Source organism: Haemorhous mexicanus, chromosome 5, assembly GCF_027477595.1.
Source record: "Haemorhous mexicanus isolate bHaeMex1 chromosome 5, bHaeMex1.pri, whole genome shotgun sequence".
Lineage (NCBI taxonomy): Eukaryota > Metazoa > Chordata > Aves > Passeriformes > Fringillidae > Haemorhous > Haemorhous mexicanus.
Window position 1 is genome coordinate 56,701,542 of NC_082345.1, and position 120,251 is coordinate 56,821,792.

The 120,251-nt window shown below is 39.7% G+C and overlaps 4 protein-coding genes across 8 annotated transcripts; 2 read left to right on the forward strand and 2 right to left on the reverse strand.

Moving 5' to 3' along the window:
* The first annotated feature begins 273 nt into the window (after positions 1 to 273).
* On the forward strand, positions 274 to 1,045 carry LOC132328126 (tetraspanin-7-like). The gene has a single exon (XM_059847894.1). The coding sequence runs from the start codon at positions 274 to 276 to the stop codon at positions 988 to 990; it is 717 nt and encodes a 238-aa protein (XP_059703877.1). The 3' UTR covers positions 991 to 1,045.
* A 23,723-nt stretch (positions 1,046 to 24,768) lies between these two features.
* PANX2 (pannexin 2) lies at positions 24,769 to 47,693 on the reverse strand. Of its 5 annotated transcripts, none has more exons than XM_059847250.1 (5): positions 47,554 to 47,689; positions 37,280 to 37,402; positions 36,794 to 36,846; positions 28,463 to 29,914; positions 24,769 to 26,588 (listed from the first exon to the last, which is right to left on the reverse strand). In XM_059847250.1, exons 4-5 carry the CDS (start codon positions 29,736 to 29,738, stop codon positions 26,227 to 26,229), a joined length of 1,638 nt encoding a protein of 545 aa, XP_059703233.1. In that variant the 5' UTR covers positions 29,739 to 29,914; positions 36,794 to 36,846; positions 37,280 to 37,402; positions 47,554 to 47,689; the 3' UTR covers positions 24,769 to 26,226. The 5 variants fall into 5 exon arrangements, with proteins under 5 accessions (XP_059703233.1, XP_059703231.1, XP_059703229.1 ...); XM_059847248.1 differs by lacking the exon at positions 47,554 to 47,689 and adding an exon at positions 46,930 to 47,070; XM_059847246.1 differs by lacking the exons at positions 36,794 to 36,846; positions 37,280 to 37,402 and adding an exon at positions 46,930 to 47,220 and having other exon boundaries at positions 47,554 to 47,693.
* An 18,418-nt stretch (positions 47,694 to 66,111) lies between these two features.
* MOV10L1 (Mov10 like RNA helicase 1) lies at positions 66,112 to 93,936 on the reverse strand. Its single transcript, XM_059847933.1, has 23 exons — positions 93,769 to 93,936; positions 90,581 to 90,737; positions 90,062 to 90,174; positions 89,087 to 89,277; positions 86,930 to 87,070; positions 82,837 to 83,031; positions 81,364 to 81,478; positions 79,850 to 80,027; positions 79,155 to 79,225; positions 78,686 to 78,777; positions 77,901 to 77,959; positions 77,249 to 77,359; positions 76,102 to 76,173; positions 74,819 to 74,997; positions 74,162 to 74,308; positions 73,302 to 73,423; positions 72,404 to 72,503; positions 71,846 to 72,010; positions 70,233 to 70,406; positions 69,551 to 69,700; positions 67,812 to 67,919; positions 66,968 to 67,105; positions 66,112 to 66,207 (listed from the first exon to the last, which is right to left on the reverse strand). The coding sequence occupies exons 1-23, from the start codon at positions 93,892 to 93,894 to the stop codon at positions 66,112 to 66,114; spliced, it is 3,000 nt and encodes a 999-aa protein (XP_059703916.1). The 5' UTR covers positions 93,895 to 93,936.
* Positions 93,937 to 99,048: 5,112 nt separating this feature from the next.
* Positions 99,049 to 113,099, forward strand: MLC1 (modulator of VRAC current 1). The gene is made up of 12 exons (XM_059847895.1): positions 99,049 to 99,174; positions 99,851 to 100,034; positions 102,135 to 102,224; positions 104,216 to 104,269; positions 104,418 to 104,519; positions 106,162 to 106,263; positions 107,159 to 107,230; positions 107,697 to 107,813; positions 108,548 to 108,604; positions 109,719 to 109,841; positions 111,207 to 111,374; positions 112,539 to 113,099. Exons 2-12 carry the CDS (start codon positions 99,855 to 99,857, stop codon positions 112,611 to 112,613), a joined length of 1,140 nt encoding a protein of 379 aa, XP_059703878.1. The 5' UTR covers positions 99,049 to 99,174; positions 99,851 to 99,854; the 3' UTR covers positions 112,614 to 113,099.
* The last annotated feature ends 7,152 nt before the right edge of the window (positions 113,100 to 120,251 follow it).

Here is a 120,251-nt window from a genome sequence, read left to right on the forward strand (position 1 = left end):
CTCGCCCTGGGCGGCTCGACCCCCCCGCCAGGCACCGCAGCGCGGCCAAGCGCCGCCGGCCCGCCCCGGGCCGCGCCCTCAAAAAGGGCACGGGCCGGAGGAGCGGCGACACTGGCGCCGGCAGCACCGGGCTGCTCGGGGAGCCGGCGGGGCCGCACCTCGAACGGCGCCGAGGCGCCCGTGCTCCGCACCGCCCGGCGGCACCGACGGCCGCAGAAGGCCCTCACTGTGACCGCCACCGCCCTCCCCACGACATCAGGGCCCGGGGGCACCATGACTCTGCTCAAGCTGTCCCTCATGGCCTTCAGCTTCGTCTTCTGGGCAGCGGGGCTGACCATGCTCATCATCGGCCTCTGGGCCAAGGTGTCTCTGGGCAGTTACTTGGCGCTCTCGGCCAGCGGCTACCCCAGCGCCCCCGCCATCCTCTTGGCCACCGGCGTCGCTGTCATCATCTGGGGCTTCCTGGGATGCTTCGGCGCCGCCACGGAGCACCGGGGACTCCTGCGCGCCTACAGCGCCTTCCTGGCCGCCGTGCTGGCGGCCGGGCTGGCGGCCGGGCTCTCGGCGCTCCTGTACCGCCAGACCCTGGCGCAGGGCTTCCAGGAGGGGCTGCGCCGGGCTCTGCTGGCTTACGGGGAGGACGACGGCGTGGCGGACGCCGTGGACGCGCTGCAGCGCGCCTTGTCGTGCTGCGGTGTGGAGAGCTACCGCGACTGGCTGGGCTCGCCCTGGGCGCTGGAGCAGAACGGCTCGGTGCCCCTCAGCTGCTGCCGGGCCCGCCGCGGCTGCCAGCGCAGCCCGCCCGACGCGCGCAGGCTGCACCGCGACGGCTGCTTCGGAGCGGTGTCCGCCTTCGTCGGCAGCAACATGCTCTGTGTTGCCACCGCTGCCCTGGGGCTGGCACTGCTGCAGCTGGTCGGCATTGTGCTGGCCTGCCTGCTGGCTGCCCGCGTCCCTGCCCACCTGCTGGGCATCACCTACCCTCGCTGAGATCCCCCCACTCCTGCCCCTAGTCCCCTCTAGCTCTCTTCTTTCCCTCATAACTGAATACATCTCACTGGGAATATCCTTCCTTCAGATTCACCATTTCCACTTGAGCATCCTCCTCCAGGCTCCATTCCTCTGGAGCCTGTGTTAGGTGTGCTATGAGCATCTCAAGTCCTTCAGAGGGGAAGGTGCTGGGAAGGTGCCTGTTGGCCTGGCCATGTGTCCTGCAGGGCAGCAGGTCCCCACTGGAGCCTCTGGACCACTTCTGCAGGGAGTGGTGGCAGCATGGACAGGCATCACTCTCTGAGGCAGAAGGGACATCTGAGGCAAGGCTGACCGGTTTTCTGGGTGAAGTAAAAACCAAGGGACCTAAACGTGGACCAGGAAAGAGTAGATGGTCTAGGAGAACAAGAGAGGTGTCTCTTAACATTACGTGAGTTTTCTTCTGAGACTGGAAAATGATGTTACTGGAAAGCTGCTGGAGTATACGAGGGGCAGGCCTGGTCCAGGGGCACCCAGACAGCCATGCCGGCAGCTGACATTGGGAGCTGCTTGAGGGACTGGCCAGCATCGTGCATCCCGTTGCCGCAGATATCCTTCCTTCGGTGTGAGTGCATTCAAGCTGACCAGCTGCTACGGATGCTTTTCCCGCTGTTGGTGTTTCCAATGCCGATTTCTATCTAAAGGTGGAGCTGCAGCTCCAAGTGTTACTCCCTCCTTCATGATATGTCTGTCCTCGTAGCCAGTGTGTGGCTGGTTATAGATATCTTTGCAGGGCTGAAAAGACCTAAAACCTTGGTCCCTGTTGTCCAGGAAGATTGCAAAAGCTGTACGATCAGATCTGATGAGGGGTGGCAAGAGAAGGGAAGGGTTCATTGCCCTTCAGAGGTTTGCTTTGGACTTTTACTGTTAACATCAGGATGAATGGAACAGGCTGACTGTTTTATAGAAGGGTTTCTAGAAAACAGCCCTCAGACTCTGACATTTTTCCTCTCTCAAAGGATCTGTCTCTGAAGTGTGCTCACATCTACATTTTTAAAGCCGGACCTGTATACAATCTGACAGTAAATGGAGAATCCCCAAGACTTGCTGTGTAGCCCTGGGTGTATTCAGGTCAGACAGCAATATAAATCTATAGGAATTTGGTTTTTTTTTGCAGCAGGTCTGGGTTTGCATTTGGAGTTTGAGGAAAAGCAAGCCATGCACTTCAGAGAGTCCTGAACTTTCATAGCTTAACTCTGGCTACTTTCCACTTCCTTAAAACCTGTGAACTCTACTTTTACATATTTCTCTACCTCGCAGCACAAAGACATGCCCACCTTAACCTTAAACAGGGGAGGAATAGTTTCAGAAAGGAATCAAACAACCACAATGAACTCCAGAACATGGCATCTCTTAGGAATGTGACTTGCAAAGCTGTGGAAAATGATCAAATGAGTAAAGAAGATGACTGGTAACTTCATGGGAGGAGTGGAGCAACTTTGGGGGAAAAGCTTTTTTTCATGTATTAGGCGGCTATTTAACTATGGTAATCATGTTCCAGGTTAACAGTGTAGTGTGAACAGTCTTTGCAGTCATTTGGGTATTCATCTGCATAGGTGGACCCAGGAAATGTGCTAAGAATCTCTATAGGCAAAACAGTGCTTTATTTTTGAGGGCTGATGTTTATTATTTTACAAAATATATTTTTTATTTTTGATTGTAAATGTCCCTGTATATATTTTTAATTATGCAATAGTGGACCTCCTGTTATTTTCTGGAAGTCAAGATGATGTTGTACAATTTTAACAATGGGCAAAAAGTATAGTTTATATTGTAAATGGTACTTGAGAAATAAAGTTTAGCAGCTGCTAAGATCAAAACAGGTCACTGTGTCAATTCAGAGCATTTGCATTGCTGAATGTCTATGCAAGGTGCAATTAAATGAAAGTGAAATGAAGTGTACATTGAAATGTAGAGACAGAAGCATGTTGTGGGTTTTAAAGATTATTATTTGAAAGATCCATTATAGGTGCAATAAGAAAGGCATTTGTAGAGAGTGTGGGAAAGGGACATGGAATTGCACTGGGTTTATAAAAAGATCTTCTTTATTTGAGTTAATAGGCTCTGAACATTTACAAGAATATGACATTGCTCTATTTTTACTTCACTGATGACTAAAATGATTTCTGATTTTGACCTTTGTTGCTTTATGTGACACATAGCAGTCAGTCAGAATGAAGTACTGTGTTAAAACACATTCAAACACAGTGTAAATGTGCACTTCAGTGAATTTGCTCTGGTTTTAAGTTGCTAAGAATATCAAAATAAGAATAAGAGCAAGTTTGAACCATACCAGTGTATGTTTGTATGGTGATTGGGTCTGAATCTGAGGACATAAGCTGATATAATGAATAATTAAAAATGTAAACCATCACTCTGCACTCTTGCCCTCACTAAAATAGGATAAACCTTGGCAATGATCACGTAAATGCTAAATATATTTCTATCACCAAAGATTTAATGAACTGGCTGTGAGCGTTCATTGAATGTTTATTGCCAGTTCCTGGAGTTAACAACATTAACTTTTGTAATTGCGAGAAAGAAATGTCATTCTTCTCTAATTAATTTCCAGATTAAGAGATTCCCATTAGCTGTTTCAATTGTCTGGAATTCTTTGTGCTCAGTGATCAAATATTACTTTAAGTTTTAAAATTTATCTGGATTCAAGGTTCTTTTTGTTCTGGATGGTCAAAATGGCTGTAACTGGAAAATGTTACTCTGGACAATACTATCTATCCCTTGCTGGAATATGTGTTTGTTTTCTGTCATCTGCTTCAACTTTAAAGTCACTCAATAAAATGGTATATTTTAATAAAAGATCATACCATTTTTACAAAAGGCTAATATAAATTTTAACATTACTGGCTATTCAAATCAAGGAGCAAGCTGTGTTGCAGTTGTAGAAACAACAGCTCTGTTGTTTAGACAAAGTGAGATTTAGGATTAACAGGGTGCTAAGATTAGACCCTTGTTATGAAACAAGGACTATTTTATAATGCTGATCTAGAATGCCAAGAATATAAATCTTTCAAACTTCAAAAGTGCTTTGATATTTAGTCCAATATGAATTACTTGCTGTCGCTAAACTTTGTGTTACAGAAAACTAGAACTAAAAATGACCTTTATAATAGATGAATTTTAAAATAAGAACAGGTGAATTTTTAAATAAGAGATGGCTAACCTGGGGTTAGAAAACTTAACAATTGGCCTTCCAACGTGTGCAGTGTTTACTTTTAAATGCCACTGTTTACTTTGTGCAACTTGAAAAGTTAATGGCAGTCACGTTGTCTCCTTGAAGTTTAAGCTTTTCAGGATGATACTATAGAAAGACATTCAAAGCAAACTAGAGAGCAAAACAAGCTAGTGGTGGGATCTCCTGTGATTCTTCTGGTTCCTTCTGTTTCAGTCTTTGTAGGGTAAGCCTTTTGAAAGCAGTTAGTGAATATTTCATTGGTCGTGTATCCATTGTGCTTCAAAATGGTAAAAATACGTATTTCTACTCAACTCTATGTGATTGAAACCCACAGATTTTACTTTGTCCAATATGCCATTTTAGTTTGCTGAGAAATTGCTTAAAATATCACAATTTGATCCTGCTTTGTTGTGCCCTCTACTGTCACCATCTGGGCCAGTAAAATGCAAATATCAAAGGATTTAGTGTCCCATGTTATCAAAGAGAACACCATCACACATACACATTCTTCAGAAGCATATTGGTCAAATACATGGATTTGCTTGTGGATGAGACAGAAAAAAAGAAGCAAACTAAGGAACCTATTGTGTCCTTCACATTACCTTTGATTTGCAATTAACACACACTACTCTGTTGTAAGAAGGAAATCTTTTGGTAATGATTTTAAATCTAAAAAATAGAATTTATTAGAGCATCTTATCTGGGCTACAGAATTAAAATTATCAAATTAAACATTATTTCAAATGCTCTAATTCTATAAAGATCTCTCTAATCTACCTGAAGTGGTTTCTGTGCAGCTTTGCTTCTCCTGTGCACTCATTCTCCTTAAGTCTAGAGTCACTCTAAGATTGGCTAGATTTTGAGTTAAATAGTGTTTGAAGCTTCAGTCTTAGTCTATTCCCATTTTGTAGATGCTATCCCTGATTTGTCATATTAGGGTACTCAGACTGATACATTATGAATATAACATTTGTATTTGTTGGTTTTGAACAGTATCTCGAGTCTTAGGCAAGGCCACAACAAAATAAAGGGAAGTACAATGTTCATATTACCAAAACAGACAACTCTTTGGGACTGATGATTCTTAAAAGACTATCATATTCCATCCTAACACTACAATAAATAGATCAAAGACTGCTTAGTAATTCATGTTTCTAGTTTTCCCAAAATAATGGTTCTACAGCTTTTCTCAGTCTTGGTTGAGATGCATCATCCTGAGGTATCAGCACTTTAGAGCAGTGGTGTGGTCTCAAAACCTAGGAAAAGGAATATTTCATGCTTATGGTTAATAATTTCAGATAGCTTCACTTCTTTCAGGTCACAGAGATGGGGCACTGAGAGTATCTCTGGTCACTTCTAGGACTGACTGGAGGGTTGGGATTGAGAATATCTTGGTTAAAATGTCAGCATCTGTAACAGTAGTTCTATTGCTTTACTGCTGTTCGGAAGGCATCTTCCCAGGCTGTTTCTCTGCTTTTGGTTCCTTGACTTGGCAGACAGCTCTGTGTAGTGTGCCAAAAGCCACCTCTAGGACAAGATACTCTTCTCAGTAGCTGTGCTGGAGTATTATGTCTTGTTCTTTGCCATAATGTACTGGTGTCCCAGTAATCCCAGGTATTGCCATTTTTGCCTAGAAACTCTCAGAAGAGGTAGAGGTGGAGGCTTGTCAGATGCAGTAGCACCTTGAGTTTCAGTGCTGAGTTCAAGCAAAATAATCATGTAGGTAAAGCACAAATCCAACAGCTAAATGTACTTATCAAATAATTTGGAAAAGGTTGTTCCCTGAAACTGGTAAAGAAAACATCAGGATAACTAAGGTATGAGCAGATTTGGAAACTCATTAATACTGCAAAATTTCCCACCAGTGTGGCATGTTCACGCTTTCTTATCCATTTTGCCCTTGCACCTACCTCTCTAATTCCACTTCTTATTCCCAGCGTATAATGACCTGTAATGATCTGTAATCTCAGTTATTAGTTTTCTGCTACCTTATGGGCTCCCTTGAACAAATTCCTTTATTTTCTAGCTTTCCACCCCAAGGTCAGGCAGTCCTTCAAAGTCTGAGCTCCTTGTTGGAGAGGTTTTTGAAAAGAAGCCTTTTGATTTGCCTGTTTTAGTAACACCACTTTTTTAGCACTAGTAGTTTATAATTATATGAAAAATTTGGCAGAAAGTCATAATTAAACAATAATTTCAGAGAACTATTTTTCTATTAGGTATTTGTTTCTTAGCAAAGCAACACTCCCTCTCCGCTCTCCTTGCAACACTCCCTCACTCACTCTCTGCTCCCCTTGCACATATCATCTTTCTTGGCTTGATGGTGTTGTTGCTGTTGTTTTGTTAAAATGATAATATTCTGGAAAACTTAGGCAGAAGACAAACTAGTTATTTTACATGGAAATAAGTGGGTTTTAATCACTCTAGTAATTACATAAATAATTTAATTAATTATGTTTAGATGGTTTAGACCATTGAGGAAACTCATCAGAAAATAAATGTAGTATGAGATACTTAGTGGAGAAAAAATGAAGGTCCCAGAAAAAGAAAACAAGTCTCATGGCTTAAAAGCAGAATACAGATAATTTTAGGTCTCCTGGTAGAGGGCATTAAGACATACACACGGTTCATACAGCTGACAAGTAGAAATTAAGAGATTATGTGAGTGCTGTTTCAAAGCCAGCTCTCTAGCATATGTTGTATATGTCATGCTTCTAGTGTGTCAGGGATGTAATCTTTTATTTCCATTCTATCTGATGTTCCTTGTGTGCTTATGACATTCACATTTATTTCTTACTCAGTTTTTGCCTTAAGACACTCATCATGCTCTTTTCCTTTAGCAGGGGGCTTAGCAGTGATGTTGAAGAACCATTCTGTCCCTGCTGGTGGATCCAGTAAGATTTCTCCCGTGCTTCCTACATATTTCACCCCTAAAAAAGGACATCACTATTTTTCTCTGAGCCTGCACTGTTCAGTGTCTTGTTTGCTTCTAATTTATAATACAAAACATAGATTAATCAGCTTGTCCACAGAGACTATTATAAAAAATAAAAAAGCTTCCCTTTAAGCCATTTGTTTTTCAGGCTTTACTCAATTGTACCATCTAAGCTTCATTAAAGCAATTCCCCTGCTGCTGCTTCCTCTCCAGCTTTTAATTATGACATTGTAGTACAATGGTCAGATCCTTAGTTGGTACATTTTTGGGAACTTCATTTTTTTTGTTCTTCCCTCTCGGCTTTTATCATATGATTTCTATCTTATATTTACATGTTTTCAAGGTATACTATTCTGCTTCAAATGAGATCAAAAAAGTATTTTACACCCTTTTCTTCTACACAAGGGTGAGAGGAAGTGGCCTCAGGTTGCAGCAGGGGAGTGTTAGATTGGATATTAGGAAAGATTTATACACCAAAAGGGTGGTCAAGCATTGGAACAGGCTTACCAGGGAAGTGGTTGAGTCACCATCCTTGGAGGTGTTTAACAGACATGTTGATGTGGCACTTAGGGACATGGTTTAATGGTGGCCTTGGCAGTGCTGGGTTAATGGTTGGACTTGATCTTAAAAAGGACTGTCCCATCTGCTGGCTAGCAATGGGAGCAGGCAGACCTCACAGTCAATCTCATCACAGCTCCCAGGTCCCTGCTGATTTATTCAGGGGCTGTGGAAGTAGTGTGGTCAGCCTGTGGTGCTGTGTTTCTATAGCCCATGCAGTTTCCATCAGGATGGATCAGTGCAGTGTTATCTGTGCTGTGCTGGGACTGTGCTGCAGGGGCTGTTTGCTCACATGGGTGAGCACATGCTCAGGAGTAAGGAGCTAATGTGAAATGGGAATGTTACCTGAGGGTATCAATTCATCAAAGTGCAGATTCTAGAGATAAGAAGGAAGCATTAAATTGTTCTCCTTGGGATTACTTTTGAAGGCTCTGGAAGTTTATTCCGTTCTCAGGTTTGCAGAAAAAGACCTGGCAGCTGTGGAGGCTGGGTCAAAAAAGAGTCATCAGAGTGCTCTTGTGACGAAGGTAGCCAACCACATTCTGGGCTGTGTTAACAGAACTGTAGACAGCAGGATCAAAGAAAATATTAATCCTCTTTCTCTGGCACTCCTGAGGTTGTGTTGAGACCAGTGTGTCCAGTTTTGGACAAGATACAGTTGATAAACTGTGACTTCTCTGGCCCAGGGCCACTAAGCCTGTTGGGAAGCTAGGCAACATGATATATGAGGAGAGGCTGTGGGAGCTGGGTTTGTTCAGCCTGGAGACAAAAAGGCTTGGGGGGGTCATCAAATAGCTCTCTTCATGTTTCTCGTGGCATGATTTAGTATGCCCAAGATGCAGTTCTCTGGGTATCAGAGTTGCCTACATTTGCAGATGCTGCATTCTTGTGTTCAATCACACAGTGGTCACTTGTAGGAACTGACATGCATGTAAGCCACACTTTAGATTTGAGTCAAAACTGAGGAGAACAATCATTATGTGAGCAAACAGTGTGTAGGATATTGCCACTGGGTAGCCAGTGCATTGTAATATGTCTTTCTTTACTTGCAAGGAAGGCAAATGTTTAATTTCAGTCCCACTATGCCAGAGACAAGAAGCAGTGATTTTTTTTTCACTATCTTGTCCAGCAGTTTCAGGACCAGTCAGTTAATATTTGTGTCCAGATATTTTGTGCATCATTCATCTTCTATTCCTATTCTCAGGCTGGACTGACTGATTTGATGCTGTGCTGAGTGCAGGCACTTGGGTTGAAGTGGTACGAGTTCCTATTGTGCAGTTGTCCTTCCCTCACCCATTCTTGAGGATGTTTTCAGCTAGAAGGGCTGAAGAACCATGGCATAGCCAGGAGCAGAAACCCAGACAGAGGACAGACTTCTCAGCTGGTGAGTCCCATATAAATCTGCCCAGCTGGGGCCGAGCACATGCTGGCATAGCTAACCCTGCTCCTGGTTGCAGTGATGGCTCCCACAGAGCTGACTGAAGCATCTCTGCATGTCACTTCTGGGGCTGACTCGCTGCTGTTACCAGCTGGGGAGAGTCTGTACCCATTGTAAGCACCAGTCAAACTGCTGGTTCATTGAAGGATTGGATGAAAACTCTTGAAAAATATAACCAGATGTTAAACAATAGCCACTGAGTACTAACAGATGTGACAGGCCAGTCAAGTGTTCTTGAGGCCTTGCCTTGGCATGCAGCAGCTTTTGTAACAGAATATGGCTAAACACAATCCTGCATTTTTATTTTCTGTATAATGGGAATGTGTTATACACTCTGAAGAGGCCAGGATAAAAGCTGATTGCAAATGAGTTATAAATTTTAACCTGCTAAGAAAATCTTGATCTTGGAAATGTGCTACAATGCATTTCGGAACATTTCAGCTACATTTTGCTCACTACAAGCTTCTGTAGAATGAGTGGATGTTACATTAATGGTCCTGTACTTACTGAACAGTATGCCTTGAGCTTATAGCTGGTACTTTTATTCATGTGGACCCATTTTAGAAAGCAGAAGACCAAAGGTATCCTCTCAGGAGGTACCCTTAGGCACTCTGTACCCTCAGTACACTGCCTGCTGGGACAATGCTTTTTGGGAAATAGGAGTTTTACAGGCACAGCAGGAAGTTTTCCTTTCAGTGAAATTCTTTGTGCCAGTGCAGGTTGCAAGCAAATTCAGGGAGTTACAGTGTTGAACATGTAGACTTCAACTGTTCTGGACTTTAGAGAAGGTGCTGAGAATGCAAGAGGGAATGTTTGGAAGGTTTGGCTGTTCTGGGCCACAGATCTCCTTGGGAGAGAGGAAGAGATTACTGGAATTCAGAGTTGTTCTGATACTTGTTTCTGTTGATAATATGGCACCTGACACAGGGCCTGAGAATTGGGGATGCTCCAAAATTGGGGATGCTCCAGATCAAAGTCCAAGCCACCATATTCCTAATTCCTTTACTGTCTGACAATGCCCTGCATTCACTGGGTGTGAGTAAATCTGAATTGTGGAATCCAGGCAGCACTTTTTTTTTGGTATAAAATAAGAGGCAGGAGAATATAAATGCTTAAGCTAACCATTTAAAATTTGGATCAAATAGAATAATTCAATAGGTAAATGAAACATCTCTCTGAAAACACTTATAGAGCACCCAAGAAAACATCAATATCAATGTCATGTACCCTAAGTTTATCTTACCAATGCCAGAAACCTTTTCATAATGCCCTTATGTAAGGATATCCTGGTTTGTTGCTTTTAAACAAGCACCTGCAATTAAAACATGCAATTTCTATCTTCAAAATCCCTTGATTTTACTTTTTTAATAAGTAGAGCACATAAAGTGCCTTATGTAAAGAACAGACAAGAAGCCAGTTGTTCACCTTGCTGCCAGGCATCTAATTTCCAGGCAGATTATCTTAAGTGTTTTATAAAGTTGGATGTAAGAAAATGTTTGCACTTCAACAGGGCAGGTATTAACACCATTTCTGGCAAAAAGAACTGTACATGAAACTGAACAGTTTCATGTTAAATTTTTCTTTCTCTTGCAAATCTCTTCTTTGTACCCTGGGCTGATACCAAGACTAAGCAAATACTGCCCCAAATACCAAGCAGGTGTGGTAGGTTGGAGAAATCACTGCTTGCAATGCTGCTTGTCATTCAGATTAAAATGGTGCATGGACACATTTTCCTAGAGGGCCCTTTGCACATGATAAAAAGTCAGTGCTTGACATAATTGTATTAGACATTGGAAAGCTGACATGGTTTTTTTCTTGATGAAAATATCAGTCGTCTGCAGTTTTTGTGTTCAAAAAGTAATTCTTGTCTCCCTTTTTAGAGACCATCAGGCTGAGAAATTTTTAGTCTCTTAGTGGCTGCACAACTGTTCCTGTTCATCACATGAGCAAGTTTGGACTGGTAAATTCTGATTCTGTTATATTGATTGTTGTTACATTGATTATTGATATCAATATAACTGATGTTGCTATATTGTTGAATATTGATTTTCTAGGAGTGTATTAATGTTATTACAAAGACAGTAATGTGTATACAGGTGGAGAAACTCTGGGAAGCTTTTAACAGTACACTGGACATATCCAAAAGCTAGCAGGGGACAGATCAGGCAGCTGGATACCATGTCACATTATTTGGGACTTCTGGGAAGCCCCTCCAAAGTCATGTATAACAGAGGCAGACTGCAACTCACTCATGTGGACCCTCACTGCATCACCAAATCTAGATGGTTTCAGATTTGGGTGGCAGCAGACGTGTATGTCACCAAAACCTCACAGTAAACAGTCTCAGACTACATACTGAGGGGGAGGATTAAAGGACAACCTCTGTGACCACAGCTGTGGAAAGAGGCAATTCCTGGCAGGCTGTCTCCCCCTCACAGTGTCTCAGAGGACTCAAATTCTTGCCAAAACCTGGTAACAGACAGATCCTTGCAGATACCACAGTGCTGTTTTTTGATGTGCCCTCTAAGCTGCCCTAATCACTATGTGGTAGTTTTAGTTCCTCAAAGATTTTAAGATATAGCACATCTCTAGGATTATTTTTGTTTCCTGGTTTTGTATCTTGTTGTCTGATGTAAAAAATAACCCCAACACAACAGGCTGAAACCACCACCACTTTTCTGTTTCACTGGACTCATCTACACTTGTAACTTTTTGTATTTTTAGTTCAGGTGTTTATTCCGCCTACCAACAATTTCTTCAGTCTAGCTAGGATTTTCTGCACAGATCTACCTTTGGGGAACTCGGGCTGTCCCGAGCGACTAGCGAAACACATCCTTTAATTTACATCCTTTAATTTCATGGGTCACTGACGCTCGTATGCAGCATGGCGTGATCTAGTACCCATCTATTCTGACCTGGCCTGTCAGAAAATCTACAAATAAAATGTGTTTCATCCTTGCTGCAGACAGAGAGACAGGGCCCTGAGGGAGAGACTGCCTCCAGCAGCAGTGTGGCTGCATTCTGCACATGGGCTGAGCTGCCAGATGAGCTCCATTATCCTACCTGGAGCCATGGAATGCCAGCTGTGAAACTGCCCTCCCAGAACAATGGTATAAATTCTGCTTATGCATAACCAGTATTTTCCTAAGAGGACTTTAACTTTAGTTTCCACAAAGCCTACCTAGAAAGAGCTGTTTAATTTCCCTGGGGACTTTTGAGATCCCTGGATGTTTATGAATATACTTGTTCAGATAATTTAGAGCATGAGGATGTGACAGATTGTGTACAGAGATGTGGAAACTCCTGAGTAAGTGCTTGCTCGGGCTGATGTGGACCAGCAGGGACCCATGGGGCTTCACAGAGATGGGCTTGGGCTTCCAAACAGCCCAACCCAAAACTGCAGTATTGTGCCTCAGTGGGTAGTTTTCCTGCTCAGCAGTTTGGAGGTAGCTCACCCAGAGCTAGCCCCACTCTCTGTGAGTTGACTGCCCAAATCCTTTACATAATCTCTGTCTCTTCAACAGATTGGCTCTTATCTCTCTGTTCTGCTTCATCTGCTCCCATGCTGTGATGAAAATTCTCTGCTGCCTTCTGTCCCTGAAGCAATCTCATGAGACTTAAAAAGAAGTGTTCTATTAGCCTTCAGTCCTGGGTAATTTTCACCAGGTGTAATTACAGCCTGACTTCTCTCCATTCCCCCTGAAATTTTGCTTTGAAATTGTCTGACATTGCTTCCTATTAGAAAAGCCATTTTACCTCACTTGGGGTGACTGCACTTCAGAAATGAATAAAGTGATTTCTAAATGCAGCCTGAAAATGCTTTCAGCTAAGGGTTACTCTGAGTTCTTTCTTTATTTTTTTCCAGAAAGAATTCAGTAAATTTGTCAGCCAACAAAAGAGATGGAAATTTAGGCTTTATATGTACACATCAGAAAGGAGTCTGGCTCATGAAGGGAAAGGTGAAATTATTCCTTCTTCTTTGAGAGCTGACCTTTCCTCTGGCAAGGTACATTGAATTACAATAACAGCACTGATTTCATTGCAGTACCACCGGGAGCACTCTAATTCCATAAAATAAATTAGCATAAACACAAAGCACACATGACAGGTATATGAGAAAATGTTCCAAGTTCCTTCTGTGCAACATTAATATGTTATTCATCAAAGCTGTGAGTGAAGTGAGGGATTAATGTTTTTAGCTACATATGACTTATGATAGTGAAAGAACAAACATTTCTGCTTACTGTTAGGAGGGTGTTCTTTCCAGACAACTTAGTAAAAAAGAATTTCTACTCCCTGTCTATCATTGAGATTAATTCAGATCATATTACATAAGCTTCTGGGAAACACATTTTCTCTATTTCTGTCACCTGCACTGGCAACAGTTTTAGATTTCATGTTGCAATATAAAAATTTTAGTTTTTTCCAGAAACTGATTACGAAACTCTTGATAGAAAAGACTGTATAATACATGCAAAGATGTGTAGTTACCTTGATTGATAACAAATGGTAAGAAAAAAGTATGAAAAAAATCAGATAAATGCCTGTGTCTGCAAGTTACATGCAAGACCAATGCTATGATTATTTCTCAATAAGAAATTACATAAAAAGTGATTTTAGCTTTAAACTGTTAAAAACGTATTTGCTGATTCTTAAGTCTAACTTTGGGGAAGGCTTGAACTTTCATTGTTGCCACTGGGTGAATGCATAACTAATGCAAAATGCAGGATTAATTTCTTTTATATGTCATTTAGGCAGCCTGTTATTAAACCTAGTTACCAGGATAAGGGCTGAGATTGTTACAAATACTTATCATACTAAAGCATACCCAATGATAGAATGACACATAATGGCAACAAATGAAAGCATTTCATCTCTTTGAATGATGTTAAAAATGGATATGTGTGAATATTAACCAGAAAACCTGGACATTCAGTGAGTCTATACAGAACTGGTTTGATGACATACAAAATGTCACCTTTTGGATTAATTTATCAGAAGGAATAGAAACTGGTTCCTTTTTGAACCTTTCATTTCCACATGAAATGATTGTGATCAATGCCTGTGTTGAAGTTAATGGAAACATTTCCATGTGTGTACCAAAGGCAGCTCCTGCCAACAAACACTATTGAGGTCTGTCTCGTGGTGAGAGGGGGAGAGGAGCAGGAGCAACTGTCATGAGCTGTGTAGAGGTACTGGCTGTGTGCTGTGTGTGGAAATGCTGTTTCCTGCACTTACCACCTGCACGGAGCGTTGGGCAGTCAGCGCTGCCAGGCAGAGCTGTCGGCTCCCAGCAGGCAGCAAATGAATACTGAGCAGCACCTTGCAGCTCAACACAGGTCAGGCACAAGCAGGTCCTCTGCCTGGTCTCTCGTGTAATCTCACTGTGTCAGACTTACTGGCTAGAAGAAACCTTTCTTACTGCAAGATTCTTAATGAACAGGACAGTTCTAACAGTAAAGGAGTGCTGGTGCTGAGAGGAAGGACTGCATCCCACTTCAGAACACTGAACCCTAGGAAAAGGGGAGAAAATCTGTCTACTTCAAAGTCCTTACCCACTGATCCAAAATTGCTAAGGACATTTTAATTGTATATTTTTCTAGGAAATGTAAGAACTGAACTGAATTCCTCACTTCATACCACCATGGAAAGGCAGTGGAATCGCTGCAACTGGTGAATAAATCGGTGTACCTACCTGTACTCATATTGTCCACCTTGAAAGTGTCAGAGGTGGAGTACTGTGGGTTTTTTAATGTGGCCTCAGATAGTGCTGGAATGGTTCCTGCAGGTGTGACAGGTGTGGCATCCTGAAGCAGCCTGGCTGGAGCCTGATGTCTTGTAAATTGGCAGGCTTGTATGAGCCATTAGATGAAGAAGAAACCTCAAGAATCAGGATACAGAGTGTAGGTGTGCTCAGCCTGCATTGCTATCCCTGAATTTAAAAATGTGAAACCCCTCAGAGAAGGAGAGGTTATGTTTGCCCAAATGAATTTCTTTGTGTATGGTAACTCAGCTGGCAACAGACACATTCATAATAAAATCAGACAAGTTACAATCTTAATATCCCAACAAAAGACACTGGGGCTTCTGTCCCCAAATCCTGCTCCCCAAAGCAGCATCTGTTATCCACAGTGTTCACTGTGCTGAAAGCAGCATGGTAAAGAGGTGATGCAGGAAGGTCAGTGAAAACTCATTTCACAGAGCAGTGTTGCACCGTGGCATTTGACCCTGACATTTAGTTTAGGTATAGCACATAGAACCTCTTTATTTTACCTGCACAATCTTGGGTAAAAATACAACTTTTTGCAGGCTGCTTGCCTGTACAAAATTGCAAAGCTGTTTTTATTTCATTATCTCTGAGTTTTCATTTACTAATTTCATATATGTATCTGCTGTCATCTCTATTTCCATCTTGTACATCCCTTTTCCTGTACATGTGTCAGGTATTTTCATCCCAACATTTTTGCAGGAGACAGAAAAAGCAATACTTCAGAAAATATTTTTCAACTCTATTTATATTTTTTTTTTCCTCACATGTACTAAAGTAACGAGCTCTTAGAACTCTCTGGCTAGCCTTAATAACTAAATAATGAAAATAATTCAGATTATAAGAAAAAAGTCCTGTGCCTGAATAAAGCAGTCCATATTAAATTCCTTCTGAATTTCTATGGCCTGTGATAGGTGGTTTGGTTATGCCTCTGGAGTAGAGGCTTCAGCTGACCAAGTTTGCTGTGATGGAGGACACTCAGCAGGAAGGTGGCCCTTCAGTCACAGCTTTTCTGAGGACAAGGGCCAATTTGCTGCCTCTGCCTTGCTGAAGACAAATGGGCCCATCCTGACAGCCCAGCAGGACTTCTGCCAGCAGGAGCAGCTCCTCATCCAGCCCAAGTGATAGCAAAATAAATGGCCCAGGCTAATGTAGAGGAGAGTTGACTCCATTTCATTTGTAAAGCTTTTGCCTTTGAACTCTAACTAAAAGAAAAGTACTTAATATATCGACACAAGGGCAGAAACATATTAACATTTCAGAAGGTGATTAAGGGAGCTATCAAGAAGAAGATATTTTGACAGAAACATTTGGAGGTAATGTGTCATTGGAATAACAGTTCTACTAAATACTGGGCTTTATTGTCCAGGAGTAAGACATAATTGGACCAGCACATGCAAATTACCTAGTGCACACACATAGTTGGTTAGCTGATTGCTAACAGAAACAATGTTATCTTATTCATACATTTGCTGCTTTTATTAACATGCAGCAGGAAGAAAATGGAAATGATACCATAAAATCCTCAGTTTTCATTCAGGTGTACCAAATTCTATGCCATAAAGTCTGTGTGTATCAGACATCCATGCTAAACAGGCCTTGTCTGTGCTGCTTGGGAGCCAAATGCTTTGGGGCTTTATTTCTGCTATAAATCTGCAGGAAACATCATTAAAGCTAGCTGTTTGTGTAGTCATTTATTACTCTAACCTGATAGATTGCTCAGCACAATCGTAGCTTATTTGGACACATTTGGTATCACTTATCACATGGTCTCTGGCTTCCTAAGCAGAAACAACAAATGAACATTTAAAATTTCAACATTACAATGAAGACATTGGTATTCCTGTCTCTAAGGAGTTTCCCAATGGAGTCAATTCCAGAGAATACAAGAAGCTGGTGGGGGAAGCTAGAAAGTGGGTTTGGGAGGCATTAGGTACTCTGGGGCAGGCAGCCTTGTATTTGTGTCCATCTTGTGATAAAGCAAAGCTTGCTCTTCAGTGGAAGTGAGAGATGTATTTAAAATTTAGCATGGAGCAAGAGTAAGCACACCACATAATTTTCACACAGAGGTAGTAAATAGGCTGTAAATTTTAGTCTAATTTTACCTCACAGAAGCTGAATGTTAGTACATTCAGTGGGCAAAGCTGAAGCTGCTTCACATTCAGTGAACAAAGCTGGTAAACTCCACTCAGTTTGGCTCTCCAGAGCTGGTGAACAGTATCGGCACCTGCTGGCTCTCCCTGTTTTCCTCATTGCTGGGGGGGTTCTGCAGCTTCTTCTATGGCAGCTGTGGTGATGAGCTGCAGCTGGGCAGATGCTTTGGTGAGGCAGAGCAAGGTGCTTCCCACCAGTTCAGGATCTGTAGCTCTGGGAATGAGGTGGTGTTATGAGGATGGCTGAGGGAGAGAAGACAGTGTAACAACATCATCCCTGGCAGTTCAGCTTCAAGGAGTAGTGTGATTCTGGACAAAATTGCCTGTCACACCTGCCAGCTGCACATTGGTTCATTTTGCAGAGTGAGTCTGTGGTGATTGCAGCTTCTCCAGCATAGAACTGCCCTGGAGATTCTACCAGAGGTACAAACCAGCCCCTGGTAGAGAAATAAGGCTTCAAACACATGACAAGTCTCACATACATGCCTAGCAGGAATTTTTGGTCCAGGACAACACATTAAATGTCATCTGAATTTAAACTTCCAGACCACAGATGCTGGAGCAGTGAGAAAATCAGCTTTTATTTACTGATCTGCTCCTATGGTGCTGTGTTACTGGTTAATGAAGAAGCAGGCAGTGAAACCTAGGCACAGTATCTGTAAGAATTGCCTTGAGAAGAGCAGTTTTTATGTGCAAAGAGATATAGGGTAGAGAAACAAAGTGAAATGTCAGAGAAGGGCTCAGCAGGCAGGGATGTCACAGGCTTTGGGTGAAGGGGAGGGCACAGAGACAAGTCAGTGGCTGGTCCAGCTGAGGATAAGCATTGTCTACATGGCCTTTGGCTGTGTTTGGCTTACCAGAGGATGCCTGTAGCCTTTGGTAGCCCTGGGCTCTGACCCACCCGTGTTCTGCTCCTCGCCAGCTCTCCTGAGAAATCAGTAAGTCAGGTGACAGCTCCTGTGTCCCCGCGCTTTGGACAGCCAAGGCTGCAGGTCCGTGGGCTCTCATTCCTCGCTGGTAATGTCCTGCAGAAACGAGGAAGTGGGCAGCCTCTCCTGAATGGAGAGTGTGCTCTGATGGCCAAAACAATGAGTGCTTGCCCAGGAGCCCTCCAAGGAGGGCTGCAAGCTGTAAGCCTAGGCAGGCAGGCAGGCAAAGGCAGCTGGGCAGGAGCCATGCAAAGGCTCTGGGCTCGCTGGCTGCTCAGTTGGAGCAGTGCTGTGACAGCAGCTCCCAGCACTGCTGCTGTCCAAACACTAGGAAGGAACATGTGCTAAATTAGCAATTTATCTCATCAGAAGACTTCTGCTTTGATTTTGCACATGAAATCTGTCACCAAGTATCTTGCAATTTACTATTAGCCCAAACATGAAGCATTTATAAAACCCTTAGAGATTTACAGATTTTAATTTACTACATAACTCACAAAACTTAATTATACTACTAAAACTTGAAGAAATTAGATAAAATTTTATGGATTTGTTTCAGTGCTTAGTAAAAAAATTAAAAATCCATTCCCATTTGTAGTGAAAATAACATCCCTATTTTAACATGTATTTGTCAAGGAAGCAGTACAACAGAAGACCATAAAGTTTTGATTATAACTGTTTAAAATCCAGGGCCAGGACCTCCAAAGGAGACACTTGGTCTGCTAGGAAAAAGAGGAGCATGCCTACAGGGAAATTTCAATTGTCGGCCCACATTTCCTCTGCTGTTACCCAGAAATTGAGTATGCATCTCAATCTTGATGGTAAAAGGAAAATATGAAAAGAAATAGCTCTAGCTTTAGGTCCGAGTGTCTCTTTCCAGGATTCTTAGATCTGCTCTGGGTCCCCATCTTGCTGTTACTTTAATATGAAACTCTGTTTAAACAAAGACTTATGGCAGGAGACCAGGCCTCCCCAGCAGCTGAGTAGCAACTGAGGATTTAGAACAAATTAGGCAAGGCCAGCAACTCTTATAAGTAAAGACAGACTTGCAGAGAAACACTTTGACTGCTGCTGGGGGATATCCTGACAAACCCCTGGTAAAAAGAGTTAAACAGACTTTTGAAAAGATCTTAAACACAGAGGGAGAGTTACCTCTCTGTATGTATACCGTGTTGCTGGCTGATGTTCTGTTTTGTTGACAGGGAATTCCTTGATTTCACATGGTCACATGGACAGGTTTTGAGGGGGAATGCACAGGGACAGAGGCATTAGGTATGTTCAGTGCCATTCCTTTTACAGCCACTGCCTGTCTAGCTGAAGGGTTATAGTCATTGTCCCAGCTCTCTCAGCTGTTCCTAATAGGAGAGATAGTCCAGTACCTCCAACAGCTTTGTGATCCTTCATGCCTTCTTCCCAAGCTAAAATATTCTCTGTCATTGATTTGGAGTAATTCTCATGGTACTTAAGCTTCTCACAGAAGCTTCTTTGACTCTTCTGCCACTTCTGTTGTCATGTGAAGCATCCTATGAAGAAACCTGGGATACCAGGTTTCTCAGACTCTCATCTTTGTTATTCTGGACCACTTATTCTTTACAGCTAGTCTGAATCTAGATATATCCTCTTCTGGTTTAAACTCTCTTTTAAACCCTCTTCTAGTTTAAAACCATTACACCTTGTAATATTGCCACAGACCCTATTAAAAAGTCTGTCTCCATTTTTCTTATAATCCCCTTGAAGTATTGAAAGGCCACAATAGGATCTCCCTGGAGCCTTCCCTCCTCCTGACTATTAATTTATTCTAGACATCTAGTTACTCCTTTATATTGTTCAAGGCTTTCCAATAACAGGATAAATCTGTCAATGTGAACTCTGCAGGACTGTACATAGAGGACAAATAGTACAGAGTTTTCTTAGCCCCCATTGTGGCACATCCTTTTTCCAAGTTTGCATGGATGAACACATCCATCATTTTGCAAAAGAATTTCCTGAACTGCTCTCAGAAACTCTTTTCCTCAGCAACAAAATGTACCCATCTGTCTCCTCCGCTGTGCGCCTCAGGGTCTGGGCACAAGCTTGTTATTCCAGAGCAGGAACTGGTAAACTGCCATGGGGTTATTGCCATGCTATAAAAGCTCTAAGAGCGAAAAACTACTGGTATAATCTTCTAAATGTGTAATTTTTCTTTACAGGTACGCATCTGCAGAGGAGCAGGTTATGGGGTGGTTTTCTGTCTCATTTCAAGCAAGATGTCAGATTTTGCTTGTGAATCATGCATTCCTCTTTCAGGGATTTATTGTAGTCTTTGCTGTCCCTGGATGTGTTTGTGGAAAGCTAGACTGGTGACTGCTATGAGCCCTGTGATTATAAAGCAAAATGAGTTAAGCAAGAGTCAGTAAACTTCTTTGCTCTCGAGAGCAGCAGGAGGCCCAACAACTTCTTTCAGTTGAAGCTGGCACTGACACCAGGCAAATCCATTCTGTGAACAAACAGCAAATCAGTGAAGCATCAGAAGACAGAAGCATCCAAAACCACTGAGGACAACAGGACTGGGAGGCCAGCATTTCCTTGAATCTGTCCTGCAGAACCCTGAGATCCTCGATGGCATGGAAGTAATTCATAATTATTTTTACTTGTACATGTTGTAAACCAGTTAAAAATTGCTAACATCTGGGGGAATAGCAAAAGCTGAAGATTTGTTTCTTGTAAATAAAGTACACAGAATGTTTTGCCATTAGTTACTGTCTGTTTACAGACAGAGTGATATATTCATCATTAAAAGCCAGAAAATATTGGAAGATGTCTCAAAAATTGTTGTTAAAAACTCCCGATGTGCTCTTTGGCATGTATTTTAGCAGAATGATTTTAATGAGAAAAGATGTTGAGTCTTTAAAATGAAACCTTCCTTGATCAATATATCACAATGATTCTGTCAGAATTTAAAAAAAAATATTTTTTTTCTAGTCGGAGGAGAGTTCAGAGATCTTTCCTGCAGAACCCAAAACCATCCTGACCTGGTTTGGCTGGCAGGCAGTGCCTATGGCATATTGTCAGCTTTAGATTAGATAGTTTAGACACAGCTGGAGTAGCTTTGGGACAAATTGTTTTACTTTCTTGTGCCTCAGTGTCTGTAACTGTAATCCAGGGATAATAAGGATGAGCTCTTCTGGAGCTTCTTGAACCCTCTGACTGAAAGGCTAAAGATGGGTTTTCACTACTCCTATTAATTATCTTCTGTGATTGTGATATAAAGCTAAGAATTTTCCCCTATGCAGTGCTAGGTCAAGTGTGCTTGAGGCTGTCTTCAGTTCCCGTTCAGTCAGAGGCTTTAGGAGCCTGGGCTCATGCTCTCAGGCTTAGCTTTTCGTTAGTGCTCCTTTTGATGTTAGCCTGAGAGGGCAGTGACAAGCTTGCTTCAAGCTGGGGATACCATTCCCTCAGTGCAGCATCTCTTACAGCCTGCCAGCTCTAACCTTGCTGTACTTTTAAATGGAGATAACCTGGTGGCTGGGACAAAGTGACAGGAGCTTCATCTCTGCTTTGCTTTCCTCTGGTCCAACGCTGGCTTTGGGAGCCAGCTCTGGAGATACAAAGGATGTGCAAAGTGACTGTCAGCTGTAAAAACTGTGCCCCCAGCAGCACAGAGATAAATTCTACCCTGGGTTTTAGTGCCAAGGAGTCATTGGAAGTACAATGCAGAGAACAGCTCCCACGATCAGAGCCTGACTCACTGACAGTATCAGCCCAGCAGGACCAGAGCACCCTCACCAGCAGGCTGAGCACTGGAAAATGCCAGTGGAGTCAGCAAGATGTAACCAGATGGGTTGGCCTAATATGTGATGATGGGAAATGAAGGGAAAATAAATTACTAAATATAGCATATTTACAAAGTGAAGTACAGAAGATGAACATTCCTATGCAAGATGCATATTTGCATGTATATATAGAATTTGTAGGTGTTCAGTTGATATATATAAATGTATATTTGTGCATGTGTACATTTACTCAGTATGGCTAAATATTAGTAACATCAATACTAAAATCATTATTGCGTTAGAAAAGTCCCCACAGAAGCACTTCTCTAGCTGCTGTGAGACAGAAATGGTTGATCTCCTGCTGGGTTTATACAGCCTAAATATAGCTCAAAAGATGTTTCTGACACACTTGTCTCTCTTTTTGGTTGTCAAATGTACTTTGAGTAAGAGTACCCTGGAGAAAGGGGTTTCTGTGCTCTCAACATGCAGTCCTATTTCCTCTGAAGTAAATGGGAAAGCAGCCTTGAAGAATGTGAGTCATCAGATCTGTCAAGCTGAAACCACTAGGCAGAGGCAAGGCAGATGGAGATGTAAATGCAATCCAAGCTGAACAGACATTTTAAAAATGCAGCATTATCTCATCTTTCTCCTCTTTGGTCATTCAGTTTAAATAAGTCCCCTTTGCTGGGCAGGACACTAAAATTTTCCTTTCAGTTCAGCAAAGCAGTGTGTGCTTTGTGCCTGCATCAATTATCTACCCCTACATCAGCCAAGACACACTTGCTGCCTGCTAGTTTGGTCAGTGAAACACCTCGTGTGGGCCAGCACGCTGCCCCCAGCAAGCAGGTGCTGTTAACACTGAGCTGCGTGCCTGACAGCAGCCTCCAGCTTGTGAAAGGCATTGCTGCAAACCTGCTGGAACACAACATGTAGAGATGAGTAAAGTGGGTGTTTTCTGAGTTTAGCTTATCCCAGGGATGAGGGAAGGTATATGGTTTCCTTTCTTTCTTTAGATAGGTCCAGTCAAGTCTGATATTGATTTCTACAAGGGCAGCAACAGCTGCTAAATCAATAGGAACCAGCAGTATCACAGAGAATGCCACTTTGTCCACACAGACTTGAGTCCTGCTCTTGAATGAAAAGGCAACATGTGAACCTTTGTGGGCACCTCTTCCTAGAAAACACCACCCTCATCAAATGAGTAAGGGTACGTGCCTGAGAATCCAGCTCTGCATCTTCTGCATAATGAAATTTTCTCCAATTATTGAATTTTGCTGCTTTCAAAACACTTCAAAAAGCACAGAGCCTTAGTTTTGAGAAAATCTGCTTTGCCTGACTCTGGTACTTCCATATGCTGGTATATATCACTCCAGACCAGTACTGACCTACGTAACTGTACCAAGTGGAGAGTGAATGGGCAGCCTCAAGGATTCCCCCACACAGCTGTGAAATTGTCAGCTGAGCTGCTGCAGCCAGCAAGAAATTCAGCACGCTGCCGACTGAAAACTGAAAGTACAGTGGCATTAGGAAGTTACATCACTTTAAAACTGGCCTCAGGGTCCTATTCTTTCACCTTGCTTTTAGTAACAAGTCCTATGACAATTTTCTGTTTTTTTCTCTTTTTTCTTTCTAATTATTAATTGGTGTCTAACAAGTTCTGAACTATAATGGTTTTAATTAATCTAAAAAAACTGCAGTGGGGCATTTGACTCATCTCCAGAATCTACGTGCCATTGCTTTCAGGTGACTCTGAGTGAGTGGCAGTAACCCATCAAGCCAGGCACTGACCTTGCCTGCAATCCTGTCACAGGTGATGCTCCACTCCTGTACCTTGAGTGGGATGAGACCTAGGCTGTGCAGGTGCAGATTTATTTGAAGTCACAGCAGTGCCTTTTCCCAGGGCTGGAAGGACACAAGCCAGCAGGAGCCATTGCAGTCCCACCTCCCAGCAGCCCAGGACCAGGCTCCATGTCCCCCCCTCAGCCCCGTGCTGCACTGCTCCAGGGTGTTACAGCCAGCTCCTCCAGCTGTCCCCAGCCTCTGCCCTGCTGGCAGTACCTGTCCTGTGCCTCGTGCCATTGTGGTATTGGGCTGTTGAGGCCAAAGAGGCCGTGCAGCTGGGCACAACTGAGGCAATGTAAGGGGGAATGGTGGCTTTCCACTGTGTAAATTACAGGTCCTGCACACTGCTCATCATAAAATCCCCATTTGTATGTAACGATGTGGGATGGACTTTGCTTGCATGGGCTGGTTGAGCTCTGCTATTGTTTTCCTCATAACATGGGACTGATGTTTTAAACAAAGCATTTTTATACCAGATAAGGTAAAAGGCTGTTAAGAAGCCTGTCATGCAGAGATGCTTTTCATCACACCAATTTCCTCTCCCCCAGTAAGGCTGACAGCATAAAACTCCCTCCCAGGGCAGGTGCTGGGCACTCACACAGAGGCCTGAAGCTATTCCTCCCTAAGGAGGCACAGCTGGCACAGACAGAAACAGGGCCAAAGAAGCAATCATGTCATTGGAAGGGGCCACGAACCAACTAAAGACCCCCAAAGATCCCCTCCCTGGGGGAAGTCCTGGGACATTCCCACATAAGCCTGAATGCATATAAGCTGTCAAACTGTGTTGTGTGGGTGCTGGCCCCAACAGATCAAGACTGCCATGATGGCTCCAACCATGGCCATCAAAATTGCAACAATCAAGTCTTTTTGCTGGATCCACGGGCGGTGACATCTTTCCTCCCCACATATTTCCTCTTCTTCTTTCCTTCTCTTTCTTTCTTCTCCACATATATTTTCTTTGTCATATTTTTATAATTGTATGGAGAAGAAACAAAATGGCTCCTTTCCAGGGTAGCCAATTTGTTTTAAAATAAACTTGCCTCAAAAATGTACCCTGGTAATTCAGTGTCATTTTACTCTAATCCACCCCAAGGGATCTATTGACAAGAACTTCAGTTACCCTGCTTTAGAGGTTGGTTGTAACACTAAGCTAGGAAGTAGTACACATTAAAATATTCAGAATAATAGGCATTTATTTTCAGTACTATTTTCATTAAATATTGGTATAATATATCCATGTCTGAGGTAATAAATTAAAAATAAACTCAAGATTTCAGTCCCATATTTGTGCTGCATATTTTTTTTCTACCATTATACATAATTTTGAAGCAAACACACACAGTCTGTAATTCTGAATGCAGCTAGGATTATTGTTTTACACAGTCACTTTTTGTTTCACTATAATTTTGCTGAGAATGGTTATTGCATGATACACTTTTAATAGACGTTTTAGTTATACTAGAGTTTTCTATTAGATCACATATATTGTAATTATAGGAAGATGGGCATGAAGATGTGCTTCGAGCCAAGGATGGCAAATACTGAATCAGTGATAGCACATACTGCAGCATTATTGTCGGCCTTCACTAGAGCCCAGATCCAGCAAAGCCATTTCAGTGTGTGCTTAGTTTTAGACATCAGTCATTTCAGTGTCATCCATGGCCTTAATTTTTGCTGAATCAAGGACTAGCCAAATCTGTAGAACTGAATTAATAGACTTCTTTAACTGTGTGTTATTTGAAAACAGGTTTGCTGGTTTCATATTTTGTAAGATATTTTGTAATGACCTCTGTAAGATTGTTCGTATCAGTGAAGCACCCATGAAAGTTTCTAACCTGGTTCATAAATACACTATGAAAAAATAAGCAGCTACAATGACTCTCTTCTACACATTTTGTTAAAAGTAACACCTGGTTTGAAAAGTTATTAAAGTAATTTTTTCATGGTAAAATATATTTAAAAAAATAAACTCTTAATTTAATCATCTTCCATCAAACATATAAGCATGTTAAAGGGCGGGGCATAATTCAGGTATTTTCATTTATAAATGCAAGAGATTGAGTGTGTCAATCTTTTGCACTTAAATGCTGGTGGTAGTAAGGCCCTTTCAGCTAAGTCTTCATCAAGCCCACCATCAGTGAGCTAAATAAACAAACAAACACAAATTTTGCTTGCATATAACTTTTTCATAATCCTCAATTAAAAAAAAAAAAATCCTCCCTGCTTAGAAAAGAACTCTTATTTAACTGCTGCCATTAAAAAGTATACCTCACTTCCATGTTAAGATTAGTCAGTGATTCTGAATGCAAAGGATTTAAACACTCACTAAAATTGCTGTGGCATGCCATTAGACTCTTAATGTTCATAAATTGTGCTAATTCCCATTTCAATCAGGAAGCTATAGTTTAGAGTTAGAGCTAATGGTTGTCTTAGTGTTAAAGGTCTATTTCCACCAGATTTTCTTTATTCTATTTTGCAAATGACTGACAGTGCTTATGATGTGAACCTGAAAAACCGTTTGGTGTTATTACCAGAAGCTATAGTCCGTGAGAAAACTCTCCATGCTCATGCAGTGAGTTGCATTGCTGGGGGAGGGGCCGTGGCCAGCGCCGCCGTGCTCCTGGGCCGGGCCCTCAGTACTCCACCGAGCTCACCATGGCCATGGGCTCGTCAAACGTCGCCAGCCTGATCTGCTTGGGCGTGGGGAGGGAGAGCATCTCCCCGGGCTCCGCCGGCGAGTGAATCCCATTGTCCATCATGCTGGACACCTCCTCCTCATGGTCCTCGTACAGCGTGTTGATGTGCAGCAAAGGGTGGGCTGGGTTGCAGCTCAGAGCAGGCGTGGGCTCTGGCTTGACCTGGTTCAGAGCCATACTGGTGGCAGCAGCAGTGGTGGCTATGTGGTTGTGGTTGCACGTGACAAAAGCTGCAGCAGCAGGCACAGTTCTGCATGTCTCGGATGAGTACAGGATCTCTTTTGCAGGATGAGGGGTGTCTACAAGAGAACAAAACAGGCAGATAAAGGACAGGTAGTCTCCCACCATTCCAGTCCATCTGCGAGGACTGTCCTGAACCAATAAAAGCCATTGGCGGTCTCGCCACTGATTTCAGAGGGACCAGAAGAGGATCCCAAAAGGAATTTTCTTGGGACCCTTTCAGAAATCCAAATAGGAATGTTTGAAAACAGGGTTGTAAGCTCAGGGAAACAGGACAAACAAGAAATGGGGTTTCTAAATCTCACTCTTTTTTATGCATGCTCATGCTTCCTTATGTGAATGGTATTTTTGTAAAATGAAGGAAAAAAAACCCAAACAACTGAAAAGTATATTTATTCCCCTCCTAGTCTGGCCAGTGTTTTTTAAACAGTATGATTTAATGTTTTGACAAATGCAATGAGTATTGAAATCTACAGGATGGAATACAAAAGGCATCGATATTTTCAATGGGAAAAACCAGTGGTTACACATTGTAAGCCACTTGTCTTTAGAAAGAACTCAGCAATTTGTCATAAACTGAAGTCTCTCAAGAATTTATAAGTCTGTCTTACCTGATGGACTGCAATGTAGGTCTAACTCAGAAACAAAGTCGAAAATTTTTAATGTGAATAGGGAGTCACAGAGCCCCAAAACTCCAGTAATTATTTTTTGCCCTTAAAATATTCAAGCACTAATTTAGATTAAGGTAATTGAACCAGAAAACCCCAGCAGTTTTGAGGAGTTGAAATCAGAGCAGGTGACTGGATAAAGAATGCTGTAGAAGAGCTCACATGCACATTGGGGAGTTGGAGGACTCTAAGGAGCATAGGGATTTGGAAGTGACAGAAACTTTTATACCTCAAATCACTTCTTTGCTGGGCAGTGGGGTGACGGTAGAGGTCAGTCTGTCGAAGCCCAGAGGGAGGTCTTAGCTTGTAATGAGATGAGAGCCATTGCTTTAAGTACGTACAGATTTTTCTGTAACTTCAACTGCATAGTGCTTCTTTCTTATGTCAGTAGCTTACAAAAATAAACAAGAAGATATCTGTCTATCAGTTTATTTACTGATCTATCACTTTTCTTAATGTTCAAATGGCTTTCCTCATCATCCCAGCTCATGGCAATTACTGATATATGTGAAACACTCCCTTGAGTTAAGAGAGGGACAGGCTTTACAGGACCCACAGGGAACCGAGGCACAGAAAGATCATCTCCTGTGAGGCCACATGGGAAGAGAATGGCAGAAATCCTGAATCCCTGACCAGCACCCACACTTCAGAGCATCCATCCTCTGGTCCACATAAGACCCAGGGCAATTTAAAGTGTGCGTGAAGAACAATGTCAACAAGCCGAGTTTCGATTTTCTAGGCGACAAACATATGACAGCCCCTGAGAGTTGTAGTCTAAGAGATCTTTTTTCCACAGGCAGCTTTAACTGCCATTAGTAGTCCCCCACACCCCTAAGGGGCTATTACTGCTTAGGGTACTGGTCATCTACCATGGCAGTTTCCATATGACTTGAAAATAAGGCAGGTTTGAAACGTGCCAGGTGCTGGTGGAGCAGGAAGGGTATCATGGAAGCCAAACGCTCCTCATTTCCTTGGCAAGGCATGACCACATTTGTAGTTGTGAAAACCTGCTTACAATTGAAACATTACCCACACCAACAGCCTGCAGCCTGTTTTGTACAGCTCTACCTGTAATTATCCTTACCCTCCATACAGTTGTTTAAGAGAGAGAACCTCTATTTCTGAGACCTGCAAACCTTGAGATTACTAACTATCCCCAAATCTAGCAAGGTAGGTCAAACAGTTTCAATAAACTCTGAGTTCCTTAAGATTGCTATGTAAATTATGGCCTATGAAGGTGGTATGGGCATTATGGCATACTGTACCTTTGAGAGAGGAGGTAACATGCACTACAACATTCTCTTCCTGGTTTAAAAATCCACCCTCTTGGCTTTTTGACGTAGGCATCGAGGGCATGGCTTGAACCTCTGGCTTGGGTTTTTTGCTACTGAGTATATATGGATGAACATCCAAGGAAAAGTGCCGTGTGTGCTTTTTTTCACTGCTTGTGCTTGGGATGGCGTTTGGCTCGCTCTTGTGAGCGGACGATTGCTGTGAGGTCTTTGCAGCAGACTCCAACAAAGGAGCTATAAGGCTGTCTGTTGCTGTTTTCCTCCGCACAGGCTTCGGCTTATCAGGCTTATGGTTCTCAACCTTCATAATGGCTAACTGCTCCTTGAACGGCTGGGGAAGGGGATTGGTAGTCGGGATCCATTTCATCTTCTTCCTTGGCCTCTTAATGATGAGCTGTTCATTGGCATCAATGTCTGCTGGATCAACGCTTGGGTCTATGGTCTGGATCCCTGAATCCCGCATGGTTGGAGTGGCGTCGTGGTTAGACTGCGCCAGCGCCGCGAGCAGCTGGCGTACCACGTTGTCGTACATCAGATCGCTCTCGTTCGTAATAAAATCCAGACGGTTCAGTGATTTTATGTGGTCCCTGTTTTCATTACAAAACATGGCCAAAATATTAATATCACAAAACTGGGACTTCTGCCACTGTTTCTTGGTCTTTATTCCGACTTTGTTCAGTTTATCAAATATGAAGTTAGACTTGCGAAATATGAAGAGGTGAATCAAGTTGATGAGGATTATCAAGTTCATGAAGCAGAGGAGAACGATATCTACACCAGCAATAATCCGCTGCAGCTGGACAGATGGCAGTTTACAGTTCACTCTGATGTGCAATTTGGAGCTGCTCGTTTTGTCTGGAGGCTCACCTAGTGCACACGTAAATTCATTTTGCTTCTGTGTAGCATAGTAGGTGGATAAGTATGTGATTGGTATGATGCTTAAAAAAATGATGAACAGATGTCTTGCAAGATAAAGCTTAGCTAAAAAGTTACTTCGTCCTCTTCTTTCCAGATATTTCTCAAACAAGTTCTGCTCAGGGCTTTTTTCCTTTTCTGCATTCTCAATGATTTCTCTTTTCTCTCTCTCGGTTATTCCTGGGCCTTTGGACTGAATCTGTTTCTCTATTTTTGGTGCCCGCCCTTCAGCTGCACGGTGGTAGCAGTTATCGATCTCCTGAAGCAAAAAATTAAGCTCCGAAGTCAGTCGAGTGGAGGCCAGAAATTCCCAGCCCAGAGCTGGAATGTACATTATCCCAGCAAAAGCAAGCAGTGCATAAGGTAGGAACTTATGCTCAAACAAGGAGGGCCAGTGGCTGGCATCAACTCCTGGCAAGGCATCTTTTAATTCTGTCCAACAATATCCTCTGGCATACAAGGCTTGATCGCGGGTGAAGTTGTGTGGTGTGTAACAGTATATTGGCTCCTCTGTATAACAGAGAGAAAAGTCACTGCTGTGCATTTAACCTACAAAAGGGGCTCTGGAAAATAAACATTTCAAATTATATCAATTTTATTTTACTGTATCTTCTCATGACCATTAAGCCCTCCACATCTATTAGCCAGCTCAGGCTGCACACATCCTCACAAACCCTACGGCAAAACTATTTACCTGAAAGTTTGTGAACGAGCCTGAGCTAGAAATGTCAGCAAGAAATACATTTTTGGTTTAATGACCGCTCTGAAAACAATATCCTAAGCAACTCTGATGTGAACTCTGTAAAGCTAAAAGACCTGATATTCACTACAATGTCAGTAGCTGAGGATGTTCCAAGCAAATGCTGAAAATCATATGAAATTTAAGGTTCATCCCAGCTAGGCATTCTTCTAGATAGAAAAAAGTTAGACATAGCTTAAGGGAATGTTTTTAATAATTAATAACAAAGTCAACTCATTTGATATAGAAAAAATGAAACTCGAGACATACAAGGATTTAGTCAACTGTACCCTTCTCAGCTAATATTCTTGAATAAAAGTGTGACTGACCAGGACAGAATCTGGTTTGTTAACTATTTATCAGTATGAAAATTTAATTCTGCATTTGAAACTGTAAGTTTGGGATTTTTACACAATGTGTAATTAAATGCAACTCGCCCTCAGACAGTATTATGGAAGAAACAAATACTGTGGATCAAGAAAGAAATAAGACAAAGTAATAGGAGAGAAAGTATAGCAAGGATTATTAAATTCACAGTGATGCAATTTTTGTCACAGGAAATGTTTCAGTCATATTCTGCTGGAGGTGGAATGGTTTGTCAAAGGAAATTACACCACATTCTTGTCTATTTTAACACTCCTTCTAAACATTTGTATTTTACCATCGTCATCAGAATGCTGACATAAAGGTCCTGACCCAGTAGATAAATTATGTTCTTACATGATAATTTTTTTTCTAGCAATACATGAAAGAAAGAGAGAAAAACTTGTGAAAGCTAAAGCAGCATTAATATCCCAAAGAACAAGGACCATTATGAAGACATCCTTTTAAAGAGGAAGACCATGTTTTCATGTTTTGACAGGTAGAACAACAAGAATATATTTTACAGTGTTCTGGCACAGCTTTGAAAAACTTCCCAGAATGAGACACATAGGAGGAGGGATGCTCTCTTGACTTGAGAATCGCTCAAGAACATCAAGTCTGCTCTGGCTCTGAATGTAGTCTGCAATTCAGCTCAAGAACAGCTCCCTGGAAGAGCATGGTGGCACTGTTCTCTTTATAATAAAAATGAAAAAAAAATCATATTGATAACAACAAATAGAATATTAAAAATCAATAGGCAGCTCCCACTAATCTTTCTGGCTTAACAAATGACTCCTACTTGACCAGTTACTTTTCACATGTGAGCAAAGCAAAAGTTAGTTCTTTGGTGTGAAGGTACAAACCTCTTCTGTGACCTAGAGAGAATTAATACTACCAACTAAAACAGAGTTGACAGAGTAAGTGCTGCTACTCAAGACAGCATGTAAAGTGAGCATGTCCTGCAAATACTTTGATATAGTTTTTGAAGACTATTTTAAAATTATCTAACTTCAGCCTCAGAGGATAGCTTAAAAGCACTTCCATTTAGACGATTTTTGTGTACTTACAGATATATGTAACAAGAAAAATGCTCATTGACTCCCTTGATTTCATAACTACACCGCCTCCCAACCCTACCCATAAATGGATGCATACAAAAAATTTAATCTCCTACTATCAATGACTTATTGTAGAATTCACCAGAAGACCAAACAGATTCCTGTGTGAAAATGTTCCCATGGAGTAAAAAAAGGCAAAGCAGAATGCTATGTTTCTCAAAAACAGAAATTTTTTTAATTGGGTATCCCTAAGCCCAGTAGAACTTTCCAATATGAAATCAAGTTTTCTGTGGCATACATGAGTTCATTTCTCCTAGGTCTCAACATCACAAATACTTGGGAAAACAGTAGCAAGTATTCCTACAAATCAGCCATAAGGATTATTTTTTTAATCCTGCATCAGTTACTACTATAAAATAAATTGATTAGTTCTTTCAGTTCTCTTCACTGAGACCCAAAAGCTAGGGTGACTTTTGCCAAAATTGTGTGTATATATATATATATATATATATATATATATATATATATATATATATATACCCAACAACAATGCAATATCTTTTTCCTTTATAAATGAAAAAAAAGAAACAAATGAAAATATCTTAACATTTTACATTTACATTGGACAGATCACTGAGAGACTAACTGCACTCCATCCATTGCCACTGCTTTGGTGAAAAAAATCTAAAGAGCTTCAGAACTTGAGTTTGGACAGACCAGCTGCATTACAGGCTACAAAATGAGTCTGTCCCAAGCAGTAGGAAAAGTAACCTCACTTGAGAGGAATTTGTTCTCTTTTTTCTGATAAACTTGTTTTTATCTGACCCAATTGTCTGTGAGGTTGCAAAAGATCTCTGATTTATTTGGTCAGCTGAGCATGGTGTCCCACTCTTACTCAATGTTTTGTACCTTGTTGCTACTAGTCTAGTATTTTCTTTGCATATTTGCAAAATTGGCATGATTTTCACTGTATAAATCCCATGACCCTTTAGACAAAAACAAATCCTCTGTGGAGCCAGTGGGACTTCTGATAACTGATTGAAGTGAGAGCAGTGGGGTTCCAAGACTATTTTATTCAAAAAGTATTTTCTAATATAGAATCAAAGAATCACAGATTGGTTTTGGCTGTAAGGGATCTTAAAGATCATCTAGTCCCAGCTCCCCTGCCATGGGCAGGGACACCTTCCACTAGACCAGGCTGCTCAAAACCCCATCCAGCCTTGCCTTGAACACTTCCAGGGATGGAGCTGCCACAACCTCTCTTATCTTTGAGCTATATTTACTGTCAGAGAATGCCATAAATTTTAGTACAGTTATTCCACAGGGATATTTAGCTTAACCCTCTCATCACAGGACTTGACTCACAAAGCATTGCATCAAACCTGGAAGCTCAATCCCCTAGAAAATTGTCCAGACAACTGAGAAGAGAGGAATTCCATTCTGAAGTGATTCAAAGCAAAAGAGTCGTTTAGCTGTTGCCTAGACGAAGAACCTGTCTCTCTGCACTGACAAGAGGCTGCCAAGCAGGATCCACACCAAGTTTTGAGTTAGTTTTTGTGAATGTTACTTCTTAGACAGTAGCACCATTTAACCTGGCATTTAACAAACACCCTGAAGGTGTTTGATCCAGGTATAGTAAGGTATGGGACTGTTTCTTCTCTAGTGCAGCCTGTGTCCATCATAAGTTAATGAAAAATAAAAGCACCATGTCAATAACTAATCCTGTTGAAAGTTGGCAATGATGTACAGCTGGATATTAAAATGCAGATCTGATGAGGACAGCAAAGGAACAAGTTGTTCTCACACATATAACTCACTTAGCTGTGAGACCTCTGCTTAATGCACTTTGAAGAAGACCCAGCAGATTTTTTTTGGTTTTACAATGTTCTCCTGATAGGTAAGTATGCATTAAAAGATTGCAATGGTGCTGAAATCATAGTCCTGATGTTGGATCACGCCATATACAAAACGCATTTGCTTTTAACTTTATATTCATAAATATAGAAAGTTTCTACTGATACTCTTATTTCATGCTGAAAATAAGATGCAGTTTATGAAGGCCCTTTTTCATATAGCCATTCCAGCCACCATGAAACACAGCTTTTTCCTGAGATGCCACAGTTTAATTGCATATGGCAATGAAGTAAAAGTGTTGTAAAGAAATTTTTTTAAAAGCTTAGGGAGCATTATTATGGGGCTGAGTGGATTGGTCATCCTCTCAATGTTGTCTAGTCTAATGCCCATAAAAATAATGTCTCTCTGCTCCTTGAAAGATATATTCCTAATAATTACTACATTGAAAAATAAAAAAAGGCTTTGATGGTAATATGTGATGGTTTTTCATACTAACTTAAGCCTAAACATGCATGCTAAGAAGCTTCATTTTCCTTTCTTCAATATGTCAGATGTTTTCAACAATTGTACATAAATACATTTTATCCTGCTCACTATTCACCTAAGTAGCTTCTAGAAATCTGCAGAACTGTCCTCTAGGATAAGGTATGAGAGAGATCTGACTGCATTTTTCAGACATGCAATCAAGATGAAATAAACAACACAGAATTACTTAGTTGTGTAATACAACTGATTGTGTTATGCCACTTGAGAAATTAAAATCCCTTGGCAGATAAGTTTTTTCACGTGCTTTATTCTGCAACATCTCACCCCATCCCATCATTTTAAGCATTTCTGAAAGGGAGAGAAGTGACTTGAGCAAGGTATTGTGGTACGGAAGTCGCACCTCAGGGGAATGAAAGTGCATGGCTGCAGAAGACATTCAAGGCAGGGAGAGGGATAATGGAAGGGGTTGTGCTCAAAATAAACTCTTTAGAAAGAATCCAGACAGTATGGAAAAGAGTGAAGTCAGAGTACTGAAGCTAGGAGCTGTCAAGTCTGCTGCTTTTAGAAAAGACTTGGAGAAATGCTTGTGGGCTTCCTGCAGGCACACACTCCAACTCCTACTGCTCCCAATCCAAGGTCAGCCACCTCCTTTCAGTGGTTCCCCAACCTCCAGATACTTTATATACTTTAATATACATTCAACTGTCCTATTTGAGAGGCCCTGAATTAAACACCATTTTTTCAGGCTGCACGTGCTGGGCATGAAAATATGTTAGAAAAATAAATCTGCTAAATTTTAAACTGGAGTTATAATACTCCAGGTTCTGGATTCCTCAGGAAAGGAGCTAGAATGCTGAGGTTTGGGGTTGGAACCCTTGTAAAACTTCCCACTACAGAAATGAATCTCAGATGTGGAAATGGAAAAACCAGCGGAAAAATCTGATGACTGCTGTTCCTAGACCATTTTCTGAAATTATACCACAACGCAAAATCACAGAAATGCTGAGTCCCACATCCCACTCAAAGTAGTCAGGACTGATTTCAGACCAGCTTGATTAGGGCTTTGTCAGTCTGAAAACCTTCAAAAGCTACTCAACCTGCCTCTGCATCCTGCTCAGGCAGAGACAATGCTTGATTGTCCTCAAAGTGGATTTTCATCTTCTTTAGGTCATGTCCAGCAAGAAAGGCTGATCCATGCAGCAGTATTTCTTTCATTTTTGACAAACAGCCATTTCAAAAAACGAATGCAATGGCCAGTTGCATTAAGAACACATCCAGTAAAATACAGCTAGAAAGCTGTCACAGACATGCATGTGGCTGGAGCTCAGGCCTCAGGATTGCATCTCAACAGAGGGAAGAGGTGCCAGGAGCACAGCTCACCAAGGAGGCCGTGGCAGGGCTGTGTGTGTGTGTGCATACACGTGTGCATTTATTTGCCCATCTATAACAAGAAACACTTTGCAAGGAATGTGGCCTAAAATGACACTGTCAAGAAGATATGGTGAAACTGTAGATGTGCATCACCCTCCACTGTTTATTCAAAGTTAAGATTTTACAAGTCTTTCTGGGAAAGTGAGTGAATTGCATCTAACACACTCACCACTCAAAAATAAAGGTAACAGTGACAATCTCTTAGCATTCAATGCTGTGAAATTCAGATCTGCTCCTGAAAATACTTAAGCAACTGCAGGCATTGGGCATTTCCCTTAAGTCAGTGTGACTACTAGCCGTGCATGAAATCTGGCATATGCATCTGTCTTTGAAGAAATGATGCTGTAGCTACAAAGCTTCTAAAATATTATTATGAGCAAAAGTTATTTAAATAAATGTGGACAGCACATTTAGAGTGCTTTGGTAGACATTACAAAAAAAGGAAAATATTAATAATAAACAGTATATGCTCCTACACAACAGGGCAAATGATTTTTTTATACCTAATGCATTCCCAGTGGAAAAAAGTATATTTGCCAAAATATAAACCATGATAACAAATTGTAAATACTTCCTGTGACCTCCAGCTTTTAGAATTTACTCTAGAAAAAGAAATCACACTTCATTAATCTTCCCACTGAAATGCATTATTTAGCATTCCAATGCAATTATTGAGTAAAGCAAAAGAAACAGTAAAATTTTCCAACAGCAGACAGAAAAAAATGAAACAGTTTTGAGAAAATATAATACAAAAATGAAAAAGAAAAAAATTTTTTTTCAAGGCAAGAATTCAATTCAAGGCAAAAAATGCCTCTTGTGTGAAGATTTCTTCAAGGATCTAGTTAACATTCAGCATGACTGGCACTACCCCACACAGGTGTAGGCAGCAGAATTGGTGATTAGGTGCTGCTGAGCAGGCTGCATCTCCCAGGACAAGTGCCTAAACACTCGAGCTGGAGACCCAAGCTAAGTGTCAGGTAAGTATTGATAACTATAGTTACTGAGTTAAATATACTGCAGACTCATGCTAGCCTAGTGCTTCCTAGCAACTGGCACTCTGCCCTCTTAAAGAGAGCTCTACATCATCCTCATTCCTGTGCCCCACCTGCCTCTGAAGATAAGCTGGCAATCCAGTCAAGGTCTCTGAAGCACTCCTTGTGCAGTCCTCTCCACTCGTCTCCAAGCAGAAATTCAACATTTAGGTAGAATCTCTGAATCTCCCTGCCCATCACTTCCCAGTACCCACATTTCTAACAGACAAAATAAATTAGAAACTCCCTGAATTCAGCAATAAATGCCAGTATTTAACAAGAGTATTCCTTATCATACTGCTTTGTGGCACATACATGTAAGCAATCTGACATACATGCCTCATTCAGCTTGGGTACTAAAAGGATTGCACAAGAAAGCAGGTAGCAAACTGTTTATTTTTAGAAACAGAAATAATTTATTTAGTACTTTTTCAGCAATTTTTAAATGGAAAAGAAGAAATGCCCGGGATCCTCTTCTCTCTGCAAAAAATGAATAAAGAACGTTTATGTTACTGAGGTAGAAAATGTAGTCTAAGACAGTAAATTATTATCTAAACATTATACATGTCTTCCATTCCAGTCACACAGTCCTCAAGGAATATGTAATTCTGCTTCTGTTTTTTGAATGATTTTAACAAATGCTAGCTAATACCCAAATTAACTGTCAGCAAAGAGAAAAACTCACTTAATTTAAGTAGTTTATTTCAACTACTTTATTTAAAGGATATTTAAATGTTAGAAATTAGTACAGGGTAAGGATGGATCCTTGAATTTAATTTTGTATGTCATACAGTCCTATTTAATTCACTGAGTTTATTCATATGAATGAGAAAACATCCATCAAACTAAGACTTAGCAAGCTAATTATTAAGAATTACTATTTTTTACTGAAATAAAGAGGCAATACCTTTACCTTTGTTAGGAAATATTCTTTCCAGTCTGAATACAGGTTCCATGCCCATGAAGTCTTCCTAAGGTACAAATTTCTCCATGATCAGCAAAGCCTTTTTTTGCCCAATCTCTGAAACCACTTGTCCTGTTTAAGAAAAAAATCTTGAAAAGAAAGTCCCTAAAAAAATGAGACAGGAAACCACTGCTGCTATTAGGTTTTATTGGCCTATACTCTGTAGGAATTAGTCATAAAGAGTGAGATGTAGATAAGCAATTTCAAAGATTGATTGGCAATGGCTCACCCATAACGGTAACTGAAGTGCAAGGACAGCAGCAGGTCTCCCTGTATTTCCAGTTTGGGTCTTTTTGCCTGGCAGGACTGCTGTTTGAACTGCATATATTTTGGATCTGTAGAGTCAATGAACTAACAATGCACTTTCCTAGTGTACATATAAATTTACAGAACCATATTCCCTGTATGTAATAGACTCTGGCTCTTCTAAAAGTAGCTGGTGCGCTCACCCTTCCCGGAAATCTGAGGCTTCAGGCTTTGTACACCTGCCCAGGTTAGCCAGGAAAAACAGACACCTACTGCTGCTCCTCTGGTGTGTGGGAAATAGCAACAGTTATGAGGAAGGTGCAGAAACACTTAGATGAAATGCCTTAGGCTGCTCCTGCAGAGGAATGTGTCCTCAATAATGAGCTGCCCTCTACCATGTAGTGGCCATGCAGCACAGTGGTAAAGTCACTGAACAGAGAGCTTATTTATAGTGACTGACTACTGGTGCCAAGATTTGAGGGAAGATTAGATCTGAATTTAAAGGAATGTATTAATCTAAATATAATTAACAAAACTTAGCCATGCAGTTAGTCCTACAAAAGAGATGTGAATAACATTTACTTCTAAATTTAGTGCTTGCATGAGGAGGTGAGTGGAATTTCAGTGATGTACAGATCTTCTGCATAGGAGAAGTACTAAAGTGCGAAAATAATATTTTTATGTTCTGCAGAGGTCAAAAATTGCCCGCTAAAGACGGAACCCCAAAGCAACCACATGCACTCAGACAGTATGATAAAGTGGACTGCAGTAACACCTGAAGGAAACTGCAAGAATAAATGCTGAAATGAAATGAAACATGAAAATCCAGTGAAACTGATGATACATGAACAATGGTGGCTTCTTAAATCAAGGGTCGAGTACAAAATGCAACCACAGGAAGCAACAGGAAACAGCATGTTCTTTCTACTGAATTATTATTATTTAATGACTAGAAATTAAAAAGATGGCTTGTATTAAGTACCTCTTGGCATAAACACAGCACCCGGAAAAGTTCATATTGAAAAAGAAGAAAAGGACCAACAGTTAGCTCATTAGGTAATAACATTATTTTAATAACACAGTATTTAGAGGGCAGAGATGGCTGGTCTACTGCTTTTGGAAAACTGGTTCCTCCATGTGTAGAGCAATTGGGTTTTGTGAAGCATCAGAACTGTTTTGATTCATCACAGAAGAGACAGAACAATCTGCCACCCGAGGCTCCCAAGGGCTCTGCCACTTCCAGTGTGGAGGTCTCCTACCTCCTGAGGAAAACATCAGTCTCGCAGAAGATAAGGTACCTCAGCCTCAAAATGTGAAATAATTACTTCATCATAAAACTAAAATTAAACTAAAACTCCAGAAATAGTCACTGGGCTCTGAGCTGCAAAAACCACACCACACATCTCAGCACCTGGCTTCAGCACTACTCCATGAGCCTGCACGATAGCCTTGGTGCCACTAAAGAAAAGCAAACAAATCCCCAAAGCTCGCTAACTATGCCTGCTATCACAGTGAACAGCTGCACTTCCCCATTCAAATGCAAGAGTATAATACATGCCCGGGACAAAATCCCCAATGATGAAATATGCGTCCTGGTTTCAGTGTTTTTCTTAGAATAAATCCCGTATCATGTGAAAAAGAAGGAATCTACAAGAATGATGCTGGTCTACTGTGAAATTATTCAGCTTTTGTAATTAAACATATACACGTACTGAGGGTGTCCACTGCAGCTATTTTTAATACTGCAGCATTAAAAATACTGCAGGAGGACCCAAGGAACTCAGTGATGATGCAGATTCTTCCTGAAGACTTCTATAGATGTAAGAAACCACACAAGCTGAAATTTCCTCTACATCATGGATGCATGATTTCTATCTAGTTTAGAGACAACAAAGAGCCTCAAGTACTTCAGGGTAGCTTTGAAAAGCAATCTTGACCTTACTCTTTATTTATTCACAAGGTTTCCTTTTGTCAAAGGTGAATAAATTAAATAGCTCTTGAAAAGAAATATTTTTGGCCATCTGTTCAAATCTGTTGGTTAACTGAAAGCATGTAGTAAGCTAAAATTCATCCATATTTTGGACCTCTTCCCACATATGACACTTGAAAAAATGAAGGGGTTAATAATGCAAACAAGTCATTAAAGACATGGTTAAAAAATGATGATGCATGTGTGCTGATGAAGTCTGAGAAATGGAATTTATGACATAAGAAATGTCTGCAGTCCCTAGGAACTGCAGTGGAGTGCATGGCTCATGCATTTCCTCAAGAATACCATTCTATTTGCTTTCCACCTGTGTAACAGCAAATCTTTAAATGATCAAAACTCACGAGTCCCAGCTAGTGTATCCTGTGCACACCTCGAGTTTGTGTGTGTGCAAAGGGCCCTTATCCTTTGGGAAAAATTCCACCAGCAATGCGAACAGCCAGCAGCCAAACTGCAGCCAGCCTGTGGGTGCTTGCATCATTTCAGCCCCTTTCAAAAATACGGGCTAAGAAAGCACTTAAGTGGCACTGTTACACTCCCTTAATTCTCTTTTCTCTGCTAATATCACCTCAGAACAATTTCTGCAGTGGTGTCATCAGTTTGTCATACACTAAACAATCTGGCTCTGTACTCTTAGCACTAACAAAGTCACTTGGGAAAATGCCATCTTCACTTTCTTCAAGTGCAGTTGGAGAGAAAAAAATGGAAAATAAGATCAAAAGCCATCTATTAGGTAAGTCACCTAAATAAGCATATGTAATTATCCTGACACAATTTGAAACAAATACAAATTAGAAAAGTGACCAGAAATACAAAATAAAACTCCATCTCATAATATAAAAATTTGACATATACTATTTCAAACATACTGCAGGGTGAAAAGTGAAAAAGACATTGAACTCAGGCATATACTGTATTACACAATAACGTAAGCATTGCTTATGCAAATGATTACAAATCAGAAAATATAACATAAAACCTTGAACTGATACTTCAGTCATTAAACACTGTTTCCTTCCATTGCTTTCTTATGAAAATTTTCTAGCAGGAGGATGGAGATGGTAGAGGGCTGAACTATACAACTGCTAAGAGACACAGAAATACAGCGTTTTTGAGCAACCTCTTTTGTATTTTGTAGGCACTGTTTTAAGAACCTAGCATGAAAACCAACGCCAAAGCTTGGCTTTTGACTAAAGTATAAAAATCAACTGGATGAATGCTTTGCTTTATTTTAATAAAGGACTGGCATTTAACAGCTCGGGTGGGAAAAGCAAACATGAGTGCAATACGGAAAGAATAATTCCCTGTGAACAGAAAGTGTGAGGCACTGTACAAGAGGGATATGACTTAGCAATACCGTTACAACATCAGTTTGGAAACCAAAATATTTCAATGTTGTGAAGATACCACAACAAATCCAGCAATGTAATCTCCTTTGGAACGCAGCACTCTCTGGTCCCTTACAGAGAGAACTTCCCACAGAACTTCCCACAAATCCTTATTGATGGGGTTGCTTCTCAGCCCAGAACAACACGGGAATATTTAAACCACTCACTAAAAACATTAAGTGATACAAAAAAACTAAGCAGCACATCATGAAAGCCAAGTGTCTCTCAATCTACTGGATTACAGAACAGTGTCCTGGAAGTTCAGCAAATGCCAAGAGACACTCAGCACCAAAGTGTCTCAGCCACCTGCTGCTGCAGCACCATTGCCAGTCATGGAGGAGAGGACACAGCACGTGCTGACCCAGCAGCATCCTACCTGTGGCTGCAACTTGTGTGTACTGATGCCATGGCAAAACCAGGGAGAGTGAAGGATAAAAAACATATGGAACATTAAACAGACCCACCTCAAACTGGCACTCTAATGCTCCACATTCTGCACATTTTGGGAAGGAAATGAAAATGGAAAGGCTGATGGACTGATCTTGTTGATCTATATCCATATCATTCCAGACTGACCATGCCTTGACTGAAACTTTGTAACTTAAAACCAGTTCTGAAAACCAACACAGACTACAGCTGAACTAAGACTATGTACCTTAAATCCTTACCCTCTAAAATTTAATTAAATTTGGTGTATTACCATTTCTTTCACTAAATATTAACCTAAGGCTGACTTAGGTTAACAAAGAAACACTTCTAATAAAAAGAATCCCCAAACCTTTATCATAGGAAAGGGAACAATCCAGGAAGCTTCAATGCAGCAAAAATAAAAAGACAAAAGTGACAACCTATACTAATAGACATAAAATTTGCTTTACCACCAGGCAGTACCTGGTATAGCCACCTATTCATGCACTGGGAGAGCACAACACTATCAAATCTGAACTCTCTGTTCATACTGGTTGTATTTTACTTCTAGTTTGCACAGGAATAATGAACTGCTAGGAAATAAAAAGCTTGGTATGGAAATCAAACTCCAGAGAGTCAAATACAAGCATGGCTCTCTGCAAAGCACTGCATACACATCTGCATGGCTGCTCCAGAAGATGCCTAAGACTATATAGGGCGTGATAAGGGTTATGTCACATTTGGTCTCATATTTAAATAAAAAATTTAGTTGTTATCTTTAAAGCAGTAATTTTCAAACAAAAGCATAACAAACCAAAACTCCCGAGGGACCACCCACTGCATGCATTGTTACCTCAACAAGGACACTGCTATTGGAGAGATCCTTTAGCCTATGCTGCCTTCTGAGGGCCCTCTGACTCCAGGAAACCAGAAAACTCATAGTTAAATATAGATTCCATCCACTAGGTGAGAGAAAAATGCCTCAAAAACTTTCTTTATTATCCTCAAGGTCATCATACATTGGTCTTTAAATAGAGGATATGCTAGTTTTATATGAAGTCCATTCATGGTTGAGTTTTAGAAAGGGAAATAATATTCATTCTTCTTTTGTGAGTGCTCATGTAGGTTTTCTTTGTGTTGGGGAGCTGAATATTGGTCCTAGATTACTTTATGATGATCTTACGCTCAGTAAAAATATGGCTCATAGATTGATTTTAATTAACTTTCTAGGGGTGTCCTTTCTGGAATCACACTGGTTTGCTTGAAAAACAAAGGAGAATTAGGAGACTCAGAAATGACACTGCAGGAGGTTAGCTACATGACTTTCTTTCCTCCTTTGAAAAAACTTCAGGAAGTGGGGGCCAGTGCAAGAATCATATCTTACTTCAGCCATCAGAGTGAACTCTTGCCCCACTGAAATCAGTGGTCAGGCTCTTACTGCCTCCTTTGCAGCCTGAATTTAACCTTCAGGAGCACATCCTAGCAGTGTGTCTGCCCTTTGCCTTCCTCCTGCAGAGAGCTCAATTTCACCCCAAACGCACGGCCATCTAGTAGTGAAGTATGGAAACAAAACCTTATCTCCCAATACATTTTAGCTACGTTACAGTTTCATTTATATAGCAAGAGCACACCAAGGATGAAAATTCCTCTTTCTACCCTGAGCCACCAAGCATCCAGGTCTGCACAACACGGAGCGTGGCCAGGTTGAGAGCCCTCCACTCTGTTCTCATGAGACTCCAGATGCAGGACTGCATCCAGCTCTGGAAACCCCTGCACAGGAAACATCTGCCCGAGTGAGACCAGAGGGACCATGAAAACAATCAGAGGGATGGAGAACTTCTAGGACAGGCTGAGAGAATTGGGGCTGACCAGCCTGGAAAAGAGAAGATTCCAGGAAGACCTTACTGAGGCCTTCTAGTACTTAAAGGAGGCTTTTAAGAATGATGGGGACAGACTTTTAGCAGAGCCTGTATCTCAGGACAATGGTTTTAAACTGGAAAAAGGTAGCTTTGGATTGAACACAAGGAAGAAGTTCTTTACTATGAGGATGGTGAGGCACTGGAACAGATTGTCCAGAGAAGTTGTGGATGTCCCATCTCTTCAAGAAACTGTTCAAGGCCAGGCTGGACAGGGCTTTGAGCAGCCTGCTCTAATGGAAGGCATCCATGTCCATGGCAGGGAGTTGGACTATATGATCTTTAAAGTACCTTATGACCCAAACCGTTCTATGACTTTATGATACATGTAATAGAAGAAAAGCAAAATATCTAATTTAAAGTCTTTTCTAACACATTAAGTTCTGATGAATTGTGATTTTTTTTCACAATATTGGCATAGTATCTGCTAAACAATTAGGTCTTGCCTCTTATGCTACCAAAACAGTAATTAGTCATTAAATTTCTCAAAAGAAATGTAAAGATCAGAACACTCCAACTCAAGGGCAAACGAATCACTTACATGAAGAGCACATGTGTTTACCTAAACAATGACTTTGCCCATGGCACTAAAACAACATAATTAACTAGGTAGCATCTGCAGCCACAGGCAAAACAGAGTATACAATATATTATACTACAGGCACAATGATTTTTAAGGTTGTCAATTACAATCTTTTAAATAAACACCATGTTCTTTCTTTGTCCCCTGATGTCCAGCTGAACTTTGCTTTTGTTCATGCTTCCTTGCAGCCTCTGGCCCCAGCAGACTTACTGCTGCCTGGGGACTCCCAGGCTTCCCATGACGACGGGGTGCCTTCTGCACAGCCCCAGGGCAGGACACCCACCCTGCCTGACCAATTCTCACCAGACTTGTTGGACAGACTGTACAATTGGTCTTGACTTTCAGCCACACTTTGCACACACATAAACTAGATAAGAGGCTCTGATCTCCTGTACCCATGATCATGAGGATTCTTCCAAACCTCAGCAAAAGTTTTGAGAAACCACTGCTTTTAAACAACTACATTTTTGTGTCTCAAGTGAACACACCACTGTTCCAAAAGCTTTACCAATATCGATTAAGTAAGATGGTACCCCAGAAAAGGGACTTTTTTTCAGTTTAGTGGCATGATGGTATCTTCACATAGTTTGCACTGGGTATCATTACAGAATGAGAAATAATGGCAAGTATCAGATGAGTACACAAGGGCCCAAAGCAAAGTTTGGGAAGCTATTATGATATTCACAACCAAAAGGCAGCAGGTACCTTACTCAATTTCATCAGCAAAGTTTGTACTTGCATAGCTACTATTTAAATTGCACAGAAGGAGCAGTATCCAAAGCAAACAAAGTTAGATTTTTTCAAGATTGGTGATAGTGTATGGGTGAAACAACACAAACTGAGGAATAAGTAGTAAGCATGAATCCAGCTGAACTATTGTTATTACCAGGGTCAGGATCTCTGGACATGCATGACTTAGCAAAAAAGTCTGAGTAAATACTGTTTCATTAAAATAGCAACATCTGATTAAGATCACATTAAAATTAATGTAAGTTTTGCTCTTGAACTCTGTGGAAGCAGAACTGAATTCATTAACCTGGAACTCTTCGACTTAAGCTTAAAAGTATCTATTTAGTTTTATTAGATCCTCAGACCTTTTCTATTATATTCTCTTGCATATTTTTTTCCTTTTCCCATATTATTTTTCTAACTGCAGACCAATCTGAACAAACACAACATGATATAAGAGAAAAACGTTATCCCACGCTTTCCCAGAGATGTAAGGGTGTTTTCAGTGTTACCTTCTAAGTTTTGTCCTGGCAGGACACAATAGGCTACTGCTCTCTATCTTACTGGGTCAAATCAGCATACACAGCCCATAAGTAGACATATGTGACATTGCTTTTAGTCCTTCTGAAAAACAATCTGGAACACAACCGTGAGCCAAGATAATAGTCTTCCTCAGCACAAAAGAAACTCAGCAGCAGAAGTATAGGCAGATGGAGCAAATTCAACAGGCCCTCTTTGGTATCTGTGTGGACTACAGTTTAGCCTTGCAGAGGGACATCCACTGTATAAATCTGAGTCTCACACTTGATACTTCTCCATGATCTGCAGCCTCAGACAACTTCTTCACATGGAGCAAGCTACTGCTGTCTGACCAAGCAGTGAGGCATCCAGGGGCTTCTGCTAGGAATCTTGCCCTATGTCAAGGAACACACATGAAGGGGGCATGACCTTGCCTGCATCCAAGGCTGTCTTTAGGCCTACTGAGGCTCACATCTGTGCATCTCAAACAATATGAAAGCATATATGTAAGCATGCACTCTTGTGAGCTGCTGTAGGACTGTCTTTTTATTAGCTTAGTTCTCTGCAGAGGAAGTGATCACAAAACTTTTGCATCCCACACATGACCTTGAAACCTGTCTTTCAGTTGCTATGAAGAGCCAGTTTTCATGTACCCTGTACACATGGTTTCTCCGAGATACCTCCAGAAGAGCATCCAAAAGATGAGCTTCTTACTAACTGTGGCTGAAGATCTTGAGCTATAAAACTATTTTTAAAAAAACTGAGGTAGATTGGAAAAGTTTTAACTATAATTAAGAAAAATCTCCAGACCCCACTTGTAAGCAGTTATACTTCTAGGTGATTTAATTCACCTCATAATGAAAACAAGTATTAAGGACTGGAAGTCAATCCCAAAGCAGCACGCAAAGCAAGAGCCTGATTCTGGTATGTTTAACTAGTTAAGTACAGCCAATTCTCACCAACCTCACAAGCTACAGACTGCCAGGTCAGTCCTGCATACTAAAGCACTAATAATTTCCCATGGATTTTCAGTATGGAACTTCAAGGGACATTAAAAGCAGTCATGCACTGGCAGCTACACTCATCAAGCCTACAATCCACACAGCAAAACAATGTTTACACATGTGCTAGTGGCCCAAAAGGTGTCATAACAGTTTACTGGATCAGTAATTTTCAAGGCTCACCAACACTTGACCTTCTGAGACTGGTGGTGATGAGCATTCAAACCAGGCTTTTTAAACTGTTACTAGCTTATGCAAGATGACCCTCAGCAGAAACAGATACCAGTGGTTTCCACTGTCACAATCCAGCAAAGCACACTGCACGGGGCTCCATATATAGTATCAGTCTCCATGAAAGCATCAGCCTCTCCCTGGTAGGCCAGTTAGCACTCATGCTGTAGAAGTAACATCAGGACAATGCCTGACATCAGCCAGGGTCCAGCTCAGGACGTGTCCAGGATCTACCTCAAGCATTATTAACCTGCTCTGTCACCCACGCCAGCTCTCACCTGCTGCTGGGCAGCACCAGCACCTCCCCACCACTCGCCTGCCGGCCAAGGCAAGAGGCAGCAGCTGTCCCCGTCAGGGACCGCCCTGGACGGCGACACCACGACCGTGCCCAGCAAGGCAACACCACTGTCCTGTCCGCCACGACGAGGGCCAGTGGCCGCCTCCCGAGCACAAGTGGCTCTCAGGCAGCGGCCACTGCCGCCCTGCCGCTGTCCCCACCCGCCAAGGCTAGGGCTGGCTGACACCTCCCAGCACCAGCGGTCTCGTTTAGCATGCACCGGGACACGACCCTGCCCGTCGTGCCGCCCTTACCGGCAAAGTTCTTGGTGAAGACGAGGGTGACGAGGAGGATGGGGATGAGGACGGTCCCGATGGTGACCACGCGGTCGAAGGGCAGCTCCAGCTTCAGCTGGAGCAGCAGAGCCGCCAGCGCGCCCGCCTTGTCATCCTGCTGCCCCGGCAGGATGAGCTCCTTCAGCTTCTCGCCCGCCAGCAGCGCCGTGGCCATGTCGGGGTGGTTATCGATGATGTGTTGCATAAGCAGCGGCGGCGGGCGGCCTCACGCCGCCGGGCTTCCCCGGGGACGGGCGGCGCCCGCCCGGCCTGCGGGGACAACACCGACAGCGGTGACGGCGGGGCCGCGGCCGGGCCGCGCTGCCGCAGCGGCACCGTGCGCTCCCCCGGCCCCGCCGCGACCCCGGCGGCAGCGGCAGCAGCAGCGGCTGTGCGGCGCACGGCAGCCTCCCGCTCCCCGCAGCCGTGCGGAGCCATATCACGAGAGGCGGGCGGCGACACGAGATGCCCGGTGACAGCTGTGCCATTGAGCGCTGCCTCTGCTTCGCAACCCGTGCTGTACAACAGCGGCGCAGCAGCCATGCAACCAGGCAGACCGGAGCCGCCTCCCGAAGTGCTGCAGACAAGGAAGGGGGCATTTACCTGGCAACTTCGGTTCCCTCGGCTCCCGGGGGATGGTGAACAAAACCGATGGCCGGTACAGAAGAGCGGAAGCCGAAAATAAACTTACACTGGACCTTCCTGCCGAAAAATGGTCCCTGCACCACGACAAGTAATGAAATCGCTCCGGGCTCGGAGCGGGAGGTGGCTGATGTGCTGATGCACGTTACAGCAGCGGGCGGCTGGCGCTCGCATGGAAATGCCCGCCTGCACCGAGCAGCGATAGCGTGTGGAGCAGTTCAAGAAGGGGCTCACAGCCGTGGGGAGGAGGAGGCAAGAGCAGCCCGGAATGAACTGCGGGAACGCAGGGGTCCTTTAAGGCATCTCAGCGAACAGCTGGAGCCTGCGGAGCCGGGCGCGGCCGCAGCAGGGCGGCCGGGAGCGGCGCGGCCGCAGCAGCCGGTGCGGCACAGCCCATGCGGGGCTCCGAGCGCAACACGTCGCGGCGGCGGCCCCGGCGCCCGCGTCCCCGCAGGAGCCACCGCGCGGCGGCGGCCCCGCGCATGCGCCGGGCGGCCCGGGGAGCACGGCGGGCAGGGGCGGCCCCGGGAAGGTCTCGGGCACTGCCCGGAGGGACACGGGCGGCACCGGGACGGGTGGTCTCGGCACGACGGGACGAGGGCTCCCTCCCTTCGCCTGCCCGGAGCCCGCACAGGACAACTCAGGCACGGGCACGCGAGAGAGCTCCCGCGGCTGAGGGACAGAGAGGGTAGTGATGAGGGAAAGGGAAACCCTCACCCAAGCGGGCCCTGAAGGTCTTGGATGTACGGACACGTCAGGATTTAAGTGCCGCCAATAGAAAGCTCTTCCAGATGCTGTCTTTTTAAAGCACACCTGGGGTCGGCCACACCTGGTAAAACAGCCTAGGAGCAGAGGACTTGCCGAAAGTGCAGAAGCCAGCTTTCACCCACAGCCTCTCTTGTTGTCCAGACCTGTGTTTTCACAGAGATGGCCACACCTTGCTGTCCTTCTGTGGAACAGGTTGGGAACGGAGCACGCATTAACACTCTGGGAAAGAGCTACAGCACACAGCATCAAAGGAGGCCATATGTGCTGCATCATAGCCTGCAGCAATGGTGTAAAAGACAAAAGCTCCAGGTCACAGATCCTGCTTCTTGTTTATGGATTTTATATTTAGCAGTACTTAGATCAAAACCAGAGATAAACTTAAACAAATATTGCTGATATTTCTCTCAAAGATTTGCAGTTGTCATCTGCAACTCATATGAGTAAGGCAGGGATTTTTATTTTTGCCTTGAAATTTTCATTTCCCTGGTCACTGTGAACAGTATGATGGTTGTGTTTATTACTCAAGTTTAAATATTAGGTGCAAGCTTTAAATGATACTTCTTGGCAGGGGTCCTTCCATCCAGGCAGGGAGAAAATGAGCAAGGCAAGCGGGATGTCCTGATGACTGAGCAAGGATCCCAGGCAGCAGACACAAAGCTGTTGGTGCCACTTGCTCCTGAAGAGTGCTGAAGATCAGAAGGCATTAGAGCCTAAACCTTAACCTATAACCATCACTCGTTTCATTTTCCCTGCTTCTAATCCTCCATGGGCTCTGCCTCTGTTGGTTTTCTGTAAGGACTGACACACAGTGTCTGCCTCATAGGCAGAAGGCAGGGAGGAGAGGCACCCTTTTCTCACCCCCTTGTCCAGGTACAGTGGGTACTTGTGATGTAGTGCAGCAGAGAGTTCTTGGTCACCAGCTGTACCTCAGGCAGGGCAAGTTAGGAGGCAGAGCAGTGAGGATCCTGGTGTGGTGAACTTGGGAACAGAGTACAGCCTGTGTTGTTCCCACAGCTGAGGAAAAGTGGGGACAGTTTCTGGCTCAGGCTTCAAGCCTCAATAATCCTAGCTACCTGTGATGAGGGACAGAGGCATCAATTTCTCTTGCTCTAGCTGCATTTGGACTAGATTTGTATTTTATCAGCCTCTAATAAAGAGCTTTCCATTCCAGCAACAAAGAACCAAAATACCTGATGTTGTTACTGCTGCTGCCAGAGGGATGATACTGAGCATGGCACTGACAGCCTGAGGCAGCACAGCTGATGTGCAAAACTTTTGCTCAGATTTTCAACACTGTAATTGTTTCCCCATGATTTGTCTGCTGTTGACAGTTTTGTCCTTCTCCTTGAGACTGCAGCTGAAAGACCACTTTTCTAATTCTCACTATGTCATCTTCTTTTTGAATCCTCTTTCACCCATCCACTTACTTAATTCAAAACAATCAGCTTGCTTTTTGTTTTCAGAAACTGCCTGTGGTATTTCCCCTTTCTTCCCCTACCTAAGCCCTAAGCACTCATCTGCTATCTAGATGCTGACTCTAGATGCTTGTTCATGTTTTTCCATGAAGAAATAATGCCTTCTCTAGTAACCATTTCTGAGGAACCTTGGTCTAAACATCTACAAACTTTATGAATTTAGAAGCAACCACCTAGTCCCCTACATCTCCAAATGTGGCTACAACTGGCAATTAAGGTAGTGTTAAAATGAGGTAGCCTGTTTTGATGCCTTTCCCTAACTGTCCCAGCTTCCAACAATGTTGAAGGAATTTCCTGAGCTTATGATGGTTTGATAAACCCCAGAAGATCTCAGGGTATTTTTCCTGGTCTCCTGATGTGACTGTGTACATTTCTGGCATTCACAGCCTCTTTGTTAAGGAATTCCAAAGGCCTACAACCTGTTGTATCCAACCTACCTTGTTCTGTTTGCTTCAAATGTAATCAAATCATCAAATTAGACAGGGCCCTATGGGAGTGTATCTGGATCAATCCCTACCCATCTTTTCCATGACGTATATACTTCTGTAGACATCTACTGTATCTTCCACTTATATTATATCTAGTTCTACATTTAATATCCAAGGCATAGAAGACTAACCATAAATCAGACACTCTGCTTTTAAAAAAAATATGACATCCATGAGTGATTAAAATTTCTCTTATGAAGCTTGCTTCATTATAATGCCATTATTTGATTTAATCATATTGATTTAGTAATCCTGCTTTGCAAGATTATGTCTGTACAGCAAGCCAAAGAGACAGGGAAGATGGAATGGTATGTCAGACCAGAATATGGGTAAACAAAAATGCAGAGTGTGGGACATGGAAAGTTACTGTCACAATTTACAGATAAACAGCACAGCCAAGTTTCTCAGTAATAACATCCTTGCATGTATGCTGCTGGGTGATCTAGACAATAATCAGGCTGTGATAATATTCCTGTGCTAATAAATATTTCACAAGTTGCTGGTAGGGTCAGAAATTGATTGACAGATCAAAGTGGAAAGTCATGTGAAGGAATTCTAATTAGTTCTAACAAAAGATCAAAAAAGAAGTATTATTTTTTTAGTTTGAATAAATCACTTGTTAAAACAAAGAAAATACTGATTATTGAAGGTAAAGTGTGGGTCTTTTTTAAGTCTTGTTTTCTGCAGTTCTGAGGGTTCAGAAATTCAAAAGCAAACGTGAAAAACTGACATTGATTTCAAATTCTGACAGGGACACTTCTATCACCTAGAATTTACCTTCTAAGCAGAGGGATACTACCTCTAGATGTGGTGTGAAATTTATCTATCCAAATATGAAGGCGCCTGAGCAAGATATTGCAGAGCACTATTCCTGAACCATGTAGGAGGAGAAATAGCTAAATGTAACAGTGCAGTTCATGTGACCAAACGTACATGTTCTCTTCCAAATGAGATGAATCATTTACACATTGTAGGTGTCCAGAGTTTACACAGGAATCCCACTCACTGTCTCTTCTATTACAGCTTATCTTAGCTTAGCCACTTCCCCAAGGGTGCCTGTGTGCTGTCCTTGTCCTTATCAGTTCCCAGTAAGGTGAGAATTGCTGCCTTTTAATCTCGAGGTTTTAAAATTGGTCATGCTACCATGAATCTTTCATGCAGTTTCTCACACCAAATTTATGGAAAGGATGCAGTTTCCCTCTTAACACTGTCAAGGAGCAGAAGGACTAGGAAGCACTTATGGAGTTTTTCTTACCTTCAGCCAGGGCTGTGACTCAAATCCACAGGGTCTTCACCCCATCAGCCCACCTTGGGAATCACATCACTCAGCCTGGAGGTGGTGTGGCCCTGCACAGACCAGCTACTCCCGTGCTAGCAGGGATGCTGTCACCAGTGCAGGTTTGCAATCAGTGCTGCCATGGCTGTGCAGGTGCTGTCTGTGTGAGCAGCAGACACAGCTTTGGTGAGTGCAGCCATGCCTCTGCAGAATGCTCCCAGTGAGACAAGACTGTGTAGGGTTGGAAATGGCAACTGGCAGATGGCAGGGAGCTGTGACTGGGTCTTAGCTCTGAGGTGATGGTTTTGGTGGTTAAGTGAAGTGAGATGCCAGATGATGGTGGAAAGGAGCAACTGGCAATGCAGCCTCGCATTTTGGCAGTATGGTTGCTGACATCAATGAAGTATTTTTTGCTGCAGTGCACATCTCCTTGCTAGTGGGTCTCTTCTGGGGTTGTTTAGAGTAGAATAGACCATTTCAGATTCAGTGAACATCTAGTCCAACTGCCTGACCATTTTAGGGCTGACCAAAAGTTAAAGCAATTGTTAATTACACCCCTAAAACACTGACAGGCTGGGGGTATCCATCACCTCTCTAGGAAGCCTGTGCCAGTGTTTTTCCACCCTCTCAGTAAAGAAATACTTCCTAATGTCCAATCAAAACCTCCCCCAGGGCAGCTCTGAACCGTTCTTATGGGACCTTATCACTAGATACCATGGAGACGGGATCTGAGTCTCCTCCTCCACCTACCCTCCTCAGTAGCAATGAGGTCACCTTTCAGCCTTTTCTCCAAATTAGACAGGCCTGAAATACTCAACTGCTCCTCAAAGGACATTCCTTACATCCTTACTGTGAGCCAGAAACTCAAACATTGGGCTTCAAAACCAACTAATGCCACCATGGGAACCTGGAGGGTAACCGAAGCTACTCAAGGGCAAAGAGATTGTATAAGCACAAAATAGGTTATTCTGTTGCTCTGGTATGCAAGCTGTATCTGCATAAATCAAGTAACTGCTTGGCTTAAATAGCTAGTAGGGAAGTCAAGACTGAACTAAGATAACATATTTCTGTTCAAAAAGCATATGATATAGAGGAAATGTAACCAGCTTGAACAAGGATCTGAAGGGAGTTTTGGGACTATCTAGATAGCAGTATGAGCAATACCATATTATATCAAAGGTGCCTGGATAACAGTGTTAAAACCACCAAATTCGGGTGTGGATATAGCAGAATTGGGACCAGTAAGGAAAAAATAATCAGAAGCATGTTATTAAATAGGTCCTATTTGTCTGGGAGGACCCTAGGCAGTGAAAAAAAGATGCAGGGTTGGTGACAAGGTAGGTTCAGGAAAATAACCACTAGGAATTAATTAAATAGGAAAAAAAGCCCAGGAAATAATAAAAACAAACCCCCCCCCCCAGGTATTAGGAATATTCCTGTGGAGAACAAAGAGGGATGAGATATTCTGGTTCTAGAAGTGTGAACACCTCCAGTGGCAAAGCTATTCTGTGACTCCAGGTCTCCCAGGATGGCAGACAACTCCCCTAAGACAACAACCAGGAGGTTGTTGAGGCACTGTCATCAGGTCTGTGTCCAAAAGACTTGGTGTGCAAGGGTGGGATGAGAAGGGACAGGCTTGTGCCCTAATAGTAAATGGAAAAGGGAAGGGACTTGTGGCATGATGGAGCTTGCACAGCAGTTGGGAATTAGCAGTACTAGTAACAGGCAAACTGTTGTCTTGTAGTGATACAGTTTTGAGTGAGTCCTGCTCATATCACACATTTATTCATTAGCCAATTAAGGTGGTATCAGTCTCTTACAGGTGTGTACATTAATCAATAGACATTTTTAGTATTAGTTATGTTATCATGTCTCCAGTCTAAAGGAACAAAGTCAGACACATAAGATACCATGATCATTATTTTAAAAGCTATTTTATATGCAAAAATCGAAAACCATTTCATTTTTCCAAGAGTTTCTGATTATCCACAACAATGAAGAAAATTAAATGGGCAGTACTTTTTGTTCAGTGATGTGGGGCTTTTTCAGCATTGGCTCAATGCTTTTTTCCTAGTGTCATTATAACATTGATCATTGTGGAACCAAGACAGTTTGCAGTGGTGCAAGCCCAAAGTTTGAGTGGCCTTAATACTGCAGCTGAAGACACAGGGCTGAAACACTTCAGTAGCAGAGACTGCAGCTGCATACAGATTGCTTGTGGCCAGAAATGTGCACAGTTAGCATGGTAGTGCATGGGACTTGGAGATGGAATCACCAATGGGAGACTGAAGAGACATTCAAAAAAGAGCCCACTGAAAATACGGAAACTAATAAATACCAAAAGAAAAAAAACCCAAGAAAACAGCATCTTAAAAATTTATTTGAATTTAATGTTGGCAATTTTTATTACTTCAGATGAGACTAAAGACATAATATATATATTGTGTATTTGTGCTGGTTTTGGCTGGGATAGAGTGAACTATCTTCACAGTAGCTAGTATGGTGCTCTGATTAGGATCTCTGCTGAAAACAATGTTGTTAACACTGGGATATTTTAGCAGTGCTTACACAGTCGAGGCCTTTTCCCCTTCTAACACTGCCCCACCAGAAAGGAGGCTGGGAGGGGACACAGCTGGGGCAGCTGACCCCAACTGACCCAAAGGATATACTAGATCATATAGCATCATGCTCAGTATATAGAGCCGGGGGAAGGAGAAGGAAGGTGAGGTCATTTGGAGTGATGGAGTGTGTTTGTCTTCCCAAGGCACTGTTATATGTGATGGGGCCCTGCCCTCCTGGGGATGCCTGAACACCTGCCTGCCCATGGGAAGTGGTGAATTAACTTCTTGCTGTGCTTTGCTGGTGTGCATGGCTTTTGCTTTACCATTTAAACTGTCTTTATTTATGAGTTTTCTCACTGTGACTCTTCCAGCTGTTCCCCTCATCCCACCAGGGGAGTGAGTGAGTGGCTGTGGGGGGATTAGCTGCCACCTGGGGTTTAACCATGACAATGCTGACTTAAGGGTGGTCTTTATACTTGTATCTTTCTGCTGACAGAGAAGAGCTTGTTTCTTGTTTTAGTCTCTTGCTTCAAAATTTTAAATTCTGACAAAAGAAAGCAAAGCACACACTGAACACTTTGCTCTCAGTACAGACTGCAATCAGCAACATTCTTTCAAACTCTGAAGCTTGCAATGGAAAGGCTTCATTCTGCCAGACGGTGGTATTGAGTATCACATGGAAGACAGTCATAATTCCAGTTCACTGTAGCAAGGAGTGTTTAAAGTAGAAGTAAACTTGTAATGCAAATGAAGAAGGAAGCACAGATGAAATGATGATGGTTCTTTTTGTTAAGCCTTAAGGGATAAGAGCCCTCGTATCTGCTCTAAGTCCTGCTTGTTTGAGCATCACAAGCTAAAATACAGAAATGTAATTTGGAGCCAAGGAACAAAACTCTCCAGAACTCATAAACTGCTGAGAGTCCTCATCTTGCTGTACTACACATAGGCCCCCTATAGCTTGTCCCCTCTCCCTGGTCCCATTAATCTTGCACTGTGCTGAACTCTGGCTCTGCTTCAACAAGGCAGACGGAGAACATTGCTGTAGCCTATTTCATAGCATGATAAGGCATTTTATTGAGAACTACATATACAAATTCTTCAGGCTGAAGAGGGCTCAGATTTTTCACTTCCAAGGATAAGTGAAAAATCCCCAGGATATCACACTGTCTCCTCTGCTAATGGATTTCAGAATTTTCAATGAAAAATAAAGGAAAATGCTAATGTAATTTTATAGTTGCTCAGAGCGTTCTGTTATGATCAATTATTACCCTGCTATTTCTGTTCTTTAACATTCAAATAAATGGTATTTTAAGAGGAAGGAAGGTTTCAACCCTACATCTTGACATACAGAAGTATTATTGGAAGGATTCCTTCTCTTGCTTGTTTATTAAGGAATTCTAGCATGGTGGGTTCTGGAGGGAGCTCTCAGATCTGCACAATGAGCTGTGCTGCCAGAAGGCTGAGCATCCTGCTGCTACCCGGGTGTGGGCTTAGGAGGAGAGCTGTGGAACATTCTGCCGCAGAGGCAAAAGAGAGAGGCTGTGTTCCAGGAGGAAGAGAAAAACAGGACAAACAGAAGAGAACTTAACACAGGTTTGTGGAGTGAGGAGAGTTTTCTTGTGGGTCTGTGATCCTGTTATGAGGATCTTATAAACAAGGTTATGAGTACACAGGTCCCTTCTCCCTGCAGTGGGGGTCTGACCTCTCTACCTCACTCTGGTGACATGCAGATGCTTTTTCACTGCAAACATTCTTGTGCAGATGCTTAACAGGGAGTTTATCTGGCCTTTACGTTTTTGCTACTGCAGTATGAAGGCAATTCCAGGGAGGACAGCTCAAGCAAATGAAGGGGAGAAACAAGTCTCATCCAGGTAGCCTCTAGCCATCCCAGCACCACATATTCAAGTAAAGATGTAAAATGGAAAGGAAATGAGAAGGGATGAGAAAGTAAGTGAAGCTCCTCCATTTTTCATCACTTTTTGTTCATAGAGACTGCAGTCTTTTTGAAAGGGACTGTTAAATGTTACTAGCAAACAGCTGATCTAACTACACAACTATTTTAACCCCCTTTGCAAACACTGACAAAATGCATACACGTCACTGCTTGTTTTTAACATTTAGCATTGTCCATTTAATTGTAAGAAATTAAGAAGGAGCGGCTGTGCCAACACATTATTATTAATGTACTTGTGAATAATCTACACAGCTCAATTATAGGGATCCCCATGTCCCAAAGAAAGCAATTGTAAAGATTTACATTTTAATTGATATCTTACTCTGTAAAGAAAAATAAAAGCCCTCAGCTACCTAAGTCCTTAAAATTAATTAAGCATGAAATACTCCATAAGATTAACAGTGCCCTCATCCCAGGAGTGCCCAAATAAAAAAATGCCAAAAGGCAGAACATTAAAAAACTAAGTTACCAGTAAAAAATGTCTAGTTTTGCAGTTACAGAGTGTGACAAAACCAACATCATGGCTGTATGTACAGTCTTAACATCCAGGTGATTTTCAAGTCAGTACCATTTTGCTTTTGTGCACCCCATGCACAAGCCAGCCCCAGCCTGCATCTTCTAAATGTACTGGATTGCCAAGTACAATAGCTGAGAGCCCGCTTCAGTAGTTGAATGGACTCTGTCAGTCATGTGCCACAGTCCTGAAAGGCTGGAGTACCCCCCCTGCAGCCACACCATCCTCCAGACACTGTGGAGCCTTTACTGGTCATCCCATGTCAGCAAGGCAGTACTGTCCCACCTACCAGGCCGTGTCTTGTTCCACTGTTCCTGAAGTGTTGATGGATGAGAATGCAGCATTTGCCTTGTTTGCCAGATTTATTGTATGCTGTGTTCAGTCTCCATACTCAGTGAATTCACATAATGATGAACTGTCCCTCTGATCCACCATCCCAAACCACAGCTGCCAGTAAAGACAACCACTGTGCAGGGCCTGCAAAACCATATGCCTTGGCAGCCCAAGAAACTTTTGCCGTAGAGCCTGCTACAAAAATCCAAGTCTCACAATGCACCACAGTGACATGTCCTCCTGGGAGCAGTTCTGCATTCCCATGGAGGATGGATCTGCTCTTTGCAACTGCCACAAGACTGTCAGGCATAGCACAACCACTGAGAGCTGCTGCCTGGAGCCTATCAGGCATGACAGCATGCATGACAGCCAAGGTAATTTACTTGTTTCAAGCTTGGCATCCACATGTGCAGATGTGTGGATACTTGCCAACACCTACCTACCTTGTAAGGTCAATTGTTTTTTGTATATTGAGTTGTGGAGGTCAGGCAGTCTTTGTCACATCTTCTTGCAGATGCTGCCTGCATATAAATTCAGGCATTGGCCTACCCAGGAGACATGTTCCAGTGTAAACTGAACATGTATCAGAAGGACTTAGTGTCCAGGAACTTCAATTGGTGACATTCCTCATCTTACATCCCAGAAAAGGTAATGCAGAATGTCGTAGTTTGAGATATATGCTGCTGTCTAATGTTTGCAAATGGCCATGTACAAATGGAGATTTCCCGGCATTTCCAGATGTAGGCCTGTTTTCTCACAGATGCCAAAATACATGTCCAACAAGATTTTAAGGACAAAAACTCCCAATAAAACCAGCGCTTTGCTAAGTTTATAATACAGCAGTTTTGAATAATAATACACCAACAACGAGAAAGAGTTAAAATATCTGGTTTTACTATTCAAGAACTCATAATCATCTTTTCCCCTTTGACTATTGCTTACACAAGAATATTTTGGCTTAGTTTCAGCTCAGAGATTTAGAAGTGACTGAAGTAAAGAACTGAGAAAGGAAAAATTCTTGCAGCATTTCTCAAAAAAATTAGAACCCAAATATATGTGAGAAAGAGTAAATTCTTAAAAGCAATGAGCCATATCAGAACTATGAAAAATCCAACTATATGTGGCCCTGAGTAACCAGACCCTGTTGGACAGGCTCAGAACAGGGGGGATGAATTAGGTGATCTCCAGAGGTCTCTTCCACACTAAACCTCTTCTGAGGCTTTATGCTACACAGGTAGCATTTCATGTCTGTCTTACATCTGAAAAGATGCCCAAACCCAGAAAGAAAATATACTTTGGGGATTTGTGGATAAGTGCTGTACAGCAACTGCAAATCATGTCCCTCCATTCCTGGCTGCAAACATTGAGCTTTGTAAGGGATGTTCCCCCTAAGAGCTATTAGGGTGAGATATCATGCAATGCATGTAAGGAAGAGCCGGATTCTCATCTATCAACATAACAGGTTTTTCCTCTAATCCTATGAGTGAAGCCTTGGGCAAAACTTCTTAAATTCATGTAGTGTTTTGTTATTTTTGGCAAACCTGCTGATGGTTAGCTCCTTGCTTCTATAACTCAATGTACTTTCTTAATTTTATTGCCCTACACAGCCAGCCACACTTAAAGAAGTGAAAATACTGTCATTAGTAAAGCTGAAGCACTGCACATGTGTGTGTAAATGGTCTGCACTTGTGCATGGCTTAGCAAGTGGGCTCTTGCTGGATGCTCTGTAATCTAGGTGTAGTAATGTGGAGATCTCCAGGAGTATCCTGTGTGAACTACTTACCTCTGACTAGTAAATGTCAGTGCTTGCATCATCTCTCACTATTCTGAATTTATATTATTAAATACTAACTTGGACATAAGCCCCTATTGCTAGAGCATGCCTAAGGCTATAAGCCTAAATAATGGATCAAATCCATTTTGTCTGTCCGGACAGAGACAAGAGGTAAAGTTCCTTATACAAACTTGGAACAGATGGAACTCTGAGAGCTGGACAGAGAAGACAGTGGGCAGGGATGGTAAAGTTGGCAGTTATGATGCAGAAAAAGTTACACTAAATTAGGATTTTTTTTTTTTTTTGCAAAGTAGCAAGAAGATCAAATCAATGTATTGCATTAAGGGGAGATACTTTTATATCCCATCATTATCTACTAGAGGCTATTAAAAAATAGCCACGTGAAACCCCCCCCCCCACCCCGCCCCCCCTCAAAATTAAAGGAAACAGCTAGTCTGCAAATTGTTTATTAAGGAGTTGATTAAAAAGTAATCTGAACTATTTTCAACTTAACTGCTTGAATCCTGAAGTTCTATTAAAAATGGAACACATCCTTCCCCCCCATTTTACATGGGGAACTATGGGCCATGTAGTCTGCCCTGAAGAGAAACTGTAGAGATCACACTGTGTGTCACAGCCAATGCCAACCAGCAAGGTAATGGCAGACACCCCCTGGTGTGAAGGCTGTGGAATGGATGTGCCTTCCTCCTAACCCTGCTAGTGTCAGATCATGTCATGTTTTCTGCTGGCAAGAACTGAAAGCTTTCCAGCTCCTCACATGCTGGAAAGCTTCTTGTAACTGATGCATTTTGGTAGAAACCAGAGAGAAGAGCAGGACTTATACCCGGAACCCAGAAAGCCACATCCAAAGCCAACTGTATCAAAGACACTTCGACAAAATGACAAATTTGGTTGATATACTCAGAAATAATTATTTGATGTACTAGATTCTTTTGAAGGCTTTTCTAAGATATTTTATACATATTAAGTATGTATTTGTTAGTTTTTTGATACAGAAAATTACAGCATATGAATAACTTTCATGCTTACCCACAAGCTGCTAGATATATGACAATAACAGCAAAGATACTGGATGAAGAAAGGTTAGATACACATATTATTATTAAATAAAGCTTCTGCTGGAGCAGAATTAAATTTGGATATAATGACATTTTCACATAAGAAGAAAAAGTAAAGTAAAAAAAAAACAGTCAAGTCGAGCAACACAAGGAATATCTGCAGAAAATATAATGCTGCCCCTGGGCATTCCGCTGTTTGTGGGCTGTAGCTCTTCATCATGACTCTAATGCCACAAAAGGAAAATTAGTCTTTATGATATTAGATCCCAGTATTTTCTGATGTGAATGTAAGACAAATATACATTTTTGATTAGTAAAATAAATAAAACTAGAAAATAGTGTTAAAGGAATGTCAACTAATAAAACTTGCAAAAGCCTATTTTCTGAAGAAAGAAACAAAATGCTATGTAAAACTTGTTCTGTTTCACACAATGGAAAGCAGGAGTGACTCTACCAAAATCTGAAATACATGGCATGGAACTGCTGGCAGCAGGAACTGGATCAGGCTAGATGGTTTCTTTAAATACAACGCTTTTGTGGCTCTGCAGAGGCTGTGCTGTAATTCCTTGCTCTGCCAGGGACAGGAAGGTATGTGCCTCCCCAGGCACTGCTGATGCAGAAGATGTCAGTGAGGAGGAATAATTGCTGAGGTACCTGTCTCATTCTATCTGTGCTAATGGAACCACTGAGGTGTTAATGGATCAAGACACTGCATACATGTACCACAAAATAGGCAGCAGCTGCTCAAAAATTCACACTGAAACTGTAATATCGTGGTAAAAGGGGAGAAAAGAGATTCAATGTGTACCTGAATGAAAGTCATCAATTAAAGGTTTTCAGCCCCATGCATGCAAATACACACTGATGTAGAGACAGTGCACTTCGTGAACATTTAAAAAAAAAACCATATTATCTCCTGGGCTTTTAATGGGATTTTTAGCTTTGCAGTCAGTGGAGAGTGGAGAATGTCCATACACAGAGCCTGTATCTGCACTGCATTAAGCAGATGCATTTCAAAGTATCAAAAATACTCAGTAAGAAAGAAGTTAATTTTCCAGGGGCAAACAGCACACAGATATTTTTTAGAAGCTAATGTTTGGGATAACCTTTAAAGAGAAACTGGGATGGTTTCATTCCTCATGTTCTTAAACATTTTTGCATTTCCCAGTCTTTAACATGAGGTAAGTAAATCCACAGCTCCACAGGCCTGGCTGCATGGAAATGGTGGGTTTATTCACACTTTTAACATGCATTAGTTGTCTGTGTTTACATACAGGCACTCAGGGTACTGCATTAACCTCCTCCTCACATGTCGTGGGACTTTCTGCATACATACCTACCTACTGCACAAAAAGGAGACAGGGAAAAATAAAAAAAGAGTTGAAACTCTTCAACAGATCTACAGCTTCAAAAACTCTGTAAAGTCCACAAGATGGACAGAAATTCAAATTACATTCCTCTTTGGGCATGGAGTACTCAGCCCTCTCTAAGAAAATGAATTTCAATGACATTACTGAGAAGAGTGATTTAGTTCTTTGTATCTAGGCCCTATCTTCAGACTGCATGAGTTAAGTTCCTGAAGAGTGGATTTATCATTCAGCAGAAGGCTTGCTGATACAAATTTTATCTGGAGTTTTGTTTCAATACAGATTTTGGCAAACTTAGGCTTATGAATTTCAAGGTCTGATGTGCTATGGGTTTCCAGCCACAAACGCCGTGCAAAAACTCCAAGCATAAAAAAAAAAAGGGCAAATTCATTCTACAGTAAGAGCACAAAGAATTACTAAAACAGATTATTTTTGGAACACAGGCTGCTCCTGGATTGCAAACGTAATTTTATTTTATGAGGAGTTTGATGCACTGGGGACAAACAGAAGTAAAGAGAGAGAATGCAATTTTAAAGCACTTCACTGTATTCAAGAGATTTTTAAAAAATGTACCTACAGTGTTGTGAGGTAAGAATTTATTTTTCCACGTGGTTCACTGGAAAATTTACTCTTAAAACCCTCTGAAACATCATTTATAGAAGGAACATGTTTGGAACATTAACACGCAGTTCAAACCACTGTCACCAGACCTGTGCTACTGTTTCTTCAGGTTGGTACATGCAAGGCTGATTCCTACCAAGTGTTACTCCTTAGCAGCCTATGACTAAAGGCAGCACTCTGCTCTTGCCTGGATGTACAAGGAGTGACACAAACACTAGGACATGAGAAACAGAAGGAAAACTATGCTGAACTGTTCACATTTCTCATGGTGAGGAAACAACAGCAGGGTATCTCTACAAGCAGGCAGCAGGACAATATAGATTGGCTTTCAAATCCGGACCAATTCTTGTTAAATTCAATTCCAGGCAGATGTGCAGTTTAATCTGGATAAAGATTATATAGCAATATAAAACATAGCATTAAGGTGCTTGTAATGAATTCAGTAAATAATAATTATGCCTTTTTTTTTTGTTACGTTTCATTCCACATGTATCTGCTGTGAGTCACTTTTTTTTTTTTAAAATCTGTTTTTGAAGTTTTCTCTTGCTAGACTTTTCTATGGTGGTAGCAATGTCTCTATACACAAATGAGGCTCATGTACAGGGCACTACCATAGAGGCCACACATGCTTGCAGCACACAATCATTTTTAACACTTAAATTCTGGATATAATAAAGTAAAAAAGGGATAATCTTACTGTTACCATTTTCAGTGCAAACATGACAGAATGTATATGGAATAACTTATTGCCTGGCTAGCAGTACCTAGTATAACGCACTTAAAAAACCCCTTGATTGTATTATTCAGATGAAGAAATCTGACAGAAGACTGGCAAACAAATTGTTTTAAAAAATGGGTGATGGCTTAAATAAAATAAAAGACCATCCTGAGAAAGTTAACTGCAGCTATTTTCTACCCTATTACCAGCAATTCCTTGGGTCTAAAGTTAAAAACCACCACATCTGATAAATGTCAAGTCTTCCAAGATGAAAATCCAGCACAACCTCAAGACTACAGAAATTTGGACAGAAGAAATTGCATTGCCTGCCAGAAAAATGACAGCACAGCACATGCTGAACTTGATGGGCTCTGACCATGCCAGCACCTGCCCTTTCTGCACAGGCTGCTGGACTGGTGGCAGAGGTAGGGAGCCTATGGAAACAAGCATGCTATTTCAATGATGGAAATACACATCTGGAGTGCTACAGGCACAGTTCTTTTCCACAGCAAGACCTGAACACTCTGCAGAGAGCTCTTCCCAAAACAGAGTGATGCAAGGTGAAAATGCCTTCTGGCCACTATTCTGTTCCACACAAAGAATGTCTTCATTTTAGGCAGTCTAAACAAATTGTTTATGTTGGATTTCTTCTTCTGCCTCACTTATGCCATCTGGGCAGTTTGCTCATTAATTTAAGGGAACCCAAAAGGGAGACGTTAACTATCCTTCTGCTCTCACTACCTCATCCTCTTCATTGCCCCAGGGCATGGCTCTTAAAAACAGAATAGAAACCACCAAAGGCCCTTGACTTCCCAAAAGCTGTTTTCAGCAAGTTGCCAAGAGCTGACAATATGCATATTTTCGTGCTTCTGCCCTCCGTGCTCCCTGCTGCCAGGGCTGTGTATGGGTTTGGCTCAGCTCTCTGTCCCAGCTGGTCTGGCCACCTGCTCTGTGCCAAGGGCAGGCCTTCCAGTGCAGCAGAAGCTGCACCTTGCTCTGGTTGGGCTGTTCTGCCAGGTCATGATGCAGGCCCTGCCACCCTCCCTTGCCCCAGGGGACACTCTGCTGTAAAGGACCAATTCAAATAACAAATTTGCACGTTAGCACTTGTCCTTTGGAGCACAATTTTGTCTTTGTGTCAACATGATATGCTGTTGCTTAAAAAGTCTCACTCTGAGGCACAACGCTGTGTCCCCTTTCTCCCTACAGCAGCTTCACTGCTCTTTTTGGCTGCTAAACACACACATATATTGTGACAGCCATCACCTTCCAAGCTGTCAATGACTGGCATCATCTCTCTGGTACTCATATGTCAGATTAAGCCCTTTTCTGATCCAGAGATGGGGCAAATGAGAGGTGTTTTAAAAACTTTTATTCTATTTTCAGTGTCGTGAAGGGTGAGACAATACAGATTTCATTTCCCACACTCATACAGGGACATGTTTTGTTGTTTGACAGAGCATCACAGAATATTGGATAACCTGGATTGGAAGGGACCTTCAAGATCATCTAGTTCTGTGCCCCCTTCTGTGGACAGGAACACCTTGCACTAGACCAGCTTGCTCAGAGCTCCATCCAGCCTGGCCTTGGACACTTCCAGAGATGGGGAAGTGCTATATTGTTAGGAATACATGGCTCTCTTATGAAAACACACACTTCCGCTAAGCATCATTGCACTAAAAGGCACATCAACAGAGAGCTCTCTCTGTTCACAAAAAGCACCAAATTCCCCAGCTTTTATTGAAACAAAATCACTATGGGGGCTCTAGCTTTACTGTGTGCTAATAAAGACATGCCCAAGTATGTTAGGACCAGACACACAGGGTATGTTTCATGGATCTCCCTTATGCATTATCACCTGTGTGGTTTTATGAAAGAACTGAGAAGCCACAAAGCACCACCCAGCTCCTTCAGCCACCAGCGAGAACAGCACCTTTAGGCACCCATGTGCAGATTCAATACTGCTACCCTTCCTTAAGAAGAGTGCACTTAAGTTACAGTATCTGCATATTGTGCATTGCAAGGGAAAGAAGCACAGTGCATACCAGGAATGGAAGTAACATGAAAGGACTGTAAACAAGGCAAACAGAAGCTTCCTATCTTTTCCCCCTGCTTCATTTGTTTCTCTGTAGCCTATACTCCTATCTAACATACTTCTGTTTGATACAGAAAGCCATCTTGTTGTACTGGCAATTTTTAAACACAGTGTCTAATTGTCAAGCTACTCCTGAAGTGCTGTGGGCCAAGACTTCATCACCAAGGAAAGGACAAGGAAGAGAGAAAAATACTGTTTAATGGGAAAGCACAGTGCCACATTAAGCCAAGAGCAGAAATACTGCTAACCTATCATTTTGTTTTAATTTTGCCAAAAATAAAACACAATACTTTATTCTATAGCACATTTACAGGAAGGCAAAACAGTTTTAATTTTCTTTTTTTTCTTTAACCCACCACTTAAGGCATTGCTCTGACATACACCACAGCAGATGGCTAAACTACAGTGGAAACCAAGAACACCTTGTGTGATCTCAGCTGTATATACAAAGGCCTTAAAAAATTGGAAGTAGGGTTTTGGTTAAGGTTAAATTAAGGTATCATTATAAGTTGAGGAGAGATACTTAATGTGTCATTCCAGTTCACATCATATATATATACTACTGTAATGCTCCCACAACAATAACATACATTTATGTTCTTGGGACAGTCCAGTTTAGGTGGCACTACACAAATCTGAGAAAACTGAGAAGCTGAAACAATTATAAAATATGAAAAAGCTGATGTAGGAGTCCTTCAATACTTTTCTCCTGAAGCCTGGAGGATTCAGGCATACTGTTCTTTGCAGAGGCACATTAATACACATTTTAAACAGAAAGTGCCACTACTACTTTACACTATTAATTTCAACTTTTTCACTTCTTAAAAAAAAATAAAATCTTGGTTGCAGAAACTTCTATCTGTTTCAGAACATGCGCCTCTCCCTGAGGACAAAAAGTGCTTTATCTGCTCAGGACTGAATTTCTCATACGTGTTTTTCATTTCAAAACAGATGAATACCAAACTCTTGTATGCATCTTGAATACCAAAAAACTAGTCACACCTGTTGATTAAAGGGAGTAAAAATCTTGCTCACCTTTGCCATAAACAACAGCTTTGATACAAAAAATAGTATAAAGTATAATCTAGTATATAATACCCATTGAACACTGTATTTATTACATGTCATCAGAAGGAACATATTTAAATCAAATTTCAAGCACTTTGTTTTTAACTACAGTGAAATCACCTTAAATATTTCTGCTGTACCCTCCACCTTAATGATCATCAAATATGGCATTAACATTTGGGGATATATAAGATACCAAAGTCAACAACAGCTCTTATTTAATAATTAATGGTCACTCTCTTATGGGGTGGGAGAAAATAGGGTTACATTATGTCATTATGTTTACATAATGTTTACTTAGGAATGCAAAATCCAATCCTACTATGATAACACAGGTTGCTGTACTGATCAATCTTTCAAATGACACTAGCTCTAAAAATACTGTAAACTGATCAGTATCTAGCAAGGTTAAAGTGAAGACCAGACACTTACTTCTGCAGGCGTTCCATCTCTGTGGGCAGGTCACAACCTATATAAACTCTGTTCCTTAAACTGTATTCTAACAGTGCACAAAAACAGGGATCCTACAAGAGAAAATTAATATATAACTGTAATCATGGTGCTCTGTGAAGTGAATTTTCAATCAAATTAACATGGCACATGAATGTAAGAGATTTAACAGGACCTCTTCCAGAAACAGAACTCTACAAATGGTCCAAGTATGGTGCAATATGTGAGGAAGGTAACCTATAGCTGCTCCCAATTACATATAGTTACATGTTAGGTGTGGGGGAACTGTATTTTCATTCAGACCATTTCTGGGATACTGTTTTCTTTGTTGTTCATGAAGTCAGACATAAAATGAGATATTAAGACAAGCTCAACTTATTCCTGTGGAAGGACCATGCATGAGTCCAAAAGGAGTCCTCCTCCCTGGCATTCGTTGCATTAATTGGGAAGAATCACTTCTGCCACCCTCCACTTAAAGTGATTCAACTACATTTTGTTAAGAACCTAATTGTGTGAGGTTATTCAGAACATGCTTACTGGACTTGCATGCTGCTGGAGAACTTTAGAGGAGGTCAGAGCCTCCATGCTGGAGACAAAAAGGAGCTAGGAGTCTGTACGCCCAGAGCACAATTTCCTCCCTTGCACTTGGAAATCTACTGCGTGTGTCTGTTCGTACAGAACCCATGGAGATCAGATTTTCCCAAATGCAGACTGAGGAAAATGTACAAGTTCCTAACATGTTTTGATGTTTCCTCACATAAGATTAACCACAAAATTATTCAACTGCTGTGATAAATAAGATATGCAATTCAAAGATATAAACCCAAAACTTACTTTCACAAGAATGTGAGGATTTCCCACGACAATCAGCAAAGCTTTCGCTCTAGTAATTGCTACATTAAATCTCTTTGGGTTACAGAGAAAGCCCAAAGAGTGTTTCTCATCATCAATTACAATTTTCTGAGATCGCACCTAAAATTAAGGATAGTGTTAGAAATAAAATGGTGAGAAGACAACATACCACAGTGTAACATTAACATAATATTTCCTTACTGCAAAAATACACTCAGTTGAATGACAATTCACAATGTGTCTTTCAGAATGCCTTCTTCAGTAGCCTCATCAGTGAACTATGTCTTAGCATAGGAAAACCAGCCAAAGCAAGTAGTGTGGCAAAACTATGACTCATTATTTTATTACCCATATTTCATCCATATTTGAACCTACCTTTGAAAAAAGAAAATTTTCATGACCTAAATAATGAGTTCTTATAAATAAGAGTGTAGTACATACCTGGAACTACTTTAAGGGAGTTCTAATAGTGGATTGAAAAGCTATGGTATGACGTTGAACATCATACCACTTGTGAAAGTAAGCACAGTACCACTGCCCTCAGGAAGAAAAAAAAAAGGGGAGAAAATCCTGGACTCTTCCTCCAAGCTGCAAATGTGAAGTAGTACTACCATAATTTAAACAGAAAGCAACAGGTTTTTAATACTCCATATTTTAAAGAGAAGAATAACTCTACAAGCATGCACTTAATAAGCTCTGCTTTCAAATACTGTGATAGACGGACAAAAATATAGTTTCTAAATTTTGTAAAGGCCTATATCAAAAATGAAACACAGAGAATTAGATACATAAAAATTCTCAATAGTATCACAGTAAATTTACGCACTGTTGATAAGATGATAACCATGTACTCCTGCCCTTGAAACTCTTCTACTGTGCCAACCTTTATGTCTTCCAAATCAATACTTCTGAGTAGAAATCTAATTTTTTCCACCTATCATAAAAAAAAAAGATGGTTGAGGGAATTTAGTGTTACATTTGAGAGTGGACTGCTTTAAATACAAAACCATATCATATATAAATGTATGTGTTTTAGCATAGCAATGTCGAAAGGAATGACTACGCCAAGCTTAGCCATCATTCACTAGTAAGACTGTCAAATAAAATAGTAACTTTTTCTACAAGAAAGTACCACAGCTAATACACAACTAAGAAGGTGAAGGAGTACTCTCTACCATAAATTGAACTGAAGGCGAGAGATTTTTAGTAGTCCAGCTTTTAAAGATAAGAATAACTTGGATCCTTAAACCCTCTTTTTCCAATGTGCATCATATCTAAAACCGACAGATCTGGCGGGGCAAGCAGCTTCCCTCAGCCCTTCAAGAAGACTACAAAGATTCCACCTTTGCTTGCCAGGTGCATCGCGCAGACTGAAAGGCAGAAGTGAGATATGGTTTTAAGTACCCACCAAAAGAGAAAGAGAACAAGGAGCCTCAGGCACCGGAATCCTGGTACATATGGGATTACTGTACTGCCATCTGCTAAAAGTTGTTCAGAGATTCTAACTGCAGTGCTCCAAAAGATTTAAGAAGAAATCCTGCCTGACTAAGCTGAAGATTACAGTCAAAGACTACTTTCTAATCAGTGTTCCTGCAATATAAAGTCACTTTTTTAATGCGGGCATTACTATCATATGCTTTGTATTATAGGCAGATGAAGGACAACATCACATTAAATCATATGAAATCATTGTTTATGGAAAGAAATTCCGTCACATCAACAGTATGAATACATATTTGAAAAAGCAAATAACTGTAAACACAGGCAGGTGCATGCACCTGACCAGCTGGATTGATAAAAGCAAAGCTTTAATTTGCAAGTGAGATTTCTTCACAAGGGCTTAGTCTTTTTCATACACCACAGTGTTTTGCCCAAGACACATGTGCAAGGTTATGAATACTGAGATGCAAAAACCAAGAAGAATTATGTGAACTGTCCAAAATCTCCTCTGGAAGTGAAAGGGGATTAAGTTTATCTTTAAAATGAAAGTAAACATCACATACTTAACACATCTGGGTATAAATACATTTAAAAATAAAGCACAGCATTTGAAGTTCACGTTCAACATTGTCTAGAGGTTTAAACAGAATTACAAACTTCAAGTCTGCCTATAGGACAGCTAAGAAGTTACAGTAATTGTTTCCTCTAGTCTCAAGACCACAAGGTGTCACGCCATCTACTTCATAATAATTCCCTTTTGTTCCAGTCTTCAGTGCAGAGAGTGACAGAAGCAGACTGCTGTTCCAGCTGTTGGATAATGAATTCTTGATTTGCACTCATTACTTCCAACAACTGAAAAATCTGCTTCTGTTTCCAAATTGGTCTCCTTAATTGCTTGATTTTTAAAACTGAAAAACCAGTAGAATGCCACTATTGCTGTCATTATTTTAGACTTCAGTGGCAGCACTGCAATGACTGATAATACACTGTGTATCAGGATACATCACGGTGGAATTTGAAGATATGCCCCCCTACTTTAACAAACCACGGCCATCATATAAATACATGAGATGAAATACAGCAACTTTGAGGCTCTGAAGACATCAGAGCTGTTAAACATTATACCTGTTTACGGTATGGTGCAATCACTCCAATATCTGTCACTGGTACTGAGGAGTATTCACTTCTAGCCAGCTGGCAACAGTACATCATTACTTGAACTGCTTCAGCTGGATTAAACCATGAAGGACTGTGACCTTCACGTGTTTCACTGCCCTGTATTGGGGGAAAGGAAATGAGATGATGGAGATCAGGTGCAGAAATGACTACATACTTATTAATACATTATTCTTATACCTCCCGAATACAAAAAGCGTGATGGAATATTATATATAATTTCTCTTCCTCTCTGTACACCTTTTCTAGAGAAAAATTATCACCTCACATTTTATATATATCTTTTATACATTTATAAATATAATTGATATAACAACAGTATTTTATGTATGCAACAAAGGAGTTATATCTCAACTCAGAATAACATGTTAATAACCTGGCATCTTGCTTTTTTCAAGGTGGAAGAGTTCTAAACCAAGCCTCTCCACGCCGCAAATACTACCACTTCTTACTACTTCAGGAAGATTAAAGAAATTTTTTTTTCCCTAAGGTACTACTCTTTCCCCTGCCAAGTTAAGGTCTAATGATCCTTTAGTTTTAGAAGTTTTATTCTAGAGCATTTATTCTAAAGAAATCAGCAAACTGCTAGCAAGCCTATACAGTTATTTCACTGTATGAACATTTTACATACCTTTATTCCATGAAAAATTAATGGAAATCCCTTCCTGGGCAATTTCTCCCAATTCAAGAAAGAAGTCACTACTGAGGTATCCGCACAAACTTCTAGCTCCTTATGATAAAACAATTTAGATGGCAAGGCAAGCAACGCAGAATGCGACCTGTAGTTCTTTGTGAGTTTAGTGATCTGCAAAGACAAAATCCAAAATCTGTAACTGAAACAGGTAATTGTTCATCAGACTTCTCAGAACACAGCTACTACCTTACCATCTGGTAGCATTTAGCATTTCTAAGGCTGCCAAAGAACTGTATTCAAGGCGAAAACTGCAGTTGTGGTCTTCTGTAAGTAAGAAGTACACCAAAGCAGTTTTTTGAAGGACCATCTCCTTCCCCTCCAAAGGAGAAACAAAGAGATTTGAATGTACATGATAGACAAATGGGTCATTCTCCAGTTTCTTGAAACATTTGATGTATAGACACATTCTCCTTTTTTTAAGAGCCAGATTATTTCCATGGAGTTTGAATGGATGCAATGTCTTCTTTTGAAGAAGTCTTGACAGGCAAATGTGGAGCATCAGAACAGCTGACAGAAGCTGGCCATAAAACATCTAAAACGTGTTTGTCTTTAAATGAAAGAATAATCTTAAGAAAGCATTCCAGAAAGTAATAACCAGCTCAAAAAAACCCAGTCCTGTAAAAGGGATGACATAGGATATTCCAGTCAAAACCTATCCTTAAAGCCCTCCCATTTCCCAGTCTCTCACTACGCCAATTCTTCTTCAGCACTGTGTAAAGAACACAATGATCAGAGTTTGCACAAAGAGATTTTAGGAGGAAGTGTGACAGAGGTCTTTCAGCAGGCTGAACCTGATCTAAAGCCCAGGTCCAAACACCCTCACTTTCACCCTTAAATCTGCCATCAGATTTCCTCCCTTCTCTACTTCCATGGTCATCTAGCCATCTTTTGCTCTCAGTTTAGTCCTTTGAAGTATGTTAGCATGAGAATAAGAAGGCATCTTAGGAAGCTTAACATCAGCCCGATGTTTTGGGGCTGATCAGACAGTAATTAAAAGCAGCTCAAACATTTGTACTTGTTTAAATACTATGCTACCTTCACCACTTAACACAGATTTTAGGTACTTGCCCATACAGGAATCTGGGGAAGCTATCCTTCAAAGCAAGACACAATACAGAAATAAGAACAATTTCTCTTCTTCCCTTTGTGAAACATGATGTTTGCAAAATTATTCTTCAAAGAAGAGACTCTGTTTGTCTTTTTATGTTAAAAACAGATATTGTGCTTTTTCATCTGTGGAAAATGAAGTTATGGTAAACCTGGACTATGAAGATGAAAGGGAATTTTAAGCTATTATTTACAACTGTGCTTTGTGCACCATATTTGACTTATGATACTTAAGAAGAGAGGATCCCTTCAAAGAAAACTTTTAACATGCTGGAGGACTCAGCATCTTTACTATTCAGACTACATATGCAAACAAATCAAGCGTTTCTACAGAATTCATGCTCAAGCTAGACTTATTAAGCATCAGGGAGCAAAATGGTGGTAAGAAACCACAATCTCTTTTTTGATTGAGCTGAAAAAGGTTGATGGAAAGTTTAACTCACCAACAAAGGATTGTATGCTCCACAGGCACCAAAAGCATCCTCATCTCTCAGGTACAGCTCTCTTGATGACAGTCTTTCTAGCAAGGACATACTTAATCCAAAAGACTGTGCAAGTTTAGATTTTATTACTGGCCCTAACTGCTTCGGATCTCCAACGAGAATTATCTGTATACGAAATTTGAGAACATCCATTTTAGATTAAAACAATTGTTACTGAAACTTCATTTTATAATGACCCACATTTCAGAATTCAGAGATCAATTCATATAAAGCATTCTGCTTTCCTTCAAACATTTGTTTGCAAAGGACAGAAGTATGTTGTCTTAAACAAAACATCTTTTATTTGATATCTCCCACACAGACCCAGTCCTCCCAACATAGACTAGTACTAGATGTAAAGAAACTTGTTTAAGTGTTGAGAATTGATATAATGCATGAATAATCTCTATTAAAAAACTCATTACCAGAAAATGGCTGCTTGCACTCTACATAATCCACAAAATATGAAAATAATAAACAAACTTTCTCCCTTTCAGTAAATGATGTTAATAGAACTACCTGTCCATCAGCTTCTGAAATCAATCCAATAGGAATGAGACTCTCTGGTTCACTTGCTTGACCTGCCTCATCCAGAATCACATGAGTGAAATGTCCAAGCCTATAATTAAGTAACATTAACCTGAAACAGGGCTGTTTTCAAGTTAGTTCATTCTGCCACCCTGTGGTTGACCTCAGCAATTGTGTTAACATCCTTGTCAAGTGTGCCAGGCAACCCCAAAGACACAGAGCAAGGCTGGGTATTTCCAGAAGGAAATATAGAAAAAACAACCCCCTAACTTTTATTTTTCATCTTTGATTTCACTTACATACTCTGATATACACAAACTTTAATTAAAGCATTGTAGCAACGTTAAGATACTTAGAAAAGCTTCCCTTATTCTCAGTTTCCTTAAGATATTGAATTAAACAATGCACTTGGTGTAGCAAAGACAATCCCCAAGCATTGTTTCTGCCAACTTGAGAGAGTGAGGCTTCAGACTGTCCTTTTCGGAAGTTAAAGTCCAAGTCAGAGATAACTTTGGTTAAAAGAACTTGATATGATAGTTGTTTACAGTTAGTAAAGGTGACTTGATAAAAGCCAAATACATTGTAATTTTTTGTGTGGCAATCATTTTGAGCCAAAGTGATTGTCAAGAGTAATGTAATTCGCACCAGTGGCAGAGGAGATATTATTGTTTCAAAAATCTTAAACATTTCTCATGACGATTCTGAAATTTACCATGGGGAAAGTTTCTGCTTAAACATTACTAAAACCAAGTGCTTTGCTCTCTTACACAATACAGGTTCATGCAATAAACTATAAAACAGCCCAAGTTACAGGTCAGACAGTCTGTAAAAGCTCTGGGGTTTGTGTCATCCAGCCACTTCAGCGATACTCCTAGCTATAGTACTGTACCGTGTATCTGTTTGATAAAACAATCCTGCACTGCTGCATGTTGTAATTACAATCCTGGACCACAATGCCTTCTGAATATCATCACCATCTTTGCAGTAAGGTTTCACCATATCATCAATTTGCTGCAGAAACAAAAAGGTAAAACAACTTGCCAGCCTAAAACAGAACTTTTAAATTTGAATAGAAAAGCTTTCTGAAAACTATTTTAAAAGCTGAGCAAAACACATAGACTAACACGCATTCATACACCAAAATGAATTAATTAATTTGCCTAAGCAAAATAGTACATATGCGAGACATCTCTGCTTTATTGTAAGGATCAAAATGGAACATCTGGCTATTCTATATATTCATCTATATATACACACACATATATGTGCATATATACACACACATATGTATATATATACAAATGTATATCTCTATATATAGACACTTATATGTAAATACATATACATATGTATAAACATATACTTATTTATTAAATTAATCCACAAGGTGGGTGTCCTGCATAGAGATGACAATCCTACTTGCTTACTTTCTGTTTAAGCAGTCTTAACCTGGACTGATAACAAAAAAAAATCTAAATGAAATCAAAAATCCCCACCAATGCCTATTTGCTGTTTGTAGAGTTATTCACAGAAAAAAAAAGGTGAAGATCCTATGCTCATACAATCAAATTAAGCATTATGATCAATGTTCCAGCTAACCTTCTGGAAAAGCTGAAGCAATATAATACTCTGGATGCTAAGCAAACCTAAGCAGCCTCATAGCCACTGAGAGTTAAAATACTAAATCAGTATTTTAAGGTAAAAATATTAAAATAGAAATCTTAAGTGGCAGGTATCTGTAATATTTACCTCTGCTGATCTGAAGGCAGCATTAACTCGAACCATAGTTCCTGGTTTTAAGAGATTGCTTTGATGCAACCGCAAGCAAATCAAATCTGTTGCAGCGTTTGAGGGTGCACACACCAAAATCCGACTGTCTGGCAGAGTAAAGTGTATCTACATTAAAAAAGACAGATATTAAAAAAACAAAAAAGGTTATTTAAGAAGCAGTAGTGCAAACATTCCCATTTTATTTCACCAAATACAGAACCCAGAAGAGTTTTTCACGTGTGATTTCCATTCATTCTTTTGCAGTTCAGTAATGCTCCTGCCAACAGCCATGACTAAGTAGTCTCAAACTGAGTGTATCCATAACAGAACTAATTAATGATTATCATATTAATGTATACCTGTGTTTCATGAATACATTATGCACTACTGGAATCACAAGGTAGACACTGTTCACTGAAGTTTTAAAGACAAAAAAGGCTTGAAAATAAACCATTCAGAATTCTGTTAAATCCATATGAAGATGGATTTTCCTCCTTTTATGAAGCTGTAGAAAATTATTTTAAAAGAGTATTTTGAAAACTCCTTTGGAAAAGAATATGATGGCACTTACAGAAATACTATAAACATTCCAACATGGAAAAGACTAGAGACGACTGATTTGTTATTTACTACTACCTGTAAAATAGCTTCAATTACTGTTACTGTTTTTCCAGTTCCTGGTGGTCCAAAGAGAAGATAAGGTGTTGGGCGACATTCACCACTCAGTATCCTTTTCACTGCCAGTTTCTGTTGCACATTCAGCATAGGATTGAAAAATTCACCATCTCTCTGTTTAAGTGCCACAGTTTCACCAACTATAATCAAGACAAGCATATCTCAGAACCCCACACATATTTTTAATGTATGTAGATTAATGCAATTCCAATTCACAATACAGTTCTGCACATTTTTTGTTTTCCTTTTGTGTTAACAACCAATGAATTTCTTTAAAATTCCATTTTCATTGAATACAAAGTAGAAAATAAGCCATTAATATTTCCAAAGTGTAATGGCTCTTTATTGAAAGGCAGAAAAGGAGCATGATTACATAACCAAAAAAAAAAATCAATAAAAACTCTATTCAGTAATTTTAGAATCAAGTTCACTCTCTTGTCCTAGAACAGCAAAACCTGAGAAACTTCCAGTAACTGGCACTTTGTGAATGGTACTACATGATCAGCCTTCTGCTACAAATGTGAGAAATTTTTTTCTTAATCCTGTCTGAATTAGTTTAGCTTTAGCTTTCCACAGTAGAACCTTATTAACCTTTGGAGAGAAGCGCATTCTAGGTAATTTCTCAGTAATTCTTTAGCATACTTTTGATAAAAAATGACATGATCACTCTCCTCTTAGGCATTTCACTACAATGATATTTAAAGTCATACTTTCAAAAAAAAAAAAAAAAAGCATAGGAATAATCTGGGATACTTGAAAAAGTTTTAGCATCTTAAGCAAAGCTTTCCCAAAGATGACAGACAGCATCCCAATAACAAACTGAAAACTTTGAATATGATCAAAAAGTTTTGAGCAAATGAGTGGGAAATAACTATTTATTCATTACAAAATAAATCATCAGATGCTTGCTCCCCCTTCCCCCAAAGTAAAGTGTTCAAACCCAGCCTGGATGAAATCTGGGCAACCTGGTCTAGTGGTGTTCCTGACCATGGCAAAGGGGCTGGAACTAGATGATCTTTAAGGTCCTTTCCAATCCAAATAATTCTAGATTCTGCAAATTATAGATGTTTAACTAATGCACCAAAAGCCTCCATAGAAACTTCCAGCTAGTATTTCTAGAATTTGTCTTTAAAGGCAGAACACAAGGACATCTCAAAGCTATCTTACTTAGCCCTGATTTACTGATATGATACTTATTATTAAAGCACAGAAAATATACCAAGTTGGCTTGTTTGCAGAGTTACTCTCATCACCTCTGTTATGTTCACCTCTCTTGATGTCATACCTTTTGTCTGCTTGTTCTGCTTTTTTTTGACCTGAAAAGAGAAGGTGAAGATAAATGCATTTATAACTTTAAGAAGACAGGCAACTATTTTCCCTGATACTTTTGAAGTTGCTAAGCTTTAATTTTTTTCCCATTAAACAGAATATCTACCATTAAGACAGAAAGGTAAGAGTAGTAGGTGAAGGTGCCAGGAATTTCCATGTTAAGTTTAAGATTTCTAATACTTTGGCTCTGTTAACATTACATTTATTTCACACTCTGCAGGCTCAGATGAGGATTTTGAAGCCATGATTACATAATTTGTTTGCTTCCACAAAAGCAAACAGACAAATTCCAGACCACTTTGAAAGATACATGCATCTTCCTTGGTGGACATGTCCCTTCAGATTGCAGCACAGGAGAAAACTGCTTGTAGGCAATGTGGTGTTGGCAAGGTTCTGTACCTCATGCCTCAAACATCTTAAAAATACTGATTCCAAACCAGATTGCTTGATTACTCCTTGTTATAAAGCACAAACTCCAAATGAAATAATTAGGGAATTAGGAAAAAATCTTGAGTGTAAAGGTGATGAAGCACAGGTTATGTGGACACTGAAAACTCTAGACAAAAATAAAGAAATGCTGCCACATGCCCCCAGGCTGACTTGATTTAGTGTTTCAGTCTTGCTTCAAAAAGGAAAGAGAATTAGGCAGCCTCCAAAAGTCCTTTCTACATGTGGCAGTTCAGCCTGGGTAAATCTACTCAGAACAGGATGATTATCTTCTATTACAAAATTATTTCCTGCCACATTGACTGGACTTACATATCTACTCAAGAGTAGCTATGAAAATTAGTCTAAGGCAACTCAGACAATTTCCATCACAATCACACACTTTTTTAATATACACTTTCCATTTTGTAAGCTTTATAGTATCAGTTGTCATAAAATCTCCCACCTCCAGGCAGCAAACAAAAACTTCTGTCATTAGAATGCAGCAGAATACAACTTTGATTCTTTGATACTTCATTATGCAATTCCCTTCTGGCAATAGCTGTACAGTAAGTATCTGGTACCAATCTGAATGAAGGAACATTTTAAGGAACACTTACAGAATAGTTACCTTACTTTCCTGCTGTGAAGGTTGTTTAGGGCCATCATCAACAGCACAATACTCTGTAGTATTCTGGGTCTTGATAGCTTGTGGTGATTGTAACACAAGCCTTTCTGGAAATAACACTAAATTTAGCAGAGAAAAAGAAAGTAGAGAAATTTCAAACACACACTCTGCATGCTTCACTGATTAATTTTACTGTTGATACATCAGCTTAGTCTGAGCTGCCAAAATTGGTTTATCAGAACTAAGGTGGTAATATGTGAAATTCACATGCATTCTTCAACTCATGGAACAGGATATCAGTGTTTTTTAATAAATTCTGAGGTAACACAAAGCATGGTCATTTCACTGGCTATTATTATAGCAGTATGCATGATTCCTACATTTCTTGTTGGCTCTAATAGTTCACAAAGTTTGCTTCCTCTCCTCCTGCCTGTGATGGCCAACAGATGAAGTAATTTTGACAAAACCTTCTATACTTCAGCATTGTTTTTTCTTCTTAAAAACCAAACTAAACCAAAAAGCCCCTAAGGCATGGGAAACTCCTGTAAGAACAAATTACAGTGCATTCTTCCAGTATGCCCTGATGTGAAAGCAATAAAACCCACTAGTCTCCTCACTAAGAAACTCCTCTAGACAGCTTAATAGTCAAATGAAATGTACCTTTTTCACCCAGGTACACAGCCTGCTGAATGGCCAACTGGCATCGCCTGCTGGGAATACTGGAACCAGAATACAGATTTGTAATTAAAGTAAAAGCTTACATTTCCATATACTATGACAGCACACTCCTATAAGTTACCTGGTACTTTTTAGTGTGTATAAAAAAAAAAAAGTCTTATATAAAATGTGTATTTTTTTAAAAAAGCATATATTGAGCAATATGCTGCAGAAGTATAAACAGCTTAGCCATGAATAATATTGACACACACAGTCTCTAGCTTTTCAGTGATACAAAGATGTCCTGGTACTCAACACATTCAAGGAACTTCTTTGCAAAGCTGAATTTACAGAGAAGATTATGTAACTCCAAACATTCCCATGAATAAAACAAAAGTATAAAAGAATGGGAGGTTATCACCCACTATTTTTACTTCCTGCATAGTCTTGCAGCCATATTAGTACAGAAAAAAACAAACCAACCAAAAAACCTAAAAAAAAATACCCCCAAACACCCCACCTTACTCCTCCCCATTTTACTGTCTGACATCAGTGTGGCTATCTAGAAATGATTAAGATAACAACTCTCTGAACACTTTACAGTTACAGTCTTTTAACTATGAATATGGTGGTAAAGGTGTGTTGAGGAAAAGAAGTGAAAAAATTGGCAAGATCTTAATTATGTCTTTCTCTGTGTCCACCAAAATAAACAGTTGATGGTCATATTTTAGAAGTCATTCTACTAGAGGAATCATTAAACACAGCTTTCTGTAAGCTTATAAAAACACCTGCAATGAACAAATTCCACATCCATGGGCTCCAAGTTGTAAGCACGTTCAAAGTCGGCATTAACCTTAAGAGTAACATCTTCCTCACATATCTGTTACAAAGATAAAAAAGTCAGGATACTGATGAAGATTTAGTACTTTAAACATAAAGAAGCACCTCTGAAAGCACTTAACCCCCCCCACCAACTCCAAAAAGTAACTCTAGATTTACCTACTAACAACACATTCCATATCTAGATTATGTTAAAAGCTCTTTCAGAGCAGGCAAAGATTATAATCTCAAAATAATAGGGAAGCCAGAGTCATCAAAAATACAACAAAAATACAAAATCACCAGTCAAAATATAGATAAAGTAAACCTATCTTCCCAGAAGTCAGGTTAAAATAGTCTGTAACTCCAGGAATTGCAAGCTTCCCTTATAAAACCTGTGGATCACAGTATTCTCAAGAGGAGAAACACTTTGCTTACCTCAGCGACATAGGCAATGTACTCTATTATATGATGTGAGTAGACCTGACTTTTCAAGATCACCTTATCACCTAATTGTAAACAAAGTTAAAAGGTGAAATACTGTTACAAGGAATAGTAACATCTTCACTGAAGCATGTAATTTCTCCTTCCCTACTGCACGTTTAAACTAGGAATTTGGAAGAGGCTAACTTCAGCAAAGTTGCTGCATCCATCAGCACTGTTTTGAAATGCCATATGTAGTGGTATATTATAAAAGGCATCTAGTATTGATGCCATCAGACAAAACCTCTTGAAAACACTATTTTGTATATTACTTGAAATTCTGAATTTAATTTTAGCTGCTTTCTCAGCCTTTTTGCTACACTTACTGCTTTTTAAGCTATTACTACATTGCGCAATTTATTTTTGCTGAAAGCCCCACTGATTATTGTAAAAGAAAAATCCTAAAACATTGAACCCTCTGTAAGAACAGACACATACAATGGTGCTTAGATAGCAGCCACTGTAAGACTGAGACACTAACAGAGTGTCCTTGTGTCCCCTGTCCTGGTCCCCTGTCTAGTAGCCTAAATGAATAGCTTTGTGCGCAAATATCTGAAAGACTTCTTTAAACAAATGAATAAACAATATAGTTTGCATTGTGAAAATATACATCAACATGCCATTTGACTTTATCGCACATTCATTTCTACCTGGAATCAGGCGAGGTCTGCCCTCTTCTACTCCTGGCACTTCCAGCACTAACAAGTTCCCATTCCTTTTTAAAGTAACCCCACTCATGTAGTAATCTTTTAAATCCATTTCTGCTTGGATCTCTTCAAGCCATAAAAGAGTAGAAAAGTTTGCTTTATAATTATCTAGATTAAGACGCTGAAAAAAAAACCAACATTATACATTGTTGTTGTACACTAAGATACAGAACCCACTATTGCTAACATTAAACAAACCCTTCTTGAGACAGACTGCACAGCAACTGGGTTGCCAAATAAGATACCTAAATACATGCAGCCATGCACTAGATAGTATTTTAAACCTTCTTAACAGCCAAAGTGAGATTAGTATAGTCCTTGAGCTCAAATACAATAGCCCCTCAGCTAAAGAGTTAACCGAGTCTCTCCCTACTACAGCAGCAGTTTCACCATCTGAATTCAGGGGCAGTCTACAGACTGAGTTATATGCTCAGTTTATGCCCAGAAAGCAAAAAATCTAAATACAAGGACAGAGACAGCTGAAAAGAGAGAGTCATGTCAGCCTTGGCCCTGGCTGATGATCGTGTGACTTACGGCAAGCTGAAAGAACCTGAATTTTCTCCCTCAGAGCTTAACAAATCTTACTGCAGAGGTATTCTCCAACAGTACCAACTTCTATCTAAGGTTAGGGTGTGGTTAAAAAAAGTAACCATTAATGGCAGGCCTTCAGTGTAAAATTACTATAAACACTACAGGGCTTTATCTTCCTTTTTGAGAGAGGATGTCTAACCTACTAACTTAATGCTCTGATACTAAGTTTAATGTGAGATGTTTAGTCAGCAGACAATACAGCCTCTTACACTTTAAAAAAGTGTCAGCTCCAGTTTATAAGTACTTAAAATTCACAAAAACCAGTGAGTTGCGGCCAAATTCTACCAGAAATCAGAGCAAAGTTTTAGAGAAGGAATCATTGCAGTATTCTTGTTAAGACTTTATAGATTTTTTGGGGGGTGTTTTATATGTGTTCTGAAACTGCTATACTTGTGGGAAGAATTTGAACAAGATTTAGTGAACTACATCTGAAGATGTTTACAAAACCAGTTTTGAACAACCAGAAAAGAATCCTCTGTTATTGCAATAATTTAAGAGATTGTGATTTTCTATGAAATAACTTTCCTGACACCTCAAAAAACCCCTTCCAGTATGCCCAGAAAGTGAGAATACAGAGAAATCTTTATTCAGCTTCTGTGATGTACACCCCCAATACACTTCAACTCTCTTTTCAGAGAAGTGTTTCCCATTTATGCTTTTGTGGTTTTGTAAGCTTGGATTCTGTATCATACTGAAACCCACAGAAGTTATGGGATCCAAACTGAAGTTGAAGTCTACCTGACAATTGTTACGTCATCTTCTCTTACACTAAGGATATACACTATACATTTCTTCCTAAGTTAAAGGTGCTTGAACAAAAACACCATATTAAAAAAAAATTTTATATAAAACCTACACTTACATACCTCTGCTAGGAGGGGCTGAAAAGTCAGTATGTCTAACTGCTGTTCCACACATTTTCTTAACTCATCTGGTATGGTAAAATGTGGGAGAAAGTTTGAACACCATCTTCTCTTATTTCTAAAATGAAAATGTACAACATAACATTTAGCTTGCTTAAGTAATGTACATAAAAACCAGCTCATTAACACGCTACATCACCAAGACTATAAACCCAAAACACATTCACACGCACAACAGACTAATGACTCCTTCAAAGGGACAACTGAGAAGTTCGTTATACTGGGAAGAAAGGCAAGAGATCTTGCAAAGATGCTCCTTGACACTGTAGGGAAAAAAAATTGATGTGGCCAAAGCTCAGTTGAAGGTGAAGCTGTCCAGTACTGTGGGGGACAACAAAAAGGCTTTAAAAATACGCCAATAGCAAAAAAAAAAGCACTGCAGAAACAACATCAGCCCATTACAGGATGAGGATCGTCACCTTACACATAGGGACACAGACAAGGCAGAGACATTTAATGCTTTCTCTGCCTCTGTGTTCAACACTGATGAGGGGCTAAGGGAATGTAGCTGGAGGGTCATGACTGAGAAATTATAAACTCCAAGTTGAACCTGAACTTCTGCAGTATCTGCTGCTCCTGCTAGATTGCTATAAGTCTATGGGACCTGATGGTATTCATCTGAATACTCAAGACCTGGCTGACATCATCACAAGACAGTAAAGCTTTTGATACTGATCTCAGAGGATCATTCAGGACAAAATATCCAGCCCACAGCTGGATAAATACATCATGTGACAGGTGAGCAACTGGTTCACAGGCTGGGCACAAAGGGTTACAGTGAAGGGTGTGACATCTGACTGGTGACCTGTCCCTAGTGGGGTTTCACAGGGCTCCATCTTAGGGCTAGTTTTCTTCAACATCCTCTCAGATGACTTGGAAGCCAGATTTGAAGGTATACTGAGTAAGTCTGCCAATGATACTAAATTGGGAGGAGCTGAGGACTCCCTCAGATGCAGAGCAGTACTGAAGAGAGACCTACATCAATCAGAAAGTTGGTGGACAACCACCAACAAAAGGTTTGAATGAAAGAAGGGAGACATTAGTCAGATATAGACATTAAAGTTGTGTAAAGAATTAAGAAGCTTATTATCTCAGAAAACTATTCTCAGTTTCCCATTTTTTTTCTTAATAACACAATTGTTACTAAATAGATAACTAAGGAACAGTTTTTTATCTTATTACCACACTACACATTAGAGATTCTGTTTGAAAAACCTACAAAGAAACCAAGCAGTAATTATGAAAACAACCTCTTCTATCAGAAATGTCCACAATCATCTTGTTTACAACATATATAAAAACATGTAGAGATTCTCCCAGTTTCACATTTTCTTTCTCAGCATTACAGAATAGATATAACAATACCAAACAGAGCAGTGTTAGGTAAGTATTATTTTATGCTCAAAGTGACAGTACCTTTTGTGTTTAGGGGCAGCCACTGTTGTCTTTCTTAGCTGAGAATCTGGAATATGTTTAGGCTTTCCTGGAGAATAAGGTTGTACAGGTGCTATAAGTAATTCTTCTTCATTTGTTACAGTGGCTTCAATATAGCGGCCAACAGTAAAATCAGAAAAGCCAAGCAACAAGAGCTCTTTACTGTGTCCATGAATCCTTCAAGTAAACAGAAGTTATCTTCTTAAAATCAAATTGGTCACACTTCATTTTCCTCTGCTGTGAGATCCTTTCAGTTACATGAAAGTAACCCCACCTCAAGTTCAATCCAGGTATCCCAAATAATTAAAAAAACCCACCCAACCCACACATCCAAAAAATACCAACTCAAAACCACAGCAAAAATCTCAACCCCACAATTTCATCAAAATCTTGGGTAAAATGCAAAATTCCTCCACTCAACATACTAGGGCACAGCATTAATACTTCTGTTACAAGGAACATCTTGGAATTATTACTACTGCAAAAGAAGAGCCAAACAGGTCCATCAGAGTAACCTGAAGCAAATCCCTTCACTGTCTCCAGTAACTGCTTGGCAGCACCTTGTGAAAGGCTACTCAGAACTGAACACCAACTGTAAACACATGAATGGAGAAAGTAGGAAAAATCCTTTAATTCTGGAAAACATACTTTATATGTGCAAGTGTTGCTTGGGCAGTGACACATGAGAAAAAAACAGGAGGTTTGTTCAGATTGGTTTCTACAAAACTCAAGCACTACTATAGTGCAATTCTTTAACCACATGGTCCAACACTGCTACCACGTGTCTGAAACAAACGCATCCCAGAAGAATTCCAGCTTACCTTCTCTTTGGCAGGAAAATCACTTTTGCCAACTAAGACTACCTGCTCAGGTTAAAACTATATCCTGGTTTTCTCTGATATAAAAACTCAAATCACACACCAAACTGTCCAAATTTATGGTCAACGTTTGCAGTCTCTATGGTCTCTTAAGTGGCCAGCAAACAGTTGCTAACTTCATGCTGCAGCCTCCCATGAAGCTTTGTGTGGCTTACTCTGTATTAATAGAAGATTCTAAGACTTTGGGGCTTTCATGCATTTGCAGTGAAATATAAATCCTTCTTTCTACATGTCTTTTTCATGGAGAAAGCCATGGAGGCAAGCCATGCCTGCAGCTCTATCCTTCAAACTAGAACTAAATCATCCTCCTAAGAAATTTTTTACCCCTTCACTATTTAAAATGGTAAGAAAAGTAGTGTGAATATTATTGCAGCATTATGAAACCTTGTTTTCCTCTGTCCAACTTTTCCTTTACCATCCTAGGAATCAATGGCTGTGGAACACAAAGTCTGCAGAGCTACAGCTGGAAGCAAGTGAAAATTACACAAATGTAAGCTTGGCCGTGTAAGGTTCCTACTTGAATGCAGGAGCTCCCACAAAGCCACTTGCCATTCTTAACTAAATGAATAAAGTATTTTGTATAGCTGAGTATTTTTTGTTTTTCAAGGGTTTTCTAAGATTTGCAAACCACTTCCTCTATGAATTACACCTTCAGTGAAGAAAGCTTCCTCTTTCCTATTTCAGCATACCAAACTTGAATTTCCCATCACAGAACAGGAAAACTTGAGATCGGGGCATGTAGTAATACAGGATACTAAAGACTAGAAGAAATATATCAGACAACACAACAATTCCCAGGAAATTTGCATTAGCTCCAGTGCTCATGGAGCAATGGATTTACTACTAAGAATATATCTATCTGCAGGCATTATCTTCACCTCACTGTGTCATTTTAGAGATGTAACCTACTCCCACTCATATTGCTTCATTAGCTACTACAATCTTTCAATAAAAATTCAGAATCAAGCACTGAAATGGTAAATACTTTCAAAGTCACACAGATTTCCAGATGCTTTGCTAATATGTATTGGCTCACTTTACACTACAACATGTGCCTGTTTTGACTGGGGTAGAGTTAATTTTCTTCGTAGTAGCTAGTATGGGGCTCTGGCTTGGATCTGTGCTGAAAAGTATTGATAGCATAGTGATGGTTTTACAGTGTTGAAAAGGGCTAGCACAGAGTGAGTCAAGGTCTTTTCTCATATTGTCCCACCCTCCAGGGGTGCACAGGGAGTTGGAAGGGGACACGGCTAGGACAGCTGACACCAACAGCCCCAAGGGATAGTCCACATCATAGGGCATCATGCTCAGTACATAAAGCTGGGGGAAGGAAGAAGGGAGGACATTCTGAGTGATGGCATTTGTCTTCCCAAATTACCATCATGTGTGATGGAGCCCTGCTGTCCTGGGGATGGCTGAACACCTGTCTACCTACAGGAAGTGAATGAATTCCTTGTTTTACTTTGATTCTGTTAGTGGCTTTTGCTTTACATTTCCAACTGTCTTTGTATCAACCTATGAGTTTTCTCACTTTTACTCTTCCCATTGTCCCTGCCGTCCCACTGGAAGGAGTGAGTGAGCGGCTGAATGAGGATTAGTTGCTAGCGGGGGTTAAAGCACAACATGCCAAGGAGATAATTTTGCTCAGAGCCAAAACTTTTAAGTCTATTTTCATTACTTCTTGACTTTGTATTGGTTAGAAATAATGGAAAGAAATACTTACACAGCTGTGCATATAATCACTATGGATATTTTTTCACCTGGTGATATCACAATTTCTGGAGTAATATTGCTGAGCTTAGTTGGTTGCTCCACATGGTCTTTTTGCTCACTTTCTCCACTTTGCGTATTTTCATCTTTCACCAAGGAATTTTTTTCATTTGTCCTTGATAAATTTGTATCTTGAAAAAATGTATAACAATAAACTTTGTTATCACAACTTCTATTGCTAACATAGGCAAGTATTCTCAAACAAACCTACTGGTCCTTCTGAGGAGCTAACATTCAGCATTCGAACACTCTCATTTCACTATACCTGGAATGACTCCATTCTTCATAATGGATGTATGGTTCAATGACTCACATGTTGTTCCTCCACTGTTGTTAAATGAATTAACTGCAGCTTTTGAGAGGTTTTCTTGATTTATTGGAAAAGATAGACTGTTCTCACAGTTTTGAGGAATCTCAACACTGAATTGCTTGTCTTTCACCCATCCAGCTAATCTGCAGCTGATTAAGGACTGTGGTATGCTCCCTTTATTCCTAGAAGTAGTTATGTGATTAGTTACATAATTAAGTGCATGGTGAATGTTCTTAAAGTTTATTTCTACCAGAAGTCAAATACAATTGTCTGCAGAAGGTTAGTTCCCCTTATTTCATAATTCCTATCAGAAAGAAATTGCACTGCTGCTTCTAACTAATGAGGACGAGAACCTCTGCTTTATGTTAATATTTCTAGGTTGCATCAACTACCATATAAAGCATATAAAAATACCAAGTATAATATAAACAATGGGAGCTTAAAGTTTATCACTGGGTAACCAACTCTTAGGAAAGAACACAGAATAACAAAAAATGGATTTGCAGGTTTGTTTTCATTTAAGCCTTGATGCCCAGATGAGAAAAAAACCCCACACACAACCCCAACCAAACAACCCCCAAAAAACTCCCACCACCAAATCAAAACCCTCATAAGGATACACTAACATAGTTCTTCAGCATCCAAGTTCACAAAAACAAACAAACAAACAAACAAAAAAAAACACAAACAAACAAACAAACAAACAAAAAACAACAAAAAAACCCCCCAGAAAAATAATCTGGTCTGCTTTTAATACACAAATATGCAAAGTCCTCTTGTTCTAAGATTTTGAAGATGGCAGAGTATCTGCAGCTTAAGTTAAACACACAAGTACAAGCTTTTGCTTCAATCCTTGTTCTCAGAAGGATTTTACTAGGATTGAAAAGAGATACAGGACTGGGGAGTCTCAAAGCACTATCTGCAAGATAAATGCTCAGTATCAAAAAGGCTATCCTACAGACATTAAATTCAGTGTGAATTTAATTCCATAGTATTTGGAGGTTACTTGAACATCATAAACCACAAGGCTCAACAAGAAGAGACTTGTGAATGTAAAACAGGTTAACAGATAGAGTGATAGAAATAAAGAAATCTTAAAACAATCAGATAGGCTTACTCTATCCAGACCATCATTCTTTTAGATTCCCCCTGCTTCAGAGTTCCAAAGTCAGTCATTTTTGATACTTTCAACTCTCCTTTGTCTCTCGTTATGTCTTCATAAGGCTCATCCACATTACCATCATTAGAGTGAGATTGTCTGCAAAAATAATTTTAGGTAGCAGTTTTTAACTAATAGGCTCAGCAAATATCTTTGATTCAGCACAGATTTAAGAAACACTATTCCAAGGCACAGTCACAATATTTAGAAACAAGCAGGTGAGATAGTTCATTTTTTTCTCAGCCATTTATACTTCCAAGACAATTAGATTAACTAATTTAAGCAGCAACAAGTCTTTTGTCAGCAGCACAATAAACCAGCATAAAACTTTGGATGCAAGACTAAAATGATTGAGGAGTTAATGAATCCCTGCTGAAGAGCTAAATCAAATAGTGAGTGAAGTAATTTAATTTTCATGGCTCTCTTTGGGAGTGAGCAAAGACACAACAAAGAGCAGCTCCTTAGCAAGTCATGATTAGCACTGCCACTAAGAGATAAAATGACTAAACTGGAAGTGTTTCAACCTATCCACTTGTGTCTTCTGCTTACTGTTGCTATCTGAAATCAGCAAGTTGAGGACAAAATTAAAAACTAGTTGAAAACCAAAAACTTCCCTTGAAAACTTTTATTATATATGACTAATGAAAAATGCCTATGAAACCAGGCATATGCTCTTTACTGGATGAAACGCTGAGCACAGCTATAAAATCTTGGTGTCTTCTACCTGTAAAAACAGATTTTCACATGGTTTCTATTGCGTAATTAAGAAACTATTCATTTAGATAAAGTGGCATGAAAATAATTTAGAAATATTTTAATAATCTCACCAATATGTACACATCCTCAGTATTCCTGACTTATCTGACATGCTGAATCAGAAAATGAGTGCAGCTGATTTTCATTAGCTATATCAATTTACTAGCCAAGCCCACTAGATGTCTCCCACTGCAGCCTAAGCTGCAGTTTTTGATATGGTAGATGTACACTTAACCTGAGAAATCAACCCTAAGGTCTACTTTTGTAATTTGGCTTTAGTAATAATTTTCTATATAAAATCCATCATTAAGAATAGGTGCAACTGAGAAAAAGATGTCAACGATTTGTATTGTTTTGTAAAATGATGTAAACACCTGAAGTTTCATTTAAGTACAATTTCTTATTTCTATTATCTCTAGAGAAAACAGCTTATATAGTTATTTGTAGATCCTTTGAAGACATATATATGACCATGTGGCCTTGGCTAAATTTCCTGGAGATCTCCCAAAGACGATGTTTGAAAGATATCAGAATGCCCTTTTGCTCTCCCTTTGGACTTTCCAATTGACAATTTATTTTTGGCCTGCAGACTTAAGACTACATAATCCTGCCAAGACCTCAGCATGGAAAGTGATAGATTTTACAGTTAAAATATCTATTTATTCAGGTGATAACTGTGTGTTTCACTGTACAGACACTTAAACACAAAAGACAAATTCCAGATCTTTGCCGAGGTCTGTTGCCCATTTTACTTTTGTGCAGTTGATTATTTCCCTAAGTTTTGCTTCTTCTCCATAATGAAGATCATCTACTTTTTTCAACCTCTTCTGCAGTGTATCCAGATCCTCCTCATACCACATTTAACATCTAAAGTCCCTGCAGAACCTCTCAGTTCAATACTTGCAGGTTGAATGAATCTATTATTAAAACCATTAAACTTTTCCTTTTAGGATAGATATCTGAATAATCACTGTAACCTAAGACAAACAGATTAAAGAAACATGTATTTTATATGAATTCTGCTGTGATTTGTTTTCAAACAGTGAAGTACCTACTAGAGGAACCGGCATTTTACTAACATGCATGCAAAACTCCTTCCCTGCCTAGCAATATCCCTGAGAGCAGCTGCTACTAGTTTTGCTTCTCTAGTAGCACTCATGTTCCCACCTTCTGGAAGGAGAAAAAAAGCCAGACAAGGGCCAAATCATATCATGCTCTGATTTTTCCAATGGTCTATTATGCCTTCTAGTCAACTAGGGAAATATTCACAGTATTTCTTGCTTAACAGATGCAATGAAATGTCAGCTGCACAACTACAACACGTCTCTAACTGCTAAAAAGAGAACAAAGTAATGTTACCCATCCTGGCTGACTGGCACCAAGCAGAGAGCTCTCCAAATGTAACAGGACTGACTGCTCTCCACCACAATCGTGTTCACTAGATCATGTCTACGAGGTAAGTAGCCATCAGGAAGTCTCAGTGAATCCAAAGTGAAAAATATACTGTCGTCTATTGTCCCAGTTCTTCCACAGATGCTGGAAATGCGAACCTGTAATAGTTTGTATTTACTGTTACTTGATATTATCTTTATAAACTAACAGACATACTATTTTTTCACCTGAAGCAGCCCTTCTAGCATTAATAAAAATGTATTCTGAAATTTCAGTTATTCATAGGAGGTAAACACAGAGCCCTAACCCAGAATCACTGTGCCTGTCTTCAGATTTAGAAGAGTAAAGAAACACAAGTACTTCACATAAGCATTAAGTTCTACTAAAGTGCATACTGCAATATGCACACTAGACTTAACCACGATACCTTTCTTGTGATAGATCAACTTACCTAATTTATACTTCCATACTAGCAGTAGTGAGGCAAATTTTCTTCCTATGCTTGACGTGCAAATATTCAATATATAGGGTTAAGACAAAGACAATAAATCATAAACCTAGAATAGCATATGCATTACTAGAGCAAACAAATGTTTTCATTAAAATAAAAAGAAGGGACTGTGGTTGTTTTTAAGCTGAAACACTTGAATAAATTAAACTTAATAAATTCCCCAATCATGACACATCCTCATTATAACTAATAGCAAGAATTCAAATCAGCAATTCATAAGTTAGTTACTCTTTCTGTTCAATGAAAATATGTATGCAATTTCAAAATGCCTTATTACTTTCTAAACATACTCTAAATGGATGAATTAATACATTTTATCTTTTAATTAAAGATGTGTTATAGAAGATCTACCAATATTTGTAACTGAAACCAACTTAAAACCTCATTCACCTAGGACTCCTATTGCCAAAAATAATGTGTAGAACATTTACCTTGTTTACTTGCTTATACCTCAAAGGCCTTACAGCAACTGCTTCTGTCTTCCATGTTGTCAAGTTAACATAATATTTTGCTTGCACCCAGTCACCTTCACAAGGTTTGAAATCTATACAAAACAGAACATTTCTCAAGGTTAATTACTATCCATAACATTTACATTACTCCCCTACAGAATTAGTGTGAGTTAGATAAAAGCCAGAACAATGCATTATTCAGATCCCCTGAGTCCAAAAAGAAGACTGTGCAGTCCTTTGCTTTGCAGGTTATGGCAAACTACAGAGGAGATGCTAATTGAAAAATACACCTGCTTACATGTTAACATGCTTAAATGCAGGTCGTGCTCAGTGAGAATGAATGGGCAGCTTTCTCCATCCATGTCTGGCTGTTTCACTATGTTTCACTGCATATTCTATTAGAATTTATTTGGGATAACAACTGCAAGTTTATCAGAAGATATTTCTACTGTATACACAAAAATATTAAGAAAGAGGAAACAAGAAGCCCCTACACACCTTCCCAGACTTCTTGCATTGCAAAGTATGTATTCTGATTAATATAGCCACCATCCACAGAGAGAGAGGTAATACTGCCAATTAATGTTTTCTTATTTAGTTCAGAGGTATCACAAGTAGGACTGGAATCTTCTTGTGTATTCTGGATGGTGTCTACCTATTAATACAAAAATAACCCAAACATTTAAACAGCTGACACTTAGAATTAAATACATATTCCTACAATAAATATACAAAATTTCAATTGCTTATGGAGACAAAGCTTCTTATTAGACAATTACTTACTGTAGCTGTTACTTTTTGGACACAAAAAGAGTAAGCAATAAACAGTAACTTCTCTTTTAAAGAGAAACTTTAAAACTTCTCTTTTAAAGAGTCCTGTATGCTGCAGTGCTGACAACTGCTATAATTACATGCTGATTTTTCAAAACTTTCTCATACATCCCTTGCTCTAGGTCTACTTAAGATTTTTCTTCAATTGACAGGAACACCACATCCAGCAATCTCTCTGTACAAAACTGGAAGTAGAAAATGACTATTTCAGAAACAAAAAATATGTTTTCAAGATGGTATTTATAAACACATGTATTTATATACAGACTCTAACTTTTTAGTAATGTGATTAAGAAGACCCCTAGAGCAGCTTCTAACAGACTCTTCGTATCACCACCTCACATATAAGGTTACTAAAGTCTGATCCAATCTGAAGCATACTATCAGACTAAATTTTATATGATTTATTTTGTTGAACATAATGCTTACCATAGCATAAGTCTACCTATACTTCAGAGGTTTGCAGACACTAGTTGACTATAAATAGCTATTTATTTTTTAGCTGATACTATTTTATCGCATTAAAGAATTACTATTACATAATATTTCTTTGACAACATGAAAACTCACTGTAAAAAAAAAAAAATTAAAGAAAAATCTATACTTTGTTCCAGTTTGACAGACATATCTTCCCATTCACCTGGAAGATCTCAGACTATCAAACTTTGTGCAAAGTGCTTTTTATGGCTTCATATGGATAGAACATGAATAAGCAAATTGTTCCTCAGAAGACTAGTAAATTTACATTTCATGTAAACTACACATGCAGTTACACTTGAAAGCAATTTGTAGACTTAAAGAAATGTTTTTAAGACATGAACACACCTTAAAACTCCCAACAGACGTTTTCTTTTGATACTTCTCAATTTTTCTCTACCAATAAAACTAAAATTGTCTCTCATACTAGGTTAAAATGGCCTTCCTACTACCTCTGGTAGCAGCCTGTTTTTAAAGCCTGCTACAGAACCTATAATCATTCCATGCAGAGTTTAATTAGGACTGGAGCTCAAATAAACTGAAATCCAAACTTTTGAGCCATGATCTTTCCAAACCACATGGCCAGTAGCTCCAAACAGCAGCTGAAACAGCACACTGAGCAGAGAGCCACCCAAGGCTGACCATGCTCTTCCTTAAAGCAAGTAACATAAACACACTGACACCACCGAAGCTTGAACTGCGCCTTCCAGATTCTGCCCCAAACTGCGTTGGCAGTGTCCAGGCTTCAGAGCTTCTGTCTGCAATTACAGGAGTACCTTTTAGATCACTTAAACCCCAAAGTTAAGTGATAACATCTCAGTTATTTGGAAGAAAATAGTCCTGATATTCAAGCATCTTTTTTTATAGTAGTCATTAATTATGCTTGTCAGGGAGCAAAATTTTCTCCTCTAACTAGGGATTTGAAAGGGAACTTAGTTCTTCACCATGCAAAACAACTACAATTCAAATACTGTTGTCTGTTCTTATCAAATGCTCAGAGTATGTCAAGTTTGTGGCACTATATGGAAAGTAAGGCAATACATCATAAAGTACAGAATGGTTTAGGTTTTTATTTATGTTCTTAGAACAGACTTTGAAAAAATTAGCTCTATCTTCTTGCTTATTGAATCAAGACTGCCCTTGGACTTTGACTTTCTATGGAGTATAGTCAGCTTTTGACATGAACTTGTTTCAAAGGTTTTCACCAGCCACAAACTACACTGCCAACAGCCCAAGATGCCTGCAGAATTATAGTTCACAAACAGGAATAAGGAAAGTCATCACACTTTTGAAAAAGCCATTATCTAGAATACACAGTAAAACATGCTACAACTGCTACAATATTCTAGTTGCTTTGTAGATCCATATGCACTTTCTCAGTTACTAGGTTTATGTATTCTGGAGCAATTACAGTATTTCAACAGAATGGTGAAAGCTTTCAGTCAGAAGAAAAACAAGGAAGAAAAAAGTAAAAGTTTAAATTACTCAATTTTCTGACTGTGTGTGAGTACTGTTTTACCAAACAGCACTGATATTGCTTGTTGGACAAACAATACTTAGCTTTTATGTAAGAAAGTAATTTAAATTTAAAAAGGAGAAATAAAAGGAAGTAAGAAGAGATATAAAGTTATCTTACAAGACACCAGGTTTTTGATAGCACTACAGCTGGTAATACTTTAGAAACAAGACTTCCTGTTTACTTTCCTACTATGTTTATTTTGGGTCACAGAACAAAACTGCCTCCCCATTAAGTCTTTCTTTGGTTTCATTTAATCAACAAACCACATTTGGTTTCAACATGACTTGCTAAGTAAAACTCCCCTCAAAATTCGTGACAAGGTATAATCAAGCTTGAAACAGGTATGCAAATGAAGTGGAAGGCAAAAAACATAGCAAGATCTTCATTTTTGTAATTGTCTATAACATAAAGTTACCAATTTATACAACAAGAAGTTTTAAAATTTCTGTTCTTAGTCACAAGAACATAAGTTACTCCTGTGCAAAAAGAGCAAACTTCGCACAAGATCAAACTGCTTTGATCTTAGCCATTCATATAACAATAACATAAAATTGACTGAAACTCAGAAAAGTTATACAAATCTGGAGTAGCTATGACTAAATTTCTGATGCAATGATCTTAACGAAGAGCTTCTTAATCATTACATCTACACCTGTATGCAGACAATCAGTATTAAACATAATTTGAAAGGCAACAGAATGAAACAATGACCCACAAACCCCAGCTTATCCCCTCTAGGTGAACAGCTTGCAATTTCTCCTATTTTGTAGAATTTGTGAGGCTAAAACTATAGTAACTTCCAAAACAAAGCCTCAAGGTACTTATGGAGAAAGTGAGACTACTTATCTTCACCTCTTACCCTGACAGCCTTCAGGCCACCTGATGTTTTATCCTCTTCTACAGTGGCAATAACTTCTTGTCCAACAGCCAGCAACATGTTTTTTGTAACAACATCCTTTGTGAAGACTATCGTGTCATCTATCATCCCATAATCATGGCAAAGTCTGGTCACTACTCCTTGTACCCTTTTCAATGCTTTTTCACCTGCATCAAAAGGAAAAGTGTTGACAGAAACACAGATCACTTGTTTATAGAACTATGCAAAAAGTTATGAAGGCTACTAAAAGGGACATCCATTCTATCAAAAAGCCAACTAGAAATAGCAACAGCTGCCAACTAATTATTTTCACAATTAAGTCTTGAATCTTATGGCAATTTATGGTTTCAACCAATTAAGAAAGCTAGTTAAATACAAACATTCTAAAACCATCATGCTTTAAGCTCCATTTAAAAAATAAATTAGTAGAATATCTCACACTGAAAGAGACCCATAAGGATCATGGGGGTCTAACTCTCTGCTCCTCACGGGACTACCTAAAGCTAAACAGTATGACTCAGCACATCATCCAGATGCCTCCTGAACTCTGACAGACTTGGTGCCTTCCCTGGGAAGCCTGTTCCAGTGACTACCACCCTCCCAGTGAGGAGCCTTTACCCCACTGTTCAATTTAAACTTCCCCTGCTGCAGCTTCCTTCCATGTCCTTGTGTCCTGTCACTGGTACTCCGAGAGAGACCAGCACCCTGCCCGAAGGTTTCATCTGTGATGAGGTCACAGCTCAGCTTTCTTTTCTCCCAAGCCGAGAGACCTTTCATCATCGTCTTGCCCAACCTCCACTAGGCTCACTATAATGGGGTGGTGTAGGTTTTGTATTGAGGCATCTGAAACTACACACAGGATTGCGAGGCTGTCCCAGTGCAGAGCAGAGCAGGACAATCCCCCCCTCACCCACCAACGATGCAGCGCCTGATGCACCCCAGGACATGACTGGCTCCTGGCTGCCAGGGCACTGCTCCTACTCCTCACTCCATACTCGCAATACAATAGTAACCTGTCCTACCCAGGAAACGGCAAGAAAAGTACTTCCGGGAAAACTTCCACATGCGCTCAAGTCAAAATGATGCCTTATCATCTCAATCCCCTCCTTACATCCTTTCATAAGGAAACAGGCCTGCACTCAGCTCCAGTCACGGAGGGGACGAACACGCCTCGCGGCTCAGAAGCTGCACCACAAACCCACAACCGGCCTGGAATTCCTACCAGAGGTCGCCCATCTCTCATCTTCACCACCTGCGCGTCTCCAGAAGTAGGAGACGGCCTTAGAAAGGAGAGAGAGCATCCTGGAGCGCCTCGGCGAAGTGCCGGAGCCGCAGGACGGCCTCAGAGACGTCTCGGAACCGCACAGCGGGCCCAGCCGAGGCGCGACGGCTCCCTGCGGGCGCCTCGAGCCCGCGCCCCCGCGGCCAATGGCGCCGCTCGCTCCGGGTCACGCGGCGGCGCCACGCGCCTCGGGGGCGCCAGCGGGCCCTCGCAGGGGCTGCCCCGGTGCCGGGAAGAGCCCTCAGGGCCGCCTTCAGCGAGGGCCGGGCGATAGGCTGCCCTCTGCAGGGGATCAGCCAGTGGGGCTTGAGGGCACGGTAAAGGTGGAGTCGCTTGAGGTTACCATGGAAGAGCTTAAAGGAAAAGGGTGTGTGCGGCTTGTTGCTTGCTGGTGGTGCTAAAATTGTGGGCGAAGTGTATGACAGCGTTTCCGCGATGGGACGCCTGAAGCAGGGAGAACCCACGGACAGGCGGTGACCTCCCCTGGACTGAGAGCTTTCCGTGGCTCTGGGAATAAACCGGGCACGGAGTCACTCCAGTGTGGTGAAACGGAGTGGGTTGGAAGAGTAAGCACGTGGCACACTGGTGGATTGTGATGCTCTCAGTAGCAGCCAGTTTCAAAATGATAGGATAAACTCTAGAACATGGTAAACTTGCCTAACAGGAAAAAAAGGGTGGTTTTGACTTAATATCATTAATAAAGGAGCTGCTGTAGTGCCCGAGGAAATACGATTTTACTGACTTGCTTACTAACTTTGTAGCTTGTATTTTTACCAGTTCTCTTCGCACACTTCAGGTATCTTGTATAAGGTCTCTTTGCATTTTGTTCAACAAATGCTGTTTCACAAAGGAAAGTTTTTTGACTTTACAAGCTCAGCATCCCAGTATTTTAAATAGGAACTGTCATATAAAGCTGTTAGAGTAGGTGCTTTCAGGAGGTTGAGCAGAGCAGTGTGTAATTTTTTGTAGAAATCACAAAATACACTGCCTAAGTTGTGTGACTAAAGCAGCAGTTGTCCTTGGCAACTTCTTAGTTTCTGGCTGTATGGTTCACTCAGCATTAGGGAAAGAAGGGCTAGGAATGCATTTCAGATGGTTTTACACTGTTACAGAGTTCTGTACAGTTGCTAGAGCAGAATGAATTCTGGTTGCCAGTGACTGCACACAGGTTCCAGCGTCTCATTCTGAAATAACTGAGATGATGCCATTGGAAGGAGAAACGTGAGTGTCTGTAGTCAGTGCTGTTTTTAGAAAAGTGCTGAGAGAGCATTGACCTCTTTTGGACACTTTGATTTAAAGAATTTTAACAACTGTTTTCTTTCACTGAGTTTCCAGTGGGAGTGCTGGCAGGGGACTGTTAGTTGGCAAACATGTAGTGGATGAAGAGATTGTGTTTCTGGAAAAGATGATGGTTTACATGAAGGACTAAATCCAAAGAAGTTTGTATTATACTGGGGGAGCAAATGTTATTCTAGGGGAGCAAGGCATCAGTTTGAAGCTGTTTGATCTACATTTTGATCTTGGTTCAGTACATGCCCCAAGATGTGAGCTAGGAAACATGGACTGAGGAAACAGCTTCAGAGAAACAAAATATGTCAAGGAGCTGGTTTTAAAAGAGGTGAAAATACTCAAGAAGGAATACAGGTAATGAGCTAAAGTATCATAATTAAATATTGTGTGAAAAAACACAAGTGTAGTGCAGCTATTAACTCATCAGAAAATGGAGGAGCTGGTCAGGATGCTAAATGTAAACTTCACCAGAGCTTCAGGTGTGGTATTCATTTAGTTTTGGACATGTGCGTGAACATTCAGGGCTAGGGAACATCCCAGGACAGAATGCTTTTTGCTTAGTCCTTGATAGCAAAAGTAGGACTCTGACAAGTTTATGTACCTTTTTGTCACACTTAAATTATAACTGGTAATCTGTTTTTTATCTTTTGTCATTACTGTGGGGGATGCTTGCATTGCACACAGCCTGTGGCAAAATGACCAAGTATCTGCTACAGCTGCTTCAGGCAGCTGAATTTGTTCAGTGGTCAGTCCTGTGGTGGAAGTATGTAGTTATTCATAGCTGCTCATGGTTTGATTTAATTGTCATCCCTTGACATCTTTTGGCCTAACTTAAAATCAAACCACTTAATTTGTAAATCCTTTTCAGAAGCTTCTGATGTTGTGTTTGCATTGTTATACTTGCTGCAGTCTTTGTGTAAAATTCTTATGCATTCTTTAGAATTAGGAGGAATCTCTTTGTACATCACGTTTGTACCTTATCTAGCATTAGAAGATCTTTGTCAACGACTTGAGTTCTGGCCTTGCACAAAAAAGAGACTTTTTCTGCAATCAGGAACATGAGATGAAGGGAACCTAAAATAAAGGCCCCAGAAAATTTTTAGAGTAGAAGCTGAACTTTGAAGTATAAGTGTTTTTTGTTCATGCCGATGCCAAGTGCAGAGGATGCATTAATTATGCAATGAACCTCTGTGTAAAAGAGAAATGGGAAATGCTGAGAAGTACACAGGAAAGAGGATAGGAATTTCACTATAACCTGAGAAAACACTGTATAACCATGCTTCAGAGAGGGAAATTTCAGGTACAATACTGGCTGAAACACTTGCAACTGTGAAAAAGTTCTTCTAGGGTTTGAACCCTGCTCTGGTCAGTGGTGCAGAACTTTATAAATTATTTTTATTCCAAGAGATAAGATCAAGTAAATACCTATCTCATCAATTTTGTGTAAAAAATAAAAAAAAAAAAAACCAAAAAAAGACCCCACAAACCTTCTCCCTAAACTGATCAAAAGGGTTAAAATATGATTGTGTTCTGTGCCTATGGTAATTTGTAGTATTCACTGAAAAAGCTGTCAGGTAAGCAATATCCATTTTCTATTAAACCGTGGTCTTTGGAAGGTTACAGATAATGGAAATAGTTGTGCAGTGTTTCTTCTATGAGCAGAGGAACAGAAGGGCTTAATTACTTAAGAAAGTTCTGCTTGACTGTACAATCTTTTTTCCCCCTCTTTTCTAGCACAGTTTACAGATGTGTCTATTGCTGTGTATGGTGTACTAAGTCCCTTGTTTAAATATATTAAAACAACTGTAACATTTTAATATTCTTTCAGTATTGGCTGACATTATGAAAGAAGGAAAATCTACAGTCTGTACAAACTGAGAAGTTGTGCTGTTCAGAAGTTTTTCTAGCATACTTTGAAGGTGATGCCCTTCAGAATACTGAAGATTTAATTGTGTCTTGGTTACAAAAGTGTTTAAAGTTTAGACAAAAGACCCTGTCATTGCTGTAGCTGTCAAGGTGCCAACATCTTGAAGATAAAAACGTCCTTTTTTTCCCCCCTTTTCATTGCTTAATAAGCAGGAGGACTGGATCCAATGTACGCTGGCCATTGCATGTCACTGCTGCCTGCTAGGCTGAAAATATGTTGTTTAGTCATCTGGGTGCTCTGTAAGTGCGAATGACGGCATGATTGAAATGTGCCAGGTTTGTCTGAGCACTCCAGAAAACTGGGGTTAGTGGAAAAAGAGAAGTGTTCTACAGTGAATATAATAATCTTGATAGATTTCTAACCTCTAACTTGTGAGCTTCCCATCTTGTTGGGATACTGTTATACTTGAACTTTTATCTGAAGTTTTTTTTCTAGGAGAATATTGCATTGTAAGTACATTTTGCTCTTTTGAAAAAAGAGCTCGTTTGTTAGATATTGTGATCACTGGATATTGTGATAGCCAAAAGTGGAAAAGTGAGGAAACTTTTATTTAAGATGCTAAGTAAGGGGTAGTACTCAAATTAAAAGGAGACATGAAACTTTTAATTTGTTGGTCTGATTTGGAAGCAGCCCTACGAGATGTAGTACAGTCATTTTCTAGTGTGTTCTCTTAATTAAAATTCAGGAGGCATTTTCCTGTTCCCTGGCTTAACTGAAGTTCTTGCTGTGCTTTTGTTCCATATCTGAATAGATGTTGTTGAAAGCCAAAGTGTAAGGGAGAACTTTTCAAAGCTGGCATGACTCACTGAACGGTGAGAATATCACAAAGTGTACAGGGAGCTGTGTTCACAGGGCGGTTTTAAACTGACAGTTAACTTTTCAGTGGAAGGTAAGCATGAAGGTTTTTAACTGCTGAAAAATCTACAGTAACTTAATTTAATATAAGATCCTCCTCGTGGTATTTTAAGAGATTGGCAAGCAGTGAGGTGAACAAAAAAGGATGAAGTGAACAAGAGAAATGGTTGATACTGGGTAAATTAGAAACAGTTTGCTGTAGCTGACTTATTGTGGGTATGTGTGTTCATGGGACTCATAGGTAAGTCTGTCATTTTAGGTAGCTGATAAAAAGTGTTGAAATCAAATGGAATTTATATTGAAACCTGTTTGATTTTGTTTGCTGTCCTAGAGTTGGAAAAGAAAAAAGCTTTGGTTATAGAGGTATGCACTAACTAAACACCTCTAAAACTGGTTCTTAGATCTTGAAATAAAAATTTACTGAGGTATCATAGATACACAAACTTTAAATATGTTGGTACTTTTACTATGTCATTGTGAACTGTGGCTGTAGGATGAAATTCAGTTAAGGTGTGCAAGTAAGTTGTTAGAAAGTTTACATATTTTGAGATGTAAATACATCCAGTAGCTAATCATTGTGTTTATTTATTTTGTCTTGAATACAAAAAAACCTAGTTGAGCACTGATTTTGGTATGTGAAGGGGGATCTCAATTATATTTTTTTCTTTCTTTGTAACTTGCATTATTATTATTTAATTGCCTTTGTGAAGTGTTATGACCAGGGAAGAAGGTTACAGAGAAGAATTTAGCTATGACAGGATGCCAACTTTGGAGCGGGGAAAACAAGAGAATGGAAATTATATACCAGATATCAAATCCAGTGACCTTCAGCTGTCAAAGAGGCTGCATCCTTGCTTTAGTTACAAAACATGGATATTTTCTTTGCTGATGGGAGTAAGTACTTTAAATTATAGCAAATTTAAAAATACAGGTGAGGCCTTAGTGCCCAGCAGTCTGTTCTGTTTGACATAATTTGAAGACTTAAGAATTTGATCACTGATAGTATTGAAAAGAAATCTTTGTAAAAATAGAAACATATTTAGCAAATTTGGAATGTAGACTGCTGGTATTCTTTGACTGTTTTTTTACTAATCAGAGGTGGTATATGAAGGCTTATTTTTATCAGTAATAGTAATCATATAAGCAGAGAATAAATGTGGTAGTGGTAAATATCAGCCCATATGTATGTATAAGCAGTGCCTTTTGGCAGAGTATATAAAGTATGCGGACCATATGCATTCTTTTAAAAATACTTTTAACTATGTAATGTACTCTGGCTGCCATGATAGCATTTTGGCATTAAAAAGATATGTGGTACTTGATTGCCACATTCATCTTTCAGGGTTCAATAGCCACATAATTATTTGGTATAATCATTAATGTAGTGAAGTATGTACTTGTGCTTCTTAGAAAACAGTGATTTGAATTTTTGTGTTCACTGCTAGAATCACAGGATACTCATCTTGCATGTACATCATGTGCTTCTCCATGTTCTGAGCCAAGTTAATTAAACTTCATTATAGCAATTAGAATTTGATCTTTTCTTTTTCTGTCAGCTTGTGTGTTTTGAAGCGTACTTTTTATTAAGAACTAAGATTGTCTCACTGTTAATATGGTAATTGCTTGTTTATGCACAGTGAATAAAAGTATTGCCTTATTTTTGTAGAAACAGCTGAGCAGTTTTTCTTTTCTGACAAACTGCAAGGCTTGGATTTCCTTTCAGATGTACTGTCACATGAAAAGAGAGCAGAAGAAGTTCTGACTTTATTTGCATTAAATTTTCTCACACTGAATTGTCCAAAAGAACAACTGTCTGTAATTTACTGAGTAGTTGTAAATTTTTGGAGATAATGTTTAATGATCGTTTGCTGAAACCATGTTATCAAGAAGAATGAATTTCATGGAAAAATGAAAATGCAATTTTATTAATAAACTCTTAGATTAAATTCCAATTAGATTTTTCTTCCAAGTGTTTAGTCTCTATCAACCCTTCTGAAAGACAGTGTCCAGAGGAGAAAGTCTATGCTGAGCAATGTAAGTCACAGCGAACAGAACTGTCTACTTCAGGGAGCAGTTGCCAACTGTAGAGTGACATCAGAGTGGCTGATGGGCTGGTTTCTGCAGAAACAATTTGATGAGCATCAAGCACAATTTCAGCTCGTTGTTCCACAGACTTTTCTACCAGTCTGCCAAATTCTGTGTGTGCATGTTTACACATGCACATATGCTTTCCTTATTTTCTGTCTTTTTTTGAAAAGGACTCCTTAAAGACCCCTGATAATTTTCTAACATGAAAAAAATACCCAAATAAAACAAAAGAGCCCTTCTGTCTCTTACCTTTCCCAGCCCCTTCAAAGAAATGCCTACTCTGAGGAATGACAAGGAAAACCAAAATAATGTTAGTAGAAGACACTAATGGCTTATTGCAGAGTGTGTAACTGTGGTAGTTATGAAATAAACAGAAGACTTATTAAGGTAAGAGGAGCAGTTGAGCATTTTTGGATGTGCCGCTGAATGAAAGCCGGAAGAGAATTTGGAGGGATGTAGGAATATAGTGGAAGAAACTTCATTAATGTGTCCCAATACTATTTTTACTGCTGTGTTCTAGTTGGCAATTGCCCAGCTGCCCATATGCATAATGAATGTTGATGGGCTCAAGCCGGGAATGCAAAGTAGAGACATAGCTGAGGCTTCTGAAACATTTTTACCACTAAACACTGCAGTTACCTTTTGACTTAGATTGAGGTATTTGCCAGGTCAGGACAAAATTCTTGATTTAAACATTGACATTGTTCATTATTACGTCTTGGTAACCAGCAAAATATCTTCAGAAGTTAGCATATTTTGATATTTTTCTTCAAATTTATTCACACAAAAACTGCATTCTTAAAAGTAGGTCAATTTGAAAGGGATTGATTACTGATTTATGTCTGACTATTTTTTTTTTAAAGCCAGTTTTATTCATATCAATTTTTTTTATTTGTTCCTTTGCAGACTTGCCTCCTTATTACTTCTGGATTTTCACTATATCTGGGAAATATTTTTCCATCTGAAATGGATTATTTACGTTGTGCAGCAGGTTCAGTAAGCATTCTTAATTATTTGCTGTGGCTTTTTGACAGCAAATGCAATAGTAAATAATTTTTGTGGGTTTATGTCTTTTATTCTGTCTTTTTCTACTGCTTTTCTTTGTGGAAGATTTAATTATATTTAACAGTTCATTAAATGGATTTTCGTTGCATGGTTAAAGGAATAACTGTTGTCATAAAAACAACTGGGTTTGTGTTACCATTTTTTTAATCAGCTCACCATTGACATTCAAGATTAATCTGCTGAGCAGTTTTTTCTGTGCTTGATTTTAAGAAAATTTTCGTTGCTATGTATTTGGAGTTTTCTAGCTAAATGCTATCAAAGTGTTAATTTTTCAGTTTATTTTGCCATAATATCCAAGTACCAAAGCAGAATAAAGTTCTCTTGAATATTATTAATTAGTAAAATAATGCATTAAAGTAAAATAATATGCATTAAAGATGGCTGACATTTTCCAGAGCCCAATATTTTTTTCTGTACTTTGAAATGTGCATATACGTGTTTACTGTATTATATATGCTTAGTTTGTGCTTTAGATATTAATAAGTCTCGTGTACTTGCTTTGTTTATGGCAGTATTCTGTCATTGTTATTTTCTCAACTTCACTTATATATTTGTTTTTAAGTTAGGTCCAAGATTATTTTACTTGAAACAAACAAGTCCCAGGAGTTGCTCTGTCAATGAGTTATCACTTGGGTTTCCACTAAGGGTGTTAAAGTTGGAGGAGTTTAAGTCAGTATCCTCACAGATACCTTATCTCTGCAACATTGGTCAGTTACTGAGATGTCTCTTTCTCTGCCCCTGATCTTGACTATTTGAACTTCATGTTTGAAAATTTCCAAAGACCTGGTAGATCTTTGGCTGCAGCACGTTATCACATTGTGTTTGAAGGTGTGTATGTTTGCTGTCTGTATGTGAGGTAGGTGTTCGAGCTCCTACTGCAGATGGTGACATTGGCAGTTGGAAGCGCCTAGAGAGCTGTGGAGCCAGCTGGCCACCAAGTGTCTCGTTTAGCCTGAAGCTGAGTTGCTCTCTGCTCTCTGCCCCGTCTGGATACTACTTGCATTCAGTTGCCTAAACATAATCCTGTAGTGTTCTAGGAACTCCTGTATATCCAGGACATAGAAGAATGTTTTAATTATGTTCAGTAAAGGTAATTTAGGTGTTGAGGAGGTGCTGCCAAGAGTTTTACATATCAATATTAATCTCTTTAGAGTGTTCCATTGTTAAGCCATTAGTGTTCAGGTGTGTGGGAAGAGAATTAGAAATGTGGCATTTATTGTGTGATTCATTATTTAACATAAGAAAACTTTTATTATAATTTTAGTAGGCATTTGTGTAAAATAGAGTTGGATCTGTAATGGAGCCATGTATATTGTGGTGGGGAACAGCAAAAGGATAGAGAAATTACTTTGTGAGACTTTTCATTTGTGCATGACTTTTCCATTTATCTTTGTCCTCAAGATGGGAAACATAATTCCCAGTGAGCCAAATGGACATCCGAAGCACAATTCTCCAATTGTGTTTTGACTCAGCAGATTTTCACAAGGTTCTTCAGAACTGTTTTGAGATTAGGCAAATTTTAGCATACTCAGCAAGGATGATGTCTGTTTAAAGAATGTGCAGGCCCAGTTTGGGGCTAGCACTGTTTTCCTCTGCTCAAGGATCTCAGGCCTTCTAGAGTTAATTTAAACTAATGAAGGCATGAAATACCTCATGAAAGACTTTCTTTTACTCATCCCATTATGCTGGGTAGTTAGTCAAAACTGAGGGTTATGGAAGGTATATTTAAACTTTTTGTAATTACAGACACTGACTGTGATTAATGAGTTCAGTCAAATGAAACTTTTTCTTCAGAGTTTCTGATCTTCTGCTTGTCTAAGTGTACTGAATATGAATTCAAACACATAAAATACATCTATAGAAGTATATATAAAATTCATTGTGCAGAAGATCCCACTAGTCTTTTCTTTTAATTTTCCCAGTGTATTCCTTCAGCAGTTGTGAGCTTTGCTATAGCAAGGAATAAAATTAATGTGGTAAGTATGAAACTTTATTGTCAATTTTATGTATCTCTCTATATATCTATATCTATCTATATAATCTATCTCTATAAATCTCTATGTGTGTTCATATTACCCCTCCCCCATGTTTAAAATAAGAGAGAAACCCATATCTGTTTTTCAGATACCAAATTTTCAGATTCTCTTTGTCTCCACATTTGCCGTTACAACAACGTGTTTAATTTGGTTTGGATGCAAACTTGTCCTCAATCCATCAGCTATAAATGTAAGTTACTAAAACAATTACTAATTGTGTTACATTTATATTTGTTAAAAAACAAGGCAGGGAGGACATTAGGTGGCTGGAGATCACATGTCATTACTTTGCTGCCAATATCCCAGTATTCCTGCTGGGTATGTGAGGAGAGATCATACAGCAGTAACTTTACATTTCTCTTTGCCCAGTGTTAGTTACCTGCAATAATATTCACAAGAATCTAATTTATTTACTCTTACTTTTTCAATTTTTGTTATTTACTTCTTTACCTAGGACTAAGTGAGATAGTCCATCAGTTTTGTTACAGTGCTTCTGGTCTCAGACTTGTGCTTCTACTTGGCACTGCACTGCCAAGTGTGATATGTGGCCTTGCCAGCTCTTATTGGTATTAGTGCTGTGTCAAAACATGTCTAAATTATAGGAATCTTAAATCTGGATTAAATTGTTCTGCAGGTCACACATTTGAACTTCTTCTTTTGCCTAACAATTCTTGTATTCTTCATTGTAGCACATTTTCTAGAAGTTTACTTCAATGACATTTATCACTGTTTGCAGAGTTAGTACAACTGTACAGTCTGTTGGGTACAGCAAAGCACATAGTTGCAATTACCATTTCCTAGGCAAAAGTGAATTTCAGCATCCAAAAAAGCCTCCTAAAATGCCACTTACTTATTTTAAAAAAAAAATGTGCTGCAAGATACATGTCAGAGAAAGACTGAGATTTCATCATCAACAAAGCAGGTCTGACATGAGGAAAGAACATCATTCTGTTCTAAGTTGTTGAACAATGGTTTGCTGTAATTGTATTGGTGTGGGATGGTGTCAGTTCTTCCTAGACTTTTGGTACTTTGCCCCAGTGGCCTGACTGACTACCAGATGTTTTTTTTTTTTTGGCTGCTGATGGAAAAACATGGTGCTTTTGAAGACAAGAAAGGGAGATCCACTCTTCCTAACTTGTGTGCCTCTAGGAAGTTATTTATTCCATGCAGTGTAGGTATCCACCTCTTCATGAGAATATTAAGGAAAAAAAGAGTAACATTAAGCATTGAATTCACTTATTTGTCTCTTGAATATGAGCAATGGCAGCATCCATGCTTTTGGATTGTAGTCTGCAAGTGTCATGAACCCATGAAGAGAGTTTGTGAATGCTTTACCAGCACTAAGCAGGGCACAGAGCTGGGATCCTTGGTGCAGTTCTTTGGTTTGTGTTTTCATTCAGCATCCAATATGGTAGCACACTGTTTGGGATTGCAACCTAGGAGTTTGACCTGTGGCCCTCTTTCCCCTGAGAATCTTCCATTAGTTGCTGCAGTGTTCTGGGTTTGCTTAGAAAGGCCTGCAAAAAGCAAACATAACCAGCAAACATTCCCTTACCATAAGCTCCTCTTCTGGAAGACAGTGATAAAATCTTCAGGCAGAATATTTCCACAAATGAAATAAGTGTTTTTTACTTGGGTTAGGCATTCTGAGAATAATGTTGTTCTTGAAGTTTGTCAAGAGCCAAGGAAATAGATAACTAAGTATGTAATCAGTAGATGTGTCTAAATCTGACAGAAACTAGACAACCTGCATAACCATGCTAGACTCAGCTCCTTCCTTTATTTTTAATATGGAAGACATAACTCATTTATGTCTGGGATTTTACTGACAGATAAATTTCAACTTGATTCTACTTATTCTGCTGGAAATCTTCATGGCAACTACTGTGATCATTTCAGCTAGGTCTACTGAAGACTGCTGTACAAGAAAGAAAGTAGGTACCCTTAAGGATTGTGCATGTTAAAAAATTCCCCATTTTCATGTATTACATATGCCGAAAATTTATTGGGAACACCAGTATATAACTTTGCATGCAAAAGCTATATTTGAACTACAAATAAAAGTACCATACTAAACAGTTATTTCTTCTTTTATCTTTTAAAAGTGCAGTGACCCCTCTGCAAAATTACCTGTTGAAAATTATACAGCACAGAGTTCTTTAAATATCTCGTGAAAGGGCATGGCAAATGTTTTATTTCTGTTTTGTAGAATGAAACTTGATGTTTGAAACATTTAGGGTACTATAACTTGTATATATGCAAGCAATACCTTTTTGAAGCCTGATGTAGAGAAAGTATTTCTCTTGTATGCCAGTTTGGTGGTATCTGCACAATGACTCTTGGCTTCAGGATTTGGGGCTATTGATAAAATTTTCTTTATTCACTAGTGCTTTCCCAAACCCCACCCTCATTTTTCTACAACAGTACTTCTTTTAGAATGAAGCAAACATGATATGCCATTGGCAATACTGGTTGATAAAGCTGTATAGTTCCCTGTCCTCCTTTGGCTCCTGCTGATCCACATCTGTAAAATCTGAAGGCTCAGGAAGAAAGTATATTCTTTGAAGGTAGAAAAGGGAGACAAGATGAAAATATTTCATTATTGAATGGTGGCTGTAGAACAGCTAATCTGGTACTAAATAATTTGGTTTTAATGTAATTGCTGTTGTCTGACCCTGGAAAACACTGTGATGTGTCACTGTCACCTCTTCTGGGCCAACCAGATATTAAATACCACCTTTAGGACCTGTAAGAGTTTGTATAAGATACTAGAAAGAAATGTATTGCTTTGTATATTTTTTATAATGATTTTTTTTTATTCCTCTCTAGAATGCTGCTCATGACAGTGGCATTGTTTTGAGCAATGTCAGCTTTCCTGCTCGAATTCTAAAGTCATACTCAGTAAGAAAATCATTGCTTCATTGAATCAATTTATTACTTCATCTTTGTCAGTGTTAAGGTTCTTTAAAGCCAGGAAGAGATCACTGTAGTTAAGAGCTGAAAGAATAAAGACAAAAACAAGAGATATATAGAAAAATATTTCCTTTTAGGAGATTGCAAGATAAATCACAACTGTTCTTTATTGTGGGAAGGAGACTTAGTGACTTAAGGATAAGTAGTGTAAACTGAACTATTGTTCAGGGGAGCTAATAAATGAAAGCATAAATATATATAATGAAGCTGATCTTATTTTCACTTAAGCTAGCTAGTGTTTTGCCATATTTTAGATATGGAAAACATAGACTTTATGCCTGGCTAGTAGCATAAATGCATTTTATTCTTTCCATTGAGGTCCTTTCTATATGCAAGTAGGAACTTCTGTGTTCAAATACATTATTAATAATTTGTGTGCTCTTATTTGTTTTAGGTAATTGAGGTGATTATTGGAATTTCATCAGTATTTGGTGGAATAATTGCTTTGAATATGGATGTTCTAGTCTCAGGTCCATACCTCTCAGTAACATTCTTTTGGATCTTAGTTGCTGTAAGTAGTGCAAATAGTAGCTACTCTTTTAAAACAGTGGCTTTTTTTTCTTTTTTTTTTTTTTTTTTTTTCATTTTTCTCCTCCCCACTAGAATATTTATTTGGCTCTAATACTGTTTGGGAATTGCTGCTTAGCAAATGAATTAGATCTTCAATATATTTAATATATATGCAATATTTTTGATCTGTTTTGGTTTGCAATACTTCAGTAAATTGTTGTGATACATTCTCAGTCCTCAATTCAGTAAAACAAAAATGAGTATTAGAACAAGGGTACTTGAAGTGAGGTGTTCTGTCAATATTCAAAGTCATAGCTTTTAGAATATTTCAGGCTGCAAAAGAAAAAGTTTTGTTTAGTTATAGCATGGTAGAATCCTTACAATATCATATTTAATCTCTCGGTTTTACCTGTTTTAAAAGTCTGAGACTATGATTGGTAACCCTTATCCCTAATAACAGCTTGTACCCAGGAGCCCAGTGGACACATAAAGGATGTTGTGCTACCCTGCTTGCCACGAAGGAATTAATTGGGATAGAAGACAGTGACCACTAGGTTTATATATGTGTCTGTAAAATTCCTTTGCATGAAGTGGAAAAAGTTCTTAAACAAGCTTTTCAGCATTCAAAATTCGCAAAAGAAAAGGCTGTGAATAGTGGGAATTACTGTAACTCAATTATAAGTTTTGTAATTTTCAAGTCAATAAATACTTACTTTGTTACACTCTTTTGTTTAGTGCTTTCCAAGTGCTATTGCAAGTCATGTAGCTGCTGAATATCCAAGTAAATGTCTGGTAAGTGTGTAAAATTCTTGGACTTTTTAATTAGAATAGCATAATGCTAAGAAACTCTGTTTGATAGTGGGCACTAATCAAGGTTGCTCACTTGTTTTTAGCTGCTTCTACAAAATGTTACAACTATGTAGCAGGAGTGTTAGCTGGTATCGCTTAAAAGAACTCTGGTAGGTCCTTTGGAGGCCTAATTTCATCAGTCCTAGAAAAGAATTTGAAGAGTTTGGTTGGTTGTTTGGGTTTTTTTTGTTTGTTTGTTTTGTTCTGTTTTGTGTTTTGGATATTTTGTAGTGATTCCTTGGGAAAAGATACTACTGTAGAAAAATGACATGCCTCATATGGTATGCTTTCAAGGTCCTGAGATGAAGTTCCCTTTTTCTTTCATTAGCAGTTGTGGTTTCTGAAAGAATAAAATTAGGTGTGCAGGCTGTGCTGGACCTCAAACCTATTTTAAACAAATTCTTCATCTTTGTGATTAACAACAAGAGGTAATAATATTCAGTAGAGTGCATTTATTCCTTGAATGTTCTAGATGTGTAGTTAAGGCTCCTTAATATATCTGTTCTAATTAATAGTCGTATGACCATATTTAAGTGAGTAATAGGCATAACCACAACTGAAGTCAGAATATAATCCTGTAGGGGTGATATTTGAGTGAAACTCAGCTTCTGTTGTATGGCAGTAAATTTGCCTCAGGACACTCAGATTTATTTGCAAAAGATATTTTTGGTTGCAAGTCTGCAATATCTGTTTTTAATTCTCATTACTTCATATAAATTGAAGAATAAATGGTGGCTTTTATACTGGCTCTCCAGATTGGGTATTACTTCCTCTATGTGCATATGGAAGGCACTTGTAAAATAAAACAAAAATGTAATCATGTGTATTGAATGAAATACGAATTACAAGCCAGCAGTGTTTTGGCTAGGAAACTTAGATTATACAAAGCTTGCTTCTGTATCTTCATGAAATGTGAATGGCTCATAGTATTTGTCTTTTATGTATAATCTTACAAATTTTTACAGACTTCTTTTATGCTTGCTTCAAGGAGTCATAGCTCACAAACCAGAGTTAATTTTTTAGATTATTATTTAACTTTTATTTTCTTATTTTTTAGGTTGAAGTCCTGATTGCCATTAGCAGTGTTACCTCTCCTTTGTTGTTCACTGCTTCTGCATACTTATCCTTCAGTATCATGCAAGTTATTGACATCTTTAAAAGTTATCCACCTGCTGTTAAAGTATGTGTTTTTATGCAATTTAAAAATGAACTTCTATATGTTACAGTAGCAAGGCAGTAGCAAATTAAGGAATATATGAAGACAAGGTACTGCATTATAAACTCTTGTTTGAGTTATTATATAATTGAAAGTATGTTTCATCTATTGGCACCCTGAAATTGCAGTTTTATAAAGATAGGATTTTATTCTAAAGGCACAGTAAAAATAATATACATTATGTTAGAGTCCTTGGGGCTTTTATAATTTGTAGTATTTAAATTAAAGATTGTAGGTGTCCTTGAAGAGTACATTTTTCTGTTTCTTAGTATGTTTACCAATCTTTGCTGTTGTAAGCTTACACCTGGATTTATTCAAAGTCTGGATTCGGTCAGAGAAGAAAAAGTTTGCAAAGTTTAAAGCATTTCAGTATGAAGTGTTACCTGTGCATTGCTGAAGAGCTTTCTTGGGCTCTACTGGCAAAGTCTTTGGCAATCCCTGATGTTGTTCAAAGAACTACTTAGGGGCATTAGACCAAGGCCATTAAGAGTCTCCACTATCATTAACTAGTCTTGCAACTTCAGAAGAGGGAAAATGTTTATTAAATTGGTATCTCAGGGACTGGAAAATCAACTTCTGAGTATGTAAGCCTATTATTCTGGAGGAGTGTACTGTGTTGTTGAACCTCAGGAATGGTGACAGCTTACATACCCTCTTTAAGTAGCTTCTCTTGTTACACATGTTGGAGACAGGTGACTACACTGTCTAGACAGTTGGTGTGACCCTGCAGAGCATTTCTTACATTCTCAGTCTGTTTTGTGTGTGATTACAAGAGTGGGCTGCTCTGCACAGGACAATGAACTATGGAGCAGAAGGTAACAGCAAGACAGAGAAAGAATGGTTACTTCACTGGAAAGTCCTACAGCACCCCAAAAAATAGTAAAGGAAGGCAAGTCCAGCCATAGTAGCCAGGTTCAGTGATTTGCAGGTAAGTCCACAGTACTGAGGCAAATCCAGGGTCATCCAGGAACTCAGGTCAGCAGGGCAAGGTCAGAGCCAGCAAGGCACAGGGCCAGGCCCAAGCTTAGCTGTGACATTGCTTAGGTCAAAACCAGCAGTAAGACACTATTTTAGAGGATAGTTTCCTCAGTTCTGTTCTGTTTTCCAAAGGAAAAGATAATTTGACAAATTAATATTTTCTTAGAAGCTATAGATCTCTTCTACTTTTAGCAAACTCAGGCACTAAAATTTTGGTTGAAACTTTATGCTGAAATAAACTGTAAATTATAATTTGATTTAAAAAGTCTAGATAGGAATTTTTAAAGTATAGAGATGGGAACATTATCAAATATTTTATTCAGGTAGTTAACAACATATGTCTCTTTTTAGCAATCTTATGATGTACTCCTGTTGCTTCTGATGTTGATGCTGCTAATTCAGGCATGCCTTACTATTGGAACTGTAATACAGTGTGTGAATTACAAGACAAAAATGAAACTACAAGATTCAGCATGGACACCATCACAGGTTAAAAAACAGGAATACAGAACAACAGAGGTTTGTATTTATACCCACTAGAAAATTTGAAAATACCTATTTTAAAATACGTTTTTTTTTGGTAATGTTTTGTGGTTTTAAATTCTGACCTTAATTCAGACCACAATTAAAAGCTGTTCTATGAAACTTAATTTTGTAATCAAGAGATAATAGATTAGATGATAACTAGGTTAAATGATAACTGAGCATGACATAGGGCACAGAACTGTACCCCTTAGGCTTTCCTCTGCTGTACAGAGCTAGACCCTGTGTCCTTAAAGACTCTCAGGCAGTAACTCATTCTTACTGCACTAGAAGGAGAGTGCTGGATTCAGTCTAGCACTGGATAGAAAGTACTGGGAGCAGAGACTGAAATCAGTCAAGTCAGTAAACAGCTGCTAATGGAACGTAGAAGCTTTGGAATTATGTCCCTTCAGGCTGCTGAGGATATTTGGTGTAGGTTGCTTATTTGCTGGATTTGTGTCCTGGGACTTGGGTTCTGTATACAAGAGGAAGCACAGCAGCACTTCCACTGCTGCGAGTCATGTTTTGGAGGATGGGTCATGGCATGGCTAAACAGATCTCTGCTGGAGATTACTTAGAAAAGTATTCCTGGTTTGTGAGTCACTGAGAAATTAGGCATGAGTTAAATGCTAAAAGGAGCACTTTCTCTGCAAAAGCAAGATGTTTTTGCTTAATTTTTAGTATTTAAACACATGAATAATGTTATAGGTGAAGTTGCAAGTCCCTTTGGCTTCTCAGAAGTCTGTGTTCTTCAAGACCTTACTTTGCTTGCATGTATGTGGTGTAGGTAAATCTTGCTTCAGTTGTACCATGGAAGGCTGCTTCTGGTTTTGGAGTTAGAGGTTTAGGTGCAAAGGCTTTAAGTCATATTTTAGAAAAAGTCTTGAAAAAATGTCTTAAGTAACATGTTTAAAATAGGAATTTGGCCAAGTTTCTTAGACCCAAATATTTCAAGTATTATACAATTTACACTAAATATAAACTCTATAATATACAAAACTATACAATTTAGAAATGTATAGAATATTTTAATAGCTCTGGCTGTACCTATTCACATTTGCATTCTCGTAGCTTCTCCCAGGTATTTATTTGCTTGAACTTCAGTTTTTAATCAAAACATTTTTTCATGTTTGCATATGTCTTAAATTTGTTTACTTCTAGGTTTCCAATAATACCTTAAAGGATTTTGACAAAGATAAAGCTTGGAAAGCAGTTGTGGTGCAGATGGCTCAGTAGTTTGGATTCTACAAATGCAGCCAGCACAGCACAATCCAATAAAATAAAGCAACTCTTTGAAGGTTTAAAAACTTCCATTTTTAAACAGAATATAATTGCAGCAGTAGGAGCCATGGAATAACACAGTAAATGCTGTATCTTTCTAATAATTTTAAAATTTGTTGATAATATTTTTAATGCATCTGTCTTTTCTGTTGGTATCTGTAGTCTAGTGTTTAGAAGATACCTTTAGAAAAAGGTAATGAGTCACATGGATTTATGCTGATGGCAAAGTAAAATATTGCAATATGTAGTAGGCTTCATATATTTGCAAGAGATTGTTATAACTGCAGTTATGCAGTCAGTGTGACTGATAAATGCTTTTGTAAAGTTATGAGTACAAGTCATAATTGATGTTTTTGCTTATACTTCACTTTTGTAGGAGTTGTAAAGTGTTCTGCATCTTATTGCTTTTATATAAATAAAAGTCTTTATTATGTGGAAACTTGAGAATGTGGATTGACATTCTAATCTGAGAGGTGACAACAGAATGCTCGTTCCCATTAAACTTCAATTTCTGGACTATTAAAAGGAGGAGAGGCTTTTCCTGAGTGCTGGGACAAATAAGCTGCTAGCCAGAACTAAAACATCCAACAAACAGAAGCAACTGGCCAAATAACAGGAGATACTGCTGATATTGAAAGAGGATGGGTGTTTTTTTTTGTGTTTAGATATACTACTTTTCATTTATTTATTTTCCTAACTATCATTAAAACCTATGCAACTTAGCTGCCCTGAAACAAGGGACATCCCCCATACAGATGACCTTTTCTTGTAGCTGAGCTATGGGTATGATTGGCTAGATTTCAAACTCTATTAGAATTTCCAGGTTAATAGGAATTCTGGGGTAACCAGGGTGATAGCTGCTGACAAGGTGGTGAGGTTATTTTTTTCCTGTTTTGAGAGGTTATAGACTTTGAAGTTCATTCTTTTTTTAATCTGAAAAACTTCAGGTAATTTGTTCGGAGCATGCTGCAAAGCTTAACTTTGCTTTTGAGAAGGGGAAAGAAAGAGAGAAGGGTGTGTAGTGTGTGGACCCTTTCAGGTACACAAGCATGTTTCTTTTAATTTTGGGAAAGCTGACAGTTATTCTGGGATTTAAATACATAGAGGGTACTCTTTCAAGTTTAGAGCAGTGCTTTTTAACAGCATTTATACAGCAACCTCCCTGTCCACCTAAAAATAATAGGGTGTGCTTTTAAGACTACTACATCAACAACCACAGGCTGCAGCTGCTGTTTCTTAAATATTGCAAAATTTCATGCCTGTACTGGTGGTACTTGTGTGAACATTCTTTCAATGTAACTGATAATTAATTGTATATCTTCTACAATCCTACCAAATTTACAAGTAGGAAAAGTTATGTTGATTGGTACACTATTTTTTTGAAAGTTGTAAAGAAATAGTTACAGTTCCACCTAAAAATAAACATCTAACTTTCTAAATCTCATGCATGAAACTGGAAAAAGACTACAGACAATGTAGAAGTTCTTCATGAATCTTTTAAAGTAAAAGATATGTAGAGTAGTGTGAATGTAACATAACTGTTTCCTTAATAGTTTGTTTTACTTTATGTGATAAAACACTTAGTTTAACTGAATCTGTATCTTTAAGAGGTTATCTCTATTTTCTGTCAAGTGAAGATTGGCTTTAGTTATCCAGGTTAGATATAAGTAGATATTACTTTTGTGAATGATTTAGGTGGGAAAGGAAATTAAGGGAAGTTGCACAGCTGATGGAATTTCCTTTCCACAAAATGCTTATACCAAGAAAGCAGACAAAGGCACTTTAACTTCCTTTTGAGTCAAATGGCTTGAGGTGCTCTCTTCTAAAGAGTGAGAGGATTTTAAACAGCTCCTGATTTTTTTTAAAATTATTTTTGCTGTCAGGAGTGACTATGGAAGAACAAAGCATATATAATAGGAGATATTTGCATTTGTCTTGGGGAACTAAAGTGTCTTAATAAGAAGTGAAGAAAATATCACTCATCAAAAAGAAAGAGAAAAACTAAATAGGGTAAACAGGATGATGGAGTTAAAATTCGGATTGACCCTGAGTAATAGTTAAGATATATGAGTGTATCTATTTTTAGTCATCTTAGATTAACAAGGGTGAGGAATCGATGGGAATAAAAAAAAGAGGTCATAATAGAGCTGCCAGCCATAGATTCTGCTTTCCAGTGAAGAAGAACATCACAGGGCCCCTGCCTGGCCATGCCTCCCTTCCTGCTTGGTTCAGCACAGCAGAGACGAGACAATCTGCCAGGTGCAGGACTTCTCCCTGCATGCCTGGTGAGAAGTAGGAGCCCCCACCTTGGATACCTCTCTGGAGGCCGAATTTTCTCATACCCTGCAAGAAGAAAAGTCATGGAGGTAAGAGGCAGGCTTTTAAAACCATAATTAATGTAATTGGTGCTGCTGACATGAAAAGCATCTCTCAGGCAGAGAAAGTTTCACTGTAAATCTCATTCGTGTGTCTATGTTTTTGTAACTCAAACCAACACCCCGCCCATATGCCCTTCTTTAGCAAAAGACATTTTGTATTGATGTTTGACACAGAGTAAATCTTGTTAGCTGGAAGCTTTAATTAGGGTCTACTGGTAGATGATCTGTTTCCACAGCACAGCTAGAAAGCCTGTTCAAAGGACAACAATCATATCCCTCTCTGAGGTCAGCCTGGTGAGGTAAATGTCTATGTGCCATGTTAGAAGGGTTTCTGCTTGGAAATTTCCTGTCTGTGCCATTTCCTGCCTTGCTGGGTATCACTAGAATTAATGCCATGGCCAACTGTTTAGCTTATACCAGAAGTTGGGTTCCTAGCTTAAAAAAAGAAAAATTTAGCTGGGTAAAATGAAAAAAAAAGCAGACTGAAGCATCTCCTGAAAAAAATAAATTGTGTGCATATGGTGCATGAATGATTTACTTTTAGTTGCAACTTCTCCACATGTGCTAATAATTCCAGTTTCTCTGAGCTTTAAGTTCATAAAGTATAGATTGGCCACAAACATTTTGGAGAATTATGAATATGCTTTATTTTTTGTTATTCTTTAACTTTTTTCAAAATAGATTTTTTTGAACACTCAAGTTTTTAGTTTTCTTCTTTAATAATTTTATTAACAATTTCAGAGGAGTCTGAAATGATTTTCTTTAATAATTTAAAAAGACATTTTCTTTATTTCTTCAATAATGCATGGGACTTTCAGCAACCTAATTTGGAGCTAGATTATCTTTAAAATTCCCTTCTAGCCCAAACCACTTTATGATTGTATGATTCTAATCTTAGGAAAAGAAAGTCTTCAGCATCTGTGGGTGGTGCCTGGGTTGTAAGCAGTGCGCCTGAGGTGCTGCCTATGGCAATGTTTGCTGTCCCTGCTGAATGCCTCTTGAAGGAAAGGGATGGTGGGTGGAGGAGAGTGAGGGTCCCCTTGAATCACACAGATGAAAAGAGTAGTGGTTGTCTTCAGAGTGTGAATCAGTAACTTGTTGAGTACAGTACTGGGCAGCTTGTGTTTCACCAGCCTGTCTTGTGTCTCTCTGGGGTATAGGTGCCCTGCTGGTACCTCTGCTGTGCACCTGCCCTTTCTGCACAGGCTCACTCTGGACAGGAGATACAGGCACAATCCCAGAAAAGTGCAGTTCCCAAGCAGCTCTGAATCCCTTGTGAGTATTTTGTGGTGATGACTGTAGCACCTCACACCGCTCAACTCCAGAGCATGCCGGACACGACAAGAAGCTGTTCAAGTTATAATGTCCTATGGTTGATGTAAGTGGTCTGGAGGCACAATGTCTGTTGCTTGGAGCAGGCAATACAACTGCACACAGAGTTAAAATAATAGCCAGAGGACTGTTATAGCATTGTATGTGTGCCTGTGTTGGTGAAACTGGGAAGAACATAGTGATATGTCACAGGATCCTCTTGCAAAATGTAGTGTGAATGTGGCTATTGTGCTGCACAGAAGGCTGGGATTTCTCCAACATGGATGTGACAGGGACATGCCTTCCAGCATAGACATTGATGTTAATTTAACAAAGTCAAAAAGTAATGTAGCCAAAGCAAAAATCTCTTTGAGTTCTGTGCTTAAACTCCCAACACATCAGGTCACAAAATCCATTTCTGGCTGCTTAGGTATGTCTGGTGATACATCTGTCCTAACTTTCATTTTCAAATGTTTCCTGTACAAACTTGACCAATGGGGAATGATTTTCTGTTTTGAAGGGGGCCAAGTGTGTATCCAAGCATACTTGACTAATTAAGAAAAAAGTACCTGAGCTGATGGTCCAGAGATCAAACTTCACCCAAGAGAAAATGGGGAATGCAAAATACTGGATTTCACTCTGTGCTCTAAGGTCATCCTGTGCATTTTATTAAAAAACACCCTGAACCACCAAGCCACCATCGAAAATGTGTAAGATTTGGACTCAAACCTTCTTGGAATGTGAAATGTTTAGATTCTGGCTTTTCTGTGTTCTTGACCAGTGCTCTAATAAAGATTTAGGGTGCAAAATATCTGTATTACCAAAGTGCAAAAGGAGGCCCTTCCTGTTAAGGGTTTTTAAAGAGTCTTTTTTCTGAAGATGGAGGGAGCATTGGTAGAAACAGAACAGTATCTTTTGCTATCATCCATTCTTTAGGGATAAAATAATGAAAGCATCAGGCTAAAGAAAAATGTGGATTAAAATATAGGTAAGGTATAGTAACTAACAAGGACTAAAAGACATCTGTTAGAAAGAAATTATTTTCAAAATTATGATCAAGAATTAGAGTCCTATTTGAACAGAGAGCCCAAGAGATATTGTCCCTGTAAATTTCAAATGCATCAATGCTTCTACATAACTGGTGGTTCTCAAAAAATGTGGCATGGGTCAATTATACTGCCCAGCTTTTTATGAGGATCTTAATGGGGGTTCTGAAACCTGATGTAATATAAACAGTGGATTAACACAGTAATTTCAGGATAAAAATTATGCAGGAACAGTAAAGTAGCTGGTTTAGACATGATTAAAAAAAAAGTTTCAAATGAAGAAAATAACAATAAAGTTAATAAAGTTGTTGCCTGTTGAACTTAATAACAGCTTCAGTCCACACAGAAACTGTCTTGACTGAAACACAGTTCTTGCATAGAAAGAGTACACTGTTAGATCTGTTCTATTTATTCAGAATGTGACAGAGGTGCCCTAAGAAATACCAGAAAAGTAAGAGAATAAAATTTCTTAAGGTGAATCACACCATTAATTTATGTGGAAACTGGATGTTAATGATACGCTAAGGAGGGTCAAAATGGCAGTTGCTAGAGAGTAAAACATCCTTGAACTGCTCACTTCTGAATATTGTCTGCAGGACCCTCATCTTACAAAAGGGTATAGTAAAAATAAAAAGGTATATTATTACTGTAGAAAATATAGGGGAGGTATGCTGGAAAACAATACAGCTGTGACTATTTTGCAAAGGTGAGATGAAAATGGATATTCTGTGTTTTTTAAAGCAACAAGGGGGAACCCAACAGAGCTATTTGGAAGCAGTTTTAAAATCCAAACAAAGAAAATAAAGACAGGTGAATTGTACAATTCATGGGTCCAAGAAGATTTGAAAACCAAAAGGATAAATAGATGCAAAGAGTTGTTTTACAAATACATTTAAGAAAGTTCCAGAAGCAGCTATTAAAATCAGTGATGTGCACATGGCTTTTGATCAGTAAGATCCAGGTCATTGGAACCTGTCAGCATACATGTTAAAATAATCCATGGAAGTAGGATATTTAACTTCTTTCTTATTTTTTCTAAGCATCCTCTGATGCTCTTAGGCACAGGAGAATTGACTGGGCAGATTTTTAATCTTGAGTATTTTTGTGCATAGGTGTGTGTCCTAGGGTGACTGTTATCCCCATTCGTGTGTGTGTAATTTATGCTGGATATTATGTTCTGTGCCTTTAAGACTGGTGGAGTGAAGGTTTTGTTTTGGCCTCTTATCAGCCACTCGGCGGGACATCCAGATAGCACCAGTGCATGTTGCTGCTTTTTGCTTCTTGCCCCGGCTTTTGCTCTTCGCTCTTGCTTCTGCTTCGCTTCTGCTTTGCTTGCTCTTGCTTTCTTTCCCCCCCCCGCCATTAGTTAATTTAGCTAAACAGTCCAAATTCCTTTCTGGACTGTTCCCCCCACCCCGTTGGACCTGTCAACTGCTCCGGACTGGGATCTGGAACACGGAGAGAGAGAGTTTACACCTTGTGACTGCAGCAGCTGCCTCAGCGCCGGAGGGACTGATAACAGAGCAAACCCCCAGGAGAGACTTTTCTGAATTTGTCATCTTTGTCAGAGCAGTGGAAGAGTGGTGTCATCCGGTACTGTTCATTGTGTGTGCTGGGGGGTGCTGTGCTTATAAAATAAACAGGTTCTTTCCACTTCTCTCCGAGGAATTCTTCCTGAACCGGTTGGGGGAGGGGCGTGTGGGTTTGTTTTTTTTGGAGAAGCCCTTTTTGGGGATTCTCTCCCAAATTTGCCCTAAACCAGGACAGTGTGTCACATCCCACTTCTGTGAGTACTCAGGATTCATTGATGCCCATGATCAAAGTTTTTCTGGACCTATTTGGTAATGGGCCAGGGGGTTTTGAAGATATTTTGGTCGTCTCAATCCACCTCTTCTGGACTGACCCTTTCTCAATAGCTCCTGACTCTTTCTTGTTATCCCTTCTGTGCTTTATGTGGTCACCATATACCAGAACAGGGAAGTGAGCCCCAGAAAGGTGCTTCCCTATCTCTGCAGGGCCCCCCTTTTCAGCCACCACCTGTTCTAACTTGTCTGCTTGAGTGGCCATCAGTGTTTGAGGCATAGCAACACATTAACTCCTTGATGTCCAAGTTTCAATAAGATGACAAAATTTAATTGTTGTTTTTTTAACCAAAACATTTTAATTAAATTTTGTTCAGTATGGTGATTGATGCTGCTTATCTAAAAAACAAAGTCTTCTTGGAAAATTGGCAAACTGGACTCACATGAAGTATCTAAAATACAAGTACAGTAGATACATTGGCAGAGAAGACATTGTATTTTACATGTAAAGCCAGATCCTAGCAGATGCTGTTAGTTGTATATTCCCCACTGTAACTGATGTAAAGGGTTTTGTAAGAGCACTGAGTACTTGGGCCCTGGCACTGTCCTACTGAAAGATATCTCTCAGTGGTGAGCAAGCCCTCTCTTGTGGGGAAAAACTCCCTATTCCCCTTAGGCATGTCACATGTAGTCTCCATACCAACCAAAGAGTGTGCTTTTGGAATACTTGTTCCTTACAAAGGGTAGTGGGACTGTGTGAAACATAGCACCCAGAGAGGCATTCCTGGGCATTCTGTTATGCTAACAGGTATTGAGGTACTGTGACTCACTCCTACCCTGCTTTCAGAGTTGGTGGTGTTGAGCTTTGAAAAAACATGCATATTTCCAAAGCTGGAGATAGGCTACAGAACAAGATTCTCCTATTGATACAATTAGATAATAGTGGGAAAATTTTCAAGGCTCAGATTTCTAAGGTGAAAGAATCTGGTATGCCTGCTGATGAAAAAGAGGAAACTAGGCTTTCAAGACCACCCACCTTGGCAAAGCTGGTTTTCT

Bases quoted from the DNA above. Each gene is read 5' to 3' on its own strand.
- PANX2 (XM_059847246.1), bottom strand. From the start codon at position 47,155: ATGCAACACATCATCGATAACCACCCCGACATGGCCACGGCGCTGCTG. The intron at 29,915-46,929 runs GTAAGGGCGGCA...TCTGTTATACAG, and splicing joins CTTCACCAAGAACTTTGCCG to AGGAGCCAATATACTGTTAC. The intron at 26,589-28,462 runs GTACAGTATGCC...GTTCTCTTGTAG, and splicing joins TGTTACCTCCTCTCTCAAAG to ACACCCCTCATCCTGCAAAA.
- LOC132328126 (XM_059847894.1), top strand. From the start codon at position 274: ATGACTCTGCTCAAGCTGTCCCTCATGGCCTTCAGCTTCGTCTTCTGG.
- MLC1 (XM_059847895.1), top strand. From the start codon at position 99,855: ATGACCAGGGAAGAAGGTTACAGAGAAGAATTTAGCTATGACAGGATG. The intron at 100,035-102,134 runs GTAAGTACTTTA...GTTCCTTTGCAG, and splicing joins TATTTTCTTTGCTGATGGGA to ACTTGCCTCCTTATTACTTC. The intron at 107,814-108,547 runs GTAAGTAGTGCA...TCTTTTGTTTAG, and splicing joins TCTTTTGGATCTTAGTTGCT to TGCTTTCCAAGTGCTATTGC.
- MOV10L1 (XM_059847933.1), bottom strand. From the start codon at position 93,894: ATGATAGATGACACGATAGTCTTCACAAAGGATGTTGTTACAAAAAAC. The intron at 80,028-81,363 runs GTATGTAAGTGT...TTTTTTTTTCAG, and splicing joins TTCAGCCCCTCCTAGCAGAG to CGTCTTAATCTAGATAATTA. The intron at 66,208-66,967 runs GTAAGTTTTGGG...TTTCTCTTGTAG, and splicing joins ATCCTCACATTCTTGTGAAA to GATCCCTGTTTTTGTGCACT.